General features: G+C 48.9%; 1 protein-coding gene across 2 annotated transcripts; it reads left to right on the top strand.

Moving 5' to 3' along the window:
- The first annotated feature begins 61,676 nt into the window (after nt 1–61,676).
- Nucleotides 61,677–136,149, top strand: ARHGAP35 (Rho GTPase activating protein 35). 2 transcript variants are annotated; one of them, XM_063938419.1, is made up of 7 exons: nt 61,677–61,950; nt 82,823–86,740; nt 118,682–118,826; nt 119,574–119,651; nt 119,724–119,855; nt 129,269–129,374; nt 134,221–136,149. In XM_063938419.1, exons 2-7 carry the CDS (start codon nt 83,057–83,059, stop codon nt 134,528–134,530), a joined length of 4,455 nt encoding a protein of 1,484 aa, XP_063794489.1. In that variant the 5' UTR covers nt 61,677–61,950; nt 82,823–83,056; the 3' UTR covers nt 134,531–136,149. The 2 variants fall into 2 exon arrangements, with proteins under 2 accessions (XP_063794489.1, XP_063794488.1); XM_063938418.1 differs by having other exon boundaries at nt 118,682–118,832.
- The last annotated feature ends 8,030 nt before the right edge of the window (nt 136,150–144,179 follow it).

Genomic DNA, 144,179 nt, shown 5'->3' with positions numbered 1-144,179 from the left:
GTCCAAGTGATCTGGGAGTGAGCTGCAGTCCAAGTGATCTGAGGGTGAGCTGCAGTCCAAGTGATCTGGGGGTGAGCTGCAGTCCAAGTGATCTGAGGGTGAGCTGCAGTCCAAATGATCTGGGGGTGAGCTACAGTCCAAGTGATCTGGGAGTGAGCTGCAGTCCAAGTGATCTGGGGGTGAGCTGCAGTCCAAGTGATCTGGGGGTGAGCTGCAGTCCAAGTAATCTGAGGGTGAGCTGCAGTCCAAGTGATCTGGGCAAGATCACATAGACTGCAGCTCACCCCCAGATCACTTGTACTGCAGGGTCAGGGGAAAATAAATAAAATAAATGAAAAAAATATATATATTTGTATCACAACTGCCCGCCGCCCACTGCTGACCAGCGCTCACTGCCGCACGCTGCATCGCCACTGAAAGCTGACCACCGCAGACAACTGGCGGCGGTCAGAGGGACATCAACGCCGCAGCAACGAAGGACAGCTTAGTACCGCCGCATCCCCCGCAGACCTCATACGCCACCGACAACCACAGTCCCTTCCGCACCTCCGGTGCACATTCCAGGTAATGTTCCCCTGCTTCCCTATATCCCTGCTCTCACTCTCTCAGTCCCTGCTCTCACTCTCTCAGTCCCTGCTGTCACTCTCTCAGTCCCTGCTCTCACTCTCTCAGTCCCTGCTCTCACTCTCTCAGTCCCTGCTCTCACTGTCTGTCCCTGCTCTCACTCTCTCAGTCCCTGCTCTCACTCTCTGTCCCTGCTAATGTTCCCCTGCTTCCCTATATCCCTGCTCTCACTCTCTCAGTCCCTGCTGTCACTCTCTCAGTCCCTGCTGTCACTCTCTCAGTCCCTGCTCTCACTCTCTCAGTCCCTGCTCTCACTCTCTCCCTGTCCCTGAATTGTGGGTCATACCGTGTGCTGTAATGTGAATTTCGGCTCCTACCATGTGCAATAATGTGAATATCGGCTCATACTGTGTGGTAAAATGTGAATTTCGGGTCATACCGTGTGCTATAATGTGAATTTTGGCTCATACAGTTTGCTATAATGTGAATTTCGGCTCATTCAGTGTGCTGTAATGTGAATTTCGGCTCATTCAGTGTGCTATAATGTGAATTTCGGCTCATTCAGTGTGCTGTTATGTGAATTTCGGCTCATTCAGTGTGCTACAATGTGAATATCGGCTCATTCAGTGTGCTATAATGTGAATATCGGCTCATACCGTGTGGTAAAATATGAATTTCGGGTCATACGGTGTGCTGTAATGTGAATTTCGGCTCATACAGTTTGCTATAATGTGAATATCGGCTCATACCGTGTGGTAAAATATGAAATTCGGGTCATACCGTGTGCTGTAATGTGAATTTCGGCTCATACCGTGTGCTGTAATGTGAATTTCGGCTCATACCGTGTGCTGTAATGTGAATTTCGGCTCATACCGTGTGCTGTAATGTGAATTTCGGCTCATACTGTGTGGTATCAGATGAAAGGGGCGCCGGTACTAGATAGTATAAGGGGTCCTACTACACTGAAGGACACACCCCTGTTTGAGTGGCACACCCCCTTTTCCGGAGGTGCGCGCATAATTGCAACCTTCACTTCTCCATACCCCCACTTAAAAATTTCCACTTCAACCACTGTGTGTGTGTGTATATATATATATAAAATCTCAGTGCCTCCCCAGCCAGGGACCTCACCGCACGTCACTGCTACCTCCTGACTAAGGGTAGTACTCGGTGTACCCAGAGCCGGCCCTAACCAATATGATGGCCTAGGCAAGATTTTGGCTGGTGCCCCCTAGCACCGCCGCTAGTTCTGCAGGAAATGTCTGGCATGAGTCAGCTGGCAGGTCTGCTAACGTCGGGCGCCTTTTGTTTATGAAAATGCATCTTATTTGCATTACTATGAGGCTAGGACGCACAAGCAGCTTCTGCTGATTAAAATGATATGTGGCATGCCTATATTCTGTGTGCGACTGCGGCTGTATCTGCATATGAAATGCTACATTACAGTGATTTCCAGGAATACACTGCAACGTAGCATTTCGTATGCAGATACAGCTGCAGTCACACACAGAATATAGGCATGCCACATATCATTTTAATCAGCAGAAGCTGCTGGTGCCCCTAAGCATACCAAATGCCCTAGGCATTTGCCTAGTTTGCCTATGCCTAAGTCCGGCTCTGGGTGTACCCTACCTCCTGACTAAGGGCAGTACTGGTGTACTCTACCTCCTGACTAAGGGCAGTATTAGGTGTAACCTACCTCCTGACTAAGGGCAGTACCTCCTTACTAAGGGCAGTACTTGGTGTACCCTACCTCCTGACTAAGGGCAGTACTCGGGGTACCCTACCTCCTGGCTAAGGGCAGTACTCGGTGTACCCTACCTCCTGACTAAAGGCAGTACTCGGGGTACCCTACCTCCTGACTAAGGGCAGTACTCGGTGTACCCTAACTCCTGACTAAGGGCAGTACTCGGTGTACCCTACCTCCTGACTAAGGGCAGTACTCGGGGTACCCTACCTCCTGACTAAGGGCAGTACTCGGTGTACCCTACCTCCTGACTAAGGGCAGTACCTCCTTACTAAGGGCAGTACTCGGTGTACACTACCTCCTGACTAAGGGCAGTACTTGGTGTAACCTACCTCCTGACTAAGGACAGTACTTGGTATACCCTACCTCAGGGTAATTTTGTTTCTGTGCAGGGTAAATACTGGCTGCTTTATTTTTACACTGCAATTTAGATTTCAGTTTGAACACACCCCACCCAAATCTAACTCTCTCTGCACATGTTACATATGCCCCACCTGGAGTGCACATGGTTTTGCCCAACTGCTAACAAATTTGCTGCTACGATCAACTTTGAATTAGGCCCTAAGTACAGTACTCGGTGTATTCTACCTCCTGACTAAGGGCAGTACTTTTTATATTCTAACTCCTAAGGGCAGTACTTGGTGTATGGTATTTCCTAAGCACAGTGCTTGGTATACTCTACCTCCTAAGGGCAGTGTTCTACCTCCTGACTAAGGGCAGTACTTAGTATACTGTACCTCCTGAGTAAGGGTAGTACTTGGTATACTATACCTTCTGAGTAAGGGTAGCAGTTGGTATACTGTACCTCCTGAGTAAAGGTAGTACTTGGTATACTGTACATAGAGAGTAAGGGCAGTACGTGGTATACTTTACCTCCTAAGTAAGGTAGTACTTTATATACTGTACCTCCTGAGTAAGGGCAGTACTTGGTATACTCTACATCCAGAGTAAGGGCAGTACATGGTATACTATACTTCCTGAGTAAGGTAGTATTTGGTATACTGTACCTCCTGAGTAAGGGCAGTACTTGGTATCCTGTGCCTTCTGAGTAAGGGCAGTACTTGGTATACTCTACATTCAGAGTAAGGGCATTACATGGTATACTATACCTCCTGAGTAAGGTAGCATTTGGTATACTGTACCTCCTGAGTAAGAGTAGTACTTGGTATGCTGTAGCTCCTTAGTAAGGGTAGTACTTGGTATGCTGTAGCTCCTTAGTAAGGGTAGTACTTGGTATACTCTACATCGAGAGTAAGGGCAGTACATAGTATACTATACCTCCTGAGTAAGGTAGTAGTTGGTATGCGGTACCTCCTGAGTGTAGGTAGTACTTGGTATACGGTACGTCCTGAGTAAGGGCAGTACTTGGTGTACTATACCTCCTGAGTAAGGGTAGTACTTTGTATACAGTACCTCATGAGTAGGGGTAGTAATTGGTATACTGTACCTCCTTAGTGAGGATAGTACTTGGTATACTGTACCTCCCGAGTTAGGGCAGTATTTGGTATACTGTACTCCTGACTAAGGATAGTACATGGTATACTGTACCTCCTGAGTAACATTTCCCTCCTGTGAATGCACTCCATTTACCACAACTTTCTGTTTTCTATCCTGCAAGCAAGCTCTTATCCATTCAGTAATCCTAGTATCCAATCCCAAACTTTCAAGTTTATTTAGCAGTCTGCGATGTGGAACAGTGTCAAAAGCCTTACTAAAGTCTAGATAAACTACGGTATATCCACCACTCCACCTTTATCCACTGCTTTAGTCACACAGTCAAAAAACTCAATAAGATTTGTTTGACATGATCTTCCCTCAGTGAATCCATGCTGTTTGGGATCCTGTAAATTGCTGGATTTGAGATAATCTACAACTCTTTCTTTTAAGAGTGTTTCCATCAATTTCCCTACTACTGATGTAAGACTAACTGGTCTGTAGTTGTTTGCCTCTTCCTTGCTTCCACTTTTGTGCAATGGGAATACACTCTTTTCCAGTCCTCTGGAACTACTCCTGTAGCTAATGACTGGTTGAATAATTCTGTCAATGGTGCTACCAGCACCTCTTTAAGATCTTTTAGTATCCTTGGATGTATCCCATCTGGCCCCATAGATTTGTCCACTTTCAGCTTTGAGAGTTCTGTTAGGACCTTCTCCTCTGTAAATGTACTTGTTTCATTTTCCTGAATATCTCTGCAACTTAACTGTGGCCCCTTCCTCTCTCTTTCAGTAGTAAATACTGAGCAAAAATAATTATTAAGATGATCTGCTATTACATTGTCTCCTTCAACAAGACTCCCAGTCTCTGTCTTTAATTTTATTATTCCGCCTTTTGTTTTTCTCCTTTCGCTTATATACCTAAAAAAAAGTTTTGCCTCCTTTACCCACTGACTGGGCAATTTTCTCCTCAGCTTGTGCCTTTGCACATCTGATTACCTTCTTAGTATCCTTCTGTCTAACAAGATATCTCTTTGTCTTCATTTTTTTGTGTCCGCTTATATTTCCTAAAAGCCATCTTTTTTGCTTTCACGATATTTGCTACTTCTTTGGCAGACCACTGACTTCCTTTTCCTTGTGTTTTTCCGAACACTTTTGATACAAAGGTCTGTTGCCTTTAATATTGCACTTTTTAATGATTCCCATCTCTCCTGCACTGCTTAAAAGTTCCTCCACTCTGCTAAAGACACATTTTTCCATCCCTACAAAATCAGCCTTCCTAAAATCCAACACCTTTGTTTTTGTATGGGACAAGTCAGTCTCTGTCTTTATGCTGAACCATACTGCTTGATGATCACTGGATCCCAGGTTTTCACCCACTTTTACATCCGATATTCTGTCTCCATTTGTAAGTATTAAGTCTAATATTGCGTCTTTCCGAGTGGGCTCCCACACCAGTTGGTGGAGGGATGCTCCCTGAAGGGAATTTAAAATGTCCCTACTTCTAGTGGAACTAGCAACAGACACCTCCCAGTTTACATCAGGAAGATTAAAGTCTCCCATGATTATTACCTCTCCTTTTACTGCCATTTTAGTTATGTCCTGCAACAGGTTCTTGTCCAGTTCCTCTTCCTGACCTGGTGGCCTGTATATCACGCCAATACAAATAATCAACTTCTCCCATGTTTCTATGATCACCCAAAGAGCCTCTTTTTTTTCTTCAATACTTTGTATTAAGGTAGTATTTATGCTTTTTTTTTAACATACATTGCTAGCCGTCCTCCGATTTTTCCCATTCTGTCCTTCCTAAATAAAGTATATCCCAGTATAGCTATGACCCAGTCATGATTTTCATTGCACCATGACTCTGTAATTGCCACAATATCTAGATCATCCCTTGTCATTATTGCAATTAGTTCTGGGATTTTATTTCCTAAGCTCCTAGCATTTGCACACATAGCTTTTAGAGTGTTGTTCCTAGCTATGTTCATCTCCCTGCCTGTGTTTATTTGGTTTTGATCTGCATTATCTTCTGTTGCTGTGGATATGATTCCTATTCCCTTTGCCTGCAGAAACAATACCTCTGTGTTGGGGGAGCAGATTTATTTATTCCTGTTTGGTTCACTGCCCCCCTCTGTTAGTTTAAATAGTTCTTGATGAAGCATCCAAACTGTTCAGTTGGTATTCTCGTTCCCCTTGAAGATGGGTGCAGGCCGTCACTTTTGTATAAGCTCCTATCTTGCCAGATGGTGTGACTATGGCCTATAAATCCAAATCTCTCCTCATTGCACCATGTCCTTAGCCAAACATTGAAGTTTCTGATGCAATGAGTTCTGTCTTCCCCTCTGTATACCGGCAATACTTCTGAAAAAGTCACAGTGGTTGCCACCTGCTTCAGAGCAGTCCCTAACTTCCTAAGTTCATCTTTTACAGCATTTGCCAGGTCATTTGTCCCTAAGTGGACAATGACATCCACCTACCCATCTTATCTTGCTGCCTTCACAATTCTTAGCATGCGCTCTTCATCCCTTGGAGCTGTGGCTCCAGGTGATCACGTTACTTGTTTCTCTACTTCCTTTGCATTTCCCAGATGTATTCCTCTGAAAATGGAATCTCCGAAGAGAAGTGCAGTCCTTTTTGGAGATGCAATTTTCCTGTTCCTTTTCCTATAGTTAGTAGATGTCCCCCAGGGCCGGTTCGAGACCTTTTTGCGCCTTGGGCAGGACATAGGGGCGTGGCTTCATACAGGGGGCGTGGTCAGTTACGCCCCCTGTACAGTAGTAGCGCAGCTGAAATGCTGAGCGGTGCGCGATGACGTCATCACGCACCGCACAGCAAAGGCTCTCACTACGAAGGGAAACTAGACGCGTAGCGTCTAGTTCCTTTCACAGGGGGACACAGCCGGGGGACACAGCGGGCAGCGGAGGGCACAGCAGTGGCGGATCTTGCCATTAGCTATCTCCTCCTTCAGCAGAGAAAATTACTCACAGATTGGACAGCAGGTGAATCTCCACACTACCTCTTTCCAGACAAATGCTTTACATCCATTGTACAGCACAAGGCCAAACATTGTATCAGATGTTAAAGGTATTGCAAATATTTGTGTCCCTGTTTGCGTATTATAAAACTCACCTTTTTCTGTATTCTAACTCACCTGCTGCTGTTTCAAACTCACAATTCACTTAAAAAGCCAAGCTTCATTTTAGAATGCAAGCTTCTCACAATGGCCCTCATTCCGAGTTGTTCGCAGCGGATCATCGCATCGCAAACGGCAGGAAACCCACACACTGCGCATGCGCAAAAGCGAAAATACGCATGCGCAATCATAGCGATACGACACTTGTGCAGAATTACTACAAAGAAAACTGCTCGTACTACACAAACGAAAACGGGGAGTGACGGAGGCGTGGCAGAGGCACGGCTTCGCAATCCTACGACATGGGCGTGAAAGTGGGCGGCTAGTGTGGGAGTATGCATCCAGCAGTAGGCGTGTTTTTGGCAAAAATGCGTATCCTATGTTAAAAGTACATAACAAATTTTCGCTATCTTCACGCAGCAGAAGAGTGAGTCTGCAGCTACTCAGCACTTGCGAAATACTGTTACAAGTGTGTGTGTGCTCTAATTAGCAATTAATTAGCAACTGAATTCACCTGTTGAGCATTTACTTGCAAAACACTGCTCTTACAAAATAATACAAGCAGCAATTATATGGCCACTTCATATTTGTATTGTTAGCACAAACAAATCTGACACACTCACAAATAATGCACTGTATTTTTTGAACCAATAAAAATTAACTAATGTTAAATGCATGTTTAAATTATTTGTTTTATAATCTCAAATGTGACTAAACTAACTAATAAACTACATCAGCTAAATCTTCTCAACATAGACATATTCCTTTGTACATACCAAATAACATGAGCACCATAATGCAGCCTACATTTAATGTGACTTATTCTTAAAAAAAAAAAAAAAAAAAAAAATAAAAATATGTGTCCATATCTAATACTATGGCATGTTGCCCCTAGTAACCCAAGTTTTTTTTTTGGTTAATTTTTTTGTATATGTTAATTTAAGTGTTGTGCAAGGCATACAGATTTAAAATTACACTATGCAATGTTTGTCTTAATATTCTAATTGTTCCCTTGTTCCACAAATGTCAATATGCCATGTTCAAGTATACAGGGCACAGTTTTCACGAGTGCATAACCTTTAATAAAACACACAAACAATTGTAAAGTATTTTTTTTTTTACTTCAAATAAAGTTCAAAATCAACACAACATGGCTACAAATGAGCATCACATACAGAGATGGACATAGCAGCAAGCAGATGGCATTGGGCAAATGCACATAGCAGAACCCAGTACTATGGTAACCCCTTATTCTGCCAGAATTTGTTTTTTTTTCAATTAAGTAAGTGAACCCCCAGCCAGACTAAACTTTTAGGGGAACTGAGGTAGATTCCGAAACAAACACACAAACACAAACATACACAGCACACTAGGAAGAGGAAGATGGCTCAGGTGTAGGCACAAATAACTCACAGGCTACAATTTAAAGAAAACATTTCACTTTGAGGGAGTTCTACATTCTGGCCACACAAGCCAAAATAAAAAAATATATCGAGGCAACATGTAAAACATGGGTGCTGCCCATCTGGAGAGACATCACTTTCTCTTTTTTCCCCCCGCCTGATGATGTTCTTCTTGGCTTGGTCTGCGGAGCGACCTTCGAGGGCCCTGCCCAGTGGGATGTTCTTCCTGGGCAGGGGGAGGGGAGGGAGCCGATGTGGCTGGCTCTCTGCCACTGTGGGCAAGGGAGACAGCGATGTCCTGGAGCCCTTGCCGAATGGAATTGGCAAGTTCATGGAAGGAGGAGGCGAGTTGATCTTGTCCCTGCCTGATCTCTGCCAGACCTTGGCAGAGTTGAGCTACACCTTGCTCCACACTGGTTCTGTGCTCAGTGAGCCGGACAGGTATCTGGCTTACCTCCCGGAGCATCCTGTCCTGAAAAGCATTCAGGCTCTCACCATACCTGGCTATTTCAGTCAGGATTTCTGGGATAGCAGAGGGTTGGGTGGGGGGGCCAGTTGGAATCTGGATGGGTGGGATTTGTGGTCCCACACTGCCAGACACACTAGGTCCCTCCACCTCAGCCTCAGCCACATAACCCTCCTGTGACTCTACCTGCTCACCCCCCCTGTGCTGTGTTATGTGCAAAGCAAATAGAAGAATGTGGAAAAAGAGTAGATAAAAACAATATGAGATTTTTGTTTAAATAAAAAAAAAAAAAATGTGTGTAAACTTACCTGGCAAGTCATGTGCATGGAGTATTTCAGGCAGGTCCGTGTCCATATAAGACACCCCAACCCCCTCCTCGTAGCTCACACAGTCCATCACTATCTCCTCCAGATCTGTGTATTCCACAGTGGCAGCTGGTCCTCCCCCTGTTGCCCTCGAGGCATTCCACTCCGCAGACCTCTTGCCCTTCAGGCGGGATTTGAAGTCGGCCCAACTACATATGTGGTGAAAAACAGGGGCAAGGTAGTGTTAAATTTTGGAAACCTGCTTTAATATATAGTACACATGCTATGCATTTGGTTGCTATAGGCAAAATCACATCTAAGTTACTTTTTAATAATACTTGGCACAGAAAATGGACTGGCAATATACACTTACCGTCTTCGAACTTCCTGCGAGGTGCGGACTATTGAGCCGACTTCATTAATAGAATTAGTGATGTCCCTCCAAATTCTGTCTTTGGTTGCAGCACCCATGTTTTTGGGTCCTCGATGTATTTTTTGCATGGCCTGTGTGACCAAAATCCGTAACTCCCTCTTAGTGAATGCGGGCTGTCTTTTTTTTTTCTGGAAGTAGCCTGTGAGCTATCATCCTGACCTTCATCACCATCTTCCTCTTCACTAGCTGCTTGTGCAGTTTGTGTTTGAGCTGCTAGTCCAGAATCACCCTCAGTTTCCCCTCTAGCTATGTCTGGCAGGGGATTCACTCCTAACTCCTGGGTAGCAGAAGGAGTTTGTATAGTACTGGGTCCTGGTATTTCTGAGTCTGCATTTGCAAAATCAAGCATCTGCCTCCGCAGTGCTAATCTTCTCTGTGTTAGTGCTGCCATCTGCTTCTGCACCTCGTCCATCTCTGCTGCCGTCTGCTCACGAGTAGCCATGTTGCTGGTAGCATGTGTGTATGCACGAGTGTTCAGGTATTTATAGCTGCTTGCGTTTTCCGGTGCGGAATTCCGCGCAGGTGTATATTATGCTAATTGGTGCAGTAATTGCTGCACTGGCTATATGAACGCCTTGCATGCAGCCTGTGTGTGGGTGTATGCGGAAAATTACTAAAGCACGGTGGACATTTCTGAGTGAGCACATTTGAGTGAGTTTTGAGAGTATTTTATTTTGTTTCAGCACATTTTTTATGGCAATATTCTCCTTTTCATGTATGTTGTGTAAGATTGTTGTATCCAATAGTTTTTAATAGTTAATAAAGTATTTATTTTATATATGTGTAAAGACTAATATGTTTATGATGTGAAGTCATATTTTAATAATATGTGTGTGTTTGTGTGTCCGCATGTGCGAATCTCCGCCCATGAGAACTATACAAACTGTCCTGCACATCAATGTACACATATCAATAAAGTTGATTACAGATGACACCATACATTTCCAACCAATCACATGCAACCACAAACTATAAATATAAGCCCATATATGGAAAACGCCATTGCCATGATGCGCGCAGCAGCATTCACACGCCGCGAGCTGCGCTTACTAGTGGCAGTGATGGACCGCCGCGTAGGCCGCGCAGGGCCCTTTGTCCCAAATAGGGTGAAGCGCGAGGCCTACGCGGAGGTCCGGCGCTTATTGCGGACCCGCGTCCGCAGCCGGAGGACCGTTATCCAGTTGGAGAAGCGCTGGAGCGACCTCCGCAGGCGTACGCCGGACCTGTTGGCGGAGCTCCGCCAACAAATCCGTACCCTACGTAGGCGCAGTAAGTAAAATATTACAGTGCATAACAGATTTTTAGCAAATACTTTGCATACTTTCACTAAGTGAGAGTGTGTAAATTAGCACACTTACAATAAACTTGTAGAATAAACATGAGTGTGTGTGGGTAGGGCAAGCAGTACTGACTGTGTAGCAAGGTGCTTCTGAAAAAGTGCATGTTGTTGTACAGAGTTGCTACACAGGCTGTCAACTGAACCCAATAACTTGCTCAGTGTGGTAATTTTAATAAGGTGTGTTTTTTTTAGAACTGGAGATGTTGCCTATAGCAACCAATCAGATTCAATCTATTATATTCTAGAAGCAGCTTAATAAATGTTACATATAATCTGTTTGGTTGCTATGGGCAACCTCACCAGTTTCAAAATAAGAAAAACCTATTTATTACCCCTGTGTCTTTAACATGAGACAGAACAGAGTTATAGAAAAATGCTGTTGTTATAAATTTTCATGCTACAAACAAAATATTACATATGTCATTCTAGGCCGAGCACAACGGCAAGCTGCTGCTGCTGGGAGCCCCGACCAGTCCCCTTCTGTGCCCCCCTCCCCTTCTCACACCCATTCCCCCTCTCCTTCCCAGTCCCCTTCTCAGCCCCCCTCCCCTTCTGTCACCCAATCCCCCTCTCCTTCCCAGTCCCCTTCTCAGCCCCCCTCCCCTTCTGTCACCCAATCCCCCTCTCCTTCCCAGTCCCCTTCTCAGCCCCCCTCCCCTTCTGTCACCCAATCCCCTCTCCTTCCCAGTCCCCTTCTCAGCCCCCTCCCCTTCTGTCACCCATTCCCCCTCTCCTTCCCAGTCCCCTTCTCAGCCCCCCTCCCCTTCTGTCACCCATTCCCCCTCTCCTTCCCAGTCCCCTTCTCAGCCCCCCTCCACCTCTCTTTACCAGTACCCCTCTCTGTCCCCCTCCACCTCTGTCGGACAAAGCACCACTCCGCCCACCTCACCCTCTCTTTCCCATTCCCCCTCTCTGGCCCCCTCCCCCTCTGTGACCCAACCCACCTCTCCGCCACCCTCCCTCTCTCAATCTGACCCACCCTCTGTACCAAGCTCCCCCATCCAGCCTCCTTCCCCCATCCAGCCTCCTTCCCCCATCCAGCCTCCTAACCCCATCCAGCCTCCTTCCCCCATCCAGCCGCCATCCCCCATCCAGCCGCCATCCCCACCTTCGGAATGGGCAGCAGAGGCCCCGGAGGCACTTCTGGGAGGTGATCAAGTGGCACAGGACAGTAAGTTGACACTCATTGACATTTAATTTTTAACCGAATTTAACTACACATTCTAATAAATGCAGTGTTGTACTGGGTAAAATCTTTTGCCAAGGTAAAATGTTTGTCTTCTTCATCATGGTATGAATGTTGCATTTACATTTGTGTGATGAACATTAGATGTACAGTGTCTACGTCTGCAATGTTGAGGATGCCCACTCTAGGTCGACATTCATTATGTCGACAGGGTTGCCCAGGACAACAGGGTTTGTATGTGCAACATTATCTGCTAAACAGTTAGACGTGAGTGGAGTGTAGTATGTTGTTGGACTTTTACACTTGTGGTTGGGTATTCCAATATTTGCACATTGAATTCGCATGCTTCACTTTGTTAGGCTGGCTAAGGACACAGTGATTTTTGTTGTGAAATTTACACTCAAAAATAAATAACATTTAATTTAAAAACATGTTGGACCTTATGTAGTAAGTAAGGCAGGCTTTCAGGGAGTGTGGGTATGCTACGATATGTTGTCCTTCTGAAGATGTTGATATGCAGTGTGATGATGCAGGGCCAACCCCCAAAAAGATAAGTCGGCTTCACTCCAGATGTGAATGAATGCCAACATGGTGTTACATTTACTAAGATGGTAGTTCTCTTTAAGATGGGATGTTGCCCATAGCAACCAATAAGATTATACTTGTAATTTTTGTGGCCCCTTCTACAAGATAATATGTTGAATTTGATTGGTTGCTATGGTCAACGTCTCATCTTAAATAGAACTCCCATATTAGTAAATTTAACCCATGGTGTGGTACACTTTATAAAAAATAATAGTTAAAAACAAACATTGCTGAGCAGGCTTCTGTGTTGTTCTGCTACTGATTTATCCTTAAAACAGACATGATGTAGTCACTTAGGCATTAAAGCAGGCCTGTCCAAACTGCAGCCCTCCAGCTGCTGAGAAACTACACATCCCAGCATGCCCTGACACAGTTTTGCATTCTCTGACCCCAAAACTGTGTCTTGACATGCTGGTATATGTAGTTTCACAACAGCTGGAGGGCCTCAGTTTGGACATGCCTGCATTAAAGTGTGCTTTGTGCCTTGCTTGTATAATAGGTAATGTGAGTAAGTTAGTAATGTTTATGTTGCCTCTTAATTTCAGATGTTGCAGTTGGAGATCCCACAACTTTTGCGGGCATTCTGGCCACCATGCGGCAAAATCTGGAAGCCTTGCTGGCTAATGTGGACAGCTGCAAAAATTTGCTTCATTTTTATTTATAAACATTTTATATTTTCAGTAAAAAAAAAAAAAATATGACAAACAATAAAAACTATATATTTCAAGTTAAGCGGGTGTTGTGTTTATTAATGCAATAAAGGAACAGCAGATTGCCTAGCAGAAATTGATTACCTTAAACATTTCACACATCTAACGTAAGATTTATTTAAAAAGCAAAAATACAGTTAGGAGGTTATTGTCTAAATAAACATGTAAACACCTTCATTCACAAACTAAACCTCTACACAAAAAAACAAAAACAAAAAAAATTAGACCAGGCACATTTAAAACATCTATATTTAGAATTTAAACATTTAAATGTTGATGGCCAATTATGCCTACAAAGTGTTCTTCAGGTATTTTTTGAACACTTAATTGGTCATGAACATTATCATTCATTACACTAATTGGATTCGTAATTGAGGAGGGCTTGTGGACTTTAAACTGAAAGGTGTAATTTCACTTAATAGAAAAAAAAAACATTGGCCCTCATTCCGAGTTGTTCGCTCGGTATTTTTCATCGCATCGCAGTGAAAATCCGCTTAGTACGCATGCGCAATGTTCGCACTGCGACTGCGCCAAGTAACTTTACTATGATGAAAGTATTTTTACTCACGGCTTTTTCTTCGCTCCGGCGATCGTAATGTGATTGACAGGAAATGGGTGTTACTGGGCGGAAACACGGCGTTTCAGGGGCGTGTGGCTGAAAACGCTACCGTTTCCGGAAAAAACGCAGGAGTGGCCGGAGAAACGGTGGGAGTGCCTGGGCGAACGCTGGGTGTGTTTGTGACGTCAACCAGGAACGACAAGCACTGAAATGATCGCACAGGCAGAGTAAGTCTGGAGCTACTCTGAAACTGCTAACTCGTTTGTAATCGCAATATTGCGCGTACGTCGGTCGCAATTTTAAGAAGCTAAGATTCACTCCCAGTAGGCGGCGGCTTAGCGTGTGTAACTCTGCTACATTCGCCTTGCGAGCGAACAACTCGGAATGAGGGCCATTGTTGTGCGTTTTTCCGCAAAAGTGTGCACTTTTAAGAAGAATGTGTAAATCTACTAAAACTTAGTATTTTTACGTTGACGTTTGTGTTAATGCGATGCCTTCGCATTGCTGCGATGTCATTTGGCGTATGCCCACATTGTGTAATACTGCGAACGAATTGGCAAAAATACGTTGGGGGCGGATATTCGCAATTTTGCAACATGTTCGCAATTTTGCTCATACCTTGTGCGAACGAAAAAAATAGCGAACAACTCGGAATGACCACCAATGAGCCTCACAATGAACTAAGTGTAGTACTTGGTATACTGTACCTCCTGTGTAAGGGTAGTAAGTAGTATACTGTACCTCCTGAGTAAGGGCAGTACTTGGTATACTGTACCTCCTGAGTCAGGATAAGTACTTGGTATACTGTACTCCTGGGTAAGCGTAGTACTTGGTATACTGTACCTCCTGGGTAAGGGCAGTACTTGGTATACTGTACCTCATGAGTAAGGGCAGTACTTAGTATACTGTACAGTACCTCTTGAGTAAGGGCAGTACTTGGTATACTGTACCTCCTGAGTAAGGGTAAGTACTTGGTATACTGTACCTCCTGGGTAAGGGCAGTAGGAAATTAGTATTCATAGTCTCCATTATGGCAAGAATAAGTATAGCACAGGTATCTATAAGGGATGTTCCTTGCTTTATATCCACCTTTAGGAGAAGGTTATTGCTTTAGGGTGGACTTGGTTGAATCCTCATTTCTTAAATGAGAATCAAAACCTTGTTTAATGTGTAGGAGCGGCAGCTTTGTGTAGTCATTGCCCCAGTGATAAAACTTCTAGTCTATTCTTGTTTCAAAAATACTTCATGATATGAGATGAGGATCCTGATGGGTAATCGTTATTACATGTCTAATGTGTTATATTCTAGTTCTCATTGCCTCTGCTTTCTGTGGTACTTCTCTATACTATTAGTTACTTATGTATTCAGTTGTTATACTTGTACTTTAATAAAATGGATTTAACAGAACACTGCAGATGTAGATGGGACACTGGAAGTCATCACTAGAGGTGGGGATTACACGTACAGCTCTCTTCATATCTCGCTAAGCTCCTTCTACTAACATTGTCTGATGACGCTGCACATATCTATGAGGAAATAGTATAGGAAGCGACATTGCTGATGGGGTATTACTGCCCTGAGTAACTGATTATTCACAGCCTGCTGCCTCCCACACAGAAGTTCTCGAGAAACATGACACTCCCAATGGCCCTATGGGGAGCAAGGATGAGGGATCATGTGTACATCTTATTGCGACATTCGTCATACGGAATTATATATATACAGTATCTTATGTGATAACTGCCTCTATACAAGGCACAGACTACAGGTGGCAGTGCACCGTCCACACTGACATTGTATGAGCATACGCTGCAATACCAGCTATAGACTACAGGTGGCAGTGCACCGTCCACACTGACATTGTGTGAGCATCCGCTGCAATACCAGCTATAGACTACAGGTGGCAGTGCACCGTCCACACTGACATTGTATGAGCATCCACTGCAATACCAGCTATAGACTACAGGTGGCAGTGCACCGTCCTCACTGACATTGTATGAGCATACGCTGCAATACCAGCTATAGACTACAGGTGGCAGTGCACCGTCCACACTGACATTGTGTGAGCATCCGCTGCAATACCAGCTATAGACTACAGGTGGCAGTGCACCGTCCACACTGACATTGTATGAGCATCCACTGCAATACCAGCTATAGACTACAGGTGGCAGTGCACCGTCCACACTGACATTGTGTGAGCATCCGCTGCAATACCAGCTATAGACTACAGGTGGCAGTGCACCGTCCACACTGACATTGTATGAGCATCCGCTGCAATACCAGCTATAGACAACAGGTGGCAGTGCACCATCCACACTGACATTGTATGAGCATCCGCTGCAATACCAGCTATAGACTACAGGTGGCAGTGCACAATCCACACTGACATTGTATGAGCATCCGCTGCAATACCAGCTATAGACTACAGGTGGCAGTGCACCGTCCACACTGACATTGTATGAGCATCCGCTACAATACCAGCTATAGACAACAGGTGGCAGTGCACCGTCCACACTGACATTGTATGAGCATCCGCTACAATACCAGCTATAGACTACAGGTGGCAGTGCACCATCCACACTGACATTGTATGAGCATCCGCTACAATAGCAGCTATAGACTACAGGTGGCAGTGCACCATCCACACTAGCACTGCATGAACATCCACTGCAATACCAGCTATAGACTACAGGTGGCAGTGCACCATCCACACTGACATTGTATGAGCATCCGCTACAATACCAGCTATAGACTACAGGTGGCAGTGCACCGTCCACACTGACATTGTATGAGCATCCGCTACAATACCAGCTATAGACTACAGGTGGCAGTGCACCATCCACACTAGCATTGCATGAACATCCACTGCAATACCAGCTATAGACTACAGGTGGCAGTGCACTGGCCATACTGACATTGTGTGAGCATCCGCTGCAATACCAGCTATAGACTACAGGTGGCAGTGCACCGTCCACACTGACATTGTGTGAGCATCCGCTGCAATACCAGCTATAGACAACAGGTGGCAGTGCACCGTCTACACTGACATTGTGTGAGCATCCACTGCAATAACCAGCTACAGACTACAGGTGGCAGTGCACAATCCACACTGACATTGTATGAGCATCCGCTGCAATACCAGCTATAGACTACAGGTGGCAGAGCACCATCCACACTGACATTGTATGAGCATCCGCTACAATACCAGCTATAGACTACAGTGTCACAACTGAGGGCCTGAGCTGACGGGAGGCAGCCTCAGTTGTAGGGGCTGAGATGTACCGGAACCTGGGAGGTTGTATCAGACCCCTGGACATGTAAGTAACATGAATAATAACTGCCCGAAGGCGTGACCACGACAACTTGGATAAAAGTCAATGATGTTTATTATGACAACTCCGCAACACAGCAGCAGTAAAAGAAAACGTAAAAGTCAGCAAATAATAAATACAGTTCCTGGGTACTACAGGATGGCAGGAGCCACAGGGCACTGGTAGTGTGAGATAGTTCTTATGATCTTCTAGATGGAAAGTCCTTACCAGGCCCGACTGTAGCAATGGAGATAACCCAGGATTGTGCCAGCTGGTGTTCCAGGAAAAGCTGGGTTGCTGAAGGTAAAACAGCTGCTGTGAATACTGGCTGGAACCAGACTGTTGTTAGCACGGAGTGGATACTGGCTGGAACCAGTTAAATAATAAATGAACTTGGGAGCGATGAAATATGAACTGAAATGTAGAACTTGAGAGCGGAGAAATAATAATACCGGTGGAGAGTGGTAAAGTGTAGAAAGGACACCGGCCCTTTAAGGGAAGCTGTACTCTGCTGGAAGCTGAGCTGGAAGCAGGTAATGTTGTAGCTGGAAACAGATGAATCCACAATGGATTGGAGAGTCAGGCTACACCGCAGGTGGAATGCTGGTGCGGGTCTCTATGGTGGAAGTCTTGAGACAGGAGCTGGAACCTGGAAGACAATCACAGGAGAGAGACAAACAGGAACTAGGTTTGACAACCAAAGCACTGACGCCTTCCTTGCTCAGGCACAGTGTATTTATACCTGCAGCAAGGAAGGGATTGGCTAGGCAATTATGCAGATTAACAATACTGACAACAGATTGGAGGAAATGATCAGCTGACAGAATCCAAGATGGCTGCGCCCATGCAGACACTTGGAGGGAAGTTTGGTTTGTAATCCATGTGGTAATGAAAACAGTAATGGCGGCGCCGGCCACTGGAGACAGGAGACGCCAGGCTGACAAGTGCACATCCAACCACGCGGACACAGCGGAGGCCGCGGCTGACGTAATCGCCACTCTGACACTCTGCATGCAGAAGCTCAGGGACGGCGGCGGAGGCCGCGGGAGACGCCATGCCAGATGTAATAAGGCGTTACTGTGACAGCGTCTCAGAGAGACAGGAGAGGATGCAGGAATGTGAACATTAGGATAACAGATGGGATCCGGTCCTGGAGCGCTGAGCCAGCCTTAGGAGGCATCTGATGGGTAAGAAATGGCGTCCAGATACCCGGATCGTGACAGCACCCCCCCCTTTAGGAGTGGCCCCAGGACACTTCTTTGGCTTTTGAGGAAACTTGGAATGGAATCTCCGGACCAAGGCAGGAGCATGGACATCAGAAGCATTGGTCCATGAACGTTCCTCAGGACCATAACCCTTCCAGTCAATAAGATATTGTAGTTGACCGTAACGGTGACGTGAGTCCAGGATCTTGGCCACTTCATACTCAACGCCTCGTTGAGTTTGGACTTTCGGAGTTGGAGGAAGTGAGGAATGAAACCGATTCAAGATCAGCGGTTTCAACAGGGAAACATGGAATGTCCTGGGTATTTTTAAGAAGGGAGGCAACTGGAGTCTGTAAGCAACAGGATTGATGACTTGTTCAATCTTGAAAGGACCGATATAGCGAGGTGCAAACTTCATACTGGGAACTCTTAACCTCAAATTCTTCGTGGATAACCATACCCGATCACCCACCTTGAGAGCAGGAACTGCTCGACGCTTCTTATCCGCAAACTTCTTGTACCTGAACGATGCCTTGAGCAGAGCTGATCGTACGCTCTTCCAGATATTGGCAAACTGATGCAAGGTGATATCCACTGCGGGAACAGAAGTTGCTGGAAGCGGTTGGAACTCAGGAACTTTAGGGTGGAATCCAAAGTTAGTGAAGAATGGTGTTGAAGCAGATGAAGAATGATACTGGTTGTTATGACAGAACTCGGCCCAGGGAAGTAATTGAACCCAGTCATCTTGAGAGGAGGACACATAGATGCGGAGGAAGGCCTCCAAGTCCTGATTCACCCTCTCGGTTTGACCATTGGTCTGAGGATGGTAAGCCGTGGAAAACTTTAGCTTGACTTGGAGGACTTGACATAAACTTCGCCAGAATTTGGCTGTGAATTGAACTCCTCGATCTGAGATAATTTCTTCAGGAAGACCGTGGAGTCGGAAGATCTCTTGTATGAATACTTGAGCCAACTTGGAAGCTGACGGAAGACCGGTGAGAGGAATGAAGTGTGCCATCTTGGTGAACCGGTCAACTACCACCCAGATGGTATTGAACTTGTTGCACATGGGTAAGTCTGTAATGAAATCCATCGACAAGTGGGTCCATGGTCGACGGGGAACGGATAGTGGAACCAGTTGCCCCGCAGGCGACTGGCGGGATACTTTATGTTGGGCACACTTTGGGCAAGATGCAATAAACTCCAAGACGTCCTTTTTCAGAGTTGGCCACCAATAGGACCTAGAGATAAACTCCAGGGTTTTTTGGATACCTGTATGTCCGGCAAAACGGGAAGCATGGGCCCAATGCATGAGCTTCTTCCTTAGCATCGGCTTCACAAAACTTTTCCCTGATGGGGGCGTAGAGTCCATCCCTACCGTGGAGAATGCCAACGGATTTATAATAGGATGCTTGTCTGAAGACTCTGACTCATTTTCTTGCTCCCATGAGCGGGAAAGGGCATCGGCCTTGCGATTCTGAGAGCCCGGACAGAACTGGAGTTTAAAGTCGAACCTGGAAAAGAAAAGTGCCCATCTGGCCTGACGAGGGTTGAGACATTGTGCGCCCTTCAGGTATAAAAGGTTCTTGTGGTCTGTAAGTATGGTGATTAAATGAGAAGCTCCCTCCAACAGATACCTCCACTCTTCTAGAGCGAGCTTGATGGCTAGCAACTCCTGGTCGCCAATGGCATAGTTGCGCTCAGCTGGGGAGAACTTCCGGGAGAAGAAACTGCAAGGATGTAAATGGCCATCTTTAGCCCTCTGAGATAACACCGCTCCTACTCCAACGGAGGAGGCATCCACCTCTAGGATGAAAGGAGAGTCGATGTCAGGCTGTTTCAGGACAGGCGCAGAGATGAACCTCTGTTTTAAAAGATGAAAAGCTTGCATGGCTTCTTCAGACCACTTGGACGGGTTAGCACCCTTCTTGGTGAAAGCAGTAATAGGCGCCACAATGGTGGAAAAGTCTCGTATAAACTTTCGGTAATAATTGGCGAACCCTAAGAACCTCTGGACCCCTTTGAGGGTTAAGGGTACCGGCCAATTCTGAATTGCTTGTAGTTTCTCAGGATCCATCTCTAGTCCGGAACCGGACACAATGTACCCTAGAAACGGAATGGACTTGACTTCAAAGACGCATTTTTCTAATTTGCAATAGAGATGATTGACACGGAGACGGGACAGAATCTCTTTAACCCAAAAACGATGTTCCTCTAAATCGTTGGCAAAAATGAGGATTTCTCTATCGTCCTAGTGGATGCTGGGGTTCCTGAAAGGACCATGGGGAATAGCGGCTCCGCAGGAGACAGGGCACAAAAAGTAAAGCTTTTCCGATCAGGTGGTGTGCACTGGCTCCTCCCCCCATGACCCTCCTCCAGACTCCAGTTAGATTTTTGTGCCCGGCCGAGAAGGGTGCAATCTAGGTGGCTCTCCTAAAGAGCTGCTTAGAGAAAGTTTAGCTAGGTTTTTTTATGTTACAGTGATTCCTGCTGGCAACAGGATCACTGCAGCGAGGGACTGAGGGGAGAAGGAGTCAACTCACCTGCGTGCAGGATGGATTGGCTTCTTGGCTACTGGACATCAAGCTCCAGAGGGACGATCACAGGTACAGCCTGGATGGTCACCGGAGCCGCGCCGCCGGCCCCCTTGCAGATGCTGAAGACAGAAGAGGTCCAGAATCGGCGGCTGAAGACTCCTGCAGTCTTCTAAAGGTAGCGCACAGCACTGCAGCTGTGCGCCATTTTCCTCTCAGCACACTTCACACGGCAGTCACTGAGGGTGCAGGGCGCTGGGAGGGGGGCGCCCTGGGAGGCAAATGAGTACCTATAAAGGCTAAAAATACCTCACATATAGCCCTAGAGGCTATATGGAGATATTTAACCCCTGCCTGATTTCTCAAAATAGCGGGAGACGAGCCCGCCGGAAAAGGGGCGGGGCCTATCTCCTCAGCACACGGCGCCATTTCCTCTCACAGCTCCGCTGGTCAGGACGGCTCCCAGGTCTCTCCCCTGCACTGCACTACAGAAACAGGGTAAAACAGAGAGGGGGGGCAAATTTATGGCGATATTTTTATATAACAAAGCAGCTATAGGGGAGCACTTATTATAAGGCTATCCCTGATATATATATAGCGCTTTTGGTGTGTGCTGGCAAACTCTCCCTCTGTCTCCCCAAAGGGCTAGTGGGTCCTGTCTTCATTAGGAGCATTCCCTGTGTGTCTGCTGTGTGTCGGTACGTGTGTGTCGACATGTATGAGGACGATATTGGTGTGGAGGCGGAGCAATTGCCAAATATGGGGATGTCACCTCCTAGGGGGTCGACACCAGAATGGATGCCTTTATTTATGGAACTACGGGATAGTGTCAACACGCTAAAGCAGTCGTTTGACGACATGAGACGGCCGGACAATCAATTAGTGCCTGTCCAGGCGACTCAAACACCGTCAGGGGCTGTGAAACGCCCTTTGCCTCAGTCGGTCGACACAGACCCAGACACAGGCGATGACTCCAGTGGTGACGGTGACGAATCAACCGTATTTTCCAGTAGGGCCACACGTTATATGATTTTGGCAATGAAGGAGGCGTTACATTTAGCTGATACTACAGGTACCACTAAACAGGGTATTATGTGGGGTATGAAAAAACTACCTATAGTTTTTCCTGAATCAGAAGAACTAAATGACGTGTGTAATGAAGCGTGGGTTGCCCCTGATAAAAAGCTGATAATTTCAAAGAAATTATTGGCATTATACCCTTTCCCGCCAGAGGTTAGGGAGCGCTGGGAAACACCTCCTAGGGTGGACAAGGCGCTAACACGCTTATCTAAACAAGTGGCGTTACCCTCTCCTGAGACGGCCGCACTTAAAGATCCATCAGATAGGAGGATGGAAAATATCCAAAAAAGTATATACACACATGCAGGTGTTATACTACGACCAGCTGTAGCAACTGCCTGGATGGGCAGTGCGGGGGTAGTTTGGTCAGAATCCCTGATTGAAAATATTGATACCCTGGACAGGGACAATATTTTACTGTCGTTAGAACAAATAAAGGATGCATTTCTTTATATGCGTGATGCACAGAGGGATATATGCACACTGGCATCACGGGTAAGTGCTATGTCCATTTCGGCCAGAAGAGCTTTATGGACGCGACAGTGGACAGGCGATGCGGATTCAAAACGGCATATGGAAGTTTTGCCGTATAAGGGGGAGGAGTTATTTGGAGTCGGTCTATCAGATTTGGTGGCCACGGCTACAGCCGGGAAATCCACCTTTCTACCTCAAGTCACTCCCCAACAGAAAAAGGCACCGACTTTTCAACCGCAGCCCTTTCGTTCCTTTAAAAATAAGAGAGCAAAGGGCTATTCATATTTGCCACGAGGCAAAGGTCGAGGGAAGAGACAGCAACACGCAGCTCCTTCCCAGGATCAGAAGCCCTCCCCGGCTTCTACAAAAGCCTCAGCATGACGCTGGGGCTTCTCAAGCGGACTCGGGGACGGTGGGCGGTCGTCTCAAAAATTACAGCGCGCAGTGAGCTCACTCGCAAGTAGATCCCTGGATCCTGCAGATAATATCTCAGGGATACAGGTTGGAATTAGAGACAGATCCACCTCGCCGTTTCCTGAGGTCTGCTTTACCAACGTCCCCCTCCGAAAGGGAGACGGTGTTGGAAGCCATTCACAAGCTGTACTCTCAGCAGGTGATAGTCAAGGTACCTCTTCTGCAACAAGGGAAGGGGTATTATTCCACTCTTTTTGTGGTACCGAAGCCGGATGGCTCGGTAAGGCCTATTCTAAATCTGAAGTCCTTGAACCTGTACATAAAGAAGTTCAAGTTCAAAATGGAGTCACTCAGAGCAGTGATAGCGAACCTGGAAGAGGGGGACTTTATGGTATCCTTGGACATCAAGGATGCGTATCTCCACGTTCCAATTTACCCCTCACACCAGGGGTACCTCAGGTTCGTTGTACAAAACTGTCACTATCAGTTTCAGACGCTGCCGTTCGGATTGTCCACGGCACCTCGGATCTTTACAAAGGTAATGGCCGAGATGATGATTCTTCTTCGAAGAAAAGGCGTATTAATTATCCCATACTTGGACGATCTCCTAATAAGGGCGAGGTCCAGAGAACAGCTAGAGATGGGATTAGCACTGTCTCAAGAAGTGCTAAAACAGCACGGGTGGATTCTGAATATTCCAAAATCCCAGTTAATGCCGACAACTCGTCTGCTGTTCCTAGGGATGATTCTGGACACGGTTCAGAAAAAGGTTTTTCTCCCGGAGGAAAAAGCCAAGGAGTTATCCGAGCTTGTCAGGAACCTCCTAAAACCAGGAAAGGTGTCTGTACATCAATGCACAAGAGTCCTGGGAAAAATGGTGGCTTCTTACGAAGCGATTCCATTCGGCAGATTCCACGCAAGAATTTTCCAAAGGGATCTGTTGGACAAATGGTCAGGGTCGCATCTTCAGATGCACCTACGGATAACCCTGTCTCCAAGGACAAGGGTGTCTCTTCTGTGGTGGTTGCAGAGTGCTCATCTATTGGAGGGCCGCAGATTCGGCATACAGGTTTGGATCCTGGTGACCACGGACGCCAGCCTGAGAGGCTGGGGAGCAGTCACACAAGGAAGAAACTTCCAGGGAGTATGGACGAGCCTGGAAACGTCTCTTCACATAAACATTCTGGAACTAAGAGCAATATACAATGCTCTAAACCAGGCAGAACCTCTGCTTCAGGGAAAACCGGTATTGATCCAGTCGGACAACATCACGGCAGTCGCCCATGTGAACAGACAGGGCGGCACAAGAAGCAGGAGGGCAATGGCAGAAGCTGCAAGGATTCTTCGCTGGGCAGAGAATCATGTGATAGCACTGTCAGCAGTGTTCATCCCGGGAGTGGACAACTGGGAAGCAGACTTCCTCAGCAGACACGATCTTCACCCGGGAGAGTGGGGACTTCATCCAGAAGTCTTCCACATGCTGGTAACCCGTTGGGAAAGACCAATGGTGGACATGATGGCGTCTCGCCTCAACAAAAAACTGGACAGGTATTGCGCCAGGTCAAGAGATCCGCAGGCAATAGCTGTGGACGCGCTGGTAACGCCTTGGGTGTACCAGTCGGTGTATGTGTTTCCTCCTCTGCCTCTCATACCAAAAGTATTGAGAATTATACGGCAAAGAGGCGTAAGAACGATACTAGTGGTTCCGGATTGGCCAAGGAGGACTTGGTACCCGGAACTTCAAGAGATGATCACGGAAGATCCGTGGCCTCTACCTCTAAGGAGGGACTTGCTTCAGCAGGGTCCCTGTCTGTTTCAAGACTTACCGCGGCTGCGTTTGACGGCATGGCGGTTGAACGCCGGATCCTAAAGGAAAGAGGCATGCCGGAAGAAGTCATTCCTACTTTGATTAAAGCAAGGAAGGAAGTAACCGTGCAACATTATCACCGAATTTGGCGAAAATATGTTGCGTGGTGCGAAGATCGGAGTGCTCCGACGGAGGAATTTCAACTGGGTCGATTCCTACATTTCCTGCAATCAGGATTGTCAATGGGTCTCAAATTGGGATCTATTAAGGTTCAAATTTCGGCCCTGTCGATTTTCTTTCAAAAAGAATTGGCTTCAGTCCCTGAAGTCCAGACCTTTGTTAAGGGAGTGCTGCATATACAGCCTCCTGTGGTGCCTCCAGTGGCACCGTGGGATCTAAATGTGGTTTTGGACTTCCTAAAATCTCATTGGTTTGAACCACTAAAAAAGGTGGATTTGAAATATCTCACATGGAAAGTGACCATGCTTCTAGCCCTGGCTTCTGCCAGGAGAGTGTCAGAATTGGCAGCTTTATCTTACAAAAGCCCATATCTGATTTTCCATTCGGACAGGGCAGAACTGCGGACTCGTCCGCATTTTCTCCCTAAGGTGGTGTCAGCATTTCATCTGAACCAGCCTATTGTAGTGCCTGCGGCTACAAGTGACTTGGAGGACTCCAAGTTACTGGACGTTGTCAGAGCATTAAAAATATATATTGCAAGGACAGCTGGAGTCAGAAAATCTGACTCGTTGTTTATATTGTATGCACCCAACAAGATGGGTGCTCCTGCGTCTAAGCAGACGATTGCTCGTTGGATCTGTAGCACAATCCAACTTGCACATTCTGTGGCAGGCTTGCCACAGCCTAAATCTGTAAAGGCCCACTCCACAAGGAAGGTGGGCTCATCTTGGGCGGCTGCCCGAGGGGTCTCGGCATTACAACTTTGCCGAGCAGCTACGTGGTCAGGGGAGAACACGTTTGTAAAATTTTACAAATTTGATACTCTGGCTAAGGAGGACCTGGAGTTTTCTCATTCGGTGCTGCAGAGTCATCCGCACTCTCCCGCCCGTTTGGGAGCTTTGGTATAATCCCCATGGTCCTTTCAGGAACCCCAGCATCCACTAGGACGATAGAGAAAATAAGATTTTACTTACCGATAAATCTATTTCTCGGAGTCCGTAGTGGATGCTGGGCGCCCATCCCAAGTGCGGATTATCTGCATAAATTGTACATAGTTATTGTTAACTAATTCGGGTTATTGTTGAAGGAAGCCATCTTTCAGAGGCTCCGCTGTTATCATACTGTTAACTGGGTTTAGATCACAAGTTGTACGGTGTGATTGGTGTGGCTGGTATGAGTCTTACCCGGGATTCATAATTCCTCCCTTATTGTGTACGCTCGTCCGGGCACAGTACCTAACTGGAGTCTGGAGGAGGGTCATGGGGGGAGGAGCCAGTGCACACCACCTGATCGGAAAAGCTTTACTTTTTGTGCCCTGTCTCCTGCGGAGCCGCTATTCCCCATGGTCCTTTCAGGAACCCCAGCATCCACTACGGACTCCGAGAAATAGATTTATCGGTAAGTAAAATCTTATTATCGTCTAGATAGACCACGACATGACGGTATAGAATGTCTCTGAAAATCTCATTGACAAAATGCTGGAAGACAGCTGGAGCATTGCTCAATCCGAAGGGCATGACGAGGTACTCATAATGTCCGTCACGGGTGTTAAAGGCGGTCTTCCACTCGTCACCCTCACGGATCCGGATGAGATTGTATGCACCTCGCAAGTCCAGCTTTGTAAAGATGGTAGCTCCGCTAACTCTGTCAAAGAGCTCAGTAATCAGGGGTAAAGGATAACGGTTCTTGATGGTAATGTCGTTCAAACCTCTGTAGTCGATGCACGGCCGCAGACCACCATCTTTCTTTTTTACAAAAAAGAAGCCTGCGCCGGCTGGGGAAGAAGAAGGTCGAATGAACCCCTTTGCTAGGTTCTCTTTAATGTATTCCTCCATAGAATGCGTCTCAGGCAGAGACAACGGATAAGTTCGGCCTCGAGGTGGAACCTTCCCTGGAACGAGATCAATCGGGCAGTCCCATTCTCTATGAGGAGGAAGGATATCAGCAGAAGCTTTACTGAACACATCCGTGAAATCTTGATATGGAGGAGGTGGAACATCAGATGACCTGGGGGAGGAAGAACAGACAGGCAATACTTTAAACAAACATGTCTCTGCACAGGAGGAACCCCATGCCAGGATTTGCGTAGTCGTCCAATCAATTGTAGGATTGTGAAGACGGCGCCATGGAAGGCCCAGGACCACAGGATGTGTGGCTCTTGGAATCACTAAAAGTGAAATAAGTTCGGAATGAAGAACTCCCACTCTCAGACGAACTGGTAGAGTCCTTAGAGCAATAACAGTATCAAAAATTTTACTGCCATCCACGGCAGTTAAGGAAAAGGAGGAAGGAAGTCTCTCGGTGGGTAGGGACCACCGTTTAACATAGGCTTCAGTAATAAAGTTCCCAGCTGCTCCGGAATCAAGGAGAGCAATGACGTTCCGATAACGTTGAGCAACTTGAAGCGAGACTGGGAGATTACAATCATGAGGAGATGGAGAGGAGATCATTACTCCTAGCCGGCCCTCTCCTGGGCGAGCTAGGGTTTGGAGTTTTCCCGGACGTTCGGGACAGGCATTGATGGTGTGAGACGGAGCTGCACAGTAAAGACAAAGAGACTCAGAGAGACGTCTTCGGCGCTCAGCAGGAGTTAAACGGGAACGGCCAATTTGCATGGGCTCATCTTTAGATGGTGACAGTTGACGAGGAGGAGGAGCAGAAGATTTTGGAGCAGATGATCTTCCACGCTCAGTTGCTCTCTCTCTGAAACGTAAATCAACTTTCGTGCAGAGTGAGATTAGCTCATCTAACTTAGAAGGTAAGTCTCTGGTAGCTAACTCATCTTTAATAAGCTCAGATAAGCCATGCCAGAATGCAGCATACAGGGCCTCGTCGTTCCATGCCAGTTCGGATGCCAGGATCTGGAACTGTATCAGATATTGTCCTACAGTACGTGACCCCTGGCGTAAACGGAGAATCTCGGATGAAGCTGAGGTTACCCGGCCTGGCTCGTCGAAGATGCGCCTGAATGTTGACACGAATGCAGTGTAAGAAGATAGCAGGGTGTCGGACCTCTCCCATAACGGTGATGCCCAGTCAAGGGCGGAGCCACTGAGAAGAGAGATGATGTAGGCAATTTTTGTACGGTCACTGGGAAAATTGCCAGGTTGTAGCTCAAACTGAATCTCACACTGGTTGAGAAATCCCCTGCAGAATCTTGGAGATCCGTCAAATTTTGCTGGCGTTGGAAGATGAAGACGTGGAGCAGAAATGGGTAAGGTGGGTGGGGTTATAGCTGGAGTCACTGTGGTTGACGCACCAGACGCGCCTGATCCACGGAGAGTTGTCTGAATCCCATCCAGCCGAGTAGAGAGATCCTGGAGACAGCGGATGATGTGGCCCTGTGCAGCCTCCTGATGTTCTAGTCGGGCTGCCAGTTCTTGCATCGGCCTGGCCGCTTGATCCTGGTCTCCGGCTGGATTCATTAGGTCAGTGCTTACTGTCACAACTGAGGGCCTGAGCTGACGGGAGGCAGCCTCAGTTGTAGGGGCTGAGATGTACCGGAACCTGGGAGGTTGTATCAGACCCCTGGACATGTAAGTAACATGAATAATAACTGCCCGCAGGCGTGACCACGACAACTTGGATAAAAGTCAATGATGTTTATTATGACAACTCCGCAACACAGCAGCAGTAAAAGAAAACGTAAAAGTCAGCAAATAATAAATACAGTTCCTGGGTACTACAGGATGGCAGGAGCCACAGGGCACTGGTAGTGTGAGATAGTTCTTATGATCTTCTAGATGGAAAGTCCTTACCAGGCCCGACTGTAGCAATGGAGATAACCCAGGATTGTGCCAGCTGGTGTTCCAGGAAAAGCTGGGTTGCTGAAGGTAAAACAGCTGCTGTGGATACTGGCTGGAACCAGACTGTTGTTAGCACGGAGTGGATACTGGCTGGAACCAGTTAAATAATAAATGAACTTGGGAGCGATGAAATATGAACTGAAATGTAGAACTTGAGAGCGGAGAAATAATAATACCGGTGGAGAGTGGTAAAGTGTAGAAAGGACACCGGCCCTTTAAGGGAAGCTGTACTCTGCTGGAAGCTGAGCTGGAAGCAGGTAATGTTGTAGCTGGAAACAGATGAATCCACAATGGATTGGAGAGTCAGGCTACACCGCAGGTGGAATGCTGGTGCGGGTCTCTATGGTGGAAGTCTTGAGACAGGAGCTGGAACCTGGAAGACAATCACAGGAGAGAGACAAACAGGAACTAGGTTTGACAACCAAAGCACTGACGCCTTCCTTGCTCAGGCACAGTGTATTTATACCTGCAGCAAGGAAGGGATTGGCTAGGCAATTATGCAGATTAACAATACTGACAACAGATTGGAGGAAATGATCAGCTGACAGAATCCAAGATGGCTGCGCCCATGCAGACACTTGGAGGGAAGTTTGGTTTGTAATCCATGTGGTAATGAAAACAGTAATGGCGGCGCCGGCCACTGGAGACAGGAGACGCCAGGCTGACAAGTGCACATCCAACCACGCGGACACAGCGGAGGCCGCGGCTGACGTAATCGCCACTCTGACACTCTGCATGCAGAAGCTCAGGGACGGCGGCGGAGGCCGCGGGAGACGCCATGCCAGATGTAATAAGGCGTTACTGTGACAGCGTCTCAGAGAGACAGGAGAGGATGCAGGAATGTGAACATTAGGATAACAGATGGGATCCGGTCCTGGAGCGCTGAGCCAGCCTTAGGAGGCATCTGATGGGTAAGAAATGGCGTCCAGATACCCGGATCGTGACATACAGGTGGCAGTGCACCATCCACACTAGCACTGCATGAACATCCACTGCAATACCAGCTATAGACTACAGGTGGCAGTGCACCATCCACACTAGCACTGCATGAACATCCACTGCAATACCAGCTATAGACTACAGGTGGCAGTGCACCGTCCACACTAACATTGTATGAGCATCCGCTGCAATACCAGCTATAGACAACAGGTGGCAGTGCACCAACCACACTGACATTGTGTGAGCATCCGCTGCAGTACCAGCTATAGACTACAGGTGGCAGTGCACCGTCCACACTGACATTGTATGAGCATCCGCTGCAGTACCAGCTATAGACTACAGGTGGCAGTGCACCGTCCACACTAACATTGTATGAGCATCCGCTGCAATACCAGCTATAGACTACAGGTGGCAGTGCACCAACCACACTGACATTGTGTGAGCATCCGCTGCAGTATCAGCTATAGACTACAGGTGGCAGTGCACCGTCCACACTGACATTGTATGATCATCCGCTGCAATACCAGCTATAGACAACAGGTGGCAGTGCACCATCCACACTGACATTGTATGAGCATCCGCTGCAATACCAGCTATAGACTACAGGTGGCAGTGCACCATCCACACTAACATTGTATGAGCATCCGCTGCGATACCAGCTATAGACTACAGGTGGCAGTGCACCAACCACACGGACATTGTGTGAGCATCCGCTGCAGTACCAGCTATAGACTACAGGTGGCAGTGCACCGTCCACACTGACATTGTATGAGCATCCGCTGCAATACCAGCTATAGACAACAGGTGGCAGTGCACCATCCACACTAGCACTGCATGAACCTACACTGCAATACCAGCTATAGACAACAGGTGGCAGTGCACCATCCACACTGACATTGTATGAGCATCCGCTGCAATACCAGCTATAGACTACAGGTGGCAGTGCACAATCCACACTAACATTGTATGAGCATCCGCTGCGATACCAGCTATAGACTACAGGTGGCAGTGGACCGTCCACACTAGCACTGTATGAGCATCCCCTGCAATCCCAGCTATAGACTACAGGTGGCAGTGCACCGTCCACACTAGCACTGCATGAGCATCCACTGCAATACCAGCTTTAGACTACAGGTGGCAGTACACCGTCCACACTGACACGATGAGCTTCCACTGCAATACCAGCTAAAGACTACAGGTGGCAGTGCACCGTCCAAACTAACATTGTATGAGCATCCGCTGCGATACCAGCTATAGACTACAGGTGGCAGTGGACCGTCCACACTAGCACTGCATGAGCATCCCCTGCAATCCCAGCTATAGACTACAGGTGGCAGTGCACCGTCCACACTAGCACTGCATGAGCATCCACTGCAATACCAGCTTTAGACTACAGGTGGCAGTACACCGTCAACACTGACATTGTGTGAGCATCCCCTGCAATACCAGCTATAGACTACAGGTGGCAGTACACTGTCCATACTGACATTGTGTGAGCATACACTGCAATACCAGCTATAGACTACAGGTGGCAGTGCACTATCCATACTGACACTGTGTAAGCATACACTGCAATACCAGCTATAGATGACAGGTGGCAGTGCACCATCCACACTGACATTGTGTGAGCATCAGCTGCAATACCAGCTATAGACTACAGGTGGCAGTGCACCATCCACACTGACACTGTGAACATGCACTGCAATACCAGCTATTAGACTCAGATGGCAGTGCACCGCCCACACTGACATTGTGTGAGCATCCGCTGCAATACCAGCTATTGACGACAGGTGGCAGTGCACCAACCACACTGACATTGTGTGAGCATCCGCTGCAGTACCAGCTATTGACGACAGGTGGCAGTGCACCAACCACACTGACATTGTGTGAGCATCCGCTGCAGTACCAGCTATAGACGACAGGTGGCAGTGCACCAACCACACTGACATTGTGTGAGCATCCGCTGCAGTACCAGCTATTGACGACAGGTGGCAGTGCACCAACCACACTGACATTGTGTGAGCATCCGCTGCAATACCAGCTATAGACGACAGGTGGCGGTACACCGACCACACTGACATTGTATGAGCATCCGCTGCAATACCAGCTATAGACTACAGGTGGCAGTGCACCATCCACACTAACATTGTATGAGCATCCGCTGCGATACCAGCTATAGACTACAGGTGGCAGTGCACCAACCACACGGACATTGTGTGAGCATCCGCTGCAGTACCAGCTATAGACTACAGGTGGCAGTGCACCGTCCACACTGACATTGTATGAGCATCCGCTGCAATACCAGCTATAGACAACAGGTGGCAGTGCACCATCCACACTGACATTGTATGAGCATCCGCTGCAATACCAGCTATAGACTACAGGTGGCAGTGCACCAACCACACTGACATTGTATGAGCATCCGCTGCAATACCAGCTATAGACAACAGGTGGCAGTGCACCATCCACACTGACATTGTATGAGCATCCGCTGCAATACCAGCTATAGACTACAGGTGGCAGTGCACAATCCACACTGACATTGTATGAGCATCCGCTGCAATACCAGCTAAAGACTACAGGTGGCAGTGCACAATCCACACTAACATTGTATGAGCATCCGCTGCGATACCAGCTTTAGACTACAGGTGGCAGTGGACCGTCCACACTAGCACTGTATGAGCATCCCCTGCAATCCCAGCTATAGACTACAGGTGGCAGTGCACCGTCCACACTAGCACTGCATGAGCATCCACTGCAATACCAGCTTTAGACTACAGGTGGCAGTACACCGTCCACACTGACACGATGAGCTTCCACTGCAATACCAGCTAAAGACTACAGGTGGCAGTGCACCGTCCACACTAACATTGTATGAGCATCCGCTGCGATACCAGCTATAGACTACAGGTGGCAGTGGACCGTCCACACTAGCACTGCATGAGCATCCCCTGCAATCCCAGCTATAGACTACAGGTGGCAGTGCACCGTCCACACTAGCACTGCATGAGCATCCACTGCAATACCAGCTTTAGACTACAGGTGGCAGTACACCGTCCACACTGACATTGTGTGAGCATCCCCTGCAATACCAGCTATAGACTACAGGTGGCAGTACACTGTCCATACTGACATTGTGTGAGCATACACTGCAATACCAGCTATAGACTACAGGTGGCAGTGCACTATCCATACTGACACTGTGTAAGCATACACTGCAATACCAGCTATAGATGACAGGTGGCAGTGCACCATCCACACTGACATTGTGTGAGCATCAGCTGCAATACCAGCTATAGACTACAGGTGGCAGTGCACCATCCACACTGACACTGTGAACATGCACTGCAATACCAGCTATTAGACTCAGATGGCAGTGCACCGCCCACACTGACATTGTGTGAGCATCCGCTGCAATACCAGCTATTGACGACAGGGGGCAGTGCACCAACCACACTGACATTGTGTGAGCATCCGCTGCAGTACCAGCTATTGACGACAGGTGGCAGTGCACCAACCACACTGACATTGTGTGAGCATCCGCTGCAGTACCAGCTATAGACGACAGGTGGCAGTGCACCAACCACACTGACATTGTGTGAGCATCCGCTGCAGTACCAGCTATTGACGACAGGTGGCAGTGCACCAACCACACTGATATTGTGTGAGCATCCGCTGCAATACCAGCTATAGACGACAGGTGGCGGTACACCGACCACACTGACATTGTATGAGCATCCGCTGCAATACCAGCTATAGACTACAGGTGGCGCTACACCGCCCACACCGACATTGTGTGAGCATCCGCTGCAATACCAGCTATAGACTACCGATGGCAGTGCACCATCCGCACTGACACTGCGTGTTTTTGTGTTATCCTTACGTTCAGTAATACCCCTTTCAGACAGAGAAAAGAACCCGGTAATTTCCCTGCTCTTGAAGGGTCGACCCGGGATTTTTTTCTGTCTGAAAGGGTCAACACGGGACTGAGTTCCCGGGAATTCGACCCAGGAATTTACCTGGGTTTTTCCCGGCTCTTACACGGTTTGCCGGCTGTCTGAAAGGGTCCAACCCGGTATTTTAGAAACGATCGAGGCTGACAGCGCTTATTGGCTGAGCTGGGGTGGCACTGGCGATTGGCTGAGCAGCAGGGTCTCTCTGATTGGCTGAGCGGGCGTGGCACTGGCGCTGGCATTCAAGGTCATCATTATGCTGCAGGGGAGACAGAGGCATAAGACTGTGCCAGGTAGCACAGTGCTGGCAGCTAAATCAGGCTCTCATTTGTTGTGTGAAATGGCAAAAAATCAGGCAATAAGCCAGGAACTCCGGGCTACTCAGCAGTGACTCGTCTGCCATGGCTAATGCAATGCTGTGAGCAGTCACCACCCACTTTTGTGACCTCATCTCTGTGTGCCATAAAAACAGTCCATTTTTTATGACACACAAGTCTATTGCAGGGCTGACACGGGTTCTGTCTGAAAGGGTCCGACCCGGGAATTTACCGGGTTTTTTGTGCTGTGTGAAAGGGGGTAAAGTACTGTAACCCGGGTTTTTCCCGGGAACACAAACCTGTGAAAAATCCGGGTTTTTGAGATTCTTCTGTGTGAAAGTGGTATTATGTGGTGAGGGACAGAATGTGCTTCTGCTTGTCCACATATTGTATTGAAAAGGTCCTCTCCGCAAAGGGAATCTAGACGCGCAGTGAGGTAGCGTCTAGTTTCCCTTTGCGGAGAAGACCTTTCTGTGCAGCGCTATGGGAGAGACGTCATGGCGTCTCTCCCATAGATCAGTGGAGCGGCGCCAGAGACAGAGTGCAGTGGTCGGGAAAAGGAACGGGGCTGGTATTTTTTTTTTTTTACTAGGTGCATAGCTACTTGTGGGCACAACTAATGGGGGCACAGCTGCAGGGGGCACAACTAATGGGGACACAGCTGCAGGGGGCACAGCTGCAGGGGGCATAACAGCTACTGGTGGCACAGCTGCAGGGGGCATAATAGCTCAGCTACTGGGGGCACAGCTACAGGGTGCACAACGCTACAGGGGGCAAAACTGACCACGCCCCTTTCCTATGAAGCCACGCCCCCATTTTTTACACACGCCGAAGGCGTGCACTAACCCTATTTTGCCGTCTCGGGGGGGAAGAGGGGCCCAAAGGAAACTTTCGCCCCGGGCGCCACAAGGTCTAGAACCGGCCCTGGGTCCATACTATACACCTCTTCCAACCTGTTCATCTTCGAGTAGCTGTCCTTTACCATCCCCCATGGCATTTCCCCCAAATTCCTTGACAACTTTGCTTCCTCTCTTCTGACATTCCCTCCATTATCTTAGGTGTTTTCAACATCCCAGACAATATACCCACAAAATCCCCTACCTCTAAACTTCTTACCCTCACATCACCTGGCCTCTCCCAGTGGACCTCCTCACCCTCCCATGTGAATGGGAGCTCTCTGGATCTGGTCTTCACTCACCGCTGTGATATTTCTCCAACTCCCCATTTCCCCTCTCTGACCATCACTTGCTTTCCTTTAACTTATCTCTCTCTGCTTCCCCATCTCTATCTCCTGAGGCTACCATAACGAAGCCTAACATTGTGGCTATCGACACCTCATTATTATTATTATTATCCTTTATTTATATGGAGCCTCAAGGGTTCCGCAGCGCCCAATTACAGAGTACATAAACAAATAATCAAACAGGAAAACAGCAACTTACAGTTGATGACAGTATAGGACAAGTACAGGGTAAATACACAGTTACATCAGCAGATGACACTGGAATAAGTATCAGGTGGCAGAAGACTGCTGGATGTGGTGCAGTTGAAGATTATTAAAGTAAGAAAGGATAAGCACATGAGGGAAGAGGGCCCTGCTCGTGAGAGCTTACATTCTAAAGGGGAGGGTAGACAGACAGGGGTGAGACAGATGGGGTACATAGAGAGCGTGGAACAGAGGTTTAGGATGAGATTTGGCTGGGTTTGGTGAAGAAGTGGGTCTTGAGAGCCCGTTTGAAGTTTTGTAGAGAGGTGGAGAGTCTCAGGGGGAGAGGTAGGGAATTCCAGAGAAGTGGTGCAGCACGTGAAAAATCTTGGAGGTAGGAGTGGGAGGAAGTAATCCATAGGCAGGAGAGTCGACGTGCATTAGCAGAGCGAAGAGGACGGGTGGGAGTGTAAAGGGAGATAAGGTCAGAGATGTAGATGGGAGAGGAGTGGGTGAGGGCTTTGTAAGTGAGTGTGAGAAGTTTGAAATGGATTCTGAAAGGGAAGGGAAGCCAGTGAAGGTCTAGTAGGAGAGGAGAGGTGGACGTAGTGCGTTTGGTGAGGAAGATGAGCCGGGCAGCAGCATTGAGCATAGATTGGAGTGGAGAGAGGTGTTTGTCAGGAATGCCAGTCAGAAGGAGATTACAGTAGTCCAGTCTGGAGATGACCAGTGAGTGGATAAGAGTCTTAGTAGCATCCTGGGTCAGAAAGGGTCTGATCCTGGAAATATTTTTTAGATGAAAACGGCAGGTTTGTGAGAGGTGCTGAATGTGTGGTTTGAAGGAGAGGGAGGAGTCAAGGATTACTCCAAGACAGCGCACTTGGGGGCTAGAGGAGATAGTAGTGCCATCAATAGATAATGAGATTGTAGGAGGTGAGGTTATGCGGGAGGGAGGGAAGATGATCAGCTCGGTCTTAGACATGTTAAGTTTAAGAAAGCGCTGGGACATCCAGGAAGAGGTAGCAGAGAGACAGTTGGAGATACGAGTGAGGAGAGCAGGGGAGAGGTCTGGAGAGGAAAGATAGATTTGAGTGTCATCAGCATAGAGATGATATTGGAAACCAAAAGAACTAATGAGCTTACCTAGTGAGGACGTATAGAGAGAGAAGAGAAGAGGACCAAGGACAGAACCTTGGGGTACCCCTACAGTTAGTGGAAGTGAGAGGGAGGTAGAGTCATAAGAGGAGACAGAGAATGAACGGTCAGAAAGGTAGGAGGACAGCCAAGAAAGGGCAGTGTCACGCAGACCAATGGAGTGAAGGATTTGCAGTAGGAGAGGATGGTCCACTGGGGGTCATTCCGAGTTGTTCGCTCGTTAAAAATCTTCGCATCGCAGCGATTTTCCACTTAATGCGCATGCGCAATGTCCGCACTGCGACTGCGCCAAGTAAATTTGCTATGCAGTTAGGAATTTTACTCACGGCTTTTTCATCGTTCTGCCGATCGTAATGTGATTGACAGGAAATGGGTGTTACTGGGCGGAAACAGGCCGTTTTATGGGCGTGTGGGAAAAAACGCTACCGTTTCCGGAAAAAACGCGGGAGTGGCCGGAGAAACGGAGGAGTGTCTGGGCGAACGCTGGGTGTGTTTGTGACGTCAAACCAGGAACGACAAGCACTGAAATGATCGCAGATGCCGAGTAAGTCTGGAGCTACTCAGAAACTGCTACGAGGTGTGTAATCGCAATATTGCGATTACATCGTTCGCTATTTTAAGATGCTAAGATTCACTCCCAGTAGGCGGCAGCTTAGCATGAGCAAATCTGCTAAAATCCGCTTGCGAGCGAACAACTCGGAATGACCCCCACAGTGTCAAAAGCAGCAGAGAGATCCAGTAGAATACAGTAAGTAGAGAGTAGTGTCCCTTAGATTTAGCAGCATGGAGGTCATTGCATACTTTTGTAAGGGCAGTTTCAGTGGAGTGGAGAGGACGGAAGCCAGACTGGAATGTGTCAAGCAGTGAGTGTGAGGAAAGAAAGGAAGTAAGGCAGTTGTAGACAATACGCTCAAGGAGTTTGGAGGCAAAAGGGAGGAGAGAGATGGGTCGGTAGTTGGAGAGAGTGTTTGGATCAAGGGTAGGTTTTTTAAGAATAGGAGAGATGAGTGCATGCTTGAAGGCAGAGGGGACAGTGCCTGATGAGAGGGAGAGATTGAGAAGGTGGGAAAGATGAGAATAAGCAGAAGAAGAGAGGTAGCAGAGGAGGCGGGAGGGGATAGGGTCAAGTAGGGAGGTGGTGAGGGGACAGGAACGAATGAGGGCCATGACTTCCTCTCCAGATGCATGGGAGAAAGATGTCAGAGTTGGTGCGAGGGATGGGGAGGGTTGGTACGGGATGGGAGAAGGCTGGTTACTGATGGTCTAGTGTGATGTGATGTCCTGACGTATGGAGTCAATTTTGGATGTGAAGTAAGTGGCAAAGTCAAGAGCAGAGAGTGAGGAAGGGAGACGAGGTGGAGGTGGGCAGAGGAGTGAGTTGAGAGTGGTAAAGAGGCGCCGGGGGTTGGAAGACTGGGAGGAGATGAGGTTCTTGAAGTATGACTGTTTAGCAAGAGAAAGGGCAGCACTGAAGGATAAGAGCATAAGTTTGAAATGGAGGAAGTCTGCCTTAGAGCGTGATTTCCTCCAGTGTCGCTCAGCAGTACGTGAGCATTTTTGCAGATATCTTGTGCATTTGGTGTGCCAGGGTTGGGGTGTTAATTCATCTGTATCCTCCCTGCTCGACTCACTTCTCTCTCCTATTTTCTATCTCTCTCTCATGCCCTGAACAAGCCAATTGACCACTATTCACCTTTACAGATCAACACCTCATCCCTGGCACACCAAATGCACCAGATATCTGCAAAACTGCTCACACAGTGCCAAGGTTCAGTGGAGGAAATCACGTTCTAAGGCAGACTTCCTCCATTACAAACTTATGCTCTCGTCCTTCAGTGCTGTCCTTTCCTTCCCTAAACAGTCATACTTCCAAGAACATCATCTCCTTCCATTCTTCTCACCAGCTCTGACATTTTTCTTCCATGTAACTGGTGAGGAAGTCATGGCCCTCATCCCCACCCCGCTACCTCTCTTTCTGCCTGTTTCCATCTCACCCACCTCCTCAATCTCTGCCTCTCATCAGGCACTGTCCCCTCTGCCTTCAAGAATGCACTCATCTACCCTATTCTTAAAAACCTACCCTTAATCCACACTCTCTCCAGCTACTGACCCGTCTCTCTCTTCCCTTTTGCCTCCAAACTCCTTGAGCGTATTGTCTACAACCTCCTCAGTGTCTTTCTTTTCTCCCACTCACTGCTTGACCCATTCCAGTCTGGTTTCCGTCCTCTCCACTGAAACCGCCCTCACAAAAGTCTGCAATGACCCCCATGCTGACAAACCCTAGGGTCATTACTATCACAACTGAGGGCTGAGGCTGACCTGGGGAAGTCTCCAGACATAGGGGCTTGTATGTGAACCGTGGAGGTAGAATAGGGTTCTTAGACATGCAGGAGGTTAAGCACCGTTTGCCCGAAGGCATGACCAGGAGTATATAAAACGAAGTCTGTTTATTGAACACACAGTTTAGACACCTTGGCAATTCAGATAACTTTCAACAGTAGCTTGTGCAGATAAATATAGCAGTACAGTTCCTGGGAGCGCAGTGGTAATGAATACTGTGGCAATGCAGGATAAGATGTAACAAAGTCCTTGCAAGACCCGGAGTTGGAAAGTCCGTAGGCCACAGCTAACCACTGTAACAGGGAACGAGCTGGTACTACCCAGCAGATGAAACACTGGAAGCTGGGTTGGCACAAGAGCACAGAGGTTGAAGGGAACTTGCAAGAATTGCCGGGGATGCCGGATGAAACCGGTGCAGACAGGTGTATTAAACTCACCACTGAAGATAGAGTCCGATGGTGAGTATCGATGGTGAACTGTGGTTCGATGTTGTGTGTTAGATGATGAACGGATCGATGCTGGAACACCGCTGGAGATGGAGAGCGTAACTTGGAGTGATACAGAACACTGCTGAGAGCCAGGAGTGACACAGGAACACCGCTGGAAGCCGGAAGCAAGACTGGAGCAACACTGGAAGCCGGTGATGAAGTCACTGTGGATCATGGAGAGCGATGTTGGTAAGCACTGAGAGCTAGGAGTGATACTGGAACACCGCTGGAAGCAATTCTGGAACAACGCTGGAAGCTGGAAGCCGGTGATGAATTCACTGTGGATCACGGAGAGCAATGTTGGTAGGCAATGAGATCGAGGAGTGATACTGGAACAAAGCTAGAAGCCAGTGATGAAGTCACTGTGGATCACAGAGAGCGATGTTAGTAGGCAATGAGAGCTAGGAGTGATACTGGAACACCGCTAGAAGCGATTCTGGAACAACGCTGAAAGCCGGTGATAAAGTCACTGTGGATCACGGAGAGCGATGTTGGTAGGCAATGAGAGCTAGGAGTGATACTGGAACAACGCTGGAAGCTGGTGATGAAGTCACTGTGGATCACAGAGAGCAATGTTGGTAGGCAATGAGAGCTAGGTGTGATTCTGGAACAACGCTGGAAGCTGGTGATGAAGTCACTGTGGATCACAGAGAGCAATGTTGGTAGGTAATGAGAGCTAGGAGTGATACTGGAACAACGCTGGAAGCCGGTGATGAAGTCACTGTGGATCACAGAGAGCGATGTTGGTAGGCAATGAGAGCTAGGTGTGATACTGGAACAACGCTGGAAGCTGGTGATGAAGTCACTGTGGATCACAGAGAGCAATGTTGGTAGGTAATGAGAGCTAGGAGTGATACTGGAACAACGCTGGAAGCCGGTGATGAAGTCACTGTGGATCACAGAGAGCGATGTTGGTAGGCAATGAGAGCTAGGAGTGATACTGGAACACCGCTGGAAGCTGATGATGAAGTCCCTGTGGATCACAGAGAGCGATGTTGGTAGGCAATGAGAGCTAGGAGTGATACTGGAACAACGCTGGAAGCTGATGATGAAGTCACTGTGGGTCACAGAGAGCGATGTTGATAGGCAATGAGAGCTAGGAGTGATACTGGAACAATGCTGGAAGCCGATGATGTAGTCACTGTGGATCACAGAGAGCGATGTTGGTAGGCAATGAGAGCTAGGTGTGATACTGGAACACCGCTGGAAGCCGGTGATAAAGTCCCTGTGCATCACAGAGAGCTATGTTGGTAGGCAATGAGATCGAGGAGTGATACTGGAACAACGCTAGAAGCCAGTGATGAATTCACTGTGGATCACAGAGAGCAATGTTGGTAGGCAATGAGCGCTAGGTGTGATACTGGAACACCGCTGGATGCTGGAAGCTGATGATGAAGTCACTGTGGATCACAGAGAGCGATGTTGGTAGGCAATGAGAGCTAGGTGTGATACTGGAACACCGCTGGATGCTGGAAGCTGATGATGAAGTCACTGTGGATCACAGAGAGCGATGTTGGTAGGCAATGAGAGCTAGGTGTGATACTGGAACACCGCTAGAAGCGATTCTGGAACAACGCTGAAAGCCGGTGATAAAGTCACTATGGATCATGGAGAGCGATGTTGGTAAGCACTGAGAGCTAGGAGTGATACTGGAACACCGCTGGAAGCAATTCTGAAACAACGCTGGAAGCTGGAAGCCGGTGATGAAGTCACTGTGGATCACGGAGAGCGATGTTGGTAGGCAATGAGAGCTAGGAGTAATACTGGAACACCGCTGGAAGCCGGTGATGTAGTCACTGTGGATCACAGTGAGCGATGTTGGTAGGTAATGAGAGCTAGGAGTGATACTGGAACACCGCTGGAAGCCGGTGATGTAGTCACTGTGGATCACAGTGAGCGATGTTGGTAGGCAATGAGAGCTAGGAGTGATACTGGAACACCGCTGGAAGCCGGTGATGAAGTCACTGTGGATCACAGAGAGCGATGTTGGTAGGCAATGAGAGCTAGGAGTGATACTGGAACACCGCTGGAAGCCGGTGATGAAGTCACTGTGGATCACAGAGAGCGATGTTGGTAGGCAATGAGAGCTAGGAGTGATACTGGAACACCGCTGGAAGCCGGTGATGAAGTCACTGTGGATCACAGAGAGCGATGTTGGTAGGCAATGAGAGCTAGGAGTGATACTGGAACACCGCTGGAAGCCGGTGATGAAGTCACTGTGGATCACAGAGAGCGATGTTGGTAGGCAATGAGAGCTAGGAGTAATACTGGAACACCGCTGGAAGCCAGTGATGAAGTCACTGTGGATCACAGAGAGAGATGTTGGTAGGTAATGAGAGCTAGGAGTGATACTGGAACACCGCTGGAAGCCGGTGATGTAGTCACTGTGGATCACAGAGAGCGATGTTGGTAGGTAATGAGAGCTAGGAGTGATACTGGAACACCGCTGGAAGCCGGTGATGTAGTCACTGTGGATCACAGAGAGCGATGTTGGTAGGTAATGAGAGCTAGGAGTGATACTGGAACAACGCTGGAAGCTGGTGATGTAGTCACTGTGGATCACAGAGAGCGATGTTGGTAGGCAATGAGAGCTAGGAGTGATACTGGAACACCGCTGGAAGCCGGTGATGTAGTCACTGTGGATCACAGAGAGCGATGTTGGTAGGTAATGAGAGCTAGGAGTGATACTGGAACACCGCTGGAAGCCGGTGATGAAGTCACTGTGCATCAAAGAGAGCGATGTTGGTAGGCAATGAGAGCTAGGAGTGATACTGGAACACCGCTGGAAGCCGGTGATGAAGTCACTGTGGATCACAGAGAGCAATGTTGGTAGGCAATGAGAGCTAGGAGTGATACTGGAACAACGCTGGAAGCTGGTGATGAAGTCACTGTGGATCACAGAGAGCGATGTTGGTAGGCAATGAGAGCTAGGAGTGATACTGGAACAACGCTGGAAGCCGGTGATGAAGTCACTGTGGATCACAGAGAGCGATGTTGGTAGGCAATGAGAGCTAGGAGTGATACTGGAACAACGCTGGAAGCTGGTGATGAAGTCACTGTGGATCACAGAGAGCGATGTTGGTAGGCAATGAGAGCTAGGAGTGATACTGGAACATCGCTGGAAGCCGGTGATGAAGTCACTGTGCATCAAAGAGAGCGATGTTGGTAGGTAATGAGAGCTAGGAGTGATACTGGAACAACGCTGGAAGCTGATGATGAAGTCACTGTGGATCACAGAGAGCGATGTTGGTAGGCAATGAGAGCTAGGAGTAATACTGGAACAACGCTGGAAGCCGGTGATGGAGTCACTGTGTATCATGGAGAGCGATGTTGGTAGGCAATGAGAGCTAGGAGAGATACTGGAACACCGCTGGAAGCTGGTGATGTAGTCACTGTGTATCATGGAGAGCGATGTTGGTAGGCAATGAGAGCTAGGAGTGATACTGGAACAACGCTGGAAGCTGGAAGCTGGTGATGAAGTCACTGTGGATCACAGAGAGCAATGTTGGTAGGCAATGAGAGCTAGGAGTAATACTGGAACAACGCTGGAAGCCGGTGATGGAGTCACTGTGGATCACAGAGAGCGATGTTGGTAGGCAATGAGAGCTAGGAGTGATACTGGAACAATGCTGGAAGCCGGTGATGAAGTCACTGTGGATCACAGAAAGAGATGTTGGTAGGTAATGAGAGCTAGGAGTGATACTGGAACACCGCTGGAAGCCGGTGATGTAGTCACTGTGGATCACAATGAGCGATGTTGGTAGGTAATGAGAGCTAGGAGTGATACTGGAACAACGCTGGAAGCTGGTGATGAAGTCACTGTGGATCACAGAGAGCGATGTTGGTAGGCAATGAGAGCTAGGTGTGATACTGGAACAACGCTGAAAGCTGGTGATGAAGTCACTGTGGATCACAGAGAGCGATGTTGGTAGGCGATGAGAGCTAGGAGTGATACTGGAACAACGCTGGAAGCTGGTGATGAAGTCACGGTGGATCACAGAAAGCGATGTTGGTAGGCAATGAGAGCTAGGTGTGATACTGGAACAACGCTGGAAGCTGGTGATGAAGTCACTGTGGATCACAGAGAGCGATGTTGGTAGGCAATGAGAGCTAGGTGTGATACTGGAACACCGCTAGAAGCTGATGATGAAGTCACTGTGGATCACAGAGAGCGATGTTGGTAGGCAATGAGAGCTAGGAGTGATACTGGAACAACGCTGGAAGCTGATGATGAAGTCACTGTGGATCACAGAGAGCGATGTTGGTAGGCAATGAGAGCTAGGAGTGATACTGGAACAATGCTGGAAGCCGGTGATGTATTCACTGTGGATCACAGAGAGCGATGTTGGTAGGCAATGAGAGCTAGGAGTGATACTGGAACAATGCTGGAAGCCGGTGATGAAGTCACTGTGGATCACAGAAAGAGATGTTGGTAGGTAATGAGAGCTAGGAGTGATACTGGAACAACGCTGGAAGCTGGTGATGAAGTCACTGTGGATTACAGAGAGCGATGTTGGTAGGCAATGAGAGCTATGTGTGATACTGGAACAACGCTGAAAGCTGGTGATGAAGTCACTGTGGATCACAGAGAGCGATGTTGGTAGGCGATGAGAGCTAGGAGTGATACTGGAACAACGCTGGAAGCTGGTGATGAAGTCACGGTGGATCACAGAAAGCGATGTTGGTAGGCAATGAGAGCTAGGTGTGATACTGGAACAACGCTGGAAGCTGGTGATGAAGTCACTGTGGATCACAGAGAGCGATGTTGGTAGGCAATGAGAGCTAGGTGTGATACTGGAACACCGCTGGAAGCCGGTGATGTAGTCACTGTGGATCACAGAGAGCGATGTTGGTAGGCAATGAGAGCTAGGAGTGATACTGGAACAATGCTGGAAGCCGGTGATGTAGTCAATGTGGATCACAGAGAGCGATGTTGGTAGGCAATGAGAGCTAGGTGTGATACTGGAACACCGCTGGAAGCCGGTGATGTAGTCACTGTGGATCACAGAGAGCGATGTTGGTAGGCAATGAGAGCTAGGAGTGATACTGGAACAATGCTGGAAGCCGGTGATGTAGTCACTGTGGATCACAGAGAGCGATGTTGGTAGGCAATGAGAGCTAGGAGTGATACTGGAACAACGCTGGAAGCTGGTGATGAAGTCACTGTGGATCACAGAGAGCGATGTTGGTAGGCAATGAGAGCTAGGTGTGATACTGGAACAACGCTGGAAGCTGGTGATGAAGTCACTGTGGATCACAGAGAGCGATGTTGGTAGGCAATGAGAGCTAGGAGTGATACTGGAACAACGCTGGAAGCTGAAAGCTGGTGATGAAGTCACTGTGGATCACAGAGAGCAATGTTGGTAGGCAATGAGAGCTAGGGGTGATACTGGAACAACGCTGGAAGCCGGTGATGAAGTCACTGTGGGTCACAGAGAGCGATGTTGGTAGGCAATAAAAGCTAGGAGTGATACTGGAACAACGCTGGAAGCTGGTGATGAAGTCACTGTGGATCACAGAGAGCGATGTTGGTAGGCAATGAGAGCTAGGAGTGATACTGGAACAATGCTGGAAGCTGGTGATGAAGTCACTGTGGATCACAGAGAGCAATGTTGGTAGGCAATGAGAGCTAGGTGTGATACTGGAACAACGCTGGAAGCTGGTGATGAAGTCACTGTGGATCACAGAGAGCGATGTTGGTAGGCAATGAGAGCTAGGAGTGATACTGGAACAACGCTGGAAGCCGGTGATGAAGTGACTGTGGGTCACAGAGAGCGATGTTGGTAGGCAATGAGAGCTAGGAGTGATACTGGAACAATGCTGGAAGCTGGTGATGAAGTCACTGTGGATCACAGAGAGCGATGTTGGTAGGCAATGAGAGCTAGGAGTGATACTGGAACACCGCTGGAAGCCGGTGATAAAGTCACTGTGGGTCACAGAGAGCGATGTTGGTAGGCAATGAGAGCTAGGAGTGATACTGGTACAACGCTGGAAGCCGGTGATGAAGTCACTGTGGATCACAGAGAGCGATGTTGGTAGGCAATGAGAGCTAGGAGTGATACTGGAACAACGCTGGAAGCCAGTGATGAAGTCACTGTGGATCACAGAGATCGATGTTGGTAGGCAATGAGAGCTAGGAGTGATACTGGAACAAAGCTAGAAGCCAGTGATGAAGTCACTGTGGATCACAGAGAGCGATGTTGGTAGGCAATGAGAGCTAGGAGTGATACTGGAACACCGCTAGAAGCGATTCTGGAACAACGCTGAAAGCCGGTGATAAAGTCACTGTGGATCACGGAGAGCGATGTTGGTAGGCAATGAGAGCTAGGAGTGATACTGGAACAACGCTGGAAGCTGATGATGAAGTCACTGTGGGTCACAGAGAGCGATGTTGATAGGCAATGAGAGCTAGGAGTGATACTGGAACAATGCTGGAAGCCGGTGATGTAGTCACTGTGGATCACAGAGAGCGATGTTGGTAGGCAATGAGAGCTAGGTGTGATACTGGAACACCGCTGGAAGCTGATGATGAAGTCACTGTGGATCACAGAGAGCGATGTTGGTAGGCAATGAGAGCTAGGTGTGATACTGGAACACCGCTGGAAGCTGATGATGAAGTCACTGTGGATCACAGAGAGCGATGTTGGTAGGCGATGAGAGCTAGGAGTGATACTGGAACAATGCTGGAAGCCGGTGATGAAGTCACTGTGGATCACAGAGAGCGATGATGGTAGGCAATGAGAGCTAGGTGTGATACTGGAACACCGCTGGAAGCTGGTGATGAAGTCACTGTGGATCACGGAGAGCGATGTTGGTAGGCAATGAAAGCTAGGAGTGATACTGGAACAATGCTGGAAGCCGGTGATGGAGTCACTGAGGATCACAGAGAGCGATGTTGGTAGGCAATGAGAGCTAGGTGTGATACTGGAACACCGCTGGAAGCTGGTGATGAAGTCACTGTGGATCACGGAGAGCGATGTTGGTAGGCAATGAGAGCTAGGTGTGATACTGGAACACCGCTAGAAGCGATTCTGGAACATCGCTGAAAGCCGGTGATAAAGTCACTGTGGATCATGGAGAGCGATGTTGGTAAGCACTGAGAGCTAGGAGTGATACTGGAACACCGCTGGAAGCAATTCTGAAACAACGCTGGAAGCTGGAAGCCGGTGATGAAGTCACTGTGGATCACGGAGAGCGATGTTGGTAGGCAATGAGAGCTAGGAGTAATACTGGAACACCGCTAGAAGCGATTCTGGAACACCGCTGGAAGCCAGTGATGAAGTCACTGTGGATCACAGAGAGCGATGTTGGTAGGCAATGAGAGCTAGGAGTGATACTGGAACAACGCTGGAAGCTGGTGATGAAGTCACTGTGGATCACAGAGAGCGATGTTGGTAGGTAATGAGAGCTAGGAGTGATACTGGAACAACGCTGGAAGCTGATGATGAAGTCACTGTGGATCACAGAGAGCGATGTTGGTAGGCAATGAGAGCTAGGAGTGATACTGGAACACCGCTGGAAGCCGGTGATGAAGTCACTGTGCATCAAAGAGAGCGATGTTGGTAGGCAATGAGAGCTAGGTGTGATACTGGAACACCGCTGGAAGCCGGTGATGAAGTCACTGTGGATCACAGAGAGCGATGTTGGTAGGTAATGAGAGCTAGGAGTGATACTGGAACACCGCTGGAAGCCGGTGATGAAGTCACTGTGCATCAAAGAGAGCGATGTTGGTAGGCAATGAGAGCTACGAGTGATACTGGAACAACGCTGGAAGCCGGTGATGAAGTCACTGTGGATCACAGAGAGCGATGTTGGTAGGCAATGAGAGCTAGGAGTGATACTGGAACAATGCTGGAAGCTGGTGATGAAGTCACTGTGGATCACAGAGAGCAATGTTGGTAGGCAATGAGAGCTAGGAGTGATACTGGAACAATGCTGGAAGCTGGTGATGAAGTCACTGTGGATCACAGAGAGCAATGTTGGTAGGCAATGAGAGCTAGGAGTGATACTGGAACACCGCTGGAAGCTGGTGATGAAGTCACTGTGGATCACAGAGAGCGATGTTGGTAGACAATGAGAGCTAGGAGTGATACTGGAACACCGCTGGAAGCCGGTGATGAAGTCACTGTGGATCACAGAGAGCGATGTTGGTAGGCAATGAGAGCTAGGAGTGATACTGGAACACCGCTGGAAGCTGGTGATGAAGTCACTGTGGATCACAGAGAGCGATGTTGGTAGACAATGAGAGCTAGGAGTGATACTGGAACACCGCTGGAAGCCGGTGATGAAGTCACTGTGCATCAAAGAGAGCGATGTTGGTAGGCAATGAGAGCTAGGTGTGATACTGGAACACCGCTGGAAGCCGGTGATGAAGTCACTGTGGATCACAGAGAGCGATGTTGGTAGGCAATGAGAGCTAGGAGTGATACTGGAACACCGCTGGAAGCCGGTGATGAAGTCACTGTGCATCAAAGAGAGCGATGTTGGTAGGTAATGAGAGCTAGGAGTGATACTGGAACAACGCTGGAAGCTGATGATGAAGTCACTGTGGATCACAGAGAGCGATGTTGGTAGGCAATGAGAGCTAGGAGTGATACTGGAACACCACTGGAAGCCGGTGATGAAGTCACTGTGGATCACAGAGAGCGATGTTGGTAGGCAATGAGAGCTAGGAGAGATACTGGAACACCGCTGGAAGCTGGTGATGTAGTCACTGTGTATCATGGAGAGCGATGTTGGTAGGTAATGAGAGCTAGGAGTGATACTGGAACAACGCTGGAAGCTGGTGATGAAGTCACTGTGGATCACAGAGAGCAATGTTGGTAGGCAATGAGAGCTAGGAGTAATACTGGAACAACGCTGGAAGCCGGTGATGGAGTCACTGTGGATCACAGAGAGCAATGTTGGTAGGCAATGAGAGCTAGGAGTAATACTGGAACAACGCTGGAAGCCGGTGATGGAGTCACTGTGGATCACAGAGAGCGATGTTGGTAGGCAATGAGAGCTAGGAGTGATACTGGAACAATGCTGGAAGCCGGTGATGAAGTCACTGTGGATCACAGAAAGAGATGTTGGTAGGTAATGAGAGCTAGGAGTGATACTGGAACACCGCTGGAAGCCGGTGATGTAGTCACTGTGGATCACAGAGAGCGATGTTGGTAGGTAATGAGAGCTAGGAGTGATACTGGAACAACGCTGGAAGCTGGTGATGAAGTCACTGTGGATCACAGAGAGCGATGTTGGTAGGCAATGAGAGCTAGGTGTGATACTGGAACAATGCTGGAAGCCGGTGATGAAGTCACTGTGGATCACAGAGAGCGATGTTGGTAGGCAATGAGAGCTAGGTGTGATACTGGAACACCGCTGGAAGCTGATGATGAAGTCACTGTGGATCACAGAGAGCGATGTTGGTAGGCGATGAGAGCTAGGAGTGATACTGGAACAATGCTGGAAGCCGGTGATGAAGTCACTGTGGATCACAGAGAGCGATGTTGATAGGCAATGAGAGCTAGGTGTGATACTGGAACACCGCTGGAAGCTGGTGATGAAGTCACTGTGGATCACGGAGAGCGATGTTGGTAGGCAATGAAAGCTAGGAGTGATACTGGAACAACGCTGGAAGCTGATGATGAAGTCACTGTGGATCACAGAGAGCGATGTTGGTAGGCAATGAAAGCTAGGAGTGATACTGGAACAACCCTGGAAGCTGATGATGAAGTCACTGTGGATCACAGAGAGCGATGTTGGTAGGCGATGAGAGCTAGGAGTGATACTGGAACAATGCTGGAAGCCGGTGATGAAGTCACTGTGGATCACAGAGAGCGATGTTGGTAGGCGATGAGAGCTAGGAGTGATACTGGAACAATGCTGGAAGCCGGTGATGGAGTCACTGAGGATCACAGAGAGCGATGTTGGTAGGCAATGAGAGCTAGGTGTGATACTGGAACACCGCTGGAAGCTGGTGATGAAGTCACTGTGGATCACGGAGAGCGATGTTGGTAGGCAATGAGAGCTAGGTGTGATACTGGAACACCGCTAGAAGCGATTCTGGAACAACGCTGAAAGCCGGTGATAAAGTCACTGTGGATCATGGAGAGCGATGTTGGTAAGCACTGAGAGCTAGGAGTGATACTGGAACACCGCTGGAAGCAATTCTGAAACAACGCTGGAAGCTGGAAGCCGGTGATGAAGTCACTGTGGATCACGGAGAGCGATGTTGGTAGGCAATGAGAGCTAGGAGTAATACTGGAACACCGCTAGAAGCGATTCTGGAACACCGCTGGAAGCCAGTGATGAAGTCACTGTGGATCACAGAGAGCGATGTTGGTAGGCAATGAGAGCTAGGAGTGATACTGGAACAACGCTGGAAGCTGGTGATGAAGTCACTGTGGATCACAGAGAGCGATGTTGGTAGGTAATGAGAGCTAGGAGTGATACTGGAACAACGCTGGAAGCTGATGATGAAGTCACTGTGGATCACAGAGAGCGATGTTGGTAGGCAATGAGAGCTAGGAGTGATACTGGAACAACGCTGGAAGCTGGTGATGGAGTCACTGTGGATCACAGAGAGCAATGTTGGTAGGCAATGAGAGCTAGGAGTGATACTGGAACACCGCTGGAAGCCAGTGATGTAGTCACTGTGGATCACAGAGAGCGATGTTGGTAGGTAATGAGAGCTAGGAGTGATACTGGAACACCGCTGGAAGCCGGTGATGAAGTCACTGTGCATCAAAGAGAGCGATGTTGGTAGGCAATGAGAGCTAGGTGTGATACTGGAACACCGCTGGAAGCCGGTGATGAAGTCACTGTGCATCAAAGAGAGCGATGTTGGTAGGCAATGAGAGCTAGGAGTGATACTGGAACACCGCTGGAAGCTGGTGATGAAGTCACTGTGGATCACAGAGAGCGATGTTGGTAGACAATGAGAGCTAGGAGTGATACTGGAACACCGCTGGAAGCCGGTGATGAAGTCACTGTGCATCAAAGAGAGCGATGTTGGTAGGTAATGACAGCTAGGAGTGATACTGGAACAACGCTGGAAGCCGGTGATGAAGTCACTGTGGATCACAGAGAGCGATGTTGGTAGGCAATGAGAGCTAGGAGTGATACTGGAACACCGCTGGAAGCCGGTGATGAAGTCACTGTGCATCAAAGAGAGCGATGTTGGTAGGTAATGACAGCTAGGAGTGATACTGGAACAACGCTGGAAGCTGATGATGAAGTCACTGTGGATCACAGAGAGCGATGTTGGTAGGCAATGAGAGCTAGGAGTGATACTGGAACACCACTGGAAGCCGGTGATGAAGTCACTGTGGATCACAGAGAGCGATGTTGGTAGGCAATGAGAGCTAGGAGAGATACTGGAACACCGCTGGAAGCTGGTGATGTAGTCACTGTGTATCATGGAGAGCGATGTTGGTAGGTAATGAGAGCTAGGAGTGATACTGGAACAACGCTGGAAGCTGGTGATGAAGTCACTGTGGATCACAGAGAGCAATGTTGGTAGGCAATGAGAGCTAGGAGTAATACTGGAACAACGCTGGAAGCCGGTGATGGAGTCACTGTGGATCACAGAGAGCAATGTTGGTAGGCAATGAGAGCTAGGAGTAATACTGGAACAACGCTGGAAGCCGGTGATGGAGTCACTGTGGATCACAGAGAGCGATGTTGGTAGGCAATGAGAGCTAGGAGTGATACTGGAACAATGCTGGAAGCCGGTGATGAAGTCACTGTGGATCACAGAAAGAGATGTTGGTAGGTAATGAGAGCTAGGAGTGATACTGGAACACCGCTGGAAGCCGGTGATGTAGTCACTGTGGATCACAGAGAGCGATGTTGGTAGGTAATGAGAGCTAGGAGTGATACTGGAACAATGCTGGAAGCTGGTGATGAAGTCACTGTGGATCACAGAGAGCGATGTTGGTAGACAATGAGAGCTAGGTGTGATACTGGAACAACGCTGAAAGCTGGTGATGAAGTCACTGTGGATCACAGAGAGCGATGTTGGTAGGCGATGAGAGCTAGGAGTGATACTGGAACAACGCTGGAAGCTGGTGATGAAGTCACGGTGGATCACAGAAAGCGATGTTGGTAGGCAATGAGAGCTAGGTGTGATACTGGAACAACGCTGGAAGCTGGTGATGAAGTCACTGTGGATCACAGAGAGCGATGTTGGTAGGCAATGAGAGCTAGGTGTGATACTGGAACACCGCTAGAAGCTGATGATGAAGTCACTGTGGATCACAGAGAGCGATGTTGGTAGGCAATGAGAGCTAGGAGTGATACTGGAACAACGCTGGAAGCTGATGATGAAGTCACTGTGGATCACAGAGAGCGATGTTGGTAGGCAATGAGAGCTAGGAGTGATACTGGAACAATGCTGGAAGCCGGTGATGTAGTCACTGTGGATCACAGAGAGCGATGTTGGTAGGCAATGAGAGCTAGGAGTGATACTGGAACAATGCTGGAAGCCGGTGATGAAGTCACTGTGGATCACAGAAAGAGATGTTGGTAGGTAATGAGAGCTAGGAGTGATACTGGAACACCGCTGGAAGCCAGTGATGTAGTCACTGTGGATCACAGAGAGCGATGTTGGTAGGTAATGAGAGCTAGGAGTGATACTGGAACAACGCTGGAAGCTGGTGATGAAGTCACTGTGGATCACAGAGAGCGATGTTGGTAGGCAATGAGAGCTAGGTGTGATACTGGAACAACGCTGAAAGCTGGTGATGAAGTCACTGTGGATCACAGAGAGCGATGTTGGTAGGCGATGAGAGCTAGGAGTGATACTGGAACAACGCTGGAAGCTGGTGATGAAGTCACGGTGGATCACAGAAAGCGATGTTGGTAGGCAATGAGAGCTAGGTGTGATACTGGAACATTGCTGGAAGCTGGTGATGAAGTCACTGTGGATCACAGAGAGCGATGTTGGTAGGCAATGAGAGCTAGGAGTGATACTGGAACACTGCTGGAAGCCGGTGATGTAGTCACTGTGGATCACAGAGAGCGATGTTGGTAGGTAATGAGAGCTAGGAGTGATGCTGGAACAACGCTGGAAGCTGGTGATGAAGTCACTGTGGATCACAGAGAGCGATGTTGGTAGGCAATGAGAGCTAGGTGTGATACTGGAACACCGCTGGAAGCCGGTGATGTAGTCACTGTGGATCACAGAGAGCGATGTTGGTAGGCAATGAGAGCTAGGTGTGATACTGGAACACCGCTGGAAGCTGGTGATGAAGTCACTGTGGATCACAGAGAGCGATGTTGGTAGGTAATGAGAGCTAGGAGTGATACTGGAACACTGCTGGAAGCCGGTGATGTAGTCACTGTGGATCACAGAGAGCGATGTTGGTAGGTAATGAGAGCTAGGTGTGATACTGGAACACCGCTGGAAGCCGGTGATGAAGTCACTGTGCATCAAAGAGAGCGATGTTGGTAGGCAATGAGAGCTAGGTGTGATACTGGAACACCGCTGGAAGCCGGTGATGAAGTCACTGTGCATCAAAGAGAGCGATGTTGGTAGGCAATGAGAGCTAGGAGTGATACTGGAACACCGCTGGAAGCTGGTGATGAAGTCACTGTGGATCACAGAGAGCGATGTTGGTAGACAATGAGAGCTAGGAGTGATACTGGAACACCGCTGGAAGCCGGTGATGAAGTCACTGTGGATCACAGAGAGCGATGTTGGTAGGCAATGAGAGCTAGGAGTGATACTGGAACACCGCTGGAAGCCGGTGATGAAGTCACTGTGCATCAAAGAGAGCGATGTTGGTAGGTAATGAGAGCTAGGAGTGATACTGGAACAACGCTGGAAGCTGATGATGAAGTCACTGTGGATCACAGAGAGCGATGTTGGTAGGCAATGAGAGCTAGGAGTGATACTGGAACACCACTGGAAGCCGGTGATGAAGTCACTGTGGATCACAGAGAGCGATGTTGGTAGGCAATGAGAGCTAGGAGAGATACTGGAACACCGCTGGAAGCTGGTGATGTAGTCACTGTGTATCATGGAGAGCGATGTTGGTAGGTAATGAGAGCTAGGAGTGATACTGGAACAACGCTGGAAGCTGGTGATGAAGTCACTGTGGATCACAGAGAGCAATGTTGGTAGGCAATGAGAGCTAGGAGTAATACTGGAACAACGCTGGAAGCCGGTGATGGAGTCACTGTGGATCACAGAGAGCAATGTTGGTAGGCAATGAGAGCTAGGAGTAATACTGGAACAACGCTGGAAGCCGGTGATGGAGTCACTGTGGATCACAGAGAGCGATGTTGGTAGGCAATGAGAGCTAGGAGTGATACTGGAACAATGCTGGAAGCCGGTGATGAAGTCACTGTGGATCACAGAAAGAGATGTTGGTAGGTAATGAGAGCTAGGAGTGATACTGGAACACCGCTGGAAGCCGGTGATGTAGTCACTGTGGATCACAGAGAGCGATGTTGGTAGGTAATGAGAGCTAGGAGTGATACTGGAACAACGCTGGAAGCTGGTGATGAAGTCACTGTGGATCACAGAGAGCGATGTTGGTAGGCAATGAGAGCTAGGAGTGATACTGGAACAATGCTGGAAGCCGGTGATGAAGTCACTGTGGATCACAGAAAGAGATGTTGGTAGGTAATGAGAGCTAGGAGTGATACTGGAACACCGCTGGAAGCCGGTGATGTAGTCACTGTGGATCACAGAGAGCGATGTTGGTAGGTAATGAGAGCTAGGAGTGATACTGGAACAACGCTGGAAGCTGGTGATGAAGTCACTGTGGATCACAGAGAGCGATGTTGGTAGGCAATGAGAGCTAGGTGTGATACTGGAACAACGCTGAAAGCTGGTGATGAAGTCACTGTGGATCACAGAGAGCGATGTTGGTAGGCGATGAGAGCTAGGAGTGATACTGGAACAACGCTGGAAGCTGGTGATGAAGTCACGGTGGATCACAGAAAGCGATGTTCGTAGGCAATGAGAGCTAGGTGTGATACTGGAACAACGCTGGAAGCTGGTGATGAAGTCACTGTGGATCACAGAGAGCGATGTTGGTAGGCAATGAGAGCTAGGTGTGATACTGGAACACCGCTAGAAGCTGATGATGAAGTCACTGTGGATCACAGAGAGCGATGTTGGTAGGCAATGAGAGCTAGGAGTGATACTGGAACAACGCTGGAAGCTGATGATGAAGTCACTGTGGATCACAGAGAGCGATGTTGGTAGGCAATGAGAGCTAGGAGTGATACTGGAACAATGCTGGAAGCCGGTGATGTAGTCACTGTGGATCACAGAGAGCGATGTTGGTAGGCAATGAGAGCTAGGAGTGATACTGGAACAATGCTGGAAGCCGGTGATGAAGTCACTGTGGATCACAGAAAGAGATGTTGGTAGGTAATGAGAGCTAGGAGTGATACTGGAACACCGCTGGAAGCCGGTGATGTAGTCACTGTGGATCACAGAGAGCGATGTTGGTAGGTAATGAGAGCTAGGAGTGATACTGGAACAATGCTGGAAGCTGGTGATGAAGTCACTGTGGATCACAGAGAGCGATGTTGGTAGGCAATGAGAGCTAGGTGTGATACTGGAACAACGCTGAAAGCTGGTGATGAAGTCACTGTGGATCACAGAGAGCGATGTTGGTAGGCGATGAGAGCTAGGAGTGATACTGGAACAACGCTGGAAGCTGGTGATGAAGTCACGGTGGATCACAGAAAGCGATGTTGGTAGGCAATGAGAGCTAGGTGTGATACTGGAACATTGCTGGAAGCTGGTGATGAAGTCACTGTGGATCACAGAGAGCGATGTTGGTAGGCAATGAGAGCTAGGTGTGATACTGGAACAACGCTGGAAGCTGGTGATGAAGTCACGGTGGATCACAGAAAGCGATGTTGGTAGGCAATGAGAGCTAGGTGTGATACTGGAACATTGCTGGAAGCTGGTGATGAAGTCACGGTGGATCACAGAAAGCGATGTTGGTAGGCAATGAGAGCTAGGTGTGATACTGGAACAACGCTGAAAGCTGGTGATGAAGTCACTGTGGATCACAGAGAGCGATGTTGGTAGGTAATGAGAGCTAGGTGTGATACTGGAACACCGCTGGAAGCCGGTGATGTAGTCACTGTGGATCACAGAGAGCGATGTTGGTAGGTAATGAGAGCTAGGAGTGATACTGGAACAACGCTGGAAGCTGGTGATGAAGTCACTGTGGATCACAGAGAGCGATGTTGGTAGGCAATGAGAGCTAGGTGTGATACTGGAACAACGCTGGAAGCTGGTGATGAAGTCACTGTGGATCACAGAGAGCGATGTTGGTAGGCAATGAGAGCTAGGAGTGATACTGGAACAACGCTGGAAGCTGGTGATGAAGTCACTGTGGATCACAGAGAGCAATGTTGGTAGGCAATGAGAGCTAGGAGTGATACTGGAACAATGCTGGAAGCTGATGATGAAGTCCCTGTGGATCACAGAGAGCGATGTTGGTAGGCAATGAGAGCTAGGAGTGATACTGGAACAATGCTGGAAGCTGATGATGAAGTCACTGTGGATCACAGAGAGCGATGTTGGTAGGCAATGAGAGCTAGGAGTGATACTGGAACAACGCTGGAAGCCGGTGATGTAGTCACTGTGGATCACAGAGAGCGATGTTGGTAGGCAATGAGAGCTAGGTGTGATACTGGAACACTGCTGGAAGCCGGTGATGTAGTCACTGTGGATCACAGAGAGCGATGTTGGTAGGCAATGAGAGCTAGGAGTGATACTGGAACAATGCTGGAAGCCGGTGATGTAGTCACTGTGGATCACAGAGAGCGATGTTGGTAGGCAATGAGAGCTAGGAGTGATACTGGAACAACGCTGGAAGCTGGTGATGAAGTCACTGTGGATCACAGAAAGAGATGTTGGTAGGCAATGAGAGCTAGGTGTGATACTGGAACACCGCTGGAAGCCGGTGATGTAGTCACTGTGGATCACAGAGAGCGATGTTGGTAGGCAATGAGAGCTAGGAGTGATACTGGAACAATGCTGGAAGCCGGTGATGTAGTCACTGTGGATCACAGAGAGCGATGTTGGTAGGCAATGAGAGCTAGGAGTGATACTGGAACAACGCTGGAAGCTGGTGATGAAGTCACTGTGGATCACAGAGAGCGATGTTGGTAGGCAATGAGAGCTAGGTGTGATACTGGAACAACGCTGGAAGCTGGTGATGAAGTCACTGTGGATCACAGAGAGCGATGTTGGTAGGCAATGAGAGCTAGGAGTGATACTGGAACAACGCTGGAAGCTGGTGATGAAGTCACTGTGGATCACAGAGAGCAATGTTGGTAGGCAATGAGAGCTAGGAGTGATACTGGAACAATGCTGGAAGCTGATGATGAAGTCCCTGTGGATCACAGAGAGCGATGTTGGTAGGCAATGAGAGCTAGGTGTGATACTGGAACACCTCTGGAAGCTGGTGATGAAGTCACTGTGGATCACAGAGAGCGATGTTGGTAGGCAATGAGAGCTAGGAGTGATACTGGAACACCGCTGGAAGCTGGTGATGAAGTCACTGTGGATCACAGAGAGCGATGTTGGTAGGCAATGAGAGCTAGGAGTGATACTGGAACAATGCTGGAAGCTGGTGATGAAGTCACTGTGGATCACAGAGAGCAATGTTGGTAGGCAATGAGAGCTAGGTGTGATACTGGAACAACGCTGGAAGCCAGTGATGAAGTCACTGTGGATCACAGAGAGCGATGTTGGTAGGCAATGAGAGCTAGGAGTGATACTGGAACAATGCTGGAAGCTGGTGATGAAGTCACTGTGGATCACAGAGAGCAATGTTGGTAGGCAATGAGAGCTAGGAGTGATACTGGAACACCGCTGGAAGCCGGTGATAAAGTCACTGTGGATCACAGAGAGCGATGTTGGCAGGCAATGAGAGCTACGAGTGATACTGGAACAACGCTGGAAGCCGGTGATGAAGTCACTGTGGATCACAGAGAGCGATGTTGGTAGGCAATGAGAGCTAGGAGTGATACTGGAACAATGCTGGAAGCTGGTGATGAAGTCACTGTGGATCACAGAGAGCAATGTTGGTAGGCAATGAGAGCTAGGAGTGATACTGGAACACCGCTGGAAGCTGGTGATGAAGTCACTGTGGATCACAGAGAGCGATGTTGGTAGGCAATGAGAGCTAGGAGTGATACTGGAACAATGCTGGAAGCTGGTGATGAAGTCACTGTGGATCACAGAGAGCAATGTTGGTAGGCAATGAGAGCTAGGTGTGATACTGGAACAACGCTGGAAGCCAGTGATGAAGTCACTGTGGATCACAGAGAGCGATGTTGGTAGGCAATGAGAGCTAGGAGTGATACTGGAACAATGCTGGAAGCTGGTGATGAAGTCACTGTGGATCACAGAGAGCGATGTTGGTAGGCAATGAGAGCTAGGAGTGATACTGGAACACCGCTGGAAGCCGGTGATAAAGTCACTGTGGATCACAGAGAGCGATGTTGGCAGGCAATGAGAGCTACGAGTGATACTGGAACAACGCTGGAAGCCGGTGATGAAGTCACTGTGGATCACAGAGAGCGATGTTGGTAGGCAATGAGAGCTAGGAGTGATACTGGAACAATGCTGGAAGCTGGTGATGAAGTCACTGTGGATCACAGAGAGCAATGTTGGTAGGCAATGAGAGCTAGGTGTGATACTGGAACAACGCTGGAAGCTGGTGATGAAGTCACTGTGGATCACAGAGAGCGATGTTGGTAGGCAATGAGAGCTAGGAGTGATACTGGAACAACGCTGGAAGCCGGTGATGAAGTCACTGTGGATCACAGAGAGCGATGTTGGTAGGCAATGAGAGCTAGGAGTGATACTGGAACAATGCTAGAAGCCGGTGATGAAGTCACTGTGGATCACAGAGAGCGATGTTGGTAGCGTTACGGGTGGTGTACGGGAGTTCCGCGGACGGGTTACGGGAGTGTTGCGGGTGGGGTACGGGAGTTCCGCGGACGGGTTACGGGAGCGTTGCGGGTGGGATACGGGAGTTCCGTGGACGGGTCATGGGAGTGTTGCGGGTGGAATATGGGAGTGCCACGGGAGTGCTGCAGGTGGGTTATGGGAGTATTGTGGATGGGTTATGGGAGCGTTACGGGTGGTGTACGGGAGTTCTGCGGGTGGGTTACGGGAGTGTTGCGGGTGGGGTACGGGAGTTCCGCGGACGGGTTACGGGAGCGTTGCGGGTGGGATACGGGAGTTCCGTGGACGGGTTACGGGAGTGTTGCGGGTGGAATATGGGAGTGCCACGGGAGTGCTGCAGGTGGGTTATGGGAGTATTGTGGATGGGTTATGGGAGCGTTACGGGTGGTGTACGGGAGTTCTGCGGGCGGGATACGGGAGTTCCGCGGACGGGTTACGGGAGCGTTGCGGGCGGGATACAGGAGTGCCACGGGCGGGTTATAGGAGTATTGCGGGCGGGATATGGGAGTTCTGCGGACGGGTTACGGGAGCGTTGCGGGAGGGATATGGGAGTGCCACAGGAGAGATACGGGAGTGCTGCGGGCGGGATACGGGAGTTCCATGGATGGGTTACGGGCCGGACACGGGAGTGCCACGGGAGAGATACGGGAGTGCTGCAGGCGGGTTATTGGAGCATTGCAGACGGGACACGGAAGTTCCGCGGATGGGTTACGGGAGCGTTGCGGGCGGGATTCGGGAGTGCCACGGGAGAGATACGGGAGTGCTGCGGGCGGGTTATGGGAGTATTGCGGGATATGGGAGTTCCACGGGCGGGTTACTGGACTGTTGCGGGCGGAATATGGGAGTGCCACGGGACTGCTGCAGGTGGGTTATGGGAGTATTGTGGATGGGTTATGGGAGCGTTACGGGAGTTCTGCGGGTGGGTTACGGGAGTGTTGCGGGTGGGGTACGGGAGTTCCGCGGACGGGTTACGGGAGCGTTGCGGGTGGGATACGGGAGTTCCGTGGACGGGTTACGGGAGTGTTGCGGGTGGAATATGGGAGTGCCACGGGAGTGCTGCATGTGGGTTATGGGAGCGTTACGGGTGGTGTACGGGAGTTCTGCGGGTGGGTTACGGGAGTGTTGCGGGTGGGGTACGGGAGTTCCGCGGACGGGTTACGGGAGCATTGCGGGTGGGATACGGGAGTTCCGTGGACGGGTCACGGGTGGAATATGGGAGTGCCACGGGAGTGCTGCAGGTGGGTTATGGGAGTATTGTGGATGGGTTATGGGAGCGTTACGGGTGGTGTACGGGAGTTCTGCGGGTGGGTTACGGGAGTGTTGCGGGTGGGGTACGGGAGTTCCGCGGACGGGTTACGGGAGCGTTGCGGGTGGGATACGGGAGTTCCGTGGACGGGTCACGGGAGTGTTGCGGGTGGAATATGAGAGTGCCACCGGAGTGCTGTAGGTGGGTTATGGGAGTATTGTGGATGGGTTATGGGAGCGTTATGGGTGGTGTACGGGAGTTCTGCGGGTGGGTTACGGGAGTGTTGCGGGTGGGGTACGGGAGTTCCGCGGACGAGTTACGGTAGAGTTGCGGGTGGGATACGGGAGTTCCGTGGACGGGTTACGGGAGTGTTGCGGGTGGAATATGGGAGTGCCACGGGAGTGCTGCAGGTGGGTTATGGGAGCGTTACGGGTGGTGTACGGGAGTTCTGCGGGTGGGTTACGGGAGTGTTGCGGGTGGGGTACGGGAGTTTCGTGGACGAGTTACGGGAGCATTGCGGGTGGGATACGGGAGTTCCGTGGACGGGTTACGGGTGAAATATGGGAGTGCCACGGGAGTGCTGCAGGTGGGTTATGGGAGTATTGTGGATGGGTTATGGGAGCGTTACGGGTGGTGTACGGGAGTTCTGCGGGTGGGTTACGGGAGTGTTGCGGGTGGGGTACGGGAGTTTCGTGGACGAGTTACGGGAGCATTGCGGGTGGGATACGGGAGTTCCGTGGACGGGTTACGGGAGTGTTGCGGGTGAAATATGGGAGTGCCACGGGAGTGCTGCAGGTGGGTTATGGGAGTATTGTGGATGGGTTATGGGAGCGTTACGGGTGGTGTACGGGAGTTCTGCGGGTGGGTTACGGGAGTGTTGCGGGTGGGGTACGGGAGTTCCGCGGACGGGTTACGGGAGCGTTGCGGGTGGGATACGGGAGTTCCGTGGACGGGTTACGGGAGTGTTGCGGGTGGAATATGGGAGTGCCACGGGAGTGCTGCAGGTGGGTTATGGGAGTATTGTGGATGGGTTATGGGAGTGTTACGGGAGTTCTGCGGGTGGGTTACGGGAGTGTTGCGGGTGGAATATGGGAGTGCCACGGGAGTGCTGCAGGTGGGTTATGGGAGTATTGTGGATGGGTTATGGGAGTGTTACGGGTGGGGTACGGGAGTTCTGCGGGTGGGTTACGGGAGTGTTGCGGGTGGAATATGGGAGTGCCACGGGAGTGCTGCAGGTGGGTTATGGGAGTATTGTGGATGGGTTATGGGAGTGTTACGGGTGGGGTACGGGAGTTCTGCGGGTGGGTTACGGGAGTGTTGCGGGTGGTATACGAGAGATCCGTGGATGGGTTACGGGAGTGTTGCGGGTGGGATACGGGAGTTCCGTGGGCGGGTTACAGGAGAGTTGCGGGTAGTATACAGGAGTTCCGCAGGCAGGATACGGGAGTGTTGCGGATGTGCCGCTGGAGTCATTGCATACACAGACGCTATATCGCTCACACTGGAGGCCGCACTCTGATGCAGAATCCGCACTTGCTGTAGCATGGGGCTGCTGCAAGTGATGTGACGGATGCAGTGAGTGCAGAGGCGCCGGTGCCTCAGCCCTTGCACACTCATGTATTGTACACCAGGGAAGGGCGTATAGCTTCATTAGCGTGCGACCAGCAAATGACGCACATGGGATGCCGCGTCTGGGGATCAATGGTTATACACATTGGGGTATGTGCGAGAAGAGAGGGCCAGGGTGTGATGAGGGGCTCGGTTTGGTACAGGGGGGCTGTTTCTGATTAGAGGGGTATTTTGGAATATCAGGGGCACTTTGGCAGCAGTATTGGAGCAGAGGGGCATTGACTGTACCTGGGCACTGTCACAGTATGAGGTATAGGGGCAGGGTAGTATATTAGGGGGTATATATATGGGGACAGGGTGTGTATGGGGGGTATAAATGGGGGCAGGGTGATATATATACATATATATAATATATATATCTATATATACACACACACTGTAGGGGGCTGTGGTGCTGACCCCCCTCTCTCTCACCCCCCAGCACCGTTATATATACACACAGGCGGCGGCAGAGGCCTGGGAGCAGCAATATGGCGGCAGCTGGGGCTGTGGCGCCGGCGCCGGGTGCAGGAAGATGGCGGACACTTCCGGCGGCGCTCCCGGCGCGTCCCCGGCGCCCTTTCTCCTCTGCTCGTGCCCGCGCCCGCGCGCCCGCCGGAAGGAAGGAGCCGCCATTACAGGAGGAGCCCCGAGTCACCCGGATACACCCGGAAACCGCGGCCCGGGGCTCGCTGACACCCGATTCACCAGGAGATTGGATGTGCCCGCGGCGGGTGTCACGCCTGCAGCCCTCCCCCCCCCTCAACACCCGAGCGCTCACAGCTAGGCCCTGTACACCCGGAAACCTAGCCCGGGCCTCATCTCTACACCCGAGTCCCCGAAGAGAGCACAGAGAGCCGGGTGAGAGAGCGCTGACAGATGCCCTGAGTGTGAGTGTGAGTGTGAGTGTGAGTGTGAGTGGAGGGCCCTGCCTGGCCGGAGCGCCCCCCCCCCCCTATATTATATATATACCCCCACCCCATGTTATATATACATCCCCCCATATTATATTATCCCCGGCCCCCACCTCGTATTATATATACCACAACCCCCCCACCCCGTATTATATATATATATATATATATATATATATCTATCCCACCCCATATTATATATACACCACAATCCTCACCCCCGTATTATATATACCCCAACCCCCCACCCCATATTATATATACATCCCCCATATTATATATACCCCGACCCCCCACCCCATATTATATTTATTCCCCCCACCCCACATATTTTTTATATATATATATATATATATATATATATACACACCCAGACCCCCCCTCCCCATATTATATATACACCCCCATATTGTATATACCCTGACCCCCCACATATATGTATATATACCCCACCCCATATTAAATATACCCCAACCCCCCACCCCATATTATATATACTCCCCCCCCCCCCCACATATTATATATACCCTGACCCCCAGATATTATATGCATGTACACCCCCCCCCCACCCCATACTATATATACCCCAACCCCCCTGCCCCATATTATATATTCTCCCCCCACATATTATATGTACACCCACATTACATAAACCCCAACTCCCACCCCATATTATATATACTCCCACCCCATATTATTTATATATATATATTTTTTTACTCCCTCCCTCCACATATATATATATATATATATATATTATATATATATACACTACCCCCACATATTACATATATATATATATATATATACATACATACACACTCTACCCCCACATATTATATGTATATACACCCCCCACATGTTATATATACACCCTACCCCCCATATATGTATATACACCCCCACCCCATATTTTATGTACATATATACACCCCACATTATATCTATATACACCCCCCACCCCATATTATATATGCACCCCCCACATATTATATCTATATACACCCCCCACCCCATATTTTATATATATATATATATATATATATATATATACATACACCACCTCCCACATATTATATATGCACCCCACCCCCCACATATATCTATATACACCCCCACCCCATATTATATATATACACCCCCATATTAAATATACACACCCCATATTATATATACACCCCCCCATATTATATATATACCCTGACCCTCCACATATTATATCTATATAAACCCCCCACCCCATTTTATATATACACACCCCATATTATATATATACCCTGACCCCCCACATATATACACCCCCCACACATATTATATATACAACCCCCAGATTATATATACCCTGATCCCCCACATATTATATATACACTCCCCACATATATGTATACACTCCCCACGCCACACATTATATATACACTCCCCTCACATATTATATACACACCCCACATATATATATACCCCAACCCCCCCATATATTATATATACACCCCCCGCATATACCCCCATATTATATATACACCCCTATATTATATATACCCCCGACCCCCACATATTATATGTATATACAACCCTCACCCCATATTATATATACAGCCCCCATATTATATATACCTCAACCCCCCACATATATATATATATATATACACCCCCCCAAATATATATATACCCCATATTATATATATACCCCCCCACATATATACCCCCATATTATATATATATTATATATATATATATATATATATATATATATATGCATGCACCCCCCCATACGGAATCTTTTGAGTGAGAGCGAGATAGTGAAACCTTCGTTTTCTGAAGGCGCAATGTAGACAAACTTTGTTTAATACACAAAGTTATTACAAGACCTTTAGGCTGTGTGTATAATGTGTATATGAAACAAATTCTGTGCTTAGACTGAGGTCCCATCGGCAGGATATCTCATTATGGTATCTAATTATTCCAAAATACAGAAATATCCGATATCCAAAATACCTCTGGTCCCGAGCATTTTGGATAAGGGATACTCAACCTGTATGGTGTTCACGCTAGGCTGTTTTAGCAGGGCGCCGCGCCCTGTCCGATTTTTTTTTAAGGGCAAAATCCACGCTGCCCTTTCTGCGGCGCCATGCTAAAACAGCCGTCCGCTTCCTGCCCTCTCAGCGTGTAAAGATTCCATGCGCACAGCATCCATTCATGCTTGGGGGAAGCGCTGGGCACGCCCCCAACAGTGACACCGCCCACGCCCCCTGCAGTAACGTCTGGGCTGCACCACCCACTTAAACAACGTTTTATGGCCACGCCCCCTATTTTACATGGCCACACACCCCTCCACTTTTTTTCCACATTTTGTTATGTTACATAGACTACCCACATTATATACATTCTCTATACACATTGTTATTATAGCACTCTCTCTGATAGACATCGAGGCGTTTAACAGGTAGACTTAAAAATGGTACAAAAACTAGGAGCATAATAAAAGGTTACAGCTTATACATGAAACACAGAGATGGGAGAAGAACCAAAGACGTGGCAGCCATTTCAGCCCCCTGTACCCCACATCATATACAGTGCATCTGGAAAGTATTCACAGCGCTTCACTATTTTCCCACATTTTGTTATGTTACAGCCTTATTCCAAAATGGAATAAATTAATTTTTCCCCTCAAAATTCTACACACAATACCCCATAATGACAATGTGAAAAAAGTTTTTTTGAGATTTTTGCAAATTTATTAAAAATAAAAAACTAAGAAATCACATGTACGTAAGTATTCACAGCCTTTGCCATGAAGCTCAGAATTGAGCTCAGGTGCATCCTGTTTCCACTGATCATCCTTGAGATATTCCTACAGCTTAATTGGAGTCCATCTGTGGTAAATTCAGTTGATTGGACAGGATTTGGAAAGGCACACACCTGTCTATCTAAGGTCCCACACTTGACAGTGCATGTCTGAGCACAAACCAAGCATGAAGTCAAAGGAATTGTCTGTAGACCTACGAGACAGGATTGTCTTGAGGCACAAATCTGGGGAAGGGTACAGAAAAATATCTGCTGCTTTGAAGGTCCCAATGAGCACAGTGGCCTCCGTCATCTGTAAATGGAAGAAGTTCGGTACCACCAGGACTCTTCCTAGAGCTAGCCAGCCATCTAAACTGAGCGATCGGGGGAGTAGGGCCCTGTGGCCAGAGACCCTGTCTGCCACATGGCTTATAGCGGCCGCGGCACTTAAGAGGTTAACCCTTAGTGCCCAGCACCATGTTGAGGACAGTGGGCGATTTGCGCCACTTTTTGAATGAACACTGGAGCTAGGCGCCATGTTTGAAATGTTATGGGCGCTACCCGCCGTGTATGAAAAAGTGAATTTTTATATCATACTTTACTGCCGCGGGCCGGACCCTTACCGGCGGCAGCCTTTGTGTCCACTCCCCGGTGTGCCGCGCTGGGGGGAGAAGGGGAGCCGCTGCAGCCGGGAGACCTGCTCCCGCTGCAGCGCTCAGTGCTGACCGTACGGGTGAGTGGCAACCCCACTGCGCTGCGCCGAGTTAGAAGGGAGCCACTGCGCTGCCGCTGCCAGCTGACCCCTTCCAGAGGCAGCTAGGTGGATGTAACCACCGGGTTTAACATGGGGAGTGCGGCATGGTGCTGCGGCCGAGAAACTGGGCGCTCCGGCTCCCAGTGCGCTGCGCCAGTGGGGAGGAGAGCCACGGCAGCCCTGAGCAAGCAGCACACAGGGGTGACCTGGCTAGCCGGCTCCCTGTGCGGTAAGGGGGACAATGGGCAGGAAGCTGATCGCTGAGGTCCAGGAGCTTCGTTCCCAGCACCTCAGCGTTACCAGGAAACAGCCGCTGTAGCCGGGACATAGACTCGGGCTGCGGGGCTCCGAGGGAAACACTGTGGCCACATACTGGAAGACTGGGGAAGCCATCTCCCAGTGCACCAGGAAACAAATGCTATTTAAACATGTATTTTAAATGTTCTTTTAAAAGGTGTATATGGCAGTGGGATGGGGATAACAGATTCCCCCAGCTGCAGTGCATGGTGTGGTTAGAGCCTGTTGCAGGGCACAGGTTCAGTGTGGCTTTACCCAAAATTGTACAATGTATTTAAATGTATTTTAGGGTAACAATGCAGTTACTTGGTTGCTTGTGTCCCAGAAGGGGGGAATCCAGGACTGTGCAGGCTGTGGGATTCCCCCAGTCCTTTCCCCCCAAAACAGAATGCCTTTCCCTCTAGCCTCCCACATGAAAGTAGCATGGGGAGAGAGAGGAGCAGCTCAGCTTTAAAAAAAAGCTGAGTATTTCCCTGGCGCTCCATAGGGATCGCCCTCGGTGGGCAGGAAACCCTGACCGTGGACCTAGGCTGCCCATCTCTGGAGCCCGATTTCAGGCTGGAGATGGTGAGCTGGGTCCCCTGGCAGATTTCTGGAAGTAATTTAGGCAGGAAAATTTCCCCCAGCCCAGAGTGAACGACTCCAGAGACGGTACCAACACTTCGGAGAGGGACAGTCAAAGGAGAGTGACCACTCCCCACTGTTCATTGGGAACAATGTTAAAGGTGAGGGTGCCTGGTGCATGCCCCGCCCATGAATGTGCAATAATTGGTTGAGAACAACAGGGTTGGTTTACCTCCTGAGGTTTGTGTATTGGGATAAGATAAAAGGAGGGCAGCTGCCCTGTGTGTGGGTGTATTATACCATCTTCTGTCTGCTGTATTGCTGTCCCCCTGGAAATAGGGAAGAGTCTTTTTTAAGACTATTTAGGTAAATAAACATCTTCTGCCTCAAGACGACCGCTTCATCTTGTGACCTGCAGGGCTATGCCTAGCATAGCTCCGTTCTTCGGCTGTTTTGGGTACACCCAGCGTCTCCAAGCTCCGCCTTCCACCTGCTACCGTGCCGTGCTTGGCAAAGCAACTAGTGGGGATTCGTCAACACCACACGTGTGGTAAGACAGCGTGTCGACGCATACAGAGCAGAACCGTGGTTCAAGACGGCACGGCAAGCAGGAGTCTGGTGGTGGCAGCATAGTACCCGCCCGCTGCGCATTTGGTGGAGTCAGTAACAGGCGGTTACTGACGGTAAGCGGGAATCCCCTAATTGGCCAGGTCCCGTGTGACCTAAACTCCATTCTGGGACGTGAGGCGGTGAGGGCTTTTGGAACCGTCCGGTCACAGGCCCTAGTCAGGGATGTGACCAAGAACCCGATGGTCACTCTGTCAGAGCTACAGCGTTCCTCTGTGGAGAGAGGAGAATCTTCCAAAAGGACAACCATCTCTGCAGCAATCCACCACTCAGGCCTGTATGGTAGAGTGGCCAGACGGAAGCCACGCCTTAGTAAAATGCACATGGCAGCCCACCTGGAGTTTGTCAAAATGCACCTAAAGGACTCTCAGACCATGAGAAACAAAATTCTCTGGTCTGATGAGACAAAGATTGAACTCTTTGGCGTGAATGCCAGGCGTCATGTTTGGAGGAAACCAAGCACCACTCATCACCAGGCCAATACCATCCCTACAGTGAAGCGTGGGGGTGGCAGCATCATGCTGTGGGGATGTTTTCCAGCGGCAGGAACTGGGAGACTAGTCATGATAGAGGGAAAGATGAATGCAGCAATGTACAGAGACATCCTGGATGAAAACTTGCTCCAGAGCGCTCTTGACCTCAGACTGGGGCAACGGTTCATCTTTCTGCAGGACAACAACCCTAAGCACACAGCCAAGATATGAAAGAAGTGGCTTCAGGACAACTTTGTGAATGTCCTTGAGTGGCCCAGCCAGAGCTCAGATTTGAATCTGATTGAAGATAACCCTAACCCTTCCCATCCATCCTGATGGAGCTTGAGAGGTGCTGCAAAGAGGAATGGGCGAAACTGGCCAAAGATAGGTTTGCCAAGCTGGTGGCACCAAAAAGACTTGAGGCTGTAGTGGCTGCCAAAGGTGCATCAACAAAGTATTGAGCAAAGGCTGTGAATACTTATGTACATGTGATTTCTTAGTTTTTTTATTTTTAATAAATTTGCAAAAATCTCAAACACTTTTTTCACGTTGTTATGGGGTATTGTGTGCAGAATTTGGAGGGAAAAAATAAGTTTATTCCATTTTGGAATAAGGCTGTAAAATAACACAATGTGGAAAGTGAAGCGCTGTGAATACTTTCCGGATGCACTGTATATACTGATCTAGCCGTTCTTCGCACGGGAGTTTCTGATTGTCATGGTTGTACATATAGGCCCTCATTCCGAGTTGTTCGCTCGCAAGCTGCTTTTAGCAGCATTGCACACGCTAAGCCGCCGCCTACTGGGAGTGAATCTTGTCTTATCGCAATATTGCGAATCTTTCGTTCGCAATTTTGATAAGCTATTTCTGTGCAGTTTCTGAGTAACTCGAGACTTACTCGGCATCTGCGATCAGTTCAGTCAGTTTCGTTCCTGGTTTGACGTCACAAACACACCCAGCGTTCGCCCAGACACTCCTCCGTTTCTCCAGCCACTCCCACGTTTTTCCCAGAAACGGTAGCGTTTTTTCACACACTCCCATAAAACGGACAGTTTCCGCCCAGAAACACCCACTTCCTGTCAATCACATTCCGATCACCAGAACGAAGAAAAAACCTCGTAATGCCGTGAGTAAAATACCTAACTGCATAGCAAATTTACTTGGCGCAGTCGCAGTGCGAACATTGCGCATGCGCATTAGCGACTAATCGCTCCGTTGCGAAAAAAAAACAACGAGCGATCAACTCTGAATGACCACCATAGATGGGTGTTAGTAATGTGGTAAATTTGAGACGTGTTAATGTAAGTAAATATGAATCCCTGGTTCTTGGCGTTACCGTATCTGCTACCGGCGCTCCTCGTGTAACAAGTGACAGGAACATTTCTGTAGTTTATTACATTCTACACACCGGAGGTGTAATCCTAATGTCCAATTGTCCGTTTGGGCGTTATCATTCCCGCAACGCAAGCCACGCATCGGTGATGATGTCATCATGTCACCCCCTTAGGGGAGGTTTATTACAATTCTAATGACGTAGTTTTCCTATTTCCCACCTGCAGAATCCCTGTGTTACATTTCATCTTCCTGACATATCGGGGAGTGGGAGAATCAGTGATGAGTCAGTCAGTGATGGCTTTCACATTTATTTATATATACGGTACACACTGAACATATACATACCGCATACACATTAATGATATATATGTATCTTCTGTGCACACACTATACAGGGTGATCAGTACACCCTTTTGTTTCAAAAACTGCAGGAAATGGGAAAACTGAATACTCCAGTAAGGTACGGGTGAGGTGGGCTATCTTTTAGGGTATGTACCGAACGTGGGTTTTCCCTTTTCCTGCACAGTTTTTGAAACAAAAGGGTGTACTGAGACTTTGAATCACCCTGTATAATTAGAGACTGGGGCTGATGGTAGAATGGCCATATATTCCACAGTAGATGGTGTGTAATCACCTGTATTCACCTAGTACCCGCAATCAGCACATATTGCGCTTGTCCTGTACTGGCTGCTGTACATTCACCTCCTGTGTGCGTATGTACCCCTCTCCTGGAATACGCTTCCCACCGCCGGCCCCCCTCTCCTGGAATACGCTTCCCACCGCCGGCCCCCCTCTCCTGGAATACGCTTCCCACCGCCGGCCCCCTTCTCCTGGAATACGTTTCTCACCGCCGCCCCCCCCCCCCCTCTCCTGGAATACGTTTCCCACCGCCGCCCCCCCCCTCTCCTGGAATACGTTTCCCACCGCTGCCCCCCCCCCCCCCCCTCTCCTGAAATACGTTTCCCTCCGCCGGCACCCCTCTCCTGGAATACGTTTCCCACCTCCGGCACCCCTACCCCTCCGCTGGATTTTATTTCTTCCCACCTGCACCTGTACGCTGTCTCTCTCATTCAGCCAATCAGTCATGCCGATAAGTAGCTTGGTATGTGATATATTTTCGGTATATGGCAGCAGGGGAGAGCATGGGGACTGGAGGTTCATGGAAGGAAGTTATGTCGCATCCCACGTGTAGTGAGCAGATGGGTGGATTAATAGTAGTATATTACCTCCGTCTACACTGTTGTTATATACACCACTGAGATATCAGCTGTGTGTGGAGTTTGTATGTTCTCCCCGTGCTTGCCTGGGTTTCCTGTGGGTACTCTGGTTTCCTCCCACAATCCAAATATAAACTGATAGGTTAATTGTCTCCCAACAATAGTGAACCCTAGTGTGTAAGCATGTACATGTGCTTAGGGCAGACTTCAATAGGCCAAGGGGCCATTTGCCTGCCACCAGAGCGCTGTGTTTCTGTGACGGTGATGTGTGGAGCGCATAGAAACTGCGTTGGGTGAATACTGTGGTTATTATGGTTTATCCAGCCCCTGTTCAGCATGCTCCATACCCCACCATCCATTATCAGTAATACAGGTGCATGCGCCAGGGGCCACAAGCCTTACACCGCCCCTAGAATGCAGTACTAAAGGCGACTCGCCAGCCTGCCCTGCGCACTAAGCAGCCAGTCATCCTGTGGTATGGGAAGAAGGTGTCAGCGTAGGGTAGAGGGGAATCGTTCTGAGCTCACACTGCGGCTATCAGGGTCTCATTAGTCTGCGGGCAGGAGTATCCTCAGTACAACATGGCAGCAGCCAGACATGAAGAACCAAATGGGCAGCTTTCCGCCTCGGCTTTGCGCTGTTTGCTGAGTGAGACTGGTGGATTTCTGCAGTGCAGGGAAAATACTGATGTTTGGCTGTAAAAATACCCGTGATGGGCACAGTCCATGATTTGGCAATACGCCAGCAAGAATTGATTGCCCCCCCCTGTCCATACCCCACATAATTTGTATTGGAAGATACCAGCCCTGATATAGCGATTCTCCAAGGTTTTATATACTGATTTGATCAGTAGCTCGTATGTAGTGACTTGAGAGAACCATCCGTCAGACGCATATGATGTTCCTGTCAGTCGTGATTTGGGGAATGAAATGAAACAGTGGGTATGTTCCCTCTATCTCCTTCTTCGTTGCTGCGCACTAGAGCTGGGTACACACTCTGCAATATAGCATTTGAGGCGTGCACTGTAACAATATATTGTATGCATTGCATAGTGTGTATCCGTCGTTGCGCTTTCATGGCGGTCATTCTTCAAATTTCCCATCTGATTTGGTGCATGGGATGATGTCTTGACCAACAGCATGCCGTTATGGCACATTGCTCCGACATACACCGTATCGCGCAGTTTGTGCGGCGGTGCGATGTAGTATTACATCATCTTGCTTCGTTCTAGTGTGTACCCAGCTTAAGATCATTGTACAGAGAGGATGAGAGACAACGGTCTGTCAGGCAGTTACTACTGAGAGATGTAGTCACATGCTGTCTCTTTCCTGTACACGGGACTATATTCTGACATCTTGGTGTTTATGACCCTGTGACTGGATGACCTCGCTCCCCCAGGTGTGGTTTCTTATCCCTGAGTGACCAGAGCAGGGTTACTACAGTCGGTAACTGCCTGTCACTCACTCCCACTGAGGTTCCTACCGTCGGCACCTGTAACCACCTACTTTGGTTATGTGTGGACACGCTGCTGCAACACCTCTTGGGTAGCTGGCAGGGTTTCAGTTAGGAGATGCAGGCGTCTTTAAGGCAAGATGTTTATTGCTCAAATGTCTTTGACAGAGAAGTCTCCTTGCTGAAGGTGCTTTGGGCAATCAGAGTATGCAGATACTCTTCAGAAGTACAGTCCTCTCTTATAAAGAATACACACCTTCAGGGCTGGCATGCCCCCTTTTTATCCAGTTCTAACACAATACCAGTAAGCCCGCAGTGGGTCCCTTAACCAATCTGGGTAAGTGCATGTGGTGTGCATGCAATCTTTTAACAGTATCTTTAATGGACAGTGGGGAATGGTCATTCTGCTGTGCCTGAGAGACCACCTGTACAGGTAACCACACCCCAGGTATTAGCAAGTCTGAAGGGGTTCACTACGGCTGGCCGGCGGTCGGGCTCCCGGCGACCAGCATACCGGCGCCGGGAGGCCGACCGCCGGCTTACCGACAGTGTGGTGAGCGCAAATGAGCCCCTTGCGGGCTCGCTGCGCTCGCCACGCTACGGGCACGGTGACGCGCGCCACACTATTTTATTCTCCCTCTATGGGGGTCGTGGACCCCCACGAGGGAAAATAAGTGTCGGTATGCCGGCTGTCGGTCTCCCGGCGCCGGTATACTGAGCGCCTGGAGCCCGACCGCCGGCATACAGAAGACCACCCGTCTGGAGTGGTGGATAATTCCTTCCAAGACTTTTAGAAGGCCACAGTCCCTTTAAGCAATGTAGTAATGATCAGTTATGTTGGCTTGTTACCAGTTCTGTAAGGTTGAATGCAAGTCTGGGTTTGCGTGCAGCGTTTCCCCTATTGGGTCTGGGTTTGCTTGCAGAGTTTCCCCTGTTGGGTCTGGGTTTGCTTGCAGAGTTTCCCCTGTTGGGTCTGGGTTTGCTTGCAGAGTTTCCCCGGTTGGATCTGGGTTTGCGTGCAGAGTTTCCTCGGTTGGGTCTGGGTTTGCGTGCAGAGTTTCCTCGGTTGGGTCTGGGTTTGCGTGCAGAGTTTCCAGGGTTGGGTGTGGGTTGGCGTGCAGCGTTTCCATGGTTGGGTGTGGGTTGGCGTGCAGCGTTTCCAGGGTTGGCTCAGGGTTGGCGTGCAGCGTTTCCAGGGTTGGCTCAGGGTTGGAGTGCAGCGTTTCCAGGGTTGGCTCAGGGTTGGAGTGCAGCGTTTCCAGGGTTGGCTCAGGGTCGGAGTGCAGCGTTTCCAGGGTAGGCCCAGGGTCGGAGTGCAGCGTTTCCAGGGTAGGCTCAGGGTCGGAGTGCAGCGTTTCCAGGGTTGGCTCAGGGTCGGAGTGCAGCGTTTCCAGGGTTGGCTCGGGGTCGGAGTGCAGCGTTTCCAGGGTTGGCTCGGGGTCGGAGTGCAGCGTTTCCAGGGTTGGCTCGGGGTCGGAGTGCAGCGTTTCCAGGGTTGGCTCGGGGTCGGAGTGCAGCGTTTCCAGGGTTGGCTCGGGGTCGGAGTGCAGCGTTTCCTGGGTTGGCTTTGGTTCGGGGTCAGAGTGCCGCGTTTCCTGGGTCGGCTTTGGCTCGGGGTCGGAGTGCCGCGTTTCCTGGGTCGGCTTTGGCTCGGGGTCGGAGTGCAGCGTTTCCTGGGTCGACTTTGGCTCGGTGTCGGAGTGCAGCGTTTCCTGGGTCGGCTTTGGCTCGGTGTCGGAGTGCAGCGTTTCCAGGGTTGGCTCGGGGTCGGAGTGCAGCGTTTCCAGGGTTGGCTCGGGGTCGGAGTGCAGCGTTTCCAGGGTTGGCTCGGGGTCGGAGTGCAGCGTTTCCAGGGTTGGCTCGGGGTCGGAGTGCAGCGTTTCCAGGGTTGGCTCGGGGTCGGAGTGCAGCGTTTCCTGGGTTGGCTTTGGTTCGGGGTCGGAGTGCCGCGTTTCCTGGGTCGGCTTTGGCTCGGGGTCGGAGTGCCGCGTTTCCTGGGTCGGCTTTGGCTCGGGGTCGGAGTGCAGCGTTTCCTGGGTCGACTTTGGCTCGGGTCGGAGTGCAGCGTTTCCTGGGTCGGCTTTGGCTCGGTGTCGGAGTGCCGCGTTTCCAGGGTTGGGTCGGATAATTAGCATTGAGTATTACATGCAGTCTTTTTGTATGCGGAACCCCTGACATCCCCCCCCCCCCCCCCCCCCGACAGCCCATGACCCTCAGTTATAAAAAGATCTCTGGAGTGAGAAATCCATATTTCTTATTAGGATTAGTTGGGATTGAATTCATTCAGTAGATGAAATGATGCAATAGTTATAGATCGGATTTAGGGGTATATGCAATTCCGGGCGAATTGCGGCAATTTTTCGCCCGTTTTTTAATTCGACACAATTCGACCGTCGAATTCCGTCAGGTGGGTGCCGGAATTCGACATATTCAATAAAAAACGGATTCGACAGTCCCGCTGTCAAAAAAACGGCCGATTTGACGGATTTTGATTAGATTTTTAAAAATGTTAAAAAACCCGGTAAAAAACCCGAAAAAAAATTGCGTGGGGTGCCCCCTCCTAAGCATAACCAGCCTCGGGCTCTTTGAGCCGGTCCTGGTTGCCAAAATACGGGGCGAAAATTGACAGGGGATCCCCCGTATTTTAACAACCAGCACCGGGCTCTGCGCCTAGTCCTGGTGCAAAAAATACGGGGGACAAAAAGAGTAGGGGTCCCCCGTATTTTTTGTACCAGCACCGGGCTCCACTAGCTGGACAGATAATGCCACAGCCGGGGGTCACTTTTATACAGCGCACTGCGGCCGTGGCATTAAATATCCATCTAGTCACCCCTGGCCGGGGTACCCTGGAGCAGTGGGGACCCCTTCAATCAAGGGGTCCCGTCCCCCCCCAGCCACCCAAGGGCCAGGGGTGAAGCCCGAGGCTGTCTCCCCCCCCCCAATCCAAGGGCTGCGGATGGGGGGCTGATAGCCTTGAGTAAAATGTAAGAATATTGGTTTTTGCAGAAGAACTACAAGTCCCAGCAAGCCTCCCCCACAAGCCGGTACTTGGAGAACCACAAGTACCAGCATGCGGGGGGAAACGGTCCCGCTGGTACCTGTAGTTCTACTGCAAAAAAAAATACCCAAATAAAAACAGGACACAGACACCGTGAAAATACAACTTTATTTCACACATGCCGACACATACATACTTACCTATGTTGACCCGCCGACTCTGGCCACGTCTCCGTCTGTCGACGTCCGGGGTACCTGAAAATAAAATTATATACTCACCTGATCCAGTGTCCGGTTCTTTTATTGTAATCCACGTACTTGGCAAAACAAAAAAACGCATACCCGCTCCACACGGACTGAAAGGGGTCCCATGTTTACACATGGGACCCCTTTCCCCGAATGCTGAGACCCCCTGTGACTCCTGTCACAGAGAGTCCCTTCAGGTAATCAGGTAGCGCCACGTCCTGAGTATAATTTTATTTTCAGGTACCCCGGACGTCGACAGACGGAGACGTGGCCAGAGTCGGCGTGTCAACATAGGTAAGTATGTATGTGTCGGCATGTGTGAAATAAAGTTGCATTTTCACGGTGTCTGTGTCCTGTTTTTATTTGGGTATTTTTTTTGCAGTAGAACTACAGGTACCAGCGGGACCGTTTCCCCCCCGCATGCTGGTACTTGTGGTTCTCCAAGTACCGGCTTGCGTGGGAGGCTAGCTGGGACTTGTAGTTCTTCTGCAAAAAACAATATTCTTACATTTTACTCAAGGCTATCGGCCCCCCATCCGCAGCCCTTGGATTGGGGGGGGGGGGGGGGAGAGACAGCCTCGGGCTTCACCCCTGGCCCTTGGGTGGCTGGGGGGGGGGACCCCTTGATTGAAGGGGTCCCCACTCCTCCAGGGTACCCCGGCCAGGGGTGACTAGTTGGATATTTAATGCCACGGCCGCAGGGCGCTGTATAAAAGTGACCCCCGGCTGTGGCATTATCTGTCAAGCTAGTGGAGCCCGGTGCTGGTACAAAAAATACGGGGGACCCCTACTCTTTTTGTCCCCCGTATTTTTTGCACCAGGACCAGGCGCAGAGCCCGGTGCTGGTTGTTAAAATACGGGGGATCCCCTGTCATTTCCCCCCCCCCCCCCCCCCCGTATTTTGGCAACCAGGACCGGCTCAAAGAGCCCGAGGCTGGTTATGCTTAGGAGGGGGGACCCCACGCATTTTTTTTTCTGAATTTCTCTATCGTCCTAGTGGATGCTGGGGTTCCTGAAAGGACCATGGGGGAATAGCGGCTCCGCAGGAGACAGGGCACAAATAGTAAAGCTTTAGGATCAGGTGGTGTGCACTGGCTCCTCCCCCTATGACCCTCCTCCAAGCCTCAGTTAGATTTTTGTGCCCGGCCGAGAAGGGTGCAATCTAGGTGGCTCTCCTAAAGAGCTGCTTAGAAAAGTTTAGCTTAGGTTTTTTATTTTACAGTGAGTCCTGCTGGCAACAGGATCACTGCAACGAGGGACTTAGGGGAGAAGAAGTGAACTCACCTGCGTGCAGGATGGATTGGCTTCTTTGGCTACTGGACATTAGCTCCAGAGGGACGATCACAGGTACAGCCTGGATGGTCACCGGAGCCTCGCCGCCGGCCCCCTTGCAGATGCTGAAACAAGAAGAAGGTCCAGAATCGGCGGCATGAAGACTCCTCAGTCTTCTTAAGGTAGCGCACAGCACTGCAGCTGTGCGCCATTTCCTCTCAGCACACTTCACACGGCAGTCACTGAGGGTGCAGGGCGCTGGAAGGGGGGCGCCCTGGGAGGCAATGAAAACCTATTTTTGGCTAAAAATACCTCACATATAGCCTCCGGGGGCTATATGGAGATATTTAACCCCTGCCAGAATCCGTTAAGAGCGGGAGACGAGGCCGCCGAAAAAGGGGCGGGGCCTATCTCCTCAGCACACAGCGCCATTTTCCCTCACAGAAAGGCTGGAGGGAAGGCTCCCAGGCTCTCCCCTGCACTGCACTACAGAAACAGGGTTAAAACAGAGAGGGGGGGCACTAATTTGGCGTTAGAAATATATAAAAAAGATGCTATAAGGGAAAACACTTATATAAGGTTGTCCCTATATAATTATAGCGTTTTTGGTGTGTGCTGGCAAACTCTCCCTCTGTCTCTCCAAAGGGCTAGTAGGTCCTGTCCTCTATCAGAGCATTCCCTGTGTGTGTGCTGTGTGTCGGTACGTGTGTGTCGACATGTATGAGGACGATGTTGGTGAGGAGGCGGAGCAATTGCCTGTAATGGTGATGTCACTCTCTAGGGAGTCGACACCGGAATGGATGGCTTATTTAGGGAATTACGTGATAATGTCAACACGCGGCAAGGTCGGTTGACGACATGAGACGGCCGACAAACAATTAGTACCGGTCCAGACGTCTCAAAAACACCGTCAGGGGTTTTTAAAACGCCCGTTTACTTTAGTCGGTCGACACAGACACAGACAGGGACACTGAATCCAGTGTCGACGGTGAATAAACAAACGTATTCCTTATTAGGGCCACACGTTAAGGGCAATGAAGGAGGTGTTACATATTTCTGATACTACAAGTACCACAAAAGAGGGTATTATGTGGGATGTGAAAAAACTACCGTAGTTTTTCCTGAATCAGATAAATTAAATGAAGTGTGTGATGATGCGTGGGTTCCCCCCGATAGAAAATATGGGCGGTATACCCTTTCCCGCCAGAAGTTAGGGCGCGTTGGGTAACACCCCTTAGGGTGGATAAGGCGCTCACATGCTTATCAGAACAAGTGGCGGTACCGTCTATAGATAGGGCCGTCCTCAAGGAGCCAGCTGACAGGAGGCTGGAAAATATCATAAAAAGTATATACACACATACTGGTGTTATACTGCGACCAGCGATCGCCTCAGCCTGGATGTGCAGAGCTGGGGTGGCTTGGTCGGATTCCCTGACTAAAAATATTGATACCCTTGACAGGGACAGTATTTTATTGACTATAGAGCATTTAAAGGATGCATTCCTATATATGCGAGATGCACAGAGGGATATTTGCACTCTGGCATCAAGAGTAAGTGCGATGTCCATATCTGCCAGAAGATGTTTATGGACACGACAGTGGTCAGGTGATGCAGATTCCAAACGGCACAAAGGTGTATTGCCGTATAAAGGAAGAGGAGTTATTTGGGGTCGGTCCATCGGACCTGGTGGCCACGGCAACTGCTGGAAAATCCACCGTTTTTTACCCTAAGTCACATCTCTGCAGAAAAAGACACCGTCTTTTCAGCTTCAGTCCTTTCGTCCCTATAAGAGTCATATCTGCCCAGGGATAGAGGAAAGGGAAGAAGACTGCAGCAGGCAGCCCATTCCCAGGAACAGAAGCGTTCCACCGCTTCTGACAAGCTCTCAGCATGACGCTGAGACCGTACAGGACCCCTGGATCCTACAAGTAGTATCCCAGGGGTACAGATTGGAATGTCGAGACGTTTCCCCTGCGCAGGCTCCTGAAGTCTGCTTTACCAAGGTCTCCCTCCGACAAGGAGGCAGTATGGGAAACAATTCACAAGCTGTATTCCCAGCAGGTGATAATTAAATTACCCCTCCTACAACAAGAAAAGGGGTATTAGTCCACACTATATTGTGGTACTGAAGCCAGAAGGCTAGGTGAGACCTATTCTAAATCTAAAAAAATTTGAACATTTACAAAGGTTCAAATCAAGATGGAGTCACTCAGAGCAGTGATAACGAACCGGGAAGAAGGGGACTATATGGTGTCCCGAGACATCAGGGATGCTTACCTCCATGTCCCAAATTTGCCCTTATCACTAAGGGTACCTCAGGTTCGTGGTACAGAACTGTCACTATCAGTTTCAGACGCTGCCGTTTGGATTGTCCACGGCACCCCGGGTCTTTACCAAGGTAATGGCCGAAATGATGGTTCTTCTTCGAAGAAAAGGCGTCTTAATTATCCCTTACTTGGACGATCTCCTGATAAGGGCAAAGTCCAGGGAACAGTTGGAGGTCGCAGTAGCACTATCTCGGATACTGTTACAACAGCAGGGGTGGATTCTAAATATTCCAAAATCGCAGCTGATCCCGACAACAAGTCTCCTGTGCTTAGGGATGATTCTGGACACAGTCCAGAAAAAGGTGTTTCTCCCGGAAGAGAAAGCCAGGGAGTTATCCGAGCTAGTCAGGAACCTCCTAAAATCAGTGCATCATTGCACAAGGGCCATGGTAAAAAAATGGTGACTTCCTTCGAAGCAATTCCAGTCGGCAGATTTCATGCAAGAACTTTTCAGTGGGATCTGCTGGACAAATGGTCCGGATCGCATCTTCAGATGCATCAGCGGATAACCCTATATCCAAGGACAAGGGTGTCTCTCCTGTGGTGGTTACAGAGTGCTCATCTTCTAGAGGGCCGCAGATTCGGCATTCAGTTTTGGATGTTGGTGACCACGGAGGCCAGCCCGAGAGGCTGGGGAGCAGTCACACAAGGAAAAAATTTCCAGGGAGTGTGATCAAGTCTGGAGACTTTTCTCCACATAAATATAGCTAAGGGTAAATTTATAATGCTCTAAGCTTAGCAAGACCTCTTCTTCAAGGTCAGCCGGTATTGATCCAGTGGGATAAAACATCACGGCAGTCGCCCACGTAAATAGACAGGGCGGCACAAGAAGCAGGAGGGCAATGGCAAAAACTGCAAGGACTTTTCGCTGGGCGGAAAATCATGTGATAGCACTGTCAGCAGTGTTTCATTCCGGGAATGGAAACTGGGAAGCAGACTTCCTCAGTAGGCACGACCTCCACCCGGCAGAGTGGGAACTTCATGGGGAAGTTTTCCACATGATTGTAAACCGTTGGGAATTACCAAAGGTGGACATGATGGCGTCCCGTCTGAACAAAAAACGGGACAGGTATTGCGCCAGGTTAAGAGACCCTCAGGCAATAGCTGTGGACGTTCTGGTAACACCGTGGGTGTACCAGTCGGTGTATGTGTTCCATCCTCTGCTTTTCATACCTAAGGTACTGAGAATTATAAGACGTAGAGGAGTAAGAACTATACTCATGGCTCCGGATTGGCCAAGAAGGACTTGGTACCCGGAACTTCAAGAGATGCTCACAGAGGACTTATGGCCTCTGCCGCTAAGAAGGGACTTGTTTCAGCAAGTACCATGTCTGTTCCAAGACTTACCGCAGCTGCGTTTGACGGCATGGCGGTGGAACGCCGGATCCTAAGGGAAAAGGCATTCAGGAAGAGGTCATTCCTACCCTGGTCAAAGCCAGAAAGGAGGTGACCGCACAACATTATCACCACATGTGGCGAAAATATGTTGCGTGGTGTGAGGCCAGGAAGGCCCCACGAAGAAATTTCAACTCGGTCGATTCCTGCATTTCCTGCAAACAGGAGTGTCTATGGGCCTCAAATTGGGGTCCATTAAGGTTCAAATTTCGGCCCTGTCGATTTTTCTTCCAGAAAGAATTGGCTTCAGTTCCTGAAGTCCAGAAGTTTGTCAAGGGAGTATTGCATATACAACCCCCTTTTGTGCCTCCAGTGGCACTGTGGGATCTCAACGTAGTTCTGGGATTCCTCAAAACACATTGGTTTAAAACCAGTCAAATCTGTGGATTTGAAGCATCTCGCATGAAAAGTGAACATGCTCTTGGACCTGGCCTGGACCAGGCGAGTGTCAAATTGGTGGTTTTTTTCTCAAAAAAGCCCATATCTGTTTGTCCATTCGGACAGGGCAGAGCTGTGGACTCGTCCCCAGTTCTCTCCCTAAGGTGGTGTCAGTGTTTCACCTGAACCAGCTTATTGTGGTGTCTTGCGCCTACTAGGGACTTGGAGGACTCCAAGTTGCTAGATGTGGTCAGGGCCCTGAAAATATAGGTTCCAGGACGGCTGGAGTCAGGAAAACTGACTTGCTGTTATCCTGTATGCACCCAACAAACTGGGTGCTCTTGCTTCTAAGCAGACTTTTGCTAGTTGGATGTGTAATACAATTCAGCTTGCACATTCTGTGGCAGGCCTGCCACAGCCAAAATATGTAAATGCCCATTCCACAAGGAAGGTGGGCTCATCTTGGGCGGCTGCCCGAGGGGTCTCGGCTTTACAACTTTGCCGAGCGGCTATTTAGTCAGGGGCAAACACGTTTGTAAAATCCTACAAATTTGATAACCTGGCTAAGGAGGACCTGGAGTTCTCTCATTCGGTGCTGCAGAGTCATCCGCACTCTCTCGCCCGTTTGGGAGCTTTGGTATAATCCCCATGGTCCTTTCAGGAACCCCAGCATCCACTAGGACGATAGAGAAAATAAGAATTTACTTACCGATAATTCTATTTCTCGGAGTCCGTAGTGGATGCTGGGCGCCCATCCCAAGTGCGGATTATCTGCAATACTTGTACATAGTTACAAAAATCGGGTTATTATTGTTGTGAGCCATCTTTCAGAGGCTCCGCTGTTATCATACTGTTAACTGGGTTCAGATCACAGGTTGTACAGTGTGATTGGTGTGGCTGGTATGAGTCTTACCCGGGATTCATAAATTCTTCCTTATTGTGTACGCTCGTCCGGGCACAGTATCCTAACTGAGGCTTGGAGGAGGGTCATAGGGGGAGGAGCCAGTGCACACCACCTGATCCTAAAGCTTTACTTTTTGTGCCCTGTCTCCTGCGGAGCCGCTATTCCCCCATGGTCCTTTCAGGAACCCCAGCATCCACTACGGACTCCGAGAAATAGAATTATCGGTAAGTAAATTCTTATTTTTACCCCATTCCATAAAAAATATATATATTTTTAAAAATATATAAATAATACTTGTGCCTCCTAAATAGACAAACCAAGTACCTAATCCCTTCTAATATAAATAGATATTCTATTACCAATAAAAAAAACACAATAAAAAACATGTTTTAATTTTTTTTTTATTAGATTCCGCCAGCAAAGTGTGGCGGATTGAAAATTATGAATTTACTGTCTAAAAGCACTGTTGTCGAATTTACAATCTTCAATTGAATATACTTTTGTCGAATTGCCGCATTTGTACCATTGCAGAAATGTCGAATTTGACAAATGTCGAATTTCAAAAAGTCGAATTTGGAAAGTCCGTTTTTTTGACAAAGCACTGAATTACATTGTCAAATTTTTTTTGGGGGCGAAAATGTCCCGTTTTTTCGACATTTTCGGGAATTCGACCGCAATTGCATATACCCCTTAGAGCCTTATGAAGTAATTATACATTATAATCAGATGTACTATATTAATATGGGTTTGTGAAAATTTTTTAGTCATTTGTGGCTTCTGAGATGACTTGTTACAGATATATCTTTAGGTATAGATGGCAATATAGATTATTATTATTATTATTATTATAGATATAATTTTGAAATAAATGTTCAGGGCGCGCTCTGAGGAGCCTGTTGTCCATATTTCTCCATTGTGTCTTAGAAATTGCTCCAGAGCGCTCTATGTAGGGATACTTTCATTTTACCAGCCACTATATATGTATGTGTGTTTATATATCTGTATATAATGTGCGTCTATCCTCGTACGTTGACTGTCTTTACGCCAGACGGTGCCCGATGCCTGGCACGCGGAGTAGCTCCAAGAGGGGTAGCAAACCGAAACTTTCTTTACAGCTTGCCTCTCAGTTGCGTTGAAGATGCAGCATAAAAAACACTCGCAAAACGCCGGAGACGCTGGGCTGCTGCACTAACTGCACAGTCATTAGTATAACACACATACAAAGGTGTGAGGAAAATCTGCGGCTGCTGCATCATAGCCTTTCCTACGCAGGTTCAGACTTATATGTGTGTATATATAAAGATGTATGTTGTCTGTGTGTATATTGTATATACATGCATATAGGTATCATGATTGTGTCTTAGTGTCTCGTGCGGTAAAAGTTCCTTGATTTTTTTTTTGTTGTTGCATAATCTACAATTCTTTATATACAATTTGCTCTGAAGAGTTACTTTGTGTCTGTGACCGCCGCATATATTTAATGTTTAGTGAATGGTTTGTGATCTATATATATTGGTTATTGCATATATACAGTAAAAATATAGAACGTAATTGTTCCTCCTTGTCTGGTAGGATTGTGAATATTTGCTGTCATCTGTGGATCCGTGGTCCCTTCATTGTGTTTTTTCACATGGGTTCCGTGAGCATGTCATTTGTGCGTTGTATTCGCCATCGCAGCGACTATAAATTGTGCGACATTGTTCACACAGAAGTGTGTTATCTCTCTTGTCTGTAATCTTTTGTACAGTAACGATTCCATTTTTGCTAGAATACTAAATGTATTTCTCTTTATCCTACAGGCTGCCCTGGAACCCTAGAGATGATCGCCATTCATGGCTTGTGTGGGGAAACGCCGAGCGGAACATCAACCCGGTAGCCTGCTGTGCCCGTCTCATGAGGAACACCTGTGTGCGGGGGAGAGTCTGTTCCTGATCCTAGAGTCCAGCTGTGGCCGCTCTTCTCTTGGTGCATGGGGTGGCATTGCCAAGTCTCGCCTCAGCAGCAGTTGATGTGGGCAGGATGAGTGCTGCGCCATGATGATGGCACGGAAACAAGATGTGCGTGTGCCCACCTATGGTATCAACGTGGTGGGCCTATCTGGCACTGAAAAGGAGAAAGGCCAGTGTGGCATCGGGAAGTCATGCCTGTGCAACCGCTTTGCCCGTCCCAGTGCCGATGATTTCCACCTGGACCACACATCCGTCCTCAGCACTAGTGACTTTGGAGGCCGAGTGGTGAACAATGACCATTTTCTGTACTGGGGGGAGGTGACCCGGATGCTGGAGGATTGTGTGGAATGCAAGGTACATGTGGTCGAGCAAACAGAGTTCATAGATGATCAGACGTTCCAGCCTCACCGCAGCACAGCCCTGCAGCCTTACATCAAGCGGGCGGCCTCCAGTAAACTCGCTTCCGCTGAGAAACTCATGTACTTCTGCACAGATCAGCTAGGACTTGAGCAGGACTTTGAACAGAAACAGATGCCTGAAGGCAAATTGCTGGTAGATGGTTTCCTGCTGTGTGTAGACGTCAGTCGTGGGATGAATAGGAACTTTGATGACCAACTGAAGTTTGTCTCCAACCTATACACTCAGTTGGCCAAGACCAAGAAGCCTATAGTACTAGTTCTGACCAAGTGTGATGAAGGGGTAGAGCGGTATATCCGCGATGCTCATGGATTTGCGCTTAATAAGAAGAACTTGCAGGTTGTGGAAACCTCGGCCAGGTCTAATGTCAATGTGGACCTTGCCTTTACTGCCCTTATCCAACTGATCGACAAGAGTCGTGGCAAGTCCAAGATCATTCCTTACTTTGAGGCACTGAAGCAACAGAGTCAGCACATTGCAGCAGCCAAGGACAAGTACGAGTGGCTGGTGGGACGCGTTGTGAAGTCTCACAATGAGACGTGGCCGAACACCAGCCGGCGCATGCAAAGCTGCAGTGAGTATCAGGAGTATTTGTACTTGGAAGGTACAGATAAAGCGAAGAAGCTGTTCCAGCAGCACATCCAACGCCTCAAGCAGGACCATACCGAACGGCGTCGCAAGGTTTACTTGTCCGTTCTCCCACGTGCTTTAGATGTCCTTGTGCCTGATCTTGATGAAATAGACCGCCTGAGCTGGCCCAAAGTAGCCAAGTTGCTGGACTCCAAGCCCGACTTCTCTCAGTGGTTCGTGGTTCTTGAGGACACCCCCTGGGATCTGACGAGCCACATAGACAACATGGAAGATGATCGCATACCTTACGATATGATGGAAACTCCTCCAGCCGCAGAGGTATACTTTAATCACCTTGAAAAACTGAGGAATGCAAGGAAGAAGGCGGAAATGAAAAAAGCCTTCAAAGAAAATCTATGTACATCCCCGTTTATCACACCAGGGAAGCCTTGGGAAGAAGCTCGTAGCTTTATCATGAGCGAGGAGTTTTATCAGTGGTTGGAGGAGTCGGTCTACATGGACATTTATAGTAAGCATCAGAAAGAGATCATTGACAAGGCTAAGGAAGAGTTACAAGAGTTGCTGCTGGAATACTCAGAGTTGTTCTATGAACTGGAATTAGATGCCAAGCCCAGCAAAGAGAAAATGGGGGTGATTCAGGATGTACTGGGTGAGGAACAAAGGTTTAAAGCTCTGCAGAAGCTGCAGGCAGAGCGAGATGCCCTAATCCTCAAACACATTCACTTTGTCTATCATCCCACTAAAGACACTTGTCCTAGTAACCCTTTCTGTGTAGAGACCAAAATTGAACAACTTCTCAGCTCCAGGTGCACTTATCCTTATGAATACCTCCATAAAGACCCAAATGTGGACAGGATAAACTTAGTGATCCTTGGCAAAGATGGACTGGCTCGGGAACTGGCTAATGAGATCCGTGCCCTTTGCACCAATGACGATAAGTATGTGATTGATGGGAAGATGTACGAGTTGTCTTTGCGTCCCATTGAGGGCAATGTGCGGCTCCCAGTGAATTCATTTCAGACTACAACTTTCATGCCTCACGGATGCCTCTGCCTTTACAACTCTAAAGAGTCTTTGTCCTACGTAGTAGAGAGTATTGAGAAGAACAGAGAGTCCAGTCTTGGGCGAAAGGAAAACCACTTGCTCAACTTGCCCCTAACATTAATACTAGTGAACCGGAGGGGTGACACAAGTGGCGAAACGGCTCACAGCCTCATTCAGCAGGGCAAGCAGATAGCCAGCAAACTGCAGTGCGTCTTCTTAGATGCTGCCTCAACGGGCTTGGGCTATGGCCGCAACATAAATGAGAAGCAGATTAGTCAGATACTGCTGCGCGTCCTTCTCGAGTCCAAAAGGAATCTGAACCTGGTCAGTTCCTCACCCAGTATCAAGGACCTGGTGGATTGCGACCTGCGTATAGTCATGTGTCTGATGTGCGGCGATCCCTTCAATATGGAGGAAGTGCTTAACGCTCTCAAACCTCACACTTATCGTCCATCACAGTTTGGAGTTGGTGGCTCTGTGGTACTTGACTTGCCCATAGGTAGTCAGAAGCGCCGGCTGGAGCTGCTTATCTTGTCCTATCACGCCTCCTTCAACATTCGCAAGACACGACTGGTACACGGCTACATGGTTTTCTATGCAGCTAAGCGTCGTGCCTCTCTGGCTATGCTGCGTGCCTTTCTGTGCGAAGTGCAAGACATCGTCCCTGTACAGCTGGTTGCCTTGACAGAGGGCCCTGTAACGCTCTTGGACAATGTGACCAGAGACCAACTGACAGAGGGAGAAGAGATCGCCCAAGATATTGAAGGCAAATTCTTGATTTTGCAGTATGGGCAGGGCCAACCCAAGCTGGACATGTTCTACTCTTTTTTTAAGGATGTGGTGGAAAAGAAAGTTATTATTGAAGCCTCGCACATGTATGACAACACAGCAGAAGCATGTAGCACTACTGAGGAGGTATTCAGTTCACCTCGGGCAGGTTCTCCTCTCTGCAATTCCCATATGCCTGACTCTGAGGAGGACCTAGACCCATCGCCTCAACATATTCTATCTAGGGATGAGATCTGTAAGGCTGCACACTCTAGAGACCTTTCAAAGTTGACCAGAGAGCTGGAGGACAGTGAGAGTCTTCCGTTTATCTCTGTCATGAACGCCACTTTAGAGAGCAAACTCAACAACAAGGTACCTCCACCCCTCAAACCAAAGCCTCCTATTCCATTTGAAATTTCCAAATCTGATCTGTCCTACCTAGAGCCAGGGTCCCGTGATGGGCACAGGAGGTCCTTGACGTCCATCACCTGGCCCCCATCAGAAGCCTTTGACCCTTCCGACTATGCTGAACCTATGGATTCGGTAGTGAAGCCAAGGAACCAGGAAGAGAACATTTACTCTGTGCCTCACGATAGCACCCAAGGAAAAATAATTACTATTCGAAACACTAACAAGCCGCAGTCCAATGGCAGTGGCAATGGTTCCGACAGCGACATGGACACCAATTCTCTGGAGCGAGCACGGAAAGCATCCATAGTGACCAAACCAGTCCTGTACCGTACCAAGTGTGCCAAACTCGGGAAGTTCTCCAGCTATAGGAGCAGTTTCAGTGTGGGTAGTGACGATGAACTGGGGCCAATAAGGAAGAAAGAGGAGGAGGCTGGAACCCAAGGACCAAAGGGGGACAACACTACGAATACCTATGAGGCGGATGGAGAGGATCCACGAAGGAGGAACATCCTGCGCAGTCTTAGGAGAACCACTAAGGTATTATGGGTGTATGCAGATCAGTCTGGGAGGAGAGTTTACAAGTTTGTCTGTAAATGTATAAAGTTATATATAATCTCAGTCTGTACTTGGTAATGTTCTCCCCTGTCAGTCAGTGCTTAGTAATAGTCCCAGCACCCCCTTGTCAGTAATAGTCCAGGTTCCGCCCTGTCAGTCAGTGCTTAGTAGGAGTCCTGGCTCGGCCCTGTCAGTGCTGATGGGCCCAACACACTGGGCGATAATACTGAAAGATATGAACGATCTTGTTCATTAATGAACAAGATACCGTTCATATCTTTCAGTGTGGAGGCACCAGCGATGAATGATGTGCGACCCCGCGCTCGTTCATCGCTGGTGCCCCGTCGCTAGTGCATGCAGGCCAATATGGACGATCTCGTCCATATTTGCCTGCACTGCTATGGAGCCGGGTGACGGGGGGAGTGACTGGCTCGGCTCTGTCGGTGCTTAGGAGGAGTCCTGGCTCGGCCCTGTCAGTCGGTGCTTAGGAGGAGTCCTGACTCGGCCCTGTCAGTCGGTGCTTAGGAGGAGTCCTGACTCGGCCCTGTCAGTCGGTGCTTAGGAGGAGTCCTGGCTCGGCCCTGCCAGTCAGTGCTTAGGATCCAAGACTACTACCAAGCAGGACGACTCCTGTCAGTCAGTGCTTAGGAGGAGTCCTGGCTCGGCCCTGCCAGTCAGTGCTTAGGATCCAAGACTACTACCAAGCAGGACGACTCCTGTCAGTCAGTGCTTAGGAGGAGTCCTGGCTCGGCCCTGCCAGTCAGTGCTTAGGATCCAAGACTACTACCAAGCAGGATGACTCCTGTCAGTCAGTGCTTAGGAGGAGTCCTGGCTCGGTCCTGTCTGTCAGTGCATAGGAGGAGTCCTGGCTCGGCCCTGTCAGTCAGTGCTTAGGATCCAAGACTACTACCAAGCAGGACGACTCCTGTCAGTCAGTGCTTAGGAGGAGTCCTGGCCCGGTCAGTCAGTGCTTAGGATCCAAGACTACTACCAAGCAGGACGACTCCTGTCAGTCAGTGCTTAGGAGGAGTCCTGGCTCGGCCCTGTCAGTCAGTGCTTAGGATCCAAGACTACTACCAAGCAGGACGACTCCTGTCAGTCAGTGCTTGGTAGGAGTCTTGAATCCCCCTGTCGGTCAGTGCTTGGTAGGAGTCTTGGATCCCCCCTGTCAGTTCGTAGTTAGTAATAGTCCAGGCTCCCCGTGTCAGTCAGTAGTAGTCTTGGATCCCCCTGTCAGTCAGTGCTTGGTAGTAGTCTTGGATCCCCATGTCAGTCAGTGCTTGGTAGGAGTCTTGGATCCCCATGTCAGTCAGTGCTTGGTAGGAGTCTTGGATCCCCCTGTCAGTTCGTAGTTAGTAATAGTCCTGGCTCCCCGTGTCAGTCAGTAGTAGTCTTGGATCCCCATGTCAGTCAGTGCTTGGTAGTAGTCTTGGATCCCCATGTCAGTCAGTGCTTGGTAGTAGTCTTGGATCCCCATGTCAGTCAGTGCTTGGTAGTAGTCTTGGATCCCCCTGTCAGTCAGTGCTTGGTAGTAGTCTTGGATCCCCATGTCAGTCAGTGCTTGGTAGGAGTCTTGGATCCCCCTGTCAGTTCGTAGTTAGTAATAGTCCTGGCTCCCCGTGTCAGTCAGTAGTAGTCTTGGATCCCCCTGTCAGTCAGTGCTTGGTAGTAGTCTTGGCTCCCCCCTGTCAGTCAGTGCTTGGTAGTAGTCTTGGCTCCCCCCAGTCAGTCAGTGCTTGGTAGTAGTCTTGGCTCCCCCCAGTCAGTCAGTGCTTGGTAGTAGTCTTGGCTCCCCCCAGTCAGTCAGTGCTTGGTAGTAGTCTTGGCTCCCCCCAGTCAGTCAGTGCTTGGTAGTAGTCTTGGCTCCCTCCAGTCAGTCAGTGCTTGGTAGTAGTCTTGGCTCCCCCCAGTCAGTCAGTGCTTGGTAGTAGTCTTGGCTCCCCCCTGTCAGTCAGTGCTTGGTAGTAGTCTTGGCTCCCCCCTGTCAGTCAGTGCCTGGTAGTAGTCTTGGCTCCCCCCTGTCAGTCAGTGCCTGGTAGTAGTCTTGGCTCCCCCCTGTCAGTCAGTGCTTGGTAGTAGTCTTGGCTCCCCCCTGTCAGTCAGTGCTTGGTAGTAGTCTTGGCTCCCCCCTGTCAGTCAGTGCTTGGTAGTAGTCCCGGCTCCGACCTGTTAGTGCTTAGTAATTGTATCAGTATTTTTATTTTCGCTTTAGTAATTTTGCAGATCCTTCCTTTATAGAATCCTTCTCTCCCATTTATTGTAAATATATTTCTCTAACGTCCTAATGGATGCTGGGGACTCCGTAAGGACCATGGGGAATAGCGGCTCCGCAGGAGACTGGGCACAGCTAAGAAAGAATTAGGACTACCTGGTGTGCACTGGCTCCTCCCACTATGACCCTCCTCCAGACTTCAGTTAGAATCCTGTGCCCGGCCGAGCTGGATGCACACTAGGGGCTCTCCTGAGCTCCTAGAAAGAAAGTATATTTTAGGTTTTTTATTTTACAGTGAGATCTGCTGGCAACAGACTCACTGCAGCGAGGGACTAAGGGGAGAAGAAGCGAACCTACCTAACTGGTGGTAGCTTGGGCTTCTTAGGCTACTGGACACCATTAGCTCCAGAGGGATCGACCGCATGGAACCGGCCATTGGTGTTCGGTCCCGGAGCCGCGCCGCCGGCCCCCTTACAGAGCCAGAAGCAAGAAGAAATCCGGAAAATCGGCGGCAGAAGACATCAGTCTTCACCAAGGTAGCGCACAGCACTGCAGCTGTGCGCCATTGCTCCTCATACACACTTCACACTCCGGTCACTGAGGGTGCAGGGCGCTGGGGGGGGGTGCCCTGAGAAGCAATAAATACACCTTGGCTGGCAAATATATCACAATATATAGCCCCAGAGGCTATGTATGTGATAAATACCCCTGCCAGAATCCATAAAAAAGCTGGAGAAAAGTCTGCGAAAAAGGGGCGGAGCTATCTCCCTCAGCACACTGGCGCCATTTTCTCTTCACAGTGCAGCTGAAAGACAGCTCCCCAGGCTCTTCCCTGTAGTTTTCAGGCTCAAAGGGTTAAAAAGAGAGGGGGGGCACTAAATTTAGGTGCAATATTGTTTATACAAGCAGCTATTGGGGAAAATTCACTCAGTGATAGTGTTAATCCCTGCATTATATAGCGCTCTGGTGTGTGCTGGCATACTCTCTCTCTGTCTCCCCAAAGGACTTTGTGGGGTCCTGTCCTCAGTCAGAGCATACCCTGTGTGTGTGCTGTGTGTCGGTACGGCTGTGTCGACATGTGGGATGAGGAAGGTTACGTGGAGGTGGAGCAGAGGCCGATAAATGGGATGTCGTCCCCTGTGGGGCCGACACCAGAGTGGATGGATAGGTGGAAGGTATTAAACGACAATGTCAACTCCTTACAAGGCTGGATGACGTAAAACAGCTGTGGGACAGCCGGCTTCTCAGCCCGCGCCTGCCCAGGCGTCTCAAAGGCCATCAGGGGCTCAAAAAAGCGCCCGTTACCTCAGATGGCAGACACAGATGTCGACACGGAGTCTGACTCCAGTGTCGACGAGATTGAGACATATACACAATCCACTAGGAATATCCGTTACATGATCCCGGCAATAAAAAATGTGTTACACATTTCTGACATGAACCCAAGTACCACATAAAAGGGGTTTTATTTTTGGGGAGAAAAAGCAGCCAGTGTTTTGTTCCCCCACCAGATGAATGAATGAAGTGTGTAAAGTAGCGTGGGTTCCCCCAATAAGAAACTGGTAATTTCTAAAAAGTTACTGATGGCGTACCCTTTCCCGCCAGAGGATAGGTCACGTTGGGAGATATCCCTTAGGGTGGATAAGGCGCTCACACGTTTGTCAAAAAAGGTGGCACTGCCGTCTTAGGATACGGCCACCTTGAAGGAGCCTGCTGATAAAAAGCAGGAGACTATCCTGAAGTCTGTATATACACACTCAGGTTATATACTGAGACCTGCAATCGCCTCAGCATAAATAGTGCTGCTGCAGCGTGGTCTGATACCCTGTCAGATAATATTAATACTCTAAGACAGGGAAAATAGTTTGCTAACATAGAGCATATTAAAGACGTTGTCTTATATATAAAGGATGCACAGAGGGATATTTGCCGGCTGGCATCCAGAATTAATGCAATGTCCATTCTGCCAGGAGGGTATTAGAAACCCGGCAGTGGACAGGTGATGCTGCCTATAAAAGGCACATGGAGATTCTGCCTTATAAGGGTGAGGAATTGTTGGGGATGGTCTCTGGGACCTCGTATCCACAGCAACAACTGGGAAGAAATTTTTTTTTACCTCAGGTTTCCTCACAGCCTAAGAAAGCACCGTATTTTCAGGTACAGTCCTTTCGGCTTCAGAAAAGCAAGCGGGTCAAAGGCGCTTCCTTTCTGCACAGAGACAAGGGAAGAAGGAAAAAGCTGCACCAGCAGCCAGTTCCCAGGATCAAAAATCTTCCCCCGCTTCCTCTGAGTCCACCGCTTGACGTTGGGGCTCCACAGGTGGAGACAGGTGCGGTAGGGGCGCGTCTCGGGAACTTCAGGGACCAGTGGGCTTGCCCACAGGTGGATCTCTTGGTTCTGCAAATAGTATCACAGGGATACAGGCTGGAGTTCGAGGCGACTCCCCCTCGCCGTTGCCTCACATCAGCCTTGCCTGCTGCCCTCGGAGAAAGGTAGTACTGGCGGCAATTCACAAGCTGCACTTCCAGCAGGTGAAATCAAGGTACCCCTCCTTCAACAAGGCCGGGGTCACTATTCCAAAATGTTGTGGTACCGAAACCAGACGGTTCGGTGAGACCCATTCTAAAATTGAAATCCTTGAACACTTATATACAAAGGTTCAAGTTCGAAATGGAATCGCTCAGGGCGATTATTGCAAGCCTGGAGGGTATCACTGGACATCAAGGATGCTTACCTGCATGTCCCTATTTACCCTCTTCACCAGGAGTACCTCAAAATTGTGGTACAGGATTGTCATTACCAATTCCAGACGTTGCCGTTGGTCTGTCCCCGGCACCGAGGTATTTACCAAGGTAATGGCCGAAATAATTATCCCGTACTTGGACGATCTCCTTATAAAGGCGAGGTCCAGGGAGCAGTTGTTCGGCGGAGTAGCACTATCTCGGGAAGTGCTACAACAGCACGGCTGGATTCTGAATATTCCAAAGTCGCAGCTGGTTCCTACGACGCGTCCACTGTTCCTGGGTATGGTTCTGGACACAGAACAGGATAAAAAGGGTTTCTCCCGGTGGAGAAGTCCAGGGAGTTGTCGTCTCTAGACAGAGACCTCCTAATACGTATACAGGTGTCGGTGCATCAATGCACGCGAGCCCTGGGAAGGATGGTAGCTTCTTACGAAGAAATTCCATTCGCCAGGTCCCATTCAAGGATTTTCCAGTGGGGTCTGTTGGACATGTGGTCCGGGTCGCATCTTCAGATGCATCGGCGGATAACCCTGTCTCCAAGGGCCAGGGTGTCGTTGTTGTGGTGGCTGCAGAGTGCTCATCTTCTAGGGGGCCGCAGATTCGGCATACAGGACTGGGTCCTGGTGACCACGGATGCCAGCCTTCGAGGCTGGGGGGCAGTCACACAGGGAAGAAACTTCCAAGGCTATGGAAAAGTCAGGAGACTTCCCTACACATAAATATTCTGGAACTAAGGGCCATTTACAATGCCCTAAGTCAGGCTAGACCCCTGCTTCAACACCGGCCGGTGCTGATCTAGTCAGACAACATCACGGCGGTCGCTCATGTACACGACAGGGCGGCACAAGAAGCAGGATGGCGATGGCAGAAGCCACAAGGATTCTCCGATGGGCGGAAAATCATGTGTTAGCACTGTCAGCAGTGTTCATTCCCGGAGTGGACAACTGAGAAGCAGTGGGGACTTCATCCAGAAGTCTTCCAAATGATTGTACACCGTTGGGAAAGGCCACAGGTGGACATGATGGCGTCCCGCCTCAACTAAAAGTTACAAAGATATTGCGCCAGGTCAAGGACCCTCAGGCGATAGCTGTGGACTCTCTGATAACACCGTTGGTGTACCAGTCGGTGTATGTGTTCCCTTCTCTGCCTCTCTTACCCAGGGTAATGAGAATAATAAGAAGGAGAGGAGTAAGAACTATACTCATTGTTCCGGGTTGGCCAAGAAGAGCTTGGTAACCAGAACTCCAAGAAATGATCTCAGAGGACCTATGGCCTCTGCCGTTCAGACAGGACCTGCTGCAGCAGGGGGCCTGTCTGTTTCAAGACGTACCGCGGCTGCGTTGACTGCATGGCGGTTGAACGCCGGATCCTGAAGGAAAAGGGAATTCCGGAGGAAGTTATCCCTACGCTATTTAAAGCTAGGAAAGAAGTGAACTCTAACCATTATCACCGCATATGGCGGAAATATGTTGCGTACTGTGAGGCTAGGAAGGCCCCAAAGGAGAAATTTCAGCTAGGTCGATTTCTGCACTTCCTACAGTCAGAGGTGACTATGGGCCTACAATTGGGTTCCATTAAGGTCCAGATTTCGGCTCTATCGATTTTCTTCCAAAATGGAACTGGCTTCACTGCCTGAAGTTCAGACATTTGTCAAGGGAGTGCTGCATATTCAGCCTCCTTTTGTGCCTCCAGTGGCACCGTGGGACCTCAACGTGGTGTTGGGTTTCCTAAAGTCACATTGGTTTGAGCCACTCAAAACCGTGGATTTAAAATATCTCACGTGTAAAGTGGTCATGCTTTTGGCCTTGGCTTCGGCAAGGCGGGTGGCAGAATTGGCGGCTTTGTCATGCAAAAGCCCCTATTTGATTTTCCATATGGATAGGGCAGAATTGAGGACTAGTCCCTAGTTTCTTCCTAAGGTGGTATCAGTTTTTCACTTGAACCAACCTATCGTGGTGCCTGCGGCTGCTAGGGACTTGGAGGACTCCAAGTTACTGGACGTAGTCAGGGCCTTGAAAATTTATGTTTCCAGGACGGCTGGAGTCGGGAAGACTGACTCGCTATTTATCCTGTATGCACCAAACAAGATGGGTGCTCCTGCTTCAAAGCAGACTATTGCTCGCTGGATTTGTAGCACAATTCAGCTTGCGCATTCTGTGGCTGACCTGCCGCAGCCTAAATCTGTAAAAGCCCATTCCACGAGGAAAGTGGGCTCTTCTTGGGCGGCTGCCCGAGGGGTCTCGGCTTTACAACTTTGCCGAGCTGCTACTTGGTCAAGGGCAAACACGTTTGCAAAATTCTACAAATTTGATACCCTGGCGGAGGAGGACCTTGAGTTCTCTCATTCGGTGCTGCAGAGTCATCCGCACTCTCCCGCCCGTTTGGGAGCTTTGGTATAATCCCCATGGTCCTTACGGAGTCCCCAGCATCCACTAGGACGTTAGAGAAAATAAGATTTTACTCACCGGTAAATCTATTTCTCGTAGTCCGTAGTGGATGCTGGGCGCCCGTCCCAAGTGCGGACTGGCTGCAATACTTGTATATAGTTATTGTTAACTAAAAGGGTTATGGTTGAGCCATCTGTTGAGAGGCTCTGTTATGTTCATACTCTTAACTGGGTATAATATCACGAGTTATACGGTGTGATTGGTGTGGCTGGTATGAGTCTTACCCGGGATTCAAAATCCTTTCCTTATTGTGTCAGCTCTTCCGGGCACAGTATCCTTACTGAGGTCTGGAGGAGGGTCATAGTGGGAGGAGCCAGTGCACACCAGGTAGTCCTAATTCTTTCTTAGCTGTGCCCAGTCTCCTGCGGAGCCGCTATTCCCCATGGTCCTTACGGAGTCCCCAGCATCCACTACGGACTACGAGAAATAGATTTACCGGTGAGTAAAATCTTATTTTAATGTTCACACTCATCAGTGATTCTGTTTTATTAACTAGTATGATGATGCCCTGTAATACACAGTTTCCTCACGTATATGTCTGCGTGACGGTCATTGTTTCTGTAGTCATCACCTCCACATATCTGTACACATTTGCATCACCCGTGTTTTTATAATAGTGTGTGTGTGTGTGTGTGTGTGTGTGTATATATATATATATATATATATATATATATATATATATATATATCTTTTTGCATAATGCGCTCTAGAAGCAGTCTTAGTAACTCCTGGAACTGGTGATTCTTGCACAGCAGATACAGGACGGTGGTCTCTGCCGCTGACCACTGCACACTGGTAGTATTGTCAGTTACTTATATAGCAGCATATGCGCTTTACAGTTGGAAACAAAGTAGTAATAAAACAAGACTTAATAACAGACGGACACTACTGTGAGGTGTAATGTGAATTGGTACAATTCTGTGGCCACGCCCCTTACACTGTATAGGGAAACACTGTAGGATAAGTGCTACATTTCTCTTACGTCCTAAAGGATGCTGGCATCCACATTAGTACCATGGGGTATAGACTGGTCCACCAGGAGCCATTGGCACTTTAAGAGTTTGAGAGTGTGGGCTGGCTCCTCCCTCTATTGCCCTCCTACCAGACTCCGTTTAGAAAATGTGCCCGGAGGAGCCGGTCACAGCTAGGGGAGCTCTACAGACCACCTGAGTGGTTGAGGAGGCTTACTTCAATGACCAAAAGAAAGCCTCGCTAACCTTCCCTGCGTCCAAAGAATTAAATGATATTTTTGAGAAAGCATGGGAAAACCCGGAGAAAATATTCCAGATACCTAGAAGGGTTCTCGTTGCTTTTCCCTTCCCTGAGGAGGATAGGAGAAAATTGGAAAACCCACCCATAGTGGACGCGTCTGTATCCAGACTCTCGAAAAAGGTGGTTTTACCTGTCCCTGGATTTATCTCCTTAAAGGAGCCGTCTGATCGCAAAATTGATACTGCGCTCAAATCCATATACACTGCTTCAGGGGCGATTCTACATCCCACTATTGCCTGCGCATGGATTTCCAAAGCTATAGTAAAATGGTCAGGCACATTACTTGAGGATTTGTATACAACGGATAAAAGTGATGTTGAATTGGTTTTACGTACCTGTGGCCGGAGAGACTAACCAGCCACATGTGTAATAGCGGCCGCGGCACTGAAGGGGTTAACCCCTAGTGCCCGACGCCATTAGGAGGACAATGGGCGCTTGAAGCCACTTTTAAACTGTGCACTGGCGCTAGTCGCCATCTTTAAATGTATTGTGGGTGCTAGGCACCGGGTATTAAAAATATGTTTAATAATGTGTCATATGTTATATCGCTGCGCAGTTGGAGAATGATGAACTGATGGACAGGGCACATATGAGGAAAGTACATGGTATTTTGTTTCTAAAAAGGCCTTGAAAATAGTTCTTGAGACACTTTTGCATAGGAAGACGTATGGTAATTGTACTAGCTGGTGACTTGCTATGTACAAGTAAGTGTCAATCAGCCAGCCTCTTGGTGGCCAAACATCTTTGAAATACAAACGAAGGTGGAAGGAAGACTGTTTGTTTGTGTGGCAGCCTTTCCTGTTGTAATACCAAACACTGGGTTTGCATGGAGATGCGAATGAGACAGAATCATTTGTATTTTGAAGCTATGTGTTAAATGTATCAATGGCGAAGTGTAAACTCCCAGGTGGTAGGAATTGGAGTTTAAATTATACAAAACTTTGTGTGTGCCAGGAAGGAGGAAATTGCTTATCCTTTTAAAATATAATTTATTTATATTTTGTAAGATATCCTGATTGGATGGAAAGGACTGTGGTTTGTGATTTTACTGTATAAAAAGAGGAGGCTTGTGAGCCTCCAGGGTGTATTATACCATTTTGATTCTGCTGTAACATCTTGCTGTATTGCTCAGCCTTTTTGAAGGCTGAGCATTTGGGCAAATAAAGATCTTCTGCCTAAATGCTCAGCCTTTTTGAAGGCTGAGCATTTGGGCAAATAAAGATCTTCTGCCTAAAGACTACCACGTCATCTTGTGACCTACAGGGCTATGCAAAACCTAGCCCCGTTCACCGGCTGTCCAGGGTGAACTAGCGTCTCCAAGTTCCGCCTTCCGCCAGCTACCAGTAGAGGCCTAGTCCAGCGACTAGTGGGGATTCGTCAACACCACACAGGTGTGGTAATGCAGTGTATCGGCACTTACAGAGCAGAACCGTGGTTCCAAACGCCACTGCAGATTAGGAGTTTGGTGGCAGCATAAACCCGCCCACGGCGCAGTGGGTGGAGTCAGTAACAGGCGGTTACTGACGGTAAGCGGGAATCCCCTATGTGGCAAGGTCCCGTGTGACCTAAATATCCATTCTGGGGACGGGACGCGAAAGCAGTGAGGGCTTTTCGTACGGGACCGTCCGGTCACAGTACCATTCATGATTCTGCAGGATTTATGGTGGAATCCATGAAAGACCTGGGTTCCATGGCTGCAGGGATATCTTCCATGTCTGTCTCAGCTCGTAGGGGACTTTGGCTGTGCCAGTGGTTTCCCGATGCGGAATCCAGGAGAGGTGTGGAGACCCTACCCTACACAGGTCGGGCTCTCTTTGGGGAAGCGTTGGATGCGTGGATCTCCACGGCTACAGCGGGTAAGTCACCTTTTCTTCCCTCAGCTGCACCTGCTACGAAGAAACCTTTTTCTTCAGCTGCATCACAGTCCTTTCGGCTTGCTAAAACAAGAAAGGCCAAACCGTCCAACACCTTCTTTAGAGGAGGTCGACCAAAATCCAAGAAACCTGCTGCTGCGGGTTCCCAGGAACAGTAGCCTGCTTCAGGTGCGCCAAAGTCCTCAGCATGACGATGGACAGCGCGGCCTGGAGGTAGGGCCGGTGGGAGCGAGACTCGGACATTTCAATCACGTCTGGGTGTCGTCCGGCCTGGATCCCTGGGTACGAGATATTGTGTCCCAGGGGTACCTGCTGGAATTTCAAGATCTCCATCCTCACCGGTTCTTCAAATCAGGCTTGCTGGCAGACAGGGCTATCCTACAGGGAGCCATCCAGAAGTTGGTGGAGGCACAGGTTATTGCACCAGTTCCTCCCCAGATGCAAAACAAGGGTTACTTAAAAAGGTTCAAACCTTTTTGTGGTACCGAAACTGGATGGTTCGGTCAGGCCCATTCTTAACTTAAAATCACTAAACCCCTTTCTGAGGGAGTTCAAAAGGAAGTCTCTAAGGGCACTGATATCGGGTCTGGAGGAGGGAGAATTCCTGGTATCCCTGGATATCAAAGATGCGTACTTCCACATCTCCGATTCGCACTGTTGGACTGTCATTTTCGATTCCAGGCCCTGCCATTCGACCTCTCCACAGCACCGAGGGTATTCCCCAAGGTGATGGCGGAAATTATGGTTCGCCTCTGCAGACGGGGGGTGAACATAATTCCATATCTGGACGATCTGCTGAAAAAGGCATCGTCCAAGGAGAAGCTGTTACAGTCCATAGCTCCCACGACCCAGCTTCTCAGGGAACGTGGCTGGATCCTGAATCTTCCAAAATCACATTTGGAACCAACCAGGAGGTAGTCATTTCTGGGAATGATCCTTGACACGGAAGTGCAGAGGGTGTTTCTTTCAGAGGAAAAAGCGTTGGTGATACGAACAATGGTCCGAGATGTCCTGAAGCCAGCCCGGGTGTCAATTCATCAGTGCATTTGCCTTCTGGGGAAGATGGTGGCCTCTTACGAGGCTCTGCAGTATAGGAGATTTCATGCTCGGTCCTTCCAACTGGATCTCCTGGACAAATGGTCGGGATCTCATCTACACATGCACCAGAGAATACATCTGTCGCCAAAGGCCAGGATCTCACTCCTCTGGTGGCTGCAATTACCTCACCTTCTGGAGGGCTGCAGGTTCGGGATTCAGGACTGGATCCTTCTAACCACGAATGCAAGTCGCTGGGGCGCAGTCACTCAAGGGGAAACCTTCCAAGGAAGGTGGTCAAGTCTGGAGGCCAACCTGCCGATAAACATTCCGGAACTAAAAGCCGTCTACAACGGTCTTCTCCAAGCGGCCCATCTCATGAGAAGTTGGGCCATTCAAGTGCAGTTGGACAATGTAACGACAGTGGCTTACATAAACCGCCACGGGGCGGAACGAAGAGCAGAGCTGCAATGTCAGAGGTAACAAGAATCATCCTCTGGGCGGAAAAACACGCGTTGGGGCTGTCTGCAATCTTCTTTCCGGGAGTAGACAACTAGGAAGTTGGGTCTCCATCCGGAAGTGTTTAAAAAGGTAACAGATCTTTGGGGCGTACCCAAAATAGACATGATGGTCTTTCGTCTCAACAAGAAGCTTTGGCGATATTGTTTACGGTCGAGGGACCCACAAGCAGTGGCGGTGGACGCCCTAGTGACTCCGTGGGTGTTCCAGACGGTGTACGTGTTTCCTCCACTTCCACTCATTCCAAGAGTTCTAAAACTCATAAGGAGAACAAGAGTTCAGGCAGTCCTCATTTCTCTATCGTCCTAGTGGATGCTGGGGTTCCTGAAAGGACCATGGGGAATAGCGGCTCCGCAGGAGACAGGGCACAAAAAGTAAAGCTTTAGGATCAGGTGGTGTGCACTGGCTCCTCCCCCTATGACCCTCCTCCAAGCCTCAGTTAGATTTTTGTGCCCGGCCGAGAAGGGTGCAATCTAGGTGGCTCTCCTAAAGAGCTGCTTAGAAAAGTTTAGCTTAGGTTTTTTATTTTACAGTGAGTCCTGCTGGCAACAGGATCACTGCAACGAGGGACTTAGGGGAGAAGAAGTGAACTCACCTGCGTGCAGGATGGATTGGCTTCTTGGCTACTGGACATTAGCTCCAGAGGGACGATCACAGGTACAGCCTGGATGGTCACCGGAGCCTCGCCGCCGGCCCCCTTGCAGATGCTGAAACGAGAAGAGGTCCAGAATCGGCGGCAGAAGACTCCTCAGTCTTCTTAAGGTAGCGCACAGCACTGCAGCTGTGCGCCATTTTCCTCTCAGCACACTTCACACGGCAGTCACTGAGGGTGCAGGGCGCTGGGAGGGGGGCGCCCTGGGAGGCAAATGAAAACCTTTTTTGGCTAAAAATACCTCACATATAGCCTCCGGGGGCTATATGGAGATATTTAACCCCTGCCAGAATCCGTTAAGAGCGGGAGACGAGGCCGCCGAAAAAGGGGCGGGGCCTATCTCCTCAGCACACAGCGCCATTTTCCCTCACAGAAAGGCTGGAGGGAAGGCTCCCAGGCTCTCCCCTGCACTGCACTACAGAAACCGGGTTAAAACAGAGGGGGGGCACTAATTTGGCGTTAGAAATATATAAAAAAGATGCTATAAGGGAAAACACTTATATAAGGTTGTCCCTATATAATTATAGCGTTTTTGGTGTGTGCTGGCAAACTCTCCCTCTGTCTCTCCAAAGGGCTAGTAGGTCCTGTCCTCTATCAGAGCATTCCCTGTGTGTGTGCTGTGTGTCGGTACGTGTGTGTCGACATGTATGAGGACGATGTTGGTGAGGAGGCGGAGCAATTGCCTGTAATGGTGATGTCACTCTCTAGGGAGTCGACACCGGAATGGATGGCTTATTTAGGGAATTACGTGATAATGTCAACACGCGCCAAGGTCGGTTGACGACATGAGACGGCCGACAAACAATTAGTACCGGTCCAGACGTCTCAAAAACACCGTCAGGGGTTTTAAAACGCCCGTTTACTTTAGTCGGTCGACACAGACACAGACAGGGACACTGAATCCAGTGTCGACGGTGAATAAACAAACGTATTCCTTATTAGGGCCACACGTTAAGGGCAATGAAGGAGGTGTTACATATTTCTGATACTACAAGTACCACAAAAGAGGGTATTATGTGGGATGTGAAAAAACTACCGTAGTTTTTCCTGAATCAGATAAATTAAATGAAGTGTGTGATGATGCGTGGGTTCCCCCCGATAAAAAATATGGGCGGTATACCCTTTCCCGCCAGAAGTTAGGGCGCGTTGGGAAACGCCCCTTAGGGTGGATAAGGCGCTCACACGCTTATCAAAACAAGTGGCGGTACCGTCTATAGATAGGGCCGTCCTCAAGGAGCCAGCTGACAGGAGGCTGGAAAATATCATAAAAAGTATATACACACATACTGGTGTTATACTGCGACCAGCGATCGCCTCAGCCTGGATGTGCAGAGCTGGGGTGGCTTGGTCGGATTCCCTGACTAAAAATATTGATACCCTTGACAGGGACAGTATTTTATTGACTATAGAGCATTTAAAGGATGCATTTTCTATATATGCGAGATGCACAGAGGGATATTTGCACTCTGGCATCAAGAGTAAGTGCGATGTCCATATCTGCCAGAAGATGTTTATGGACACGACAGTGGTCAGGTGATGCAGATTCCAAACGGCACAAAGGTGTATTGCCGTATAAAGGAAGAGGAGTTATTTGGGGTCGGTCCATCGGACCTGGTGGCCACGGCAACTGCTGGAAAATCCACCGTTTTTACCCTAAGTCACATCTCTGCAGAAAAAGACACCGTCTTTTCAGCCTCAGTCCTTTCGTCCCTATAAGAGTCATATCTGCCCAGGGATAGAGGAAAGGGAAGAAGACTGCAGCAGGCAGCCCATTCCCAGGAACAGAAGCGTTCCACCGCTTCTGACAAGTTCTCAGCATGGCGCTGAGACCGTACAGGACCCCTGGATCCTACAAGTAGTATCCCAGGGGTACAGTTTGGAATGTCGAGACGTTTCCCCTGCGCAGGCTCCTGAAGTTTGCTTTACCAAGGTCTCCCTCCGACAGGGAGGCAGTATGGGAAAAAATTCACGAGCTGTATTCCCAGCAGGTGATAATTAAATTACCCCTCCTACAACAAGAATAGGGGGTATTATTCCACACTATATTGTGGTACTGAAGCCAGAAGGCTAGGTGAGACCTATTCTAAATCTAAAAAAATTTGAACACTTACAAAGGTTCAAATCAAGATGGAGTCACTCAGAGCAGTGATAACGAACCGGGAAGAAGGGGACTATCTGGTGTCCCGAGACATCAGGGATGCTTACCTCCATGTCCCAAATTTGCCCTTATCACTAAGGGTACCTCAGGTTCGTGGTACAGAACTGTCACTATCAGTTTCAGACGCTGCCGTTTGGATTGTCTACGGCACCCCGGGTCTTTACCAAGGTAATGGCCGAAATGATGGTTCTTCTTCGAAGAAAAGGCGTCTTAATTATCCCTTACTTGGACGATCTCCTGATAAGGGCAAAGTCCAGGGAACAGTTGGAGGTCGGAGTAGCACTATCTCGGATACTGTTACAACAGCAGGGGTGGATTCTAAATATTCCAAAATCGCAGCTGATCCCGACAACAAGTCTCCTGTGCTTAGGGATGATTCTGGACACAGTCCAGAAAAAGGTGTTTCTCCCGGAAGAGAAAGCCAGGGAGTTATCCGAGCTAGTCAGGAACCTCCTAAAATCAGTGCATCATTGCACAAGGGCCATGGTAAAAAAAAATAAAAAAAATGGTGACTTCCTTCGAAGCAATTCCAGTCGGCAGATTTCATGCAAGAACTTTTCAGTGGGATCTGCTGGACAAATGGTCCGGATCGCATCTTCAGATGCATCAGCGGATAACCCTATATCCAAGGACAAGGGTGTCTCTCCTGTGGTGGTTACAGAGTGCTCATCTTCTAGAGGGCCGCAGATTCGGCATTCAGTTTTGGATGTTGGTGACCACAGAGGCCAGCCCGAGAGGCTGGGGAGCAGTCACACAAGGAAAAAATTTCCAGGGTGTGTGATCAAGTCTGGAGATTTTTCTCCACATAAATATAGCTAAGGGTAAATTTATAATGCTCTAAGCTTAGCAAGACCTCTGCTTCAAGGTCAGCCGGTATTGATCCAGTGGGATAAAACATCACGGCAGTCGCCCACGTAAATAGACAGGGCGGCACAAGAAGCAGGAGGGCAGTGGCAAAAACTGCAAGGACTTTTCGCTGGGCGGAAAATCATGTGATAGCACTGTCAGCAGTGTTTCATTCCGGGAATGGAAACTGGGAAGCAGACTTCCTCAGTAGGCACGACCTCCACCCGGCAGAGTGGGAACTTCATGGGGAAGTTTTCCACATAATTGTAAACCGTTGGGAATTACCAAAGGTGGACATGATGGCGTCCCGTCTGAACAAAAAACGGGACAGGTATTGCGCCAGGTTAAGAGACCCTCAGGCAATAGCTGTGGACGTTCTGGTAACACCGTGGGTGTACCAGTCGGTGTATGTGTTCCATCCTCTGCTTTTCATACCTAAGGTACTGAGAATTATAAGACGTAGAGGAGTAAGAACTATACTCATGGCTCCGGATTGGCCAAGAAGGACTTGGTACCCGGAACTTCAAGAGATGCTCACAGAGGACTTATGGCCTCTGCCGCTAAGAAGGGACTTGTTTCAGCAAGTACCATGTCTGTTCCAAGACTTACCGCAGCTGCGTTTGACGGCATGGCGGTGGAACGCCGGATCCTAAGGGAAAAGGCATTCAGGAAGAGGTCATTCCTACCCTGGTCAAAGCCAGAAAGGAGGTGACCGCACAACATTATCACATGTGGCGAAAATATGTTGCGTGGTGTGAGGCCAGGAAGGCCCCACGAAGAAATTTCAACTCGGTCGATTCCTGCATTTCTTGCAAACAGGAGTGTCTATGGGCCTCAAATTGGGGTCCATTAAGGTTCAAATTTCGGCCCTGTCGATTTTTCTTCCAGAAAGAATTGGCTTCAGTTCCTGAAGTCCAGAAGTTTGTCAAGGGAGTATTGCATATACAACCCCCTTTTGTGCCTCCAGTGGCACTGTGGGATCTCAACGTAGTTCTGGGATTCCTCAAAACACATTGGTTTAAAACCAGTCAAATCTGTGGATTTGAAGCATCTCACATGAAAAGTGAACATGCTCTTGGACCTGGCCTGGACCAGGCGAGTGTCAAATTGGTGGTTTTTTTCTCAAAAAAGCCCATATCTGTTTGTCCATTCGGACAGGGCAGAGCTGCGGACTCGTCCCCAGTTCTCTCCCTAAGGTGGTGTCAGTGTTTCACCTGAACCAGCTTATTGTGGTGTCTTGCGCCTACTAGGGACTTGGAGGACTCCAAGTTGCTAGATGTGGTCAGGGCCCTGAAAATATAGGTTCCAGGACGGCTGGAGTCAGGAAAACTGACTTGCTGTTATCCTGTATGCACCCAACAAACTGGGTGCTCTTGCTTTTAAGCAGACTTTTGCTAGTTGGATGTGTAATACAATTCAGCTTGCACATTCTGTGGCAGGCCTGCCACAGCCAAAATATGTAAATGCCCATTCCACAAGGAAGGTGGGCTCATCTTGGGTGGCTGCCCGAGGGGTCTCGGCTTTACAACTTTGCCGAGCGGCTATTTAGTCAGGGGCAAACAAGTTTGTAAAATCCTACAAATTTGATACCCTGGCTAAGGAGGACCTGGAGTTCTCTCATTCGGTGCTGCAGAGTCATCCGCACTCTCCCGCCCGTTTGGGAGCTTTGGTATAATCCCCATGGTCCTTTCAGGAACCCCAGCATCCACTAGGACGATAGAGAAAATAAGAATTTACTTACCGATAATTCTATTTCTCGGAGTCCGTAGTGGATGCTGGGCGCCCATCCCAAGTGCGGATTATCTGCATTACTTGTACATAGTTACAAAAATCGGGTTATTATTGTTGTGAGCCATCTTTTCAGAGGCTCCGCTGTTATCATACTGTTAACTGGGTTCAGATCACAGGTTGTACAGTGTGATTGGTGTGGCTGGTATGAGTCTTACCCGGGATTCATAAATCCTTCCTTATTGTGTACGCTCGTCCGGGCACAGTACCTAACTGAGGCTTGGAGGAGGGTCATAGGGGGAGGAGCCAGTGCACACCACCTGATCCTAAAGCTTTACTTTTTGTGCCCTGTCTCCTGCGGAGCCGCTATTCCCCATGGTCCTTTCAGGAACCCCAGCATCCACTACGGACTCCGAGAAATAGAATTATCGGTAAGTAAATTCTTATTTTCTCCAGGCTGGCCAAGAAGGGCTTGGTATGCGGATCTTCTGGATCTACTGCTAGAAGAGCCGAGGCCTCTTCCTCTTTGGGAGGACCTGCTGCAGCAGCGGCCGTTCGCTTATCAAAACTTAACGCGGCTACGTTTGACGGCATGGAGGTTGAACACCAGATAATAGCTCGGAAGGGCATTCCGAACAAGGTTATTCCTACCCTGATACAGGCTAGGAAAGGATTCACGTCAAAGCACTACCATCGCATTTGGAAAACGTGTCTTGGTGTGAATCCAAGAAGTTTCCTACGGTGGAGTTTAAACTTGGACGATTTCTCCTCTTCCTCCAAGCAGGTGTGGATATGGGCCTGAGATTAGGTTCCGTAAAGGTCCAGATTTCGGCCCTATCCATTTTCTTACAGAAACAGTTGGCTGCCCTCCCTGAGGTTCAGACCTTTTTGAAGGGAGTTCTGCACATCCAACCTCCCTTTGTGCCGCCTACAGCGCCCCGTGATCTTAACGTGGTTTTGATGTTCCTCCAGTCGGACTGGTTTGAGCCTCTGCAGGAGGTTGCGGTCAAGTTTCTCACGTAGAAGGCTGTCACTTTGTTGGCCTTGGCTTCTGCTAGACGTGTGCCGGAGTTGGGGGCTTTGTCATGTAAAAGCCCATACTTGATCTTCCATGAAGATAGTGCTCAGCTCCGGACACGTCCACAGTTCCTTCCGAAGGTTGTGTCGGCATTTCATATCAACCAAGCTATTGTGGTGCCAGTTGCTACTGACTCCACAGTTTCATCAAAGTCCTTGGATGTTGTAAGGGCTCTGAAAATGTATGTGACGAGGACTGCTTGTCACAGAATATCGGACTCTGTTTGTCCTGTATGATCCCAAGAAAATTGGGTGTCCTGCTTCTAAGCAGACGATCTCTCGCTGGATCAGGTTCACTATCCAGCATGCGTATTCTACGGCAGGATTGCCGTGTCCTACCTCTGTTAAGGCCCACTCTACTCGTAAGGTGGGTTCTTCCTGGGCGGCCGCCCAAGGTGTCTCGGCTTTACCGCTTTTCCGAGCGGCTACTTGGTCTGGGTCGAACATGTTTGCTAAGTTCTACAAGTTCGATACTTTGGCCGCTGATGATCTGAAGTTCAGTCAATCAGTTCTGCAGGAGCCTCCGCCCTCTCCCTCCCGTTCTGGGAGCTTTGGTACATCCCCATGGTACTAATATGGACCCCAGCATCCTCTAGGACATAAGAGAAAATAGGATTTTAATTACCTACCGGTAAATTCTTTTCTCGTAGTCCGTAGAGGATGCTGGGCGCCCGCCCAGCGCTTCGTGATCCTGCAGTGGTTACTTGGTTCAGTGCTGCTTAGTTCTTGGTAAGTACTGTTTTGTTACTTGGTAAGTAATGTTTCAGCTGTTGCTGAGTTTTCAAGCTGGTTAGCTTGGTTTGCCTTGTATGTGTGAGCCGGTGTGAATCTCACCATTATCTGTGTAAAATTCTTCTCTCGAAGATGTCAGTCTCCTCGGGCACAGTTTCTAGACTGAGTCTGGTAGGAGGGGCTTAGAGGGAGGAGCCAGCCCACACTCTTAAAGTGCCAATGGCTCCTAGTGGACCCGTCTATACCCCATGGTACTAATGTGGAACCCAGCATCCTCTACGGACTACAAGAAAAGGATTTACCGGTAGGTAATTAAAATCCTGTTGTAGTAATAAGAGGAGGTAAGTGCTACATATTGCAGTAATAAGAGGAGACTGGATAATACCAGACATAGAGGAGTGAGGGCCCTGCTCGCAGGATTACAATGTATAGGGAAACACTGTAGGAGTGTGATACACAAGGATAAGTGTTGTATATTGCAGTAATAAGAGGAGACTGGATAATACTAGACATAGAGGAGTGAGGGCCCTGCTCGCAGGATTACACTGTATAGGGAAACACTAGGAGTGTGATACACGAGGATAAGTGTTACATATTGCAGTAATAAGAGGAGACTGGATAATACTAGACATAGAGGAGCGAGGGCCCTGCTCGCAGGATTACAATGTATAGGGAAACACTGTAGGAGTGTGATACACGAGGATAAGGGATAAGTGTTACATATTGCAGTAATAAGAGGAGACTGGATAATACCAGACATAGAGGAGCGAGGGCCCTGCTCGCAGGATTACACTGTATAGGGAAACACTGTAGGAGTGTGATACACGAGGATAAGTGTTACATATTGCAGTAATAAGAGGAGACTGGATAATAGCAGACATAGTGGAGCGAGGGCCCTGCTCGCAGGATTACACTGTATAGGGAAACACTAGGAGTGTGATACATGAGGATAAGTGTTACATATTGCAGTAATAAGAGGAGACTGGATAACAGACATAGAGGAGCGAGGGCCCTGCTCGCAGGATTACACTGTATAGGGAAACACTGTAGGAGTGTGATACACAAGGATAAGTGTTACATATTGCAGTAATAAGAGGAGACTGGATAATAGCAGACATAGTGGAGCGAGGGCCCTGCTCGCAGGATCACACTGTATAGGGAAACACTGTAGGAGTGTGATACACAAGGATAAGTGTTACATATTGCTGTAATAAGAGGAGACTGGATAATACCAGACATACAGGAGCGAGGGCCCTGCTCGCAGGATCACACTGTATAGGGAAACACTAGGAGTGTGATACACGAGGATAAGTGTTACATATTGCAGTAATAAGAGGAGACTGGATAATACCAGACATAGAGGAGTGAGGGTCCTGCTCGCAGGATTACACTGTATAGGGAAACACTGTAGGAGTGTGATACACAAGGATAAGTGTTACATATTGCAGTAATAAGAGGAGACTGGATAATACCAGACATAGAGGAGCGAGGGCCCTGCTCGCAGGATTACACTGTATAGGGAAACACTGTAGGAGTGTGATACACGAGGATAAGTGTTACATATTGCAGTAATAAGAGGAGACTGGATAATAGCAGACATAGAGGAGCGAGGGCCCTGCTCGCAGGATTACACTGTATAGGGAAACACTGTAGGAGTGTGATACATGAGGATAAGTGTTACATATTGCAGTAATAAGAGGAGACTGGATAATACCAGACATAGAGGAGCGAGGGCCCTGCTCGCAGGATTACACTGTATAGGGAAACACTGTAGGAGTGTGATACATGAGGATAAGTGCTACATATTGCAGTAATAAGAGGAGACTGGATAATACCAGACATAGAGGAGCGAGGGCCCTGCTCGCAGGATTACACTGTATAGGGAAACACTGTAGGAGTGTGATACACAAGGATAAGTGCTACATATTGCTGTAATAAGAGGAGACTGGATAACCGATATAGAGGAGCGAGGGCCCTGCTCGCAGGATTACACTGTATAGGGAAACACTGTAGGAGTGTGATACACGAGGATAAGTGTTACATATTGCAGTAATAAGAGGAGACTGGATAACCGATATAGAGGAGCGAGGGCCCTGCTCGCAGGATTACACTGTATAGGGAAACACTGTAGGAGTGTGATACATGAGGATAAGTGTTACATATTGCAGTAATAAGAGGAGACTGGATAATAGCAGACATACAGGAGCGAGGGCCCTGCTCGCAGGATTACACTGTATAGGGAAACACTGTAGGAGTGTGATACACGACGATGAGTGTTACATATTGCAGTAATAAGAGGAGACTGGATAATACCAGACATAGAGGAGCGAGGGCCCTGCACGCAGGATTACACTGTATAGGGAAACACTGTAGGAGTGTGATACACGAGGATAAGTGTTACATATTGCAGTAATAAGAGGAGACTGGATAATAGCAGACATAGAGGAGCGAGGGCCCTGCTCGCAGGATTACACTGTATAGGGAAACACTGTAGGAGTGTGATACACAAGGATAAGTGTTACATATTGCAGTAATAAGAGGAGACTGGATGATACCAGACATAGAGGAGTGAGGGCCCTGCTCGCAGGATTACACTGTATAGGGAAACACTGTAGGAGTGTGATACACAAGGATAAGTGTTACATATTGCAGTAATAAGAGGAGACTGGATGATACCAGACATAGAGGAGTGAGGGCCCTGCTCGCAGGATTACACTGTATAGGGAAACACTGTAGGAGTGTGATACATGAGGATAAGTGTTACATATTGCAGTAATAAGAGGAGACTGGATGATACCAGACATAGAGGAGTGAGGGCCCTGCTCGCAGGATTACACTGTATAGGGAAACACTGTAGGAGTGTGATACACAAGGATAAGTGTTACATATTGCAGTAATAAGAGGAGACTGGATGATACCAGACATAGAGGAGTGAGGGCCCTGCTCGCAGGATTACACTGTATAGGGAAACACTGTAGGAGTGTGATACACGAGGATAAGTGCTACATATTGCAGTAATAAGAGGAGACTGGATAACAGACATAGAGGAGTGAGGGCCCTGCTCGCAGGATTACACTGTATAGGGAAACACTAGGAGTGTGATACACGAGGATAAGTGTTACATATTGCAGTAATAAGAGGAGACTGGATGATACCAGACATAGATGAGCGAGGGCCCTGCTCGCAGGATTACACTGTATAGGGAAACACTGTAGGAGTGTGATACACGAGGATAAGTGCTACATATTGCAGTAATAAGAGGAGACTGGATAACAGACATAGAGGAGTGAGGGCCCTGCTCGCAGGATTACACTGTATAGGGAAACACTGTAGGAGTGTGATACACGAGGATAAGTGTTACATATTGCAGTAATAAGAGGAGACTGGATAATACCAGACATAGAGGAGCGAGGGCCCTGCTCGCAGGATTACACTGTATAGGGAAACACTGTAGGAGTGTGATACACAAGGATAAGTGTTACATATTGCAGTAATAAGAGGAGACTGGATAATACCAGACATAGATGAGCGAGGGCCCTGCACGCAGGATTACACTGTATAGGGAAACACTGTAGGAGTGTGATACACAAGGATAAGTGCTACATATTGCTGTAATAAGAGGAGACTGGATAATACCAGACATAGAGGAGTGAGGGCCCTGCTCGCAGGATTACACTGTATAGGGAAACACTGTAGGAGTGTGATACACGAGGATAAGTGTTACATATTGCAGTAATAAGAGGAGACTGGATAATAGCAGACATAGAGGAGCGAGGGCCCTGCTCGCAGGATTACACTGTATAGGGAAACACTGTAGGAGTGTGATACATGAGGATAAGTGCTACATATTGCAGTAATAAGAGGAGACTGGATAATACCAGACATAGAGGAGTGAGGGCCCTGCTCGCAGGATTACACTGTATAGGGAAACACTGTAGGAGTGTGATACACGAGGATAAGTGTTACATATTGCAGTAATAAGAGGAGACTGGATAACCGATATAGAGGAGCGAGGGCCCTGCTCGCAGGATTACACTGTATAGGGAAACACTGTAGGAGTGTGATACACGAGGATAAGTGTTACATATTGCAGTAATAAGAGGAGACTGGATAATAGCAGACATAGAGGAGCGAGGGCCCTGCTCGCAGGATTACACTGTATAGGGAAACACTGTAGGAGTGTGATACATGAGGATAAGTGCTACATATTGCAGTAATAAGAGGAGACTGGATAATACCAGACATAGAGGAGTGAGGGCCCTGCTCGCAGGATTACACTGTATAGGGAAACACTGTAGGAGTGTGATACACGAGGATAAGTGTTACATATTGCAGTAATAAGAGGACACTGGATAATACCAGACATAGAGGAGTGAGGGCCCTGCTCGCAGGATTACACTGTATAGGGAAACACTGTAGGAGTGTGATACACAAGGATAAGTGTTACATATTGCAGTAATAAGAGGAGACTGGATAATACCAGACATAGAGGAGTGAGGGCCCTGCTCGCAGGATTACACTGTATAGGGAAACACTGTAGGAGTGTGATACACAAGGATAAGTGTTACATATTGCAGTAATAAGAGGAGACTGGATAATACCAGACATAGAGGAGTGAGGGCCCTGCTCGCAGGATTACACTGTATAGGGAAACACTAGGAGTGTGATACATGAGGATAAGTGTTACATATTGCAGTAATAAGAGGAGACTGGATAATACCAGACATAGAGGAGTGAGGGCCCTGCTCGCAGGATTACACTGTATAGGGAAACACTGTAGGAGTGTGATACACGAGGATAAGTGTTACATATTGCAGTAATAAGAGGAGACTGGATGATACCAGACATAGAGGAGTGAGGGCCCTGCTCGCAGGATTACACTGTATAGGGAAACACTGTAGGAGTGTGATACACGAGGATAAGTGCTACATATTGCTGTAATAAGAGGAGACTGGATAATACCAGACATAGAGGAGCGAGGGCCCTGCTCGCAGGATTACACTGTATAGGGAAACACTGTAGGAGTGTGATACAAGAGGATAAGTGCTACATATTGCAGTAATAAGAGGAGACTGGATAATACCAGACATAGATGAGCGAGGGCCCTGCACGCAGGATTACACTGTATAGGGAAACACTGTAGGAGTGTGATACAAGAGGATAAGTGCTACATATTGCAGTAATAAGAGGAGACTGGATAATACCAGACATAGATGAGCGAGGGCCCTGCACGCAGGATTACACTGTATAGGGAAACACTGTAGGAGTGTGATACACGAGGATAAGTGTTACATATTGCAGTAATAAGAGGAGACTGGATAATACTAGACATAGAGGAGCGAGGGCCCTGCTCGCAGGATTACACTGTATAGGGAAACACTGTAGGAGTGTGATACACAAGGATAAGTGTTACATATTGCAGTAATAAGAGGAGACTGGATAATACCAGACATAGATGAGCGAGGGCCCTGCTCGCAGGATTACACTGTATAGGGGAACACTGTAGGAGTGTGATACACAAGGATAAGTGTTACATATTGCAGTAATAAGAGGAGACTGGATAATACCAGACATAGAGGAGCGAGGGCCCTGCTCGCAGGATTACACTGTATAGGGAAACACTGTAGGAGTGTGATACACGAGGATAAGTGTTACATATTGCAGTAATAAGAGGAGACTGGATAATACCAGACATAGAGGAGCGAGGGCCCTGCTCGCAGGATCACACTGTATAGGGAAACACTAGGAGTGTGATACACGAGGATAAGTGTTACATATTGCAGTAATAAGAGGAGACTGGATAATACCAGACATAGAGGAGCGAGGGCCCTGCTCGCAGGATTACACTGTATAGGGAAACACTGTAGGAGTGTGATACACAAGGATAAGTGTTACATATTGCAGTAATAAGAGGAGACTGGATAATACCAGACATAGATGAGCGAGGGCCCTGCTCGCAGGATTACACTGTATAGGGAAACACTGTAGGAGTGTGATACACGAGGATAAGTGTTACATATTGCAGTAATAAGAGGAGACTGGATAATAGCAGACATAGAGGAGCGAGGGCCCTGCTCGCAGGATTACACTGTTATAGGGAAACACTGTAGGAGTGTGATACACAAGGATAAGTGTTACATATTGCAGTAATAAGAGGAGACTGGATAATACCAGACATAGAGGAGCGAGGGCCCTGCTCGCAGGATTACACTGTATAGGGAAACACTGTAGGAGTGTGATACACGAGGATAAGTGTTACATATTGCAGTAATAAGAGGAGACTGGATAATACCAGACATAGAGGAGCGAGGGCCCTGCTCGCAGGATTACACTGTATAGGGAAACACTGTAGGAGTGTGATACACGAGGATAAGTGTTACATATTGCAGTAATAAGAGGAGACTGGATGATACCAGACATAGAGGAGTGAGGGCCCTGCTCGCAGGATTACACTGTATAGGGAAACACTGTAGGAGTGTGATACATGAGGATAAGTGTTACATATTGCAGTAATAAGAGGAGACTGGATGATACCAGACATAGAGGAGTGAGGGCCCTGCTCGCAGGATTACACTGTATAGGGAAACACTGTAGGAGTGTGATACACAAGGATAAGTGTTACATATTGCAGTAATAAGAGGAGACTGGATGATACCAGACATAGAGGAGTGAGGGCCCTGCTCGCAGGATTACACTGTATAGGGAAACACTGTAGGAGTGTGATACACAAGGATAAGTGTTACATATTGCAGTAATAAGAGGAGACTGGATGATACCAGACATAGAGGAGTGAGGGCCCTGCTCGCAGGATTACACTGTATAGGGAAACACTGTAGGAGTGTGATACATGAGGATAAGTGTTACATATTGCAGTAATAAGAGGAGACTGGATAATAACAGACATAGAGGAGTGAGGGCCCTGCTCGCTGGATTACACTGTATAGGGAAACACTGTAGGAGTGTGATACATGAGGATAAGTGTTACATATTGCAGTAATAAGAGGAGACTGGATAATACCAGACATAGAGGAGCGAGGGCCCTGCTCGCAGGATTACACTGTATAGGGAAACACTGTAGGAGTGTGATACACGAGGATAAGTGTTACATATTGCAGTAATAAGAGGAGACTGGATAATACCAGACATAGAGGAGTGAGGGCCCTGCTCGCAGGATTACACTGTATATTTGCTGTAGTTGGAGGTAATTGGAGAATATACACTGTATTCTGTGGCAGGAGTGATTTAGTTTTTCTGCTGAATGAAAGTCATAACATATGGAACATAACTAAGCAATAGAGGGAGGTTTAAGCATAACCAACCGTAATAATGCAAATAGAATGCAGTAAGCCATTTACATTGCGTTACTGAAGGATTGTCCTTCCTAATAAGCTTGAGAATACTGTGATGACTGGTGTCGCAGATCACCTGAGGGGCATCTTCTCGTGTGCCCAGGAGGTCGGGCTCTCCCCTGGAGAATGCACCTCTCTGGCACCACCTGTCCGCTCCCCCTGTAATCCCGCACACCGGCCTCTGATTTGTCCTTCAGGGCTGTGGCTGGTTGGGGCAGGAATGGCGGGAAGGAGAGAAGTGTTACTGAATTCATGTCTTCGGATAAGACGCGCAAATCCCGGGACATAATTACTGTTGGTTGCAGATAGGAATAAAAGTATTATGTTCTAATGGGTATGAGGAGTATAAAGTCCTTTAGGTAAAATGTAACATTTGATGTGCACAGCATTTTCTCCGTATAGATAAAGGGCTCCGTACACTCTGGGTGGGTCATAGACCATAGGTACAGAAAGCAAGACTCTTCCAGAAGCATTGCCTAAGCTACTGCCCCCTTGTCACAGTATTGTGTGGGGGAACCCACCATAGCTGATCCATCTGATGTTCTGGAGTCCCTGCGCTGGGGATAGAGCAGAGTAACTGGTGTTTGCAGACGTTGCCATCAGGTATACGCTTAGGCCCATATATACTTGGACACTGACACAATTTTCCTACTTTTGGCTCTCTATGCCACCATGGATGTGAACTGGAACAATGAAGAGGGAATTGCAGTGCAGACTTCCAGCTTTGTTTCAAGGGACTGAACAAAAATATTGTATGAAGCGTTTAGGAATAGCCACCATTCCTATATACACTGTACCCTGTTCTCAGGGACTAAAATCTAAGTTGACAAATTACAGTAACTTAATGATAAACCAGATGTTCACTTTTAGTACTTTGTGGAGAATCCTTTGCAGGGAATGACTGATGTCTGGAACCCATGGACATCATAAGAAGCAAGTAACTACAGACCAGTAAGCCTTACATCAGTAGTAGGGAAAGTAATGGAAAAAGTATTAAAAGAAAGCGTAGTGGAATATCTTAAATCAAAAAACTTAGAGGATCCAAAACAGCATGGATTTACTGGTGGGAGATCATGCCAAACAAATCTTATTGACTTTTTTGACTGTGACGAAAATAATAGATCAGGGGGGAGCTGTAGATGTAGCATATCTAGACTTTAGTAAGGCATCTGATACTGTCCCACATCGCAGACTGCTAATTAAACTTGAAAGCCTGGGGGTGGATTATAAATACAGTTAAGAACCTGGTTGCAGGATAGGAAACAGACAGTTGTAGTAAATGGAGTGCAATCTATGGAGGGAAATGTTACCAGTGGAGTACCCCAGGGATCTGTACTTGGACCAGTTCTCTTTAATATCTTTGTTGGTGACATTGCAGATGGTATTGAAGGGAAGGTATGCCTTTTTGCAGATGATACAAAGATATACAACAGGGTAGACACACCGGGAGGGGTAAAACAAATGATTGATGACCTAGGTAGGCTTGAGAAATGGTCAAGAACATGGCAACTACAGTTGAATGCTAAAAAAATGCAAAATCATGCACTTAGGTCTCAAAAACCCAAAGGATAAATATAGTATTAATGACACTATAATGGAAACTACTGAGGAGAAAAGGGATTTAGGAGTCACTATCTCAGGTGACATAAAGGATAAATATAGTATTAATGGCACTATACTGGAAACTACTGAGGAGGAAAGGGATCTAGGAGTCACTATTTCAGGTGACATAAAGGATAAATATAGTATTAATGGCACTATACTGGAAACTACTGATGAGGAAAGGGATCTAGGAGTCACTATTTCAGGTGATATAAAGGATAAATATAGTATTAATGGCACTATACTGGAAACTACTGAGGAGGAAAGGGATCTAGGAGTCACTATCTCAGGTGACATAAAGGATAAATATAGTATTAATGGCACTATACTGGAAACTACTGAGGAGGAAAGGGATCTAGGAGTCACTATCTCAGGTGACATAAAGGATAAATATAGTATAATGGCACTATACTGGGAACTACTGAGGAGGAAAGGGATCTAGGAGTCACTATTACAGGTGACATAAAGGATAAATATAGTATTAATGGCACTATACTGGAAACTACTGAGGAGGAAAGGGATCTAGGAGTCACTGTTTCAGGTGACATAAAGGATAAATATAGTATTAATGGCGCTATACTGGACACTACTGAGGAGGAAAGGGATCTAGGAGTCACTATCTCAGGTGACATAAAGGATAAATATAGTATTAATGGCGCTATACTGGACACTACTGAGGAGGAAAGGGATCTAGGAGTCACTATCTCAGGTGACATAAAGGATAAATATAGTATTAATGGCACTATACTGGAAACTACTGAGGAGGAAAGGGATCTAGGAGTCACTATCTCAGGTGACATAAAGGATAAATATAGTATTAATGGCACTATACTGGAAACTACTGAGGAGGAAAGGGATCTAGGAGTCACTATTTCAGGTGACATAAAGGATAAATATAGTATAAATGGCACTATACTGGGAACTACTGAGGAGGAAAGGGATCTAGGAGTCACTATCTCAGGTGACATAAAGGATAAATATAGTAGTAATGGCACTATACTGGAAACTACTGAGGAGGAAAGGGATCTAGGAGTCACTATCTCAGGTGACATAAAGGATAAATATAGTATTAATGGCTCTATACTGGAAACTACTGAGGAGGAAAGAGATCTAGGAGTCACTATTTCAGGTGACATAAAGGATAAATATAGTATTAATGGCACTATACTGGAAACTACTGAGGAGGAAAGGGATCTAGGAGTCACTGTTTCAGGTGACCTAAAGGATAAATATAGTATTAATGGCACTATACTGGAAACTACTGAGGAGGAAAGGGATCTAGGAGTCACTGTTTCAGGTGACATAAAGGATAAATATAGTATTAATGGCACTATACTGGAAACTACTGAGGAGGAAAGGGATCCAGGAGTCACTATTACGGGTGATATAAAAGATAAATATAGTATTAATGGCACTATACTGGAACTACTGAGGAGGAAAGGGATCTAGGAGTCACTATTACGGGTGATATAAAGGATAAATATAGTATTAATGGCACTATACTGGAAACTACTGAGGAGGAAAGGGATCTAGGAGTCACTATTTCAGGTGACATAAAGGATAAATATAGTATTAATGGCACTATACTGGAAACTACTGAGGAGGAAAGGGATCTAGGAGTCACTATCTCAGGTGACATAAAGGCTAAATATAGTATTAATGGCACTATACTGGAAACTACTGAGGAGGAAAGGGATCTAGGAGTCACTATCTCAGGTGACATAAAGGATAAATATAGTATTAATGGCACTATACTGGGAACTACTGAGGAGGAAAGGGATCTAGGAGTCACTATTACGGGTGATATAAAAGATAAATATAGTATTAATGGCACTATACTGGGAACTACTGAGGAAGAAAGGGATCTAGGAGTCACTATTTCAGGTGACATAAAGGATAAATATAGTATTAATGGCACTATACTGGAAACTACTGAGGAGGAAAGGGATCTAGGAGTCACTATTTCAGGTGACATAAAGGCTAAATATAGTATTAATGGCACTATAATGGAAACTACTGAGGAGGAAAGGGATATAGGAGTCACTATCTCAGGTGACATAAAGGGTAAATATAGTATTAATGGCACTATACTGGGGAACTACTGAGGAGGAAAGGGATCTAGGAGTCACTATCTCAGGTGACATAAAGGGTAAATACAGTATTAATGGCACTATACTGGAAACTACTGAGGAGGAAAGGGATCTAGGAGTCACTATCTCAGGTGACCTAAAGGCAGGAAAGCAATGCAACAAAGCAATGAGGAAGACAAGTCAGATGCTTGGGAGAGGAATCAGTAGCAGGAAAAGAGAAGTAATAATACCACTGTATAGGTCATTGGTACGGCCCCATCTGGAATACTGTGTCCAGTTCTGGAGACCCTATCTCCAGAAGGATATAAATACATTAGAGACTGTACAAAGAAGGGCAACTAAAATGATGCATGGCCTACATCACACAACTTATCCGGAAAGGGTGTAGTATGGTATGCCAGCGGCCGGGCTCCCAGCGACCGGCATACCGGCGCTGGAATCTCGACCGTCGGTATACCGACAGCGCGCCACGCTGCGGGCACGGTGGCGCGTTAGGCTATCTATTCTCCCTCCAGGGGGGTTGTATTAGAACTCGAGGACCTGCACTGAGACTGGAGGGGGGGAGGTTCAGGGGAAATTTAAGGAAAAATTACTTCACAGAAAGGGTAGTGGACAAGTGGAATAGCCTCCCATCAGAGGTGGTAGAGGCTAAGACTGTAGAGCAATTTAAACATGCTTGGGATAGGCATATGAATATCCTTACACAGAATTAAGGTTCAAACAGGGTTGAGATTCCCTAAAGGACAAAAAAAAGGGGCAGACTAGATGGGCCAAGTGGTTGTTATCTGCCGTCACATTCTATGTTTCTATCCTCTCCTGTGTGGTGCTCTGCCAGGCCGTTACTGCAGGTGTCCTCACTTGTGTGTTCAGCCAGGGAACTGCTGCTCGCTCGGTGAGATCAGGGGACTGACTCTCCCATTGCAGAATACTCCACTTCTCTGCCTCATGTTCTGGGCTGCTTCCGTATTATGGGCCTAATTCAGACCTGATCGTATATATGTGCTACATTTAGCACACAGACATGCGGGGGGGACGCCCAGCACAGGACTAGTCCGCCCCACATGTCAGGCCCTACCCGCCCCGCCGCACAAGTACAAAAGCATGGCACAGCGGCGATGCTTTTGTACTTTAGTAGTAGCTCCCGGCCAGCGCACCTCCTGCGCACTGGCAGGGAGCTACTCGTCGCTGTGAGGGTTGCAGCGGCTGCGTGTGACATCACGCAGCCTCCCGGCCCACCCCCCACATGGGTCGGGCACGCCTGCGTCGTCCATACCACGCCCCCTAAACGCACAGCACCGATCAGGTGTGAATTAGGCCGTTGTGTATCCGTACTGTGAGGCATCGTCCAGTCATCTTAGTTTGGTGGAACGTAAGCAGACAGTACATCTCTATACACTGCAGGATTCACCCGGCTGCTTCCGTCACCCTGCCTCCACTGTTACCGATCAGGTGGTATGCGTCAGAACATCACAAGCCTTCCCCATACGTTTTATCTTTATATTACTGTAATATGGTCACGTGATGATTGTGGATCATATTGTGGCACCTTTACTGTAGCTCACGTCTCTCTCCTTTCTGCCACCTAGAAACGGGTAGCCAAGCCTCGTCCTTCTCTGACCAAGCAGACGTGGGAGAGCAACTACTTCGGGATGCCGCTAGCCACCGTTGTGAGCACTGAGAGGCCCATCCCCGTGTTCATCGAGAAGTGCGTGGAGTACATTGAGGCCACGGGTGAGGGTGTGTGCGTACTTCCTTTCTTCTGCATGCGTGGGGCGCCTGACAGCAGGTTCCTCACTTATAGCGTGGGGCACAGTGCGCGTCCTGCGACAGAGCGTCAGGGATCCCCACATTACATGATCCGTATGCCACGTACGAAGCGCGTGTTCAGCTCCAAGCGCGTGGCACCTTAGGGGCGTTCCCTTTAGTAAGTGAGTTAGTGAAAGTGGCTGGATAATGGGGTGTCATAATAATAAGCTAGAAGGAAGGCTGGAACCGTAGCAGGAGCACGTGTGTAAGTTCTCTGACCCTCTGGCTGCTGGTGGGGTTATACCCCAGTGACCAGACACTCTACATAGTTATATAAGTGGGGCTCCCTGTTGGGAATATATTGTAGTAGTCATATTTTACGTAGTTATATTGGGTTAATTAGTTAATAAATATATATATATAGTTTCTCGTACATCCACTAGGGGGACACTGGGAGACATCCATTACACTGGGGTATAGACGCTGGCACGATCACCTCCCTGCACTGCCGCGGACACTTATCCACAGCTATCCACTGGGGGAAACATGGGGCTGTGACAGTCACATGGGCAGTACGACATATGACAGCTCAGGAGGATGGAGAAGTGTACCATAGCTGGGCCATTCTGGGGCACCACGAATAACAGCGCTGAGCGGGGGGAGGGTTGGGGCGTTATGTTGGGCAGGCCGCGCGTCGTGAGTGCTGCGCTCTAAGTCTCTCCTCTCCCGCAGGGATGACCACTGAGGGCATCTATCGCGTCAGCGGCAACAAGTCAGAAATGGATTCTCTGCAGAGACAGTTTGATCAAGGTGAGCGTGATATACAGCGATCTTCTAGTATCATCTCTTCCGGGCTGTGCATGACCGGTCATTCTCCCGCAGATCATAACCTGGACCTGGCAGAGAAGGATTTCACCGTGAACACGGTTGCTGGAGCCTTGAAGAGTTTCTTTGCAGAGCTGCCCGACCCCCTGGTGCCCTACGCCGTGCAGTCTGAGCTGGTGGACGCATACAGTAAGATATTCTGCAGAGTAGCGCTGCCCTAGTCCATAGCACTGCGCTGTGAATACAGGCCTGCAATCACCACAGATTGTACTGTAGCTGTGAGCTGTCCGACATATACGTTTAGTTTCAGCAGGATGAGTGTAGCTTACAGACAGGATGGCGGCATATCGAATCCAGCATGCCAACATGGTAGCAATGTGTTTTACAGCACTGTAAACGTGTCGACCTTAGACCTGTACACATGATGGTAAAACATTACAGGCAGTGAGCGGAGTTACATATATGATGAGACCCCCTCTGGGGGAAGGCAGTGAGCGAAGTTACATATATGATGAGACCCCCTATGGGGGAAGGCAGTGAGCGGAGTTACATATGTGATGAGACCCCCTATGGGGGAAGGCAGTGAGAGGAGTTACATATGTGATGAGACCCCCTCTGGGGGAAGGCAGTGAGCGAAGTTACATATATGATGAGACCCCCTATGGGGGAAGGCAGTGAGCGGAGTTACATATGTGATGAGACCCCCTATGGGGGAAGACAGCGGAGTTACATATGTGATGAGACCCCCTATGGGGGAAGGCAGTGAGCGGAGTTGCATATGTGATGAGACCCCCTATGGGGGAAGGCAGTGAGCGGAGTTACATATGATGAGACCCCCTATGGGGGAAGGCAGTGAGCGGAGTTACATATGTGATGAGACCTCCTATGGGGGAAGACAGCGGAGTTACATATGTGATGAGACCCCCTATGGGGGAAGGCAGTGAGCGGAGTTACATATGTGATGAGACCCCCTATGGGGGGAAGGCAGTGGAGTTACATATGATGAGACCCCCTATGGGGGAAGACAGTGGAGTTACATATGATGAGACCCCCTATGGGGGAAGACAGTGGAGTTACATATGATGAGACCCCCTATGGGGGAAGGCAGCGGAGTTACATATATGATGAGACCCCCTATGGGGGAAGGCAGCGGAGTTACATATATGATGAGACCCCCTATGGGGGAAGACAGTGGAGTTACATATGATGAGACCCCCTATGGGGGAAGACAGTGGAGTTACATATGATGAGACCCCCTATGGGGGAAGACAGCAGAGTTACATATGTGATGAGACCCCCTATGGGGGAAGGCAGTGAGCGGAGTTACATATGTGATGAGACCCCCTATGGGGGAAGGCAGTGAGCGGAGTTACATATGTGATGAGACCCCCTATGGTGGAAGACAGCGGAGTTACATATGTGATGAGACCCCCTATGGGGGAAGGCAGCGGAGTTACATATGTGATGAGACCCCCTATGGGGGAAGGCAGTGAGCGGAGTTACATATGTGATGAGACCCCCTATGGGGGAAGGCAGTGAGCGGAGTTACATATGTGATGAGACCTCCTATGGGGGAAGGCAGTGAGTGGAGTTGCATATGTGATGAGACCCCCTATGGGGGAAGGCAGTGAGCGGAGTTACACATGTGATGAGACCCCCTATGGGGGAAGGCAGTGGAGTTACATATGATGAGACCCCCTATGGGGGAAGGCAGCGGAGTTACATATGTGATGAGACCCCCTATGGGGGAAGGCAGCGGAGTTACATATGATGAGACCCCCTATGGGGAAAGGCAGTGAGCGGAGTTACATATGTGATGAGACCCCCTATGGGGGAAGACAGCAGAGTTACATATGTGATGAGACCCCCTATGGGGGAAGACAGCGGAGTTACATATGTGATGAGACCCCCTATGGGGGAAGGCAGTGAGAGGAGTTACATATGTGATGAGACCCCCTATGGGGGGAAGGCAGTGGAGTTACATATGATGAGACCCCCTATGGGGGAAGACAGTGGAGTTACATATGATGAGACCCCCTATGGGGGAAGACAGTGGAGTTACATATGATGAGACCCCCTATGGGGGAAGGCAGCGGAGTTACATATATGATGAGACCCCCTATGGGGGAAGACAGTGGAGTTACATATGATGAGACCCCCTATGGGGGAAGACAGTGGAGTTACATATGATGAGACCCCCTATGGGGGAAGACAGTGGAGTTACATATGATGAGACCCCCTATGGGGGAAGACAGCAGAGTTACATATGTGATGAGACCCCCTATGGGGGAAGGCAGTGAGCGGAGTTACATATGTGATGAGACCCCCTATGGGGGAAGGCAGTGAGCGGAGTTACATATGTGATGAGACCCCCTATGGGGGAAGACAGCGGAGTTACATATGTGATGAGACCCCCTATGGGGGAAGGCAGTGAGCGGAGTTACATATGTGATGAGACCCCCTAGGGGGAAGGCAATGAGCGGAGTTACATATGTGATGAGACCCCCTATGGGGGAAGGCAGTGAGCGGAGTTACATATGATGAGACCCCCTATGGGGGAAGGCAGTGAGCGGAGTTACATATGTGATGAGACCCCCTATGGGGGAAAGGCAGTGGAGTTACATATGATGAGACCCCCTATGGGTGAAGACAGCGGAGTTACATATGTGACGAGACCCCCTATGGGGGAAGGCAGTGAGCGGAGTTACATATGTGATGAGACCCCCTAGGGGGAAGGCAATGAGCGGAGTTACATATGTGATGAGACCCCCTATGCGGGAAGACAGCGGAGTTACATATGTGATGAGACCCCCTATGGGGGAAGGCAGTGAGCGGAGTTACATATGTGATGAGACCCCCTATGGGGGAAGACAGCGGAGTTACATATGTGATGAGACCCCCTATGGGGGAAGGCAGTGAGAGGAGTTACATATGTGATGAGACCCCCTATGGGGGAAGGCAGTGAGCGGAGTTACATATGTGATGAGACCCCCTAGGGGGAAGGCAATGAGCGGAGTTACATATGTGATGAGACCCCCTATGGGGGAAGGCAGTGAGCGGAGTTACATATGATGAGACCCCCTATGGGGGAAGGCAGTGAGCGGAGTTACATATGTGATGAGACCCCCTATGGGGGAAAGGCAGTGGAGTTACATATGATGAGACCCCCTATGGGGGAAGACAGTGGAGTTACATATGATGAGACCCCCTATGGGGGAAGGCAGTGAGCGGAGTTACATATGTGATGAGACCCCCTATGGGGGAAGGCAGTGAGCGGAGTTACATATGTGATGAGACCCCCTATGGGGGAAGGCAGTGAGCGGAGTTACATATGTGATGAGACCCCCTATGGGGGAAGACAGCGGAGTTACATATGTGATGAGACCCCCTATGGGGGAAGGCAGTGAGCGGAGTTACATATGTGATGAGACCCCCTATGGTGGAAGACAGCGGAGTTACATATGTGATGAGACCCCCTATGGGGGAAGGCAGTGAGCGGAGTTACATATGTGATGAGACCCCCTATGGGGGAAGGCAGCGGAGTTACATATGTGATGAGACCCCCTATGGGGGAAGGCAGTGAGCGGAGTTACATATGTGATGAGACCTCCTATGGGGGAAGGCAGCGGAGTTACATATGTGATGAGACCTCCTATGGGTGAAGGCAGTGAGCGGAGTTACATATGTGATGAGACCCCCTATGGTGGAAGACAGCGGAGTTACATATGTGATGAGACCCCCTATGGGGGAAGGCAGTGAGCGGAGTTACATATGTGATGAGACCCCCTATGGGGGAAGGCAGCGGAGTTACATATGTGATGAGACCCCCTATGGGGGAAGGCAGTGAGCGGAGTTACATATGTGATGAGACCCCCTATGGGGGAAGGCAGTGAGCGGAGTTACATATGTGATGAGACCCCCTATGGGGGAAGGCAGTGAGAGGAGTTACATATATGATGAGACCCCCTATGGGGGAAGGCAGCGGAGTTACATATGTGATGAGACCCCCTATGGGGGAAGGCAGTGAGCGGAGTTACATATGTGATGAGACCCCCTATGGGGGAAGGCAGCGGAGTTACATATGTGATGAGACCCCCTATGGGGGAAGGCAGTGAGCGGAGTTACATATGTGATGAGACCCCCTATGGGGGAAGGCAGCGGAGTTACATATGTGATGAGACCCCCTATGGGGGAAGGCAGTGAGCGGAGTTACATATGTGATGAGACCCCCTATGGGGGAAGGCAGTGAGCGGAGTTACATATGATGAGACCCCCTATGGGGGAAGGCAGCGGAGTTACATATGTGATGAGACCTATGGGGGAAGGGAGTGAGCGGAGTTACATATGTGATGAGACCCCCTATGGGGGGAAGGCAGTGGAGTTACATATGATGAGACCCCCTATGGGGGAAGGCAGCGGAGTTACATATGATGAGACCCCCTATGGGGGAAGGCAGCGGAGTTACATATGATGAGACCCCCTATGGGGAAAGGCAGTGAGCGGAGTTACATATGTGATGAGACCCCCTATGGGGGAAGACAGCAGAGTTACATATGTGATGAGACCCCCTATGGGGGAAGGCAGTGAGCGGAGTTACATATGTGATGAGCCCCCCTATGGGGGAAGGCAGTGAGCGGAGTTACATATGTGATGAGACCCCCTATGGGGGAAGACAGCGGAGTTACATATGTGATGAGACCCCCTATGGGGGAAGGCAGTGAGCGGAGTTACATATGTGATGAGACCCCCTATGGGGGAAGGCAGTGAGTGGAGTTACATATGTGATGAGACCCCCTATGGGGGAAGGCAGTGAGTGGAGTTACATATGTGATGAGACCCCCTATGGGGGAAGGCAGCGGAGTTACATATGTGATGAGACCCCCTATGGGGGAAGGCAGCGGAGTTACATATGTGATGAGACCCCCTATGGGGGAAGGCAGCGGAGTTACATATGTGATGAGACCCCCTATGGGGGAAGGCAGCGGAGTTACATATGTGATGAGACCCCCTATGGGGGAAGGCAGTGAGTGGAGTTACATATGTGATGAGACCCTCTATGGGGGAAGGCAGTGAGTGGAGTTACATATGTGATGAGACCCCCTATGGGGGAAGGCAGCGGAGTTACATATGTGATGAGACCCCCTATGGGGGAAGACAGTGAGCGGAGTTACATATGTGATGAGACCCCCTATGGGGGAAGGCCAGTGAGAGGAGTTACATATATGATGATACCCCCTATGGGGGAAGGCAGCGGAGTTACATATGTGATGAGACCCCCTATGGGGGAAGGCAGCGGAGTTACATATGTGATGAGACCCCCTATGGGGGAAGGCAGTGAGCGGAGTTACATATGTGATGAGACCCCCTATGGGGGAAGGCAGTGAGCGGAGATACATATGTGATGAGACCCCCTATGGGGGAAGGCAGTGAGCGGAGTTACATATGTGATGAGACCCCCTATGGGGGAAGGCAGTGAGAGGAGTTGCATATGTGATGAGACCTCCTATGGGGGAAGGCAGTGAGCGGAGTTACATATGTGATGAGACCTCCTATGGGGGAAGGCAGTGAGCGGAGTTACATATGTGATGAGACCCCCTATGGGGGAAGCCAGTGAGCGGAGTTACATATGTGATGAGACCCCCTATGGGGGAAGGCAGTGAGCGGAGTTACATATGTGATGAGACCCCCTATGGGGGAAGGCCAATGAGAGGAGTTACATATATGATGAGACCCCCTATGGGGGAAGGCAGCGGAGTTACATATGTGATGAGACCCCCTATGGGGGAAGGCAGCGGAGTTACATATGTGATGAGACCCCCTATGGGGGAAGGCAGTGAGCGGAGTTACATATGTGATGAGACCTCCTATGGGGGAAGGCCAGTGAGAGGAGTTACATATATGATAAGACCCCCTATGGGGGATGGCAGCGGAGTTACATATGTGATGAGACCCCCTATGGGGGAAGGCAGTGAGCGGAGTTACATATGTGATGAGACCCCCTATGGGGGAAGGCAGTGAGTGGAGTTACATATGTGATGAGACCTCCTATGGGGGAAGGCAGTGAGAGGAGTTACATATGTGGTGAGACCCCCTATGGGGGAAGGCAGCAGAGTTACATATGTGATGAGACCCCCTATGGGGGAAGGTAGCGGAGTTACATATGTGATGAGACCCCCTATGGGGGAAGGCAGTGAGCGGAGTTACATATGTGATGAAACCCCCTATGGGGGAAGGCAGTGAGTGGAGTTACATATGTGATGAGACCCCCTATGGGGGAAGGCAGTGAGAGGAGTTGCATATGTGATGAGACCTCCTATGGGGGAAGGCAGTGAGCGGAGTTACATATGTGATGAGACCTCCTATGGGGGAAGGCAGTGAGCGGAGTTACATATGTGATGAAACCCCCTATGGGGGAAGGCAGTGAGCGGAGTTACATATGTGATGAGACCCCCTATGGGGGAAGGCAGTGAGCGGAGTTACATATGTGAGTTACATATGTGATGAGACCCCCTATGGGGGAAGGCAGTGAGCGGAGTTACATATGTGATGAGACCCCCTATGGGGGAAGGCAGTGAGCGGAGTTACATATGTGATGAGACCCTCTATGGGGGAAGGCAGTGAGCGGAGTTACATATGTGATGAGACCTCCTATGGGGGAAGGCAGTGAGCGGAGTTACATATGTGATGAGACCCCCTATGGGGGAAGGCAGTGAGCGGAGTTACATATGTGATGAGACCTCCTATGGGGGAAGGCAGTGAGCGGAGTTACATATGTGATGAGACCCTCTATGGGGGAAGGCAGTGAGCGGAGTTACATATGTGATGAGACCTCCTATGGGGGAAGGCAGTGAGCGGAGTTACATATGTGATGAGACCCCCTATGGGGGAAGGCAGTGAGAGGAATTGCATATGTGATGAGACCCCCTATGGGGGAAGGCAGCGAGCGTAGTTACATATGTGATGAGACCTCCTATGGGGGAAGGCAGTGAGCGGAGTTACATATGTGATGAGACCCCCTATGGGGGAAGACAGTGAGCGGAGTTACATATGTGATGAGACCCCCTATGGGGGAAGGCAGTGAGCGGAGTTACATATGTGTTGAGACCCCCTATGGGGGAAGGCAGTGAGCGGAGTTACATATGTGATGAGACCCCCTATGGGGGAAGACAGTGAGCGGAGTTACATATGTGAGTTACATATGTGATGAGACCCCCTATGGGGGAAGGCAGTGAGCGGAGTTACATATGTGATGAGACCCCCTATGGGGGAAGGCAGTGAGCGGAGTTACATATGTGATGAGACCCCCTATGGGGGAAGGCAGTGAGCGGAGTTACATATGTGATGAGACCCCCTATGGGGGAAGGCAATGAGCGGAGTTACATATGTGATGAGACCTCCTATGGGTGAAGGCAGTGAGCGGAGTTACATATGTGATGAGACCCCCTATGGGGGAAGGGAGTGAGCGGAGTTACATATGTGAAAAGACCCCCTATGGGGGGAAGGCAGTGGAGTTACATATGATGAGACCCCCTATGGGGGAAGGCAGCGGAGTTACATATGTGATGAGACCCCCTATGGGGGAAGGCAGTGAGCGGAGTTACATATGTGATGAGACCTCCTATGGGGGAAGGCAGTGAGCGGAGTTACATATGTGATGAGACCCCCTAGGGGGAAGGCAGTGAGCGGAGTTACATATGTGATGAGACCCCCTATGGGGGAAGGCAGTGAGCGGAGTTACATATGTGATGAGACCCCCTTTGGGGGAAGACAGCGGAGTTACATATGTGATGAGACCCTCTATGGGGGAAGGCAGTGAGCGGAGTTACATATGTGATGAGACCCCCTATGGGGGAAGGCAGTGAGCGGAGTTACATATGTGATGAGACCCCCTATGGGGGAAGGCAGTGAGCGGAGTTACATATGTGATGAGACCCCCTATGGGGGAAGGCCAGTGAGAGGAGTTACATATATGATGAGACCCCCTATGGGGGAAGGCAGCGGAGTTACATATGTGATGAGACCCCCTATGGGGGAAGGCAGCGGAGTTACATATGTGATGAGACCCCCTATGGGGGAAGGCAGTGAGCGGAGTTACATATGTGATGAGACCCCCTATGGGGGAAGGCAGTGAGCGGAGTTACATATGTGATGAGACCCCCTATGGGGGAAGGCAGTGAGCGGAGTTACATATATGATGAGACCCCCTATGGGGGAAGGCCAGTAAGAGGAGTTACATATATGATGAGACCCCCTATGGGGGAAGGCAGCAGAGTTACATATGTGATGAGACCCCCTATGGGGGAAGGCAGCGGAGTTACATATGTGATGAGACCCCCTATGGGGGAAGGCAGTGAGCGGAGTTACATATGTGGTGAGACCCCCTATGGGGGAAGGCAGTGAGAGGAATTGCATATGTGATGAGACCCCCTATGGGGGAAGGCAGTGAGCGGAGTTACATATGTGATGAGACCTACTATGGGGGAAGGCAGTGAGCGGAGTTACATATGTGATGAGACCCCCTATGGGGGAAGGCAGTGAGCGGAGTTACATATGTGATGAGACCCCCTATGGGGGAAGGCAGTGAGCGGAGTTACATATGTGATGAGACCCCCTATGGGGGAAGGCAATGAGCGGAGTTACATATGTGATGAGACCTCCTATGGGTGAAGGCAGTGAGTGGGGTTACATATGTGATGAGACCCCCTATGGGGGAAGGCAGTGAGCGTAGTTACATATGTGATGAGACCTCCTATGGGGGAAGGCAGTGAGTGGGGTTACATATGTGATGAGACCTCCTATGGGGGAAGGCAGTGAGCGGAGTTACATATGTGATGAGACCCCCTATGGGGGAAGGCAGTGAGCGGAGTTACATATGTGATGAGACCTCCTATGGGGGAAGGCAGTGAGCGGAGTTACATATGTGATGAGACCCCCTATGGGGGAAGGCAGTGAGCGGAGTTACATATGTGATGAGACCCCCTATGGGGGAAGGCAGTGAGCTGAGTTACATATGTGATGAGACCCCCTATGGGGGAAGGCAGTGAGCGGAGTTACATATGTGATGAGACCTCCTATGGGGGAAGGCAGTGAGCGGAGTTACATATGTGAGTTACATATGTGATGATACCCCCTATGGGGGAAGGCAGTGAGCGGAGTTACATATGTGATGAGACCCCCTATGGGGGAAGGCAGTGAGCGGAGTTACATATGTGATGAGACCTCCTATGGGGGAAGGCAGTGAGCGGAGTTACATATGTGATGAGACCCCCTATGGGGGAAGGCAGTGAGCGGAGTTACATATGTGATGAGACCTCCTATGGGGGAAGGCAGTGAGCGGAGTTACATATGTGAGTTACATATGTGATGAGACCCCCTATGGGGGAAGGCAGTGAGCGGAGTTACATATGTGATGAGACCCCCTATGGGGGAAGGCCATTGATGGTCACTTCTCTAGTTGTGCTAAGTTCTGCTCCAGAAATGAGTTACTCTGAGGTAAAAAGGATGTGAAATGTCCGTGTAAGAAAATGGCGGCACTCACATGACCTCACAGTGTCGTTGCTATGACAGTGTGCTTACTGATGTCTGTTCTGTGTACTCTGTAGAAATCAATGACCAGGAGCAGAAACTTCAGGCCATGAAGGATCTCCTGAGAAAACTCCCCAAGGAAAACCAAGAGATCTTCAAATATGTCATCTCTCACTTGAACCGGTGAGTGACCTGTGTCCCGTGCCTCTCCTTAGTGATGAACTCATTGTCCCGTGCCTCTCCTTGGTGATGGTCTCATTGTCCCGTGCCTCTCCTTAGTGATGAACTCATTGTCCCGTGCCTCTCCTTGGTGATGGTCTCATTGTCCCGTGCCTCTCCTTAGTGATGAACTCATTGTCCCGTGCCTCTCCTTGGTGATGGTCTCATTGTCCCGTGCCTCTCCTTGGTGATGGTCTCATTGTCCCGTGCCTCTCCTTGGTGATGGTCTCATTGTCCCGTGCCTCTCCTTGGTGATGGTCTCATTGGGGTCGATTCTATTCGGCAACTAATGAATAGCGCCGGGAATTAGCTCCCGACGCTATTCAATTCAGCAACTAGTTACGTCGGCGATGGCCCGTTCTCGCCGACAAAACAGGTAGTTTTGTCGGGAGAACGGGCATTCTCCGACTTAACTCCCCGGCGAGAGGCTGATTCCCGACAGAATCAGCCTCGCGCCGGCCGCGAGGCAGCACTTTTGTCGGGTTTCTCTTCTCATCCCCCGGGGATGAGAGAAGAATTCCCGACAATTGCAGGTAACTAGTTGCTGAATTGAATAGCGTCGGGAGCTAATTCCCGGCGCTATTCATTAGTTGCCGAATAGAATCGACCCCATTGTCCCGTGCCTCTCCTTGGTGATGGTCTCATTGTCCCGTGCCTCTCCTTGGTGATGGTCTCATTGTCCTGTGCCTCTCCTTGGTGATGGTCTCATTGTCCCGTGCCTCTCCTTGGTGATGGTCTCATTGTCCCGTGCCTCTCCTTGGTGATGGTCTCATTGGGGTCAATTCAATTCGATGACTAGTTGCCAATTCCACTAGTTTACTTAAGTTTTGTCGACAATTGGAATTCCCACCAATTCAATTGTCGCCAATGTGACTATTTAGTCGGCGATGTATATACAATTCCTGACAATTTGTTCTCCCTATAGGTTATAATGGTCAGACCAATTCAATGAACTCGCGGGTGGGGAGAGAGTTCGAATTCCCGACAATTTTAGACTTAAACTCTCCCTTTTTTTCTCTCATCCCCCAAGGGGTGAGAGTTTACAAATTTTTGTTTTGATTTTAATACTAAGCTATTAAAAATGCTGTAAATAGGTCTAATTTTTCAATCCAACACCTTTATATTCCCACTGGTTAGTTTAGCAAGTGGTTTGTCCCTCTCCCTTCTTAGTTGTTTCAACTAACATATCTTGCTGCAATAGAGGATTTCATCTGAAGGAGGAAGGACTGCATGCACCTGATTGGAGTTTTAAGAGGACGCCAATCAAATCTTATCGTATAGTACATGATTACACAACTAGGACAGCGATGTGTTTTGTGCCGCAGCGCACCGCAAACAACATTGCAGCGGGGCAGTTATATCGGAGAATGCTGGTTCTCCCTACAAAACAGCAGGTTTAAGTTGCGAGAACCGGCATTCTCTGATTTATGGAGCGCTAAATTGACTAGCTGCGGGAGCCCCCTACTGGCACTATTCAATCCATGCTGAAACTGAATTTACCCCTTCGAAAAACATTTTACTTAATTTAATATTTTCTGAATTTTTAAATAAACGTTTGTACTTGCGGTGCTGTGAAAAAAATTCTGATACTCAGGGGGTGATACAAAACAGTTTGGAAAACCACTGCACTACACTACTAAATAAAAAAAACAAAAAAAACTTTACTACTGCTTCTACTCTACACCGCTCACCCTGCACACACTACAATACTGCTGCTAATCTCTACTCCCGGCCCTACCTACAGTACACTACAGCCCCATACACACAGGGAGATTTCCCCAAAGATGTGTGCTGAGTGAGGAGGGGGTCGCTCATGTCACCCAGCGGTGAAATGAGTGATGTGCTAGACTGAGCCTGCATGCAGGCTCAATCTAGCACCAGTGACAGTGAAGCGCGGGGCCGCGCATTGCTATCGCTGTGGGGGTACACACTGAGAGATCTGTGCTTAACTTCTTAGCAATCTAGTCAGATTGCTTAGAATTTAAGCACTGATCTCTGTGTGTACCCCCCTTACCTCTCACCCAATACACTACTTCGCTCCCTTACCTGCATAATCCGTCACTACCCTGCACTGCACCCCCTCCCCGCACACACTATACTACAGCCACTACCCTGCACCCCCCTCCCTGCACACACTATCTTGCACCCCCCTCCCCGCACACACTATACTACAGCCACTACCCTGCACCCCCCTCCCCGCACACACTATCTTGCACCCCCATCCCCACAAAATACTATACTACATCCACTACCCTGCACTCCACTCCCCACACCTAGTACACTAGGCCGGACAATCGGTTGATCGGCAGTTCATGCTACCATATTAGTAACCTACTCTTAGTGTACATAGACCCCTAAGTATTTACTATATGAGAACATAAGACATTTGCACAGGGGCAATTCCCAAAGTGAAAATGGCAAACACATATGCATGGACAATTGTACTGCAGGTCAGTATTTTGTAACTTTGGAAGTAATTTGGAGTTGGGTACATACCCATTTGCATAGTGAAATATCCACATTTGACCTGTGCATGCCTACATCTCAACCAACTCTCGGGTGTGGAATGGCTGACCGGTGGTAAGCATACTGGCAGCGGAATCCCGGCAGGGGGCGAGTGCAGCGAGCCCCTTGCGGGCTCTCTGCGCTGAGGGCTCGGTGGTGCACTGCGCTCGCCACGGCTTCTATTCCCACTCTATGGGTGTCGTGGACACCCACGAATGGGAATAGTCCCTGTTGGTTGGCATGCCGACCGTCGGGATAGTGAGGGTGCGGGATGTAGGGGGAGGTAATGTGATTGTCCGTCTCCTGACTGCTGGTCACATGAATACATCCCCCCAACACTCCCTTCCCCACACACAGTACACTATCTATTACCCTGCATACCCCCCCCCCCCACAAACACTACTGTAGCTACCCTGCACCCTCTCAATGCACACACTACACTACTTCTCACTGTACACACCGTCCCCTGCATACTACCGCCAAACAAGTGGATACTTTTAAATACCTAGGTTCAACTATCAGCGGTTAACAGATAGCCGCTACAAGTGACATCACGAGTGCCACAGCTGCCTTTGCAACTCTGAAAAAAAGCCTCTGGGACCAAAAGGACATTACCATTGCCACAAAAATTAGGGTATTCAACATATCAGTTAGAATAAATTTACTTTATGGTTCAGAATAATGGCAATAAGCTGGAATGTTTCCAAATGAGGTGCTTACGAAATATACTTAAAAAAAAAAAAAAAACACGAATGGACCGGAGAAACATCCAAAAACTATTCAAAGACCAACCCACAGTTGAATCCTATATTAAAAGACCGCGTTTAAAGTGGTTTGGACATGTCTGCAGAATGGAGCCTAAAAGAACACCATACTAGTGCCTAAATACTGTAATACATTCCGGAGGAATGGAAAATGGTAAGTGATACGCCAAAGAAAACATGGCTAAAGTCGATTGCCCAAGATCTTCAACCATTACACTTCTATATTGATGATGCCAAGCAAGCCACCCTAAACCAATCCCAGTTACGTGTGATTATTAGAGATTCCCTGCCTTTGACTGTCACAGTGCCAGCAAGCTTACCCTACTGGCGCCAACGACAATTAAGTCACATTATAAAGCGATGATTGATGTTTTTCCACACTTCCACAGAACAATATACTATTTCCCACGGCTGCTACCATTCCTTTCATGTCAGTACCAAAATGGTTGTGGCTTCTACTCCAAAGTCTTGCCTTAACATTACATTCCTGTGAGTAAAAGGAAGGAAAATAAGTCTCTTCCCTGTCCCTTCCCTCGACTTGCATATTTAAGTCAGACTAAATACAATATCCCTCCCTGAAGTGAATTTCAGACTAAAAAAATAACAAAACAAAAAAAACACATTCCTGACAATTGAATTCCCGGGAGTTTGCAAATTCCCGACAATCATATTTAAGTCAGACTAATTACAATATCTCTCTCTGAATTGAATTGCCGACTAAAAAACACATTCCTGACAATTAAATTCCCGTGATGCACGAGAGTTTGTAAAGTCAGGAATTTGAAGACAAACTGTCACTGAATTGAATTGACCCCATTGTCCCGTGCCTCTCCTTGGTGATGGTCTCATTGTCCCGTGCCTCTCCTTGGTGATGGTCTCATTGTCCCGTGCCTCTCCTTGGTGATGGTCTCATTGTCCCGTGCCTCTTTTTGGTGATGGTCTCATTGTCCCGTGCCTCTCTGTGGTGATGACCTCTTTGTCCCGTGCCTCTCTGCAGTGATGACCTCTTTGTCCGTGCCTCTCTGTAGTGATGACCTCTTTGTCCCGTGCCTCTCTGTAGTGATGACCTCTTTGTCCCGTGCCTCTCTGTAGTGATGACCTCTTTGTCCCGTGCCTCTCTGTAGTGATGACCTCTTTGTCCCGTGCCTCTCTGTAGTGATGACCTCTTTGTCCCGTGCCTCTCTGTAGTGATGACCTCTTCGTCCCGTGCCTCTCTGTAGTGATGACCTCTTTGTCCCGTGCCTCTCTGTAGTGATGACCTCTTCGTCCCGTGCCTCTCTGTAGTGATGACCTCATTGTCCAGAGTGTCTCTATAGTGATGATCTCATTGTCCCGAGTCAGTAGTGATGACCTCATTGTCCTGCGTCTCTCTGTAGTGATGACCTCATTGTCCTAGATCTCTATGTTGGGAGTGGGGCTGGTTGTGTGTGCGGTTGGTGGTGGGACGGGTGGGGGGGGTTTGATCTAATTGCCCGTATTCCCTCTTACCACTCTCCCTTCTCTGCTGTTCATGAGTTGTTCTCCTTGTGTTTTCTCCTCAGGGTGAGCCAGCACCATCACATAAACCTAATGACCAGTGAGAATTTGTCCATCTGTTTCTGGCCAACATTGATGCGCCCTGATTTTACCACCATGGACGCTCTGACAGCGACTCGTACCTACCAGACAATCATCGAGCTCTTCATCCACCAGTGCTCCTACTTCTTCTACCAGCGCCCTCCCTTGGACCTTCCCACACCTAGTTCTCCTTCTGCTCCTCTTCTCAATCAACCCTCTCCCCCCCAGTCTCCTCCTTTAACTCCTGTGTCCCCATCGCAAACCCTGCTCCCTACAGATCAGAACATCCTGTGACCGTTCCCTCCATGTGCAGCTTCTAGACGCCCGGAGGCAACATTCGCCCCCTTCCCTACCACTCGCTGACCTCTCCATGAGGGCCAGTGGTATTACATATGGGACCACTACAGATATGAGAGACTTGGAGTATGAGCCGGGGACCGAACCTCCGAGGAGGGGGATTTATCTTGGTACATTACTGAGAGGGGGCTTCCTTGGTACACGTACTGCAAGATATGGTGCCTGGTACACTGACTGTGCTAGACTGTGATCTGGTACCCCTTGGCCGCGGTGGTGGGCCCTGATTCTGTGGTTGATTAAATGGATTTGTACAGGATCAGCGCTCAGTCCTGATCACGCCAGCATTACGGGAGAAGCGGCACAAAGTCTGACATCGGCGAGGAGCCACACTGTGGATTACTCAGCGAGGGGCCTCTGCGTTTCTCTGTGCCCCCCGCCGGCCCCAGGTTGTAGGACACTAATGTAACGGACACAGATACCACACTACATATCGTAGCACTTACAGATGCGGCCCGCGCGAGAGTCTAGGGTTAATGGGGGCTGCATGAATTGTATGCTTTGTACATTACTACACGGAAGACACTAATGTGTGACACTGGCTGGAGATTACACGCATGTTTCATGTGTTAGAGAGTTTGAACGTCGGTTTAATCACCGCTGCTTGAGCTTCTTTTCTTTTGTTTTTTTAATAGAGGCGCCTCGGGATTGAGTGAACTGTCAATTCACTTTGATGTACGGTTTGTGGTAACTGATCTCCTGAGGTGCGTTATTGTCCGGGCTCTCACCCGAGCCAGTTTCATGTACTGATATTTTATGTTAAAAGCAAGGCCTGATCCTCACATACATAAAGGGTTTGACTGCACTGCCCCCTCCCCATTTTAACCCAAATATTCTACTGAAAATGACTCCCTAGTGATAGCCCCCCACCCCCTCCCTCCTACCTAACTGACTTCAGAATGAGTTTGCCCTCACCTACCTCTTTGTGAAGACACTAATTATCCTTAAGTGTTAAAACCACCTCCCTAATACCTGTACGACGGATTACAGTGCAGAACCGTTCTCTTCCTTCTAACATAAGTAACCCCAAGTCGCTTAGTGACTGACTCCCCCGCCCGGAGAGCCTGACGCCGCAGGAACCGGTACACGGACCGACACCCGTGGGGGACTGGGGCGGTTGTCGGACGGACGTCTTTGAACGAACGATTTGTATGTTAGAGCCGAGAGGTGTTTTGTAAGTGGCTGTAGAATGTATATAGCGTGAGGAGCGGAGATTGGTGAGTTAGGCTCGCTCTCGCTCTGTAGGGTTATGTTATGTGAAGGCGCCAGAGGGAAAGTTACATTCTGCACCAGGGGGCGACTGAGAGCTGAACCCGCAAACTTGTCTAACACGTGTGCGGCGGGTCCAGGGGGGGCTGCCGGGTGTTTCCTGTTCTGTTCGTTGCTGTCCATTTGGTTGTGATAGAGGGGTTGGGTCATTTCGTGCATGAGAACGTGATCCTTCCGCTGACGCCCTGAATCATGTATTTGCTGCAAGTCTGCTCATTGTAATTGGAACAAACTTCGAGGGCCTTAATGTGACTTGTATTATAGCTAATAAATCTTGTTATAAACTCCCAGTGCGCTCTCTCTTCCTGTATCTAGACGTGTGGGAAAGATGAAAATATGGTTGTCTGGAAGAAAATGCCTGTCAGTGCTATTACTATCCATCAGCCATAGGGACGGGTGAGGAGGGAGCACGCGGTAAGGAAAGGCTCCGCACCCATGCACAGGGCTCCTCATGTCAGGATCAAACAATATTTCTTCAGAACTCTGAGACCAATTGGATCAAAATGGAAATTGTTTTATATATTTTATAACCTCTGAAGAAGTTAACATTTTACTTGAAACGCATTTGGTTTTTTATTCTGATTTTATTGGTAATTTCTCCTTCATCCACTAGGGGCCACAGATGTCTTCCACATAGCGAGCGGCTCCTCACTGGCGCAGTCCCTCATTGCTGTGTCTGCGTGTGGTGTATGTGGATGACCCCCATATGTGAGTTTGCTATGTGTCTTATGATTACTCCTCTGAGTAAATATTCTTCCTGTGATAGTCGCATGATGTGATCTGTGTATTGGTGGGGACCGGACCCCCTGATCGCGCTGCCATTACCATACGCTGGGGACGCAGCAGTCTGCGACCGCGTCTCGTCAGCCACACATCTATTTATCCAAGTATCCCCTGGCTCCACCCACTGGCGTTGTCTTTGTTACAGGTTTCTCCAGCTATAGACAACCGTAGAGCAAGCTGTATCTCTGGTGACTGGCTTACTGTTACAGGACGGTTCTCCGGTAACTACATTGTGAGTGTCCATATTAAGCCTTAGGGCGTAACGTTTGCTGGGACCCGATTCCGCACAGAAGGTGTCATTCTTTTATATGTAAGGTGTTCTCATTTCTCTCTGTAAGGATTATTGCTGCTATTGTGTTAGGAATTACAGCCATGGTAATAAAAACCACATTAATTATTGTATTCCAGCAGATTGATCAGGGCTACAATGGGTAAGATTAGGGCTCTCTTTGGCCATGGAAACACATCACTGTAATAAGTCAGCCCTGGTCTCCCAAATTCCTCCTACACTAAATGGCTAAAGCACACCCCCGATACACAAAAACGCACTTCCCGGAAGGCGTCTGCACGCGGCTTTGGCAGCGTTTGTGGGGTAATTACTGGAACATGGGTTTATTTACTAAGTCTTGGACAGAGACAAAGTACCAGCCAATCAGCTCCTAACTGCCAAGTTACAGGCTGGGTTGGAAAAATGTCGGTTAGGAGCTGATTGGCTGGTACTTTATCTCCATCCAGGGCTTAGTAAATAGACACCACACTCTTTACACACAGTGTTTTCAGGGCAGAAGTGGCGCTTCCAGAATGGGCTACAAAGCTGACTATTCAGCAGAGGGAGGTCCTGGGGATCATCCTGCCCGTCCCCTATAATATATATTTCTCTGATGTCCTAGTGGATGCTGGGAACTCCGTAAGGACCATGGGGAATAGCGGCTCCGCAGGAGTCTGGGCACATCTAAAGAAAGCTTTAGGATCACCTGGTGTGCACTGGCTCCTCCCCCTATGACCCTCCTCCAAGCCTCAGTTAGATTTCTGTGCCCGACGAGGGGTGCACACTAGGGGCTCTCCTGAGCTCTTTGTGAAAGTTTTAGTTTAGGTTTATTATTTTCAGTAAGACCTGCTGGCAACAGGCTCACTGCATCGTGGGACTAAGGGGAGAAGAAACGGACTCACCTGCGTGCAGAGTTGATCGGGTTTCTTAGGCTACTGGACATTAGCTCCAGAGGGACGATCACAGGTTCAGCCTGGATGGGTCCCGGAGCCGCGCCGCCGGCCCCCTTACAGAGCCAGAAGAGCGAAGAGGTCCGGTGAAATCGGCGGCAGAAGACGATCCTGTCTTCAGATAAGGTAGCGCACAGCACCGCAGCTGTGCGCCATTGCTCTCAGCACACTTCACACTCCGGTCACTGAGGGTGCAGGGCGCTGGGGGGGCAGCGCCCTGAGACGCAATAAATCGATAAAAACCTTATATGGCTAAAATAAATGCATCACATATAACTCCTGGGCTATATGGATGCATTTAACCCCTGCCAAAACATACAGAAAAACGGATGATAAGGACGCCGAGAAAGGGGCGGAGCCTATCTCCTCAGCACACTGGCGCCATTTTCCCTCACAGCTCAGTTGGAGGGAAGCTCCCTGGCTCTCCCCTGCAGTCACTACACTACAGAAAGGGGTTAAAAAAGAGAGGGGGGCACAAATTAGGCGCAGTATAAACAATACAGCAGCTATAAAGGGAAAAACACTTATATAAGGTTATCCCTATATATATATATAGCGCTCTGGTGTGTGCTGGCAAACTCTCCCTCTGTCTCCCCAAAGGGCTAGTGGGTCCTGTCCTCTATCAGAGCATTCCCTGTGTGTGTGCTGTGTCGGTACGTTTGTGTCGACATGTATGAGGAGAAAAATGATCTGGAGACGGAGTAGAGTGTCTGTAATAGTGTTATCACCCCCTAGGGGGTCGACACCTGAGTGGATGTACTGTTGAAATTGCGTGACAGTGTCAGCTTTGTATAAAAGACAGTGGTTGACATGAGACAGCCGGCTACTCAGCTTGTGCATGTCCAGACGTCTCATACAGGGGCTCTAAAGCGCCCGTTACCTCAGATACAGACGCCGACACGGATACTGACTCCTGTGTCGACGGTGAAGAGACAACCGTGATTTCCAATAGGGCCACTCATTGCATGATTGATGCAATGGAAAATGTTTATACTTTTCTGATAATATGAATACCACCAAAAAAAGGGGTATTATGGTTGGTGAGGAAAAACTTCCTGTAGTTTTCCTAAATCTGAAAAATAAAATGAGGTGTGTGATGATGCGTGGGTTTCCCCCCGATAACAATTGATAATTCTAAAAAGTTATTGGCAGTATACCTTTTCCCGCCAGAGGTTAGGGTGCGTTGGGAAACACCCCCTACAGGGGATAAGGCGCTCACACGCTTGTAAGAACAAGGGCTCTACCCTCTCTTGAGATGGCCGCCCTTAAGGATCCTGCTGATAAAAAGCAGGAGGGTATCCTAAAATGTATTTACACACATACTAGTGTTATACTGCGACCAGCAATCGCCTCAGCCTGGATGTGCAGTGCTGGGTTGGCGTGGTCGGATTCCCTGACTGGAAATATTGATATCCTAGATAAGGACAGTATATTATTGCCTATAGAGCAATTAAAAGATGCATTTCTATATATGCATGATGCACAGCGGAATATTTGCCGACTGGCATCAAGTATAAGTGCGTTGTATTCTACCAGTAAAGTGGTCAGGGATTCCAAACGGCATTTGGAAGCATTGCCTTAAAAAAAGGGGATGTACCCTAGGTCGCCTCTCAAAATAAGACGCCGTATTATCAGGCGCAGTCCTGGTTGGCAAGTGGACAAAAGGGTTCCTCTTTTCTGCTCGTGACAGAGGGAGAGGAAAAGGGCTGCAGAGATCAGCCAGTTCCCAGGAACAGAAACCCTTTTCCGCCTCTGCCAAGCCCTCAGTATGACGCTAGGGCTTTACAAGTTCAGGCACGGTGGGGGCCCGTTCTCAGTGAATTTCAGTGCGCAGTGGGCTCACTCGCAAGTAGACCCCGGGATCCTTCAGGTGTTATCTCAGGGGTACAAAATTGGAATTCGAGACGTATTCCCCCTCGCCGTTTCCAAAAAGTCTGTTTTACCGACGTCTCCCGCTGACAGGGAGGCAGTCTTGGAAGCCATTCACAAGCTGTATTCCCAGCAGGTGATAATTAAGGTACCCCTCCTGCAACAGGGAACGGGGTATTATTCCACACTATTGTGGTACCGAAGCCAGACGGCTCGGTGAGACCGATTTTAAAATCTAAAATCTTTGAACACTTACATACAGAGGTTCAAATTCAAAATTGAGTCACTCAGAGCAGTGATTGCAAACCTGGAAGAAGGGGACTACATGATGTCTCGGGACATCAAGGATGCTTACCTTCATGTCAAAATTTACCCTTCTCACCAAGGGTATCTCAGGTTATGGTACAGAACTGTCACTATCAGTTCAGACGCTGCCGTAGGGATGGTCCACGGCACCCCGGGTCTTTACTGAAGTAATGACCGAAATGATGATATTCCTTCAAAGGAAGGGAATTTTTAGTTATCCTTTACTTGGACGATTCCCTGATAAGGGTAAGATCCAGGGAACAGTTGGAGATCGGTGTAGCACTATCTCAGGTAGTGTTGCGGCAGCACGATTTGGATTCTCAATATTCCAGATTCGCAGCTGGTTCCGACGACTTGTCTTCTGTTCCTAGGGATGTTCCTGGACACAGTCCAGAAAGAAGGTGTTTCTCCCGGAGGAAAAAGCCAGGGAGTTATCCGAGCTAGTCAGGAACCTCCTAAAACCAAACCAAGTCTCAGTGCATCAATACACAAGGGTTCTGGGTAAAAATGGTGGCTTCCTACGAAGCAATCCCATTCGGCAGATTCCACGCAAGACTTTCCAGTGGAACCTACTGGACAAATGGTCCGGGTCGCATCTTCAGATGCATCAGCGGATAACCCTGTCACCAGGGACAAGGGTATCCCTCCTGTGGTGGTTGCAGAGTGCTCATCTTCTAGAGGGCCGCAGATTCGGCATTCAGGACTGGATCCTGGTGACCACGGATGCCAGCCTGCGAGGCTGGGGAGCAGTCACACAGGGAAGGAATATCCAGGGCTTATGGTCAAGCCTGGAGACATCACTTCACATAAATATCCTGAAGCTAAGGGCCATTTACAATGCTCTAAGCTTAGCAAGACCTCTGCTTCAAGGTCAGCCGGTGTTGTTCCAGTCGGACAACATTACGGCAGTCACCCACGTAAACAGACAGGGTGCCACAAGAAGCAGGAGGGCAATGGCAGAAGCTGCAAGGATTCTTCGCTGGGCGAAAAACCATGTGATAGCACTGTCAGCAGTTTTCATTCCGGGAGTGGACAACTGGGAAGCAGATTTCCTCAGCACGACCTCCACCCGGGAGAGTAGGGACTTCACCCAGAAGTCTTCCACATGATTATAAACCGTTGGGAAAAACTCGACAGGTATTGCGCCAGGTCAAGGGACCCTCAGGCAATAGCTGTAGATGCTCTGGTAACACCGTGGGTGTACCAATCAGTGTATGGGTTCCCTCCTCTGCCTCTCATACCCAAGGTACTGAGATTGATAAGATGGAGAGGAGTAAGCACTATATTAGTGGCTCCGGATTGGCCAAGAAGGACTTGGTAACCGGAACTTCAAGAGATGCTCACGGAGGATCCGTGGCCTCTACCTCTAAGAAGGGACCTGCTTCAGCGGGGACCTTGTCTGTTCCAAGACTTGCCGCGGCTGCGTTGACGGCATGGCGGTTGAACGCCGGATCCTGAAGAAAAAAGGCATTCCGGATGAAGTCATCCCTATCCTGATCAAGGCCGGGAAGGATGTAACCGAAAAACATCACCGCATTTGGCGAAAATATGTTGCGTGGTGCGAGGCCAGTAAGGCTCGACGGAGGAAATTCAACTGGGTCGATTCCTACATTTCCTGCAAACAGGAGTGTCTATGGGCCTGAAATTGGGGTCCATTAAGGTTCAAATTTCGGCTCTGTCGATTTTCTTCCAAAAAAAAAAAAAAGAACTAGCTTCAGTCCCTGAAGTTCAGACGTTTGTTAAAGGGGTACTGCATATACAGACTCCTTTTGTGCCTTCAGTGGCACTTTGGGATCTCAAGGTGGTTTTTGGGTTCCAAAAGTCACATTGGTTTGACCCACTTAAATCTGTGGAGTTAAAATATCTCACAGAAAAAGTGGTCATGCTGTTGGCTATGGCCTGGGCCAGGCGCGTGTCAGAATTGGTGGCTTTATCCTGTAAAAGCCCTTATCTGAGTTTCCATTCGGACAGGGCGGAATTGAGGACTCGTCCTCAGTTTCTCCCTAAGGTGGTTTCAGCGTTCACCTGAACCAACCTATTGTGGTGCCTGCGGCTACTAGGGACTTGGGGGACTCCAAGTTGCTAGACGTTGTCAGGACCCGGAAAATATATGTTTCCAGGACGGCTGGAGTCAGGAAATCTGACTTGCTGTTTATCCTGTATGCACCCAACTAGCTGGGTGCTCCTGCTTCTAAGCAGACTATTGCTCGTTGGATTTGTAGTACAATTCAGCTTGCACATTCTGTGGCAGGCCTGCCACAGCCAAAAATCTGTAAATGCCCACTCCACAAGGAAGGTGGGCTCATCTTGGGCAGCTGCCCGAGGGGTCTCGGCTTTGCAACTTTACCGAGCAGTTACTTGGTCAGGAGCAAATACGTTTGTAAAATTCTACAAATTTGATACCCTGGCTGAGGAGGACCGGGGAGTTCTCTCATTGGGTGCTGCAGAGTCATCCGCACTCTCCCGCCCGTTTTGGGAGCTTTGGTATAATCCCCATGGTCCTTACGGAGTTCCCAGCATCCACTAGGACGTCAGAGAAAATAAGAATTTACTTACCGATAATTCTATTTCTCGTAGTCCGTAGTGGATGCTGGGCGCCCATCCCAAGTGCGGATTGTCTGCAATACTGGTACATAATTATTGTTACCAAAAAAAAAAAAAAAAAATCGGGTTATTGCTGTAGTGAGCCATCTTTTCTAGAGGCTCCTCTATTATCATGCTGTTAACTGGGTTCAGATCACAAGTTGTACAGTGTGATTGGTGTGGCTGGTATGAGTCTTACCCGGGATTCAAAATCCTTCCTTATTGTGTACGCTCGTCCGGGCACAGTATCCTAACTGAGGCTTGGAGGAGGGTCATAGGGGGAGGAGCCAGTGCACACCAGGTGATCCTAAAGCTTTCTTTAGATGTGCCCAGACTCCTGCGGAGCCGCTATTCCCCATGGTCCTTACGGAGTTCCCAGCATCCACTACGGACTACGAGAAATAGAATTATCGGTAAGTAAATTCTTATTTTCACAGCTGTCTGGTTTGTGGCCATTGGCTTGTTCGTACTAGTCATCTGGCAGTCAGGGGACACCTGGTTCGGTGCCCTTTCCTCTAATACAGCCTCCTGTAGTTGAGAAGTGTAAAGGGAAGGTTCTGCGTGACAGACACATTGTGCAGAGCGCTCACATGTGTATGTAGGGGGAAGGTTCTGCGTGACAGACATTGTGCAGAGTGCTCACATGTGTATGTAGAGGGAAGGTTCTGCGTGACAGACGCATTGTGCAGAGCGCTCACGTGTATGTAGAGGGAAGGTTCTGCGTGACAGACATTGTGCAGAGCGCTCACATGTGATGTGTAACGCTGATAAATCTGGCCCGGAATGCGTGAACGAGGAGAACAGCACATGAAAGGTTATTAGTGATTTGCTGTCAGGACAGACCGGTTTATGTCATCATGTAGACCTCTATAACCCCTGTAGTAAGTCCTGTTGTGTAATTACTCCGGAGCAGCAGCGCAGCGTGTCCTCAGACTGCAGGTACTCTCTCTCCCGTTCCCCTCTCTTTCTGACTCCTCAGACTGCAGGTATTTTCTCTCCCGTTCCCCTCTCTCTCTGACTCCTCAGACTGCAGGTATTCTCTCTCCCGTTCCCCTCTCTCTGTCTCCTCAGGCTGCAGGTATTCTCTCTCCCGTTCCCCTCTCTCTCTGACTCCTCAGACTGCAGGTATTCTCTCTCCCGTTCCCCTCTCTCTGACTCCTCAGACTGCAGGTATTCTCTCTCCCGTTCCCCTCTCTCTGACTCCTCAGACTGCAGCTATTCTCTCTCCCGTTCCCCTCTCTCTGACTCCTCAGACTGAAGCTATTCTCTCTCCCGTTCCCCTCTCTCTGACTCCTCAGACTGCAGGTATTCTCTCTCTCCCGTTCCCCTCTCTCTCTCTCTCTGACTCCAGGTATTCTCTCTCCCGTTCCCCTCTCTCTCACCTTGACTCCTCATACTGCAGGTATTCTCTCTCCCGTTCCCCTCTCTCTGACTACTCAGACTGCAGGTATTCTAGCTCTCTCCCGTTGCCCCCTCTCTCTGACTCCTCAGACTGCAGGTATTCTCTCTACCGTTCCTCCCACTCTCTCTCTGAGTCCTCAGACTGCAGGTATTCTCTCTC

This window comes from Pseudophryne corroboree, chromosome 8 (genome assembly GCF_028390025.1).
Source record: "Pseudophryne corroboree isolate aPseCor3 chromosome 8, aPseCor3.hap2, whole genome shotgun sequence".
In the NCBI taxonomy this organism is placed as follows: domain Eukaryota; kingdom Metazoa; phylum Chordata; class Amphibia; order Anura; family Myobatrachidae; genus Pseudophryne; species Pseudophryne corroboree.
The sequence above is the reverse complement of the archived record's forward strand: the minus strand, read 5'-3'. Positions and strand labels throughout refer to the sequence as shown.

Excerpts from the sequence above, each read along its gene's own strand:
- ARHGAP35 (XM_063938418.1), top strand. The coding sequence starts at position 83,057 with ATGATGATGGCACGGAAACAAGATGTGCGTGTGCCCACCTATGGTATC. Across the intron at positions 118,833-119,573 it reads CATTGAGGCCACGGGTGAGG|GGATGACCACTGAGGGCATC; the intron begins GTGTGTGCGTAC and ends CCTCTCCCGCAG. Across the intron at positions 119,856-129,268 it reads TGAGCTGGTGGACGCATACA|AAATCAATGACCAGGAGCAG; the intron begins GTAAGATATTCT and ends TGTACTCTGTAG.